The 101558-nt window shown below is 38.5% G+C and overlaps 11 protein-coding genes across 29 annotated transcripts; 5 read left to right on the forward strand and 6 right to left on the reverse strand.

Annotated features, from left to right (window-relative positions):
- Positions 1–7700: 7700 nt before the first annotated feature.
- LOC104419740 (sugar transporter ERD6-like 6) lies at positions 7701–14266 on the forward strand. 7 transcript variants are annotated; one of them, XM_039301494.1, is made up of 18 exons: positions 7704–8240; positions 8341–8403; positions 8517–8606; positions 10344–10403; positions 10488–10553; positions 10642–10707; positions 10823–10898; positions 11231–11295; positions 11427–11519; positions 11702–11782; positions 11870–11954; positions 12653–12699; positions 12795–12857; positions 12937–12989; positions 13069–13134; positions 13220–13279; positions 13411–13525; positions 13756–14266. In XM_039301494.1, exons 1-14 carry the CDS (start codon positions 8040–8042, stop codon positions 12985–12987), a joined length of 1107 nt encoding a protein of 368 aa, XP_039157428.1. In that variant the 5' UTR covers positions 7704–8039; the 3' UTR covers positions 12988–12989; positions 13069–13134; positions 13220–13279; positions 13411–13525; positions 13756–14266. The 7 variants fall into 7 exon arrangements, with proteins under 7 accessions (XP_039157429.1, XP_039157427.1, XP_039157428.1 ...); XM_039301491.1 differs by having other exon boundaries at positions 7707–8240; positions 11702–11954; XM_039301493.1 differs by having other exon boundaries at positions 7702–8240; positions 12653–12857; positions 12937–13134.
- Positions 14267–19442: 5176 nt separating this feature from the next.
- Positions 19443–24476, forward strand: LOC104419738 (sugar transporter ERD6-like 6). Its single transcript, XM_010031494.3, has 18 exons — positions 19443–19896; positions 20012–20074; positions 20188–20277; positions 20789–20848; positions 20927–20992; positions 21090–21155; positions 21270–21345; positions 21711–21775; positions 21920–22012; positions 22189–22269; positions 22358–22442; positions 23029–23075; positions 23201–23263; positions 23342–23401; positions 23478–23543; positions 23627–23686; positions 23791–23905; positions 24002–24476. The coding sequence occupies exons 1-18, from the start codon at positions 19696–19698 to the stop codon at positions 24109–24111; spliced, it is 1467 nt and encodes a 488-aa protein (XP_010029796.1). The 5' UTR covers positions 19443–19695; the 3' UTR covers positions 24112–24476.
- Positions 24477–30055: 5579 nt separating this feature from the next.
- LOC104419741 (sugar transporter ERD6-like 6) lies at positions 30056–35015 on the forward strand. The gene is given in 19 exon segments (XM_010031495.3): positions 30056–30259; positions 30355–30417; positions 30533–30622; positions 31244–31303; positions 31388–31453; positions 31550–31586; positions 31589–31614; positions 31728–31803; positions 32172–32236; positions 32370–32462; positions 32665–32745; positions 32834–32918; positions 33503–33549; positions 33646–33708; positions 33787–33846; positions 33927–33992; positions 34076–34135; positions 34438–34552; positions 34634–35015. Coding segments are annotated over 19 exon segments (1470 nt in total). The 3' UTR covers positions 34747–35015.
- Positions 35016–35507: 492 nt separating this feature from the next.
- On the forward strand, positions 35508–46574 carry LOC104419742 (nucleolar protein 6). The gene is made up of 26 exons (XM_010031496.3): positions 35508–35803; positions 35974–36135; positions 37320–37485; positions 37619–37735; positions 37813–37943; positions 38028–38178; positions 38984–39051; positions 39425–39523; positions 39639–39754; positions 41359–41533; positions 41645–41755; positions 41837–41915; positions 42008–42151; positions 42269–42382; positions 42953–43074; positions 43154–43236; positions 43309–43433; positions 43518–43638; positions 43727–43864; positions 44587–44683; positions 44789–44914; positions 45355–45447; positions 45540–45645; positions 45736–45878; positions 45961–46044; positions 46140–46574. Exons 1-26 carry the CDS (start codon positions 35648–35650, stop codon positions 46266–46268), a joined length of 3156 nt encoding a protein of 1051 aa, XP_010029798.2. The 5' UTR covers positions 35508–35647; the 3' UTR covers positions 46269–46574.
- A 163-nt stretch (positions 46575–46737) lies between these two features.
- Positions 46738–50449, reverse strand: LOC104419744 (7-methyl-GTP pyrophosphatase-like). Of its 2 annotated transcripts, XM_018862702.2 has the most exons (10): positions 50277–50449; positions 50064–50114; positions 49866–49937; positions 49689–49763; positions 48938–49021; positions 48178–48247; positions 48005–48096; positions 47454–47495; positions 47293–47373; positions 46738–47195 (listed from the first exon to the last, which is right to left on the reverse strand). In XM_018862702.2, the coding sequence occupies exons 2-10, from the start codon at positions 50088–50090 to the stop codon at positions 47121–47123; spliced, it is 618 nt and encodes a 205-aa protein (XP_018718247.1). In that variant the 5' UTR covers positions 50091–50114; positions 50277–50449; the 3' UTR covers positions 46738–47120. The 2 variants fall into 2 exon arrangements, with proteins under 2 accessions (XP_018718247.1, XP_010029803.1); XM_010031501.3 differs by lacking the exon at positions 50277–50449 and having other exon boundaries at positions 50064–50268.
- On the forward strand, positions 47271–70670 carry LOC104419746 (protein AE7-like 1). 4 transcript variants are annotated; one of them, XM_039302697.1, is made up of 6 exons: positions 47271–47285; positions 67818–67942; positions 68194–68299; positions 68408–68507; positions 69608–69653; positions 70278–70670. In XM_039302697.1, the coding sequence occupies exons 2-6, from the start codon at positions 67831–67833 to the stop codon at positions 70376–70378; spliced, it is 465 nt and encodes a 154-aa protein (XP_039158631.1). In that variant the 5' UTR covers positions 47271–47285; positions 67818–67830; the 3' UTR covers positions 70379–70670. The 4 variants fall into 4 exon arrangements, with proteins under 4 accessions (XP_039158631.1, XP_039158629.1, XP_039158630.1 ...); XM_039302695.1 differs by lacking the exon at positions 47271–47285 and adding an exon at positions 61394–61422; XM_039302696.1 differs by lacking the exon at positions 47271–47285 and adding an exon at positions 61410–61428.
- On the reverse strand, positions 53498–57896 carry LOC104419743 (7-methyl-GTP pyrophosphatase). Of its 4 annotated transcripts, XM_010031499.3 has the most exons (9): positions 57669–57885; positions 57431–57502; positions 57253–57327; positions 55608–55691; positions 54906–54975; positions 54733–54824; positions 54409–54450; positions 54246–54326; positions 53498–54039 (listed from the first exon to the last, which is right to left on the reverse strand). In XM_010031499.3, exons 1-9 carry the CDS (start codon positions 57693–57695, stop codon positions 53932–53934), a joined length of 651 nt encoding a protein of 216 aa, XP_010029801.1. In that variant the 5' UTR covers positions 57696–57885; the 3' UTR covers positions 53498–53931. The 4 variants fall into 4 exon arrangements, 3 of the variants coding, with proteins under 3 accessions (XP_010029801.1, XP_039158624.1, XP_039158625.1); XM_039302690.1 differs by having other exon boundaries at positions 57431–57886; XR_005546694.1 differs by having other exon boundaries at positions 54014–54039; positions 54409–54654; positions 57431–57896.
- Positions 59315–60408, reverse strand: LOC104419745 (protein RADIALIS-like 6). 2 transcript variants are annotated; one of them, XM_010031502.3, is made up of 3 exons: positions 60306–60408; positions 59820–60230; positions 59315–59592 (listed from the first exon to the last, which is right to left on the reverse strand). In XM_010031502.3, exons 2-3 carry the CDS (start codon positions 60089–60091, stop codon positions 59571–59573), a joined length of 294 nt encoding a protein of 97 aa, XP_010029804.1. In that variant the 5' UTR covers positions 60092–60230; positions 60306–60408; the 3' UTR covers positions 59315–59570. The 2 variants fall into 2 exon arrangements, with proteins under 2 accessions (XP_010029804.1, XP_039158632.1); XM_039302698.1 differs by lacking the exon at positions 60306–60408 and having other exon boundaries at positions 59820–60238.
- Positions 60878–64604, reverse strand: LOC104420797 (AP-3 complex subunit sigma). Of its 3 annotated transcripts, none has more exons than XM_039302694.1 (8): positions 64395–64604; positions 63661–63874; positions 63521–63563; positions 63302–63363; positions 62842–62938; positions 61905–61975; positions 61434–61524; positions 60878–61226 (listed from the first exon to the last, which is right to left on the reverse strand). In XM_039302694.1, exons 2-8 carry the CDS (start codon positions 63727–63729, stop codon positions 61072–61074), a joined length of 588 nt encoding a protein of 195 aa, XP_039158628.1. In that variant the 5' UTR covers positions 63730–63874; positions 64395–64604; the 3' UTR covers positions 60878–61071. The 3 variants fall into 3 exon arrangements, with proteins under 3 accessions (XP_039158628.1, XP_039158626.1, XP_039158627.1); XM_039302692.1 differs by having other exon boundaries at positions 64399–64603; XM_039302693.1 differs by having other exon boundaries at positions 64289–64603.
- A 7354-nt stretch (positions 70671–78024) lies between the features above and the next one.
- On the reverse strand, positions 78025–81591 carry LOC104419747 (CRAL-TRIO domain-containing protein C23B6.04c). Of its 3 annotated transcripts, none has more exons than XM_010031505.3 (6): positions 81299–81591; positions 80382–80510; positions 80022–80198; positions 79311–79409; positions 78930–79175; positions 78025–78531 (listed from the first exon to the last, which is right to left on the reverse strand). In XM_010031505.3, exons 2-6 carry the CDS (start codon positions 80448–80450, stop codon positions 78268–78270), a joined length of 855 nt encoding a protein of 284 aa, XP_010029807.1. In that variant the 5' UTR covers positions 80451–80510; positions 81299–81591; the 3' UTR covers positions 78025–78267. The 3 variants fall into 3 exon arrangements, with proteins under 3 accessions (XP_010029807.1, XP_010029808.1, XP_010029806.1); XM_010031506.3 differs by having other exon boundaries at positions 80382–80524; positions 81317–81590; XM_010031504.3 differs by having other exon boundaries at positions 80382–80524; positions 81299–81590.
- Positions 81592–92868: 11277 nt separating this feature from the next.
- LOC104419750 lies at positions 92869–95368 on the reverse strand. The gene is given in 4 exon segments (XM_039302586.1): positions 92869–93974; positions 94560–94715; positions 94894–95040; positions 95042–95368. Coding segments are annotated over 4 exon segments (1527 nt in total). The 5' UTR covers positions 95357–95368; the 3' UTR covers positions 92869–93065.
- Positions 95369–101558: the final 6190 nt, after the last annotated feature.

Raw genomic sequence — 101558 nt, forward strand, 5'->3', positions numbered from 1 at the left:
TCGTCTGATACCTGAAATCCACTTTAAAATTTCATTAATCTGTTCTTAAAATAAGTTGGATTATATGATGATCTGGATTTTTGAGCATTTTACAATTGAGTTGTTTTTCGTTGAACTTTTTGCTGAAATTTTGAGGTTGATGTCTTGAGAGTTGTTCGTAAGGTCATTGGCTACAGCTTATATTCTTTCTAGATTTTTTTGAAATTGATTTGGTTAGGAAAATATCTGATAAATCGTCCTTCTGTTATTCTGATTTGTAACCTGATTGATGATTGTCTTCAAATGAGCTAGTAAACGCATTCGATTAGTCTTGAGTCCTTCACAATAGTTGTAATGCATCTCCTAAGCTTTTCAACAAGGTATAGATTGCACTAATCAGCCCTTGTTTGCTTGGTTAATCGCATGATTGAAAATAGATTTCAGTTCTGCAATTTTGCGCGATAAGACGATTTGACCTATTTTCCAAATTTCGCATGATTTTTTTTAAATCAAATTGTTTTGAGATATCTTCATGAAACTTAAACCTCACATCTAAATCTATTAGCACAGAAAATTGTGTAGTTTTATCATGTCATTTAAAGAAGATAAATTATGATTTGTTCAAGACATTGCGGGATATGATTATTGCAAATTAGACTTCTTAATAGAAATGTCTTTGATCATAAGTTTTAACATGTTCAATTGTCTTTGATGTATTCTAGACATTTACAAAGGACGTTTCAAGCTTCAAAATGACATATAACATCCCTCAATAGCTCTTCGTTTTCCATGGTTGCCGTTTTGGCTCAACCAAGTCCAAACTTAGCAATTAGGTTCAACTGAAATCCGGTCTTGTTTCCATGATCCAATTTGTTTGACAATTTTGTGTGACTTTCTGTGGACTAATTTTGAAGTAGAGTCCTTGATAAAGTTTGTGCATGACATTTAGGTCTATAACATGTCAAAATTTTAGAATTTTTGCATGTCATTTGGTATGGTACATTGGTCATAGAATTTCTGCGTTGCTGCTGCCCTATTTCACTTCTAATTGACATGCTCTTGTTCTTGAATTTTTAAAAAATCATGTGTGATGAATTAGGTCTCGATGTCTTTCAAGAATTGATTGTGAGATGTTGTAGTTTGTTGCTGTAAATTTTCACAAAATAAAAACATGGTTTGCTACTTTTACCATCCATTCAAAAGGCACAAATGTTTTGAAATTCTGATTTTCCAACGTGATTTTAAAATCATTTCAAGTTTTGATAGCCCATGTGATGCCCATAGGAAATTTCTCTTAACATTTTTTCAAACTACAATTTGACATGATTGTATTGATCTCTTGATTCATGTTTAGGACGTTAGTAATGCTTGATCAATTGTGCCCTCAATACACCCGAGCTCACCTTAATGACTAGGCATGATTCTTGATTCATTAAAATCATATTCCTATTCGACAGTTTCTTTAAAAATCACGATTTGACATAAAAATTTGTCAAAATTTTGATCATATTAGAATGTCTACAACTAGGGGTGTGCAAAAAAATTGAGACTCGCTTGGACCGCCCGAAATCGAACCGAAACCGCCCAAAATTGGTGGTTCTTAAGGGAACCGATCCGATTCTCGGTTCCAATTTCTAAGAATTGGTGGGTACCGGTTTGGTTCCATGGCCGAGATCCGCCCACCCACCCACCTGCATTATATTATAATAATATATTGATTTTTAATATTAAAAAAATTCGAAATTAGCAATATAAAATTAAGGCTCCAATCACCATCTTGTCTCAATTCACTACTCTCCTACTCCATCTCATCTCTCTCAGTTCAAAATCTCCCCCAGCTTCCTCTTCCTCTCCGATTCACCTCCAAATCTACTCATCTCCCTTCAAGTCCTAGTTCAAACTTGGCGAAAGAGTGAGTCGATTCTCTTTTTCCCTCTTGAACTTGAACTCTCTCTCCATGTCGTCGCCACCTCTACATTCACGGTCACTATCATCCTCTTCGTTGTTGGGCTCATCCCGCTTCTACCTTCCCTCTTCCTCCTCCCCCTCCTCAAGCTTCTTCCCATCGTCCTTATCTTCGGGGACAGGGGCGAACTCCAGGTCTAAGAACAACTCATCATCCCCGTTGTCCTCCTCATTGTCGGCCTCGAGGGAGGAGTGGGAGACGGCAAAGGCGGTGGCGAAGATGGTGGTGGTGGCTAGGATGGAAGTGGCGCGAGGGTCACGACCACTGCCGCGAGCTAGTACTTGAGGAGAATAAAGTTACCATGGTCGGGAGAGCCAAAATAAGCAGATGTGGGGAGGGTGAATAGGGGAAGGTGTGGAGGTTAGACCGGTTCTATGGATCTACCCGGGAATCGGACCAGACCGGAGGTTCTATGGATTCACCTAGGAACCAGACCAGACCGGTGGTTCGGTTCCCAGGTGGATCTATGGAACTAGCGTGTGGTTCCCGGTTTCAATTTTTTAGAATCAGTTCTTAGTGGGCGAATTCCGATTCTAGGTTGGGAACTGCCCACCCGGACCATGCACACCTCTATCTGCAATGCTTGATCATTTGTGCCCTCGATGCACCCAAGTGAACTTTGATGGCTAAATGTGTTCTATAACATCGATGATGTCTTCTCTTGCCAATTTTTTGTAATATATTTTTGGGCATCATATGAATCACATATTAAATGTCTTTATTGCCATAAAATGAATGTGGTTGTGTTTGGCACATGATGACTGAATAAGTGAATCCACTATTAGCTCACTCAATCGGTTAATTGATTGAGAACTTAAATGGCCTGTGTGGATGCTTTCTTATGCACTTTGTATGTAATTTTTAGATGTATGATTTAGGTGTGATGCGTGATCTCGTGGGTTACTTTGGGATGACAATTAGAACTCGCATTAGGGACTTTTAGCGTTAGCCACCACGCACGAACACAAGTGATGGCTAATAGCTATAAGTCATATTAAAAAGAATTGGGTAGATATCCTAGGTGGGCCGTTGCATGAACTTCAAAGGCCGACCCTAAGGCCATGTTTGATTAGCTAATACCTTAATATGGTCCTTTGATTGTGATTTTTTTTTTCTATTTGGTACATTTTCATTGTTGGTATGTTAGTTTTAGCCATAGACTAGAATTAGGATAGCTCCATGGAAAGGCCGATCCCAAAGACTCGAAGAAGACGAATGGTCGATATCCAATCCGACCTTACAATTTGTAATATTCACTCCCTGACATATGTCTCGGGTTGTTTTGGCATTATATAAATACCCGATGAGTTGCAGGTTTCTTTTTTAAATCTTTCCTAAAATCGTGTAGACTCTTTTCATCGTACTCTTTTGTTATCCTTAGGTGTTTTACTTGTACCGCAATTTCAATTACTTGATTGATTTGCTGTTTCACTTTCTTAGAAATAGAGTAGAATGGCATGAACAAACCATCCATGCAATATCACCTTTTCCTCATAAACTTGCCCGAAAAAGTAAAAAGAGATGTGTGATCACATTAGATAACACATTGACTGTTAGGTTTCGAAAAAGCACTAACAGTAACATTAGTATAACCCAAGTTCTCGAATTTTAGATCCCCAGTTGTGTAGGTATTGAGAGATTACTCTCAATCCTCGATTAGGTACTACAGCCAGCCCTAAGAATAGTGGCGACTCCAAAATGTTATATAGGTTGTCTTAAACAGCTCATAGATATTAAATGATCCCGTTGTGAGGGGAATGAACCTTTACAGAAGGTTCGCGATCATGATTTGACATACTCATGTGGTTGATCCCAAATGATGAAGTGGTGACATTTTCTGGAGTAATGTATGGTGAGGATTATTATGATCAAAATACCCTTAAACTCATATTTACATCCAGTTTCCTTTTGACCTTAAACCAATCGATCAAGATGTGCCATGGCGTCAAGCTAGAATCACGACAAATCCCACTACCACACGAGTTGCAAGCTTAAGACAGCTCACAACCATGATCGAGAAACTTTATGGCGTCGATCCCAAAGGATGAGGTAATGGCATCCCTGGAGTTACGTGCTATGAGGACACTCTTATGGTTAACCATCTTTAAACCCTACCTTTATGCCAATTCACTCGCTGATTCCTATGGACGCCGAGGTCGAGTCGCGACAATGACCATGTGGTTCATGAAGAATCAGAAATTGATTTAGGAATTGGTAATATTCTAGGTTTATTTTCACAATCTATGGAATGTGATGATTCGAATAAATGATTTAATGTCATGGAAAAAAAGCTGAAATTTATGGATCTGAATCAAATCTAAGATTTTGTTGAATTGCCTTAAGAATGTAAGTGTGAATGGGTTTTTAAGACTAAGCACGACTCAAAAGGTGATATCAAACGATATAAGACTAGACTTATTATTGAAGGCTTTGCTTGGGAAAAAATGCATGATTATAAGGAGATATTTTCACCGGTCTCCAATAAATACTCACTTATAATCATTATAGTTTTAGTGACTTGTACGAGTTAGAGTTAAATCAAATGAATATCAAAACAATCTTTCTTACTCGGAGTTTAGAGAAAGACATTTATATGGACCAATCTGAGTGACCTTTCAGTTAAGTGAAAGAAAAACATGGTGTGTAAGTTAAAGAAGTCCGTATATGGACTTAAACAAGTTTCTTAACAATGGTATCTTTACTTCAATGATACCATAACTTCTTTTAGATTTAAGAAGACATTATTGATTGGTGTATATATATGAAGGTTAATGGAAGTAAGTTTATATTTCCAATTTTTTATTTATCTATGTTAATGACATTTTGCTTACAGTTATTGATCTTGGTTTGTTACATGAAACCAATCAATTTCTCTAGAATTTTGAAATTATGGAAGAGGTAACATATTTGATAGGAATATAAATATTTTGTAATAAATTACAATAATCGTTAGGGTTATCTCCAATAGCTTACATTAATAAATTTTTAGAAAGATACAATGTGGACAAATGTTCAGCAAAAGGAGTTTCAATTTAGAATTAGGACAAATTTAGCCTTATGCAATGTCTGAAAGATAAATTGGGACAACAGCAAATGAAAAATATTTTTATGCATATGTTGTTGGGAGTTTAATGAATGCCCAAACTTGCACCAAACCAGACATCGTTTTTTGCTATCAAAATGCTAGGTAGTATTAAAATATCCTAGGATCACTAGAAAGTAGCAAAAAGCGTTCTCTTTTGCTTGCAAGGAATGAAAAATCATATATTCACTTATAAAAGATTGGTCATCTTGAGGTGATTGGATAATCAGATTCAAACTTAGCTGAATATGCCAATATAAGAAAATTAACGTTTGGTTAATTGTTCCTTTTTGTTGGAGGGCAATTTCATGTGAAATTATGAAGCAATCAGTCATTCCTGCATCTACTATGGAGCCGAGTTTGTTACATACTTTGAGGTCACGATTTATGGATTATGATTGCGAGACTTTATTTTAGAGTTTATGGCCACTAAAAAATTATTGTGATAACTCTACAACAATTTTATTTTATAAGAATGACAAGTATTTTGAGGATGCTAAACATGCATGTGGAAATTAAATACTTATCAGTTAAAGACAAAGTTTAGAAGAGAGTACCAATTGAACACATTAGCACTAACATTATGATTACATATCCCTTAACAAAATGACTACCGCTCCAAATATTTAATGAACATGTAAAAAGATGGCCATTATTGGATGTTGTCATGAAGCTGATTAAAGAACCCGCAGCGAATAGTAAGAGAGAAGGAATAGAGAAGAAGAGAATGAGAACGTAAAAGAAAGAAAGAGGGGCTGTAGATTTTCTGTAGTAACAGAAACCCTACACCCATTGTATTTATATTGAATATAAACTGTATATGACAATAATACCCTTATGTAAATAAAAAAGGAAATAAAAATCTGATAATAAAGGAAACTCAATTAAAGTAACTTAACATATGTCATTGTTCCATGATTTCAATAAGGTTATTTATTTGATACTCCGAGCTCATTTATGTGTTTATGATATTTCCTTTTTTTTATTAAGCATAGATGATGGAAATAGAAGAATGTTCAACATGATAGTCTCTAACAAAGACATTATAGTTGGGTCATTACTATACTTTTCTTTTACGTATCATGTTAAGTAGAGAGCTATCATTGTTGTACATGGAAGGATTGTGTTGATTGATGACATACAACTGCTATGACTTGCATTAGTTTTTTTTTATTGTAATTATTACATGATAGCCAATTTAAAAAATGTTCTAACATAATATTATTGTGCACATTATGATCTTTATTAAACCATGAAGAAAAGGTCACACGGGCCTAATGAGAGAATGTAAGAATTTAACTCACATGATTTTACCAATTGATAGTCCAATAATTATTTGAATGCTATAAAAAAAAAAACTTGTATTGGCTATGAAAAGATGCAATTCTTATGAGAATGTGCAATTCTTATAAAAAGATGCGACTTTAATGAAAATAGAATATGTTTTGATGGAAGACACCTATTGAAGACAATGATTGATAGCTTGTATAAAGAGTTTGGTCCTCTCACTATCCAAAATAATAAAATGCTGTATTTTATCCTCCATAAAATAAAATAACTTAAGAAAAAAGTTAGTTAAGGGAGAAAAATCGAATTTCTTCATATATCCTATTTCCGCATCATCAATTAATTCATCAAAATTACTCCCTTTGTAATTTCATGAAAGTAAACAACGAAAGGAAGTTGCGTGATAATCACAAATTGCAGATCTCAATCCATCCTTCTGTTTTTTAACCATCCATATTACAATTTTCATTGACTATCAAAAAGCTGAGTATTTTTTTTTCATTGGAACTTGCATTCAAGTAGGCGTTTGTTGTCATGTTTTGATGGTGAAAACATTGATTACATGCTGACAGGGAAAATAACACGATCAAAATGTAGAATATTTTTCGCTTGGTTCTTTAAAAGTTTTCGAGGATACTTACAAACCAAATTCAAATAAAAAGTATATTTATATTCCAATCCGATACAAAAGAAATACCTAGGGAATTGGATTCAAAATAGTTGCAATTTATCGTAACGCCAAAATCATTCTTTAATGTTTGTTGCCAAAAACTGATTTGGCTAACTAACGAGATATGTTATAATGTTTAAATAAATAAATAAATGCGCTTAAGCACCAACGGAGCCGATTTCACACAAACATTTGATGACTAGATTTATTTATTTTCAACGAAATCAACGGTGTGTCTGAAACGACTTGCACATGCCCTTCTTTTGCTAAAATCATTTACTTTTATCATTCGTATTTTGAGCTTAATGCATTGCCTAACGTATAAACCGTCATTTTAGAACATTAAACAATCTTTTGAAGCTAGAGTTAAAACAAAACAGCACTAGTTTTAACCAACATTTCAATATACTCATTGATTGCACCCGATATGACAGGATATAAATCCTACTTTGACAAAAGAAAAAGAAAGAAAGAAAATAAACACAACCCTACCTAGAAAAGAAAGAACAGTACCAAGGAGGAATGCTCCTTTTGGCGATGCGGTGGATTTGCTTCGTACGTTAAAAACTAAAGTAGAAAAGGGAATGATGCTCGTACCGGTTGCCTGAGTGCTTCGATCTTTATCTTGAAATCTTGTGGTCGAGGAAGGCCCCGCCGACTGCACGGTGCGGGACCGTCGCTCACCTTTCCCCACGTGCTATGCCAAAATACGTGGTCGAGCCATCATCATCTTGTAGCGACTGTCAATCACTCTCTGGCAAAGACCCCTCGGAGAAAAGACACATCGGCCAACCGCAATGGTAAAAACTTGTGCGTGCAGACAGCCATGGAGCCCCCCTGGAAGGGTCCATCTTCTTCTTCAGCAACCAACAGTCAGAGAGGCGACTCGTTTCCTCATATTATCTTCTCCATCGTCGTACCATGACCGTTCGCGAACTCTCGAAGGCTCGAATCCCACGTCGCATGGCCCTCTCGCTCACTTGAGATAAGGGAAGAACGAGAAGAAGTAGCAGCAGCAGCATCTCTGGGAGAAGTTTCGGTTTCGAGCTTCCGACATGAGCGGCATTGAAGCTGCTGAGGTTGAGAGGGGCCTGAGAAAGCCGTTGCTCCACCCAGGGATCTGGTACGTGATGAAGGGGAAGGGATCGAGTCGGTCCAGCCTCTCCGGATCGGCGCAGATCCTCCGTGAGGGCTCCTTCTCCGTCCTCTTCTGTGTCCTGATGGTCGCCTTAGGCCCTATTCAGTTCGGATTCGCTGTAAGCCAATGCGTTCTGCTTCTGTCTCTCTGTCTGTCTATCTATCTGTCTATCATTGAATTTGGTGATTGTGTAAATCTCATGCTGTTTCGGCTATCAGTGTGGATATTCGTCTCCCACGGAGGACGACATAATAAGCGACCTGGGCCTTTCGCTGTCACAGGTTCGACTTGCTTCAGGAACCGGAATTTAATCTCTCTCTTTTGGGTTGGAGTCTGTTTCTGATTGGTTAACTGATGCAATTTGTTCTTGATTGTGGTTCAATGCCGGATGTAGTACTCGATATTTGGCTCCTTGGTGAATGTGGGAGCCATGGTGGGGGCAATCATAAGCGGTCAGATGGCAGAGTACGTTGGTCGGAAAGGGGTATGCCACTTTTTCATTTCGATCAGATGCCTTTTTCATTGGAGTTTCTTGCATTATTTGTCTTAGTCAACAGGAAAATTTAGTTACCAATGTTGATCTCGTTAACTAGAGAAATTACTGAGAGCGGTAACAGTAATATTTCAACTATCATATATTGAGGATTAAAATATCAAAGCATATCGAACTCAATTAACTAGCAACCATATCGAATTCACTGATATACTCAACAACTAACATATCTCCATCCATTTTAACTAAAATAGATAGCACATCAAATGGACTTTGTTGACTTAAAGAGCTTCTCATACATGTCTGACAAGACATCAATCTTATAATAATCGTCTATATGAAAATGTTAAACACAACATTATGAGCCAATTTCATCTGAATAAAACCCAACATTTGTCTATCCAACAAATCCCAATTAGTTTGCTTCATTGACTTTAGCTTCTCATTAGACATGGGTAGGCACCAATTCATTTGGTATAAGTAATTTGCATTTTCCAGATGTCAAAATACTTCCCATCAAATTTGTTAGTTTTCACTTTCCTTTTTTTGTCGCCATTGATTCATTTCAAGTCAGTTGAACTTGACCATGTGCCAATTGTAGCGAAAACATGTGATCGGACAAAAAGTAAACATAACAAGGAAATAAATTAGATATCTGATTTATGTGGCTCGGTTGGTGGGACTCACTCCATGGGGGGAAGTAGCACATGATTTTATTATAGATTAAGCATTATGATGGAAATTACAACCACATTGAGTCACTCAAACAATTATTGTTTCAAGCCCTCAATTACATCTAATACACAGTATGTGGACCTCATAATTCTTTGCTAATCAATCTCTCAATCTAATTAAAAAATCCACAAATTTCATCTGGAATTTATTGGTTTCAAATACTTGCAACGTTTTTTGGATGTAATTCATGAACACGCCAAATAATGGATTGTTGCAATCAAAAGCTTTTCTACTCATTCAAAGGAAGACCGGCGGCCTAGCAACTCCGACAAAATGCTTGATTCCTTTATTTGGAAGCGTAATGCTATATATATATGGATCCAATATAGGAAGCCAAAAATAACCGATTGCTTCATTTGTTCGGTCAACCAAAAGTCCAATGAAGACTTTTCTAATGTAAATAACGTTCTATTGGGATTTGAAATTACTAATTAGATCGGATTTCTTTCATGGACTCAAGCTCAGAACATATTCTTGACAATAGCCTTTAGTTCTTTTGGCTTTTTGCTTTTCTGCTGAAATTATTGTTTGGATAATGTGACCAGTTTTCAGAAATTTCAGCACTCAAAACAGCCAGCATCTTGAATAAAAAAAAGTAAGCTTCTCGATTTTGAGTAACTTACGTTCTTAATTCAATGGAGCTCTTGGAGTCATCGAGTAACTTTCGTATAGAAAGCCACAAGTAGAGGTCGAAAAGTTGGGATCCCGCAACCCCCAAGCTTTTTCCTTGGCTTCTGGCTTTTCAGCATGCGACTCTAAAGCGTCCACTGGGTTTCTATTGCTTATTATGGGTGAAGCTGTATATGGTAAATGAATATGAGTACAATCTCACAAGACATTGTCACGCTGGAACTTTACTGCTGATTTCTAACTTTGCTGGGGTGACCTGTTCCTTCTAAATGTCCTAAACGAACGTCTCTAAGATTGCTTTTGTTAGGTATTCTATGATTATGGTGTGGACACTGTTAAATTTCTTACCATGTTCATCTGCAGTCGCTGATGATCGCTGCAGTCCCTAATGTTATAGGGTGGCTGTTAATGTCATTTGCCCAGGTTAGTGAATATTATGGTCAGATAATACATGGAATTCAATCGCTCGCAGCTGCATCCTCATGTACTCCTTGGCTGCTTGTGCAGGATTCCTTACTCTTATACATAGGAAGATTGTTGGGGGGATTCGGCGTGGGCGTGATTTCTTATGTGGTAATCTTTGGAAAGCTTTATCTTATTAAACCCTTTAAACTTGCACGCGGCAGCGGTGCGACAAATTCCCTTTATTTGGTATTAATAGGTGCCGGTATATATAACTGAGGTATCGCCTGACAACATGAGAGGAACCCTGGGATCTGTGAATCAGGTCAGTACGCCTGCCACTTTAATCATCTGCTTGACGTGACCCCTTTTCTTTTAATAGTTTCGAAGTTGTTTTAACAAATCATGGAAAATGCTTCATTCGCCTTTCTTTTTAGTAGCTCTCGGTTACAATCGGAACATTGTTGGCCTACCTTTTTGGAATATTTCTCAACTGGAGGATCCTTGCTATCGTGGGTAAGTCCATGAAGAGAAAATCATCTTTTGGAAGAGAAGTATATCATTCTGGATGTACTTGACTTCTCACACTATTACACAAACTTCCAACATAGAAAAAGCTTCCGCTAACTGCATAAAAAGCTTTTGGACATCCGTAATGCCCACAAATGAACATAACTCTATCTATGATATTTGTCGAACGACGGGCCCATTTTCTTTACAAATGATGGTGTTTCTTTTATAAGGTCATTCGCCAAGGACACTCAGCAGTTTTCTCATGCCATGGGTTTCAGGACACTCACTTATTTCTACTTATTTTCTTTGATATTGATTTTGAGCATCTTTTGCAGGGTCTCTGCCATGTCTAGTATTGATTCCTGGCTTATTTTTCATCCCAGAGTCTCCTCGATGGTTGGTATGAAATTTGATATGGTCTTTTCTGTATTTAATTCTTACTTTTTAGGGACTTCCTGCTCTAATTTCTTCCTTCACAGTTTTCTTATTTTCTCCTCTGCTTTATGCTCTTTGGAATGGAAAATGCTGCAGGCCAAAATGGATTATAGAGGGGAACTGGAAGCCTCTTTAAAGGTCCTACGGGGTTTTGATACTGATATTTCCCATGAAGTCAATGAAATCAAGGTATTGAAAAGCTTTTCCAATTTGAATGTTATGAATATAATAAATATACATCCGTGTAGTTCTTTGAGCTGTTTCTGCTGCAACAGAACTTGAGATAGTTAGCTAAAGTAATGGATCTACTTATGTTTCAACTCCTCTCTTAATAAAGTAGTATTAACTGTTATCAATTATATTTCCGTTAGACATCTGTTGCATCAACAAGCGAAAGAACAACGATTGGGCTTGCAGAGCTCAAGCAGAAAAGATATTGGTTTCCTTTGATGGTAATTGTTTCACTTGGATCGATGTTGGACTTATTATCTCATAACTTGGCATGTTGTCCTTTCGTGTGTCAAATATATGTATTGCAGGTCGGTGTTGGCCTACTTATTCTCCGGCAACTCAGTGGCATCAATGGTGTTTTATTCTACTCCACCACAATATTTGAAAATGCAGGTGGCGATTGATTGTGTGGCAGTGCAGCCTATATTTTATCTAATCAGAGCAAAGGGAATTTAGTAGAACCTGCAACTTCAAATCTCTCCCTTTCTAGAATGTTACTGTTAAGGACTAAGCCAGAAACTATTCATTATGCTCTTCCCCACAGAAAGATTGCATTTGTCTGTACTTTTTTCTAATTGAGAATGCGGATGTCACATTATGTTAGGAATTTTAATGGATTGCTAATTTCAATGTTACTATTAAGGACTAAACTGAAAACTATTTGTTATGCTCTTCTCCCCAGAGATTGCATATTGTCTATTCTTTTTTTCTGAGGATGCCGATATCACATTATGTTAGGTTTATTTAAACAGATTAGTAATCGAATGTTCTCTGTCACTATTTAAATAGACTTAAATAGATGGCAATCCATTGAAGTTGGAGTAATCAAATGTTTTCTGTTGAAAAAATTGATTGATAGTAATTATCAATAGTTCAATCAATTAGCCTATCTCATTCCCTAGAGGATGCTACTGGCAGATTCTACAAGCCTGCAAAGACAAGAAATTTCTCTTAGATTCTTCTTTAGTCAGGATGAGCAAAGGCATATTGATCCTTGCTGTTGTTCTGAGTAGCATCTGTTGATGGATGCAACCCAATAAAGCTTCTCTTGGTCGATTAGGCTTCCAAAAATGTGCATTGATTTTCACTAGGTTTTTCTTCAAGTGATGTCGCAACTGCTGGAGTCGGTGCTATCCAGGTAAAGTGGCGATTCTGTCAGCGGTCTTATGCAGCAGTTAAACAATGCCAACACTTTAGACCTAATCTGAGGTGTAAGGAACTTGCATGCTGTAGGTTCTTGCCACTGGGGCTACCACTTGGCTTCCGGACAAAGCAGGCCGAAAGCTGCTTCTAATAGTGCGTATGCCTAGATTCTCACTAAATTTAAGACTCTCTAAAGCACGCTTGAATTGGATATCTAAATCCTTTTCTGCAGATATCCTCATCCGCGATGACTTTGAGCCTTATTTTTGTGGCCGTAGCATAGAGGTCAGTAATGAAGCTAGTACAACCCTTTGGCTTCTGAGGCAATGGCTGCTTGTTGAGGCATTCTTCTTGCATTTGACAGAGCTCTGCTTCAGAAGACTCTAAACTATACAGCATAATGGGAATATTGTCGGTGGTTGGGCTTGTGGTATGATCATTTACACTCACTGTTTGTACTTATTCATGTGCTTAATAAGTTCCTAAGGCTATGTTTTGAGTGTCATTACATCCAGGCTTTCGTGGTTGCCTTCTCTGTGGGAATGGGATCTGTTCCATGGGTTATCGTGTCTGAGGTAAGCACAATCTGCTTATTTTTCACTAAATCCTAGAGTAGAGAATTCTCCTCCAGGTTGCGCGTTCAAGTGGCGGTTGCTCAATGGTCATGTAGATGCTAACTCAAGATTTGCTTCTCTATGCACGTCAGATTTTTCCCCCGAACATTAAGGGCCTCGCCGGCAGCATGGCAACGTTGGCGAACTGGTCGACAACATGGGCGATCACACTTACGGCAAACTTGCTGTTGGATTGGAGCGCTGCAGGTTCTCTCTCCCTCTCCCTCCTTGTCTTCCTGCAGCACGCTCTCCCACGCTTTAACACCTGCCTGCTGACTGACACGGCCTTTGCGATTTTCGACAGGTACCTTCACAATCTACGCAGTCGTGGCTGCTTGTACTGTTGTCTTTGTGATCCTCTTTGTCCCGGAAACGAAGGGGAGAACTCTGGAGGATATTCAGTCGTCGTATGAATGATGAATGATTCTTGCCTCCAGGTGTCGCATTGATTTTTACTGCTGAATAATATCGTAAGAGGTGCAGGAGCATCAAATTCCATCGATAATAACCAGCTCACAGGCCCGCCTCAAACCTCACTAATGAGCCCATCGCCTTTGATATTTATGTAAATTAAGGGAGATTTCGGCCGTGACATGATCCGATGGATCCAATAAGGAGAAGGCCCCCGAGATGAGCTTTTAGAAATTGAAGAATAAATGCCACGTCGGCCGGGCTAAGACTGGAGGATTATTTATGTTTTAAATAGGTTTTTTGATTTGATTAAGCTTTCTAATTCAGACTGGTTTCCTAGTTCAAGTTAGTTTTTTAGTTTGAGTGGTCTTCTAAATCAATGTTTTGTCCGTTAAATTTTTCCTAGTCTTAGTCTGTCCATATAAAGGAGGAGCGTTCTCTATTTATAGACATGCAAATTTTGATTTGACAAAATATATGAGGATTCTTCAAGCAAAATAATAAATAAATGAGCACTCCTCCGAGTAGTTTCTTGGACTCGTTATCCGATTCTTTGGTGATGAATCTCAAAATCTATATCCTTCGTTCGTAGAACATTCCTCTATGTTTTAATAGCGAAACTCTTCTATCCAAAGTTATTTTTCTTCACACATACCAAATGCTTTCATTCCATCAAATATATTCACCATTCTCACAAACTCCTCAAGCATTAGCTGGCCCTGAAATTATTCATTTCATGCAATCTCAACTAAAAATTTGAGAAGAATGCAGCATTTGAATTGGGTAAGAATTTTGTCATGAATCGATTTTTCTTAAGGATGAGACATTTGATATTTCATAATTAAATCTGATTTTTCTTTGGGACGAGACATTTGACATTTCTTGCCATTTCGGCTGAAAACTTAAGAAGGTTAGGTAATTTATATTCAGGCGTGATTTTGGGAACTGCCGTTGCATCGCTGACCAGTGGATGATAATGTGATTTTATTTTTATTTGTTTGGGGGGCGAGCTGTTAAAAGGGTCGACCACACATTAGCGAACTGCAATTAAAAACTATTTTTCCGACAGCTAGCTGCATCCGGCATTCCTTATCATTCGTACTATGATGTCTCCCGATCCTTCTTTCCGAAAAAAGTCAAAGCACAAATTAAAGTACTCTAACGACCGCATTAGACTCCTTTATTCCTCCTCTTCTTTTTATTTTTAAAAAAAAATTATCTATTTTGTGGATCTGTCTCGCAAAAAACTTTGGATTGAATCGATGGAAAGTTCCAACGTGTCCTTCGGGTGCAAATTTCAAAAGGCAAATAATGAAAAAACCTTTCCAAATACTTCAAAGTTGAAAAGAAAAACCTACGACGAAAGTCGTGTTCATTAGAATATTAACCCGCCGAAGTCATGTTTATTAGAATGTTCACACGTTCGTTGCAGCGGGACCGAAAAGACTTAATAATCACAACGTATTTAATCTTTTAATCAGTGGAAAATGGTATTATAGGTTGCTTGATGGTTTTCAATTTTTCAACATTTGGAGCACTCTCTACAAATCTCAATTTGGCTAAATAGATTTTTTTTACTAAAGTTTAGATGGTTTTATGTACATATTCTAGATATCTTATGATTCTTCTATCAACCAATGAAAAATAAGTCCAAAATTACCTTTACATATAAATATTTGTATAATTTTAGAGTCGGAAGACTTATTAAAATGATAACTTTCAAGGTCATCCATTTTTTGTCACACTAAAAACAATGTGATAGTTTTTATAATGATATCTCATATTCTGCTAAATGTTTCGATGACTCAATTAATTAATTAAAAAAAAGTTTTGATAAGGTTATGTGTCTCCTTTGCATATAGTGAATTCACAATCATGTATGAGACATATTAGCATGCAATCATCATCATTATTTCAAATTGTTTCTCTTTTAAATAGGTTGACATGTTTTATATTGGAACTTAAATAGAGATTTTGACACTTATAAATTATTAGGGTCGAATTTTGTAATGGCACTTGGAATTATGTGACCTTATGATTATGAAAAGAAAAAATATTAAAAAAATCATACATTAATTGCATTGATACCAAATCATAAAAGAGTCGACCTTCATACATTAGCCAACTGCAATTAAAAACTAATTTTCCGGCAGCTAGGAGTCACGTTACTTTTGCATCCGACATTCCTTATCATTCGTACTATGATGTCTCCCGATCCTTCTTTTTGAAAAAAAGTCAAACACAAATTAAACTACTCTGACCACTGACTACTGAGCATAGACACCTTTATTCCTCCTCTTTTTTTGGAAATATAAATAAATAAAATCTCGTCTGTGGATCTGTCTCGCACAAGACCGTGGACGGAATCGATGGAAAGTTCAAACGTGTCCTTCGGGTGCAAATTTCAAAAGACCAATAACGAAAAGACCTTTCCAAAAATTTCAAAGCTAAAAAGAAAAACCTGCATCGCACATGAAAATCGCGTTCATTCGAATATTAACCCGCCGAAGTCATGTTTATTAGAATATACACACGTTCGTGGCAGCGGGACCGAAAAGACTTAATAATCACAATGTATTTAATCTTTTAATTACAGTGGAAATTTGGTATGTAGTTTGCTTGATGATTTTCAATTTTTCAACATTTGGAGCACTCTCTACAAATCTCAATTTGGCTAAATATATTTTTTACTAAAGTTTAGACTGTTTTATGTACATATTCTAGATATATGAAGACTCTTCTATCAACCAATGAAAAATAACTCCAAAATTACATTTATATGTAAATATCCGTATAATTTTAGAGTCGGAAGACTTACTAAAATGATAAATTTTAAGGTTATCCATGTTTTGTCACATTAAAATCAATGTGATAGTTTTTATAATGATATCTCATGTTTTGCTAAATTTTTCGATGACTCAATTAGTTAAAAAAAAAAATTGATAAGGTCATGTGTCTCCTTTGCATATGGTGAATACACAATCATGTATAAGACATATTAACATGCAATCATCATCATTATTTCAAATTGTTTCTCTTTTAAATAGGGTCGAGCTATTTTATTTTGGAACTTAAATAGAGATTTTAACACTTATAAATTATTAGGGTTGAATTTTGTAATGGCACTTTGAGTTATGTGACCTTATGATTATGGAAGGGAAAAGTACTAAAAAAGTCATAAACTAATTGCATTGATACAAATTTAATTTTAAATATTTCAATTGGACCAATTTAGTGTTAAAGCATTTTACATTTGTACTAATTTAGTTCATCTGGCCAATTTAGATCAGAAATTGTTAACGTAGATGTCGACCACTCTACATGACAAGGTTGGTTATCATAAATATTTTGAAATAATTTTTTAATAATTTTTTTACTTTTTAAATTTTTTTCCCTTTTTTTCTTTCCTTTTTTTTTTTTCCTTTAGACTATGGTCGGCGATCACCCGCCAGAGGCGAGAGCCAACAAAGGTGTCATGGCCTGAACCAACCACAAGCAAGGGTCGCCCTCGCCAAATCTAGCGAGGGCACGACCCTCACGGCTTGGGCAAGGGTGACTCCCGCCAAATTTAGCTAGGGCTCAACCCTCACCAGAGGTCGTGAGGGCAACCCTTGCTGCAAGGGTCGAGCCCTCACCTAGGTCGAGGTCATGCCCTTGCTAGATCCGGTGAGGAGGGCCACGACACTTGTGCCTATGGCAATCCAAAGAAAAAGAAAAGGGGAAAAAATTATAAACAAAACTATTAAAATATTATAAAAAATTTCCACCTCAATAACAGTCATGCCATGTCAGCAATTTCCTATTTAAATTGGTCGGATAGATTAAATTAGTACTATTGTGAAAAATGTTTAGAATTAAATCGGTTCAATTGAAATGTTTAGATCTAAATTGGTACTAATGTAAGGTTTAAGACTTTTTTGGTGCTTTTCCAGATTATGCAAATATTTGATGAAAGAAAAGGAATTAGTTGACATAGCTTAAAAAATATAAAGATGATCAAAGATAGCAAGTGATAAGTTAAAATAACAAAGCAATGGTGCAAATTGGGTTAGCATGTTAATTCTCTAATGAGGGATCTTGTTCTACTAGCCTAAAAAGTCATGACAAGCGCTCCTAGTATTTATTTTACTTCCATTTACGATTTCAAAGAAAATTAAATTCTAAGTGATAATAAAAAAGAATGATAACTAAATTTGTATACATCAAATAATAATTGATTGGATTTATGTGGAGTCATTCTTTAACATATTAGAAGTTACTTATATGTTAAAGTTTAAATTAACTTAACAAGAAAAGGAGACTATAAAAACAAAGTGATGAAAAACAAAAAGAAAAGGTTGAGATTAGGTGCATCATATTATAACATACGAATCTTTTTGAAAGGAATAAGAAAAAATAAGGGAGTAGTTAAAAAAAAAATGTGAAAAACTAAAGCCCACTTGCATTAATTCTAGATTCTCACTGATTCCCTTAAAGCCCTCAGCATCAATCTCAATTATGCCCAGAACTTTTTTCTTTTATCTAAAAAAATCCTCAATTTTCACTTTAATCCTAAGTGAAACTTAAAGATGTACTATCTTCTAGTCAGTAAGTTACAATCAAAGTTGTTTGTTCCAAAAAAAAAAAAGTTACAATCAAAGTTTATTCTTTCTTAATCTAATGGCGCTCATTGAACAGGACCAATCCCGTATTTTCCTTACACGAAACCACCATATTTTCCCTTCTTTGGATTACTATAATTACTATTTGAAATAAGTAGTTTTCTTGAAATTCATTTTTTTTTTAATTTCTTGAAATCAAGTGCGGTTCGAGTTACTCGCTCATAGTTGACTCAAATTCACCCCTACTCAAATCCATTTGGTAAGACTTCTTATTAAGTCCAAAGAGTCATTCAACTTCTCTATTATTTAATGAATAAAATGTTTAGTATCTAAATCTATACTGACTTTTAGATTCGTATATAAAATTTTCATTAATCTTTTAAAGCGTTGGACCATTGTAAATTTGGAAAACAAAGTAAAAATTTGCAATATATCATTAAGAAAATTGAAACATGCTTATTTGAAGAATCATTTTTTGTTCGTTTTTTTTCGCGAAAAAATGAATGATTTTGAAAATATTTTCCTAAAAAATGATCACCTAAAATAATTAGTCAATAAAAAATATTTTTATTATCAATAATAAATTATACCTTAACATTATCGTGAACGATGATAATATTTTTTGCCCATTCATTTTGTAAACGATATAAGTGATTATTTCTTAAAAACAATCATTTGCATCGCTTAAAATAACTAATCGGTGAAAAAAATTTCCGTTTGTTCATTTTTGTAGACGACACAAACAACTATTTTTAAAAAACTCAATTTTCAAATCATTTACTCTCGAGAATCCTACCATATATATATATATATATATATATATATATTTTTTTTTTTGATAATCCAAGAAACCCATGTTCGATAAACGACGGGCAAACCGGGGCTCACGGAGGAACCCACCACCCCGTGAAGCGGGTAAGTCTACTTGCGACGTGCTGGGATTCGAATTTTTTCCTTTCGTGAGGGGGAGAAAGCTCGAAGCGAGTGGCGCCACTTATTGCGGTGATATCCTACCATATTTTTTTATACATACAAAAACTGAAAAAGACATGTCCCGACACATGCCTTCGCATCGCCGCAGTCTTTTAATTTCAAGATACGCGCCATCCGAGGGTCAGCACTGCCACCTTCGTTCCACCACCCTTCTCCCCCTGCTTCCACACCTACAGTTAGAGGAACAACTCATCATCTCCTCACATCTTCTCGATCACCATCCATAGTAATTCCGCAATCTCCTCCTTCAAGATCCAAAACCCACTTCGCATCGCGCTCCCTCCTTTACTCGAGCTAAGCAGGAGGAAGAAGAAGAACAACAAGCAGCAGCAGCAGCATCTGGTGAAGGAGCTGTTGACCTCGAGCTTCGACATGGGCGCCCATGAAGACGCTGAGGTCGGGAGGGACATGAGGAAGCCGCTCCTCCGCACGGGGGTGTGGTACGCAATGCAGGGGGAGGCGTCGAATCAGTCCACCCCCTCCGGATCGGCAAAGAACCTCCACAGCGGCTCTGTTTCCGTCCTGCTTTGTGTGTTGACAGTCGCCTTAGGCTCTGCTCAGTTCGGATTCTCCGTAAGCCCGAATTGGCATGACGTGTTTTAATTCTACCTATCCATCAACCCATCTATCTATCTATTTATTGGCGAGTTCTGTGGTTGTGTAATTCTTGTGCTGTTTCGGATTTCAGTGTGGATATTCGTCTCCTACAGAGGAGGACATAGAAAGCGACCTAGGCCTTTCGGTCTCACAGGTTCGACTTGCTTCAGGATCTAGAGTCTAATCTTTCAGTTCTGGTTTTGGATCTCTTTTTCTTCTGTCAATTGACGCAATGCCTTCTTGATCGCTGTACGATGGTGGATACAGTATTCAATATTTGCCTCCTTGGTAAATGTGGGAGGTATGGTTGGGGCAGTCATGAGCGGCCAGATGGCAGAGCACATCGGCCGGAAAGGGGTATGCCACTCATTCTGATCAGCTGCCATTTTCATAGGAGTTTCTTTTATCATTTGTCTCAGACGAATCTTAAGCAATTTCAGGGTAGCTTTTAGTTCTTCTGGCTGTTTGCTCTTCTGCTGAAATCATTCTTTGGATGATGCGGCAGAATTTTGGAAACTTTTAGCAACTGAACAGCCAGCATCCTCGGTTTTGAGTGACTTACATTTTTTATTTGATGGAGCTTTCAGAATCATTCGAGTACCTTTCGTGGCTTCTGGCTTTTCAGCATGAGGCTCTAAAGCTCCCACTGGGTTTCTATCGCTTATTATGGGTCAAGCTGTTGATGTGATTCGCTGCATAAAACAAATTTCTGTAATTACAATGATGGAACTTTGTCGCTGATTTCCTGCGATGTTGGGCTGATCTGTTTCTTCTAGATGTCCACAACAATGTCGTTAGGATTGCTTCTGTTGAGAATTCTATAATTTTTGTGTGGACACTGTTAGTTTCTTACAATGTTCAACTGCAGTCTCTGATGATCGCTGCAGTCCCTAATGTCTTAGGGTGGTTGGCAATATCGTTTGCCAAGGTGAGTGATCACTATGGTCAGATAATTCCTGAAATTCGATCAACTACATCCTTATGTACTTCTTGGCTGCTTCTGTAGGATTCCTCCTTCTTATACATAGGAAGGTTGTTGGGGGGATACGGAGTGGGTGTAATTTCTTATGTGGTAATCTTTGGAAAGCTCTTTCTTGTTAAGCCCTTTGCACTCGTGCACTTTGGCAGCAGTGTGACAAATCTCAATTCTGGCCCTTGGGTATCTATAGGTGCCGGTTTACATAGCTGAGATATCGCCCGAGAACATGAGAGGAACCCTGGGATCTGTGAATCAGGTCAACACGCCTACCGCTCTTCATCTTCTGCTTGACTGATACCCTTTCGTTTAATAGTTTTAAAGTTGTTTCAACAAATCGTGGAAAACGCTTGATTTCCCTTTCTTTTAGTAGCTGTCAATCACATTCGGAACATTGTTGGCTTACCTTTTCGGACTATTTGTCAACTGGAGGATCCTTGCTATCTTGGGTAAGTCCACGAAGAGAAAATCATCTTTCGTAAGAGAAGTATATGATGCTGGATGTACTTAACTTTGGAGACAATACTTCCAACACAAAAAAAGCCCTCTGCTGTTTCTTTTTTTGGCTAAAAATATACGATGCTTTTGGACATCTCTACTGCCCACATAAATTTTACTTATTAATTTTGAACATAACTCTCTAGAATATACAATGAACAACAGTTCATTTGTTCTACAAATGATGGTGTTTCTTTTATAAGGTCATTGGTCGAGTACACACTCATCAGTTTTCTGGGGCTATTTGGTGACACTTATCTCACTTATTTCTTGCTATATTATATTCCCTGATATTGATTTTTAATATTATTTTCAGGGTCTCTGCCATGTCTAATATTGATTCCTGGCTTATTTTTCATCCCAGAGTCTCCTCGATGGTTGGTATGAAATCTTATTTGGTCTTTTCCGTACTTAATTCTTTGTTTGAACCCACCCGTTTATTAACTTCCTGCTCTCATTTCTCCATCCACTGTTTTCTTATGTTTTTCTTCTGCTTTATATTCATTGGAATGGAAAATGCCACAGGCCCAAATGGGTTTGACGCAGGAATTTGAAGCCTCTTTGCAGGTCCTACGGGGATCTGATACTGATATTTCCCTTGAAGTTGATGAAATCAAGGTATTGAAAAGCTTTTCCAACTTGAAGGTTGTAATGTTAAAAAATTGTCATCCGTGCAGTTCTTTGGGCCTTTTCTGCCACAAAAGAACTCGATATAAGATAATGGATGTACTTATGTTTGAACTTCTCTCTTTGTAAAGTAGTATCAATTGTAATGAATTATACACTTTACACAGAGCTGTGTTGCATCAACAGACAAAACAACAACAATCAGGTTTGCAGAGCTCAAGAAGAAAAGATATTGGTTTCCTTTGATGGTAAATGTTTCACTTGAATCTATCTTGAGCTTTATGATCTCATACCTTGACATCTTGTCCTTTCTTGTGTCAAATATATGTGTTGCAGGTAGGTATTGGACTACTTATGCTCCGGCAACTCAGTGGCATCAATGGTGTCTTCTTCTATTCCACCACAATATTTGAAAGTGCAGGTGGCGACTGATTGTGTTGCATTGCAGCCTTATGTCAATTTAACTAGAGCAAAGAAGTGAATTTATTAGGACCTGCAACTTTAAATCTCTCTCTTTTTCAATGTTACCATCAAGGACTAGGCTGAAAGCTATTCATTATGCTCTTCTCCCAAAAGATTGCATTTATCTGTACTTTTTTTCTAATTGAGGATGCAGATATCACATTATGTTAGGTTTAATAAAACAGATTAGTAATCGAATGTTTTCTTTTGCTATTTAAATAGATTTGAATAGAGGACTATCAATTGAAGTTGGACAAAAGCCCTAAACTTGATCTATGCAAGAGTTGTTGAAAGAATTGATTGATATAAATTATCAATAGTCCAATAAATTAGCACATTCCATTCCCTAGAGGATATTACTAGCAGATTCTACAAGCCTGCAAAAAAACCAAGAAATTTCTCTTTTTGATTCTGCTTTAGTCAGGATGACCAAAGGCATATTGATCCTTGCTGTTGTTCCAAATAGCATCTGTCTGATGGATGCGACCCAATAAAGCTTCTCTTGGTTGATTAGGCTTCCATTAATGTGCATTGATTTTGAACAGGGATTTCTTCAAGTAATGTCGCAACTGTTGGACTCGGTGCTATCCAGGTAAAGTGGCGATTCTCTCGGTGGCAGCAGTTAAACAGTGCAATAAACTTTTGACCTAATCTGAGGTGTAAGGACTTTATCAAAAAAAAAAAAAATCTGAGGTGTAAGGACCCTTCATGCTGTAGGTTCTTTGCACTGGGGTAGCGACTTGTCTCCCAGATAAAGCAGGCCGAAGGCTGCTTCTCATAGTGCGTATGACAAGATTCTCGCTAAGTTAAGATTCTCTAAAACACGCTCAAATCGGGAACTGATATCTGTCTTTGCAGGTATCCTCATCCGCAATGACTTTGAGCCTTCTTTTTGTGGCCGTGGTGTTCTATATAGAGGTCAGTACTCCTGTTAGTACAACCCCTTCTTTTCCGATTATCTGCTTTTCTGAGGCATTGTTCTTCCATATTCTAGAGTTCTGCTTCAGAAGACTCTCAATTATACAGCATAATGGGAATATTGTCGGTTGTCGGGCTTGTGGTATGATCATTTATGCTCACTGTCTGTACTTATTCGTTGTGCATATAAGTTGAAGGGTATGTTCTGAGCGTTATCTTATCCAGGCTTTTGTCATCGCCTTCTCTCTGGGAATGGGTTCTATTCCATGGCTTATCATGTCTGAGGTAAGCACAGATCCATAGTCATTTCAATAAATTAATGAATATGTCCTAGCATCCCGTGATTTATGGAGACCAACTTGAAACTTTCTATTCTTTTTGCATGCCAGATTCTTCCGGCGAATATTAAGGGCCATGCCGGCAGCATGGCGACGTTGGCAAACTGGATAACAACTTGGGTGATCACGTTGACAGCAAACTTACTGTTGGATTGGAGCGCCGGAGGTTCTCTCTCCCTCACTCCCTCTCCTCCCTGCAACCCGCTCTCTCATGCTTTGACACTTAACTGCTGACTGACATGGCCTTTGCAATTTTGGACAGGTACCTTCACGATCTATGCAGCTGTGGCTGCTTGTAGTGCTGTCTTTGTGATACTCTTTGTCCCAGAAACAAAGGGGAGAACTCTGGAAGAGATTCAGTCGTCGTTTTAGATGATTCTTGTTCTGGTTCTCACATTGATTTTTGCTGTTTAATAACATGGTAGAGACGCGGAAGCATCAAATTCCATCGATAATAGCCAACTCACAAGCCCACCTCAAACCTCATCAATCAACCAAGCACATTTGATCTTTTTACGAAAAAAGGGAGATTTCGGCCGTAATATGATCGAATGAATCTAATGACGAGGAAGCCTCCAAGATCAATATCTAGAGATTTCTAAGTTTGAATAGTCTTCCAATTTAATGTTTCCATTGTCTTAGTCCGTCAATATACTGGACGTGCATTTTCCATTGTAAGCATGCAGATTTTGATATGACAAAATAAGAGAATTCCACTCAAGTTAGCAGTGTCTTTCTCTGATTCTTCGGAGGCAAACTTTAAAGTTCTTTGTCCTTGACTGGTTGGGCACTCTTCTTTTCAAAGTTATTTTTCCTCAAACATACCAACGACTTCCGTTCCATCAAACGCGTTCATCACTCTTACGAACTCATCATGCATTAGCTGGCTAGAAATTATTCATTTTACGCAATCTCGACTGAAGACTTGAGGAAAAAAAAAATATTGAGTGAGAGTTCTGTCCTAATTGAATTCATTCATTTCGGCCCTGTCTGTTTCGCAAAAAAAATAGTACATTTCTGAAAAATGTTATCTAGAAAGTCATTTCCCAAGAAAATAATAATAATTTTCGGTATTTAGCTAAAATAAGAAAAAATAACAAAAAAATATTTTCCGACATTTAGAAACGAAATCTAATTTAATTTTTCTAAATAGACATTTGCTATTTGGGCACTAGTGACTTGTGCACGATAGCTAGGTCCCAAGCATGGGCATTGAGGTCCAAGCCTCTACCTCAATGGACCCAAGCTTAGGCATGGGAGATTCGGGCATTGGCAAGGGGACTAGTATCTTGGCCTTTGGGGTCTTAAGCTTGGCTTTTATAGACTTGGGCCCAGCCTCCATGGACCAAGGCACACGCGTCAGAACCCAAGGCATAAGCACTGGTGTCTCAAGCCTGCCCTCTATAAAATCGATTCAAGGCAACGAGGAGCCAAGCAACAGTTCGGGGTCCTAAGGCTGGCCTCTATGAACTTAGGCTCAAGTGTTGGGTACTAGCTAGTGGCACCAAGGTCTCGGGCACTCACGCTAGTGTCCTAAGCCATAGCTTTGTTGACTCGACCCTAGGCATCGAGGTTCTAAGCTTGCCCTCTTTGGACTCCGGATTGGACTCGATGAACTTGGCCCTAGCTTCTAGACTCAAGATCCTACAAATGACCTAGGAACAAGCATTGGAATTCTTGTGTCCACATGTGGAATTTTAGGTTCAAGGGTAATATTTTGTCATATTTTGAAAATTGAATTTTGATTTTATTTTAAAATCATTTTCCTAAATTTAAGCATTGGTGTTTTTTTAATTAGGATAATATTTTTTTATCAACTCATTTTCTTAAGCTTGCTGAAAAATTAGGAAAATGTTCTCCCGAAATATATTTTTGTAAAACAAACGTAGCCATAATGTAGAGATGATATTGTGCATTTTAAAAGAAATCCGAAGATCTAATTGAACTAGTTAAAATTTAAAAGAAGATATTACACATTGATAAAAAGTTTAGGAACGTAATTGAAGCAATTGATAATTTAAGAATGATATCCCACATTGACAAATTTGAGGACTGGTAATCTCATTGTTACTCGGATATTTGGGAAATTTACTATTCATCGTGTTTAGATGATTTTCTCACCCCCACCATACCACATTAAGAGTTTCGGTTTATTGGTTTTTCTCTGGAAGAGATATTTGATATTCGAAAATGTACTCCATGTCAGGCTATTGTTAGGTACACTAGATCTAGTTTAAACGATGAACACCGGATTTTAAAGCAGGTGAGTCTGCCATGGAATTCACCTCATGCAAACTTTTTTTTTTTTAGGTCGGGAATGAGTTTTGGGTAAACATGAAGTGTACATAAATGACATTTCTGAACACAACAAATCCAACAACCGAAGCAACGGACCATGGCTTTCTCCAATAAATACTCTCACTTTCCACTTCGGCTGATCTGAGCTTGTCAGCGTGCTTATCAGATCAAAGCAATCTGACCTAAGAAGAAGAAGAAGATCTCTCTCTCGCTTTCCGGAAGTATAGTACGATTAGGGTTTTAAGAAGAGGAACGAATGCATCAAGATTGCACATGAGCAAGCACCAATAATTTGGTCCCACATTTTCCAGCTATTATTGTAATTATAAGTTAGATCCTCTCTCTCTCTCTCTCTCTCTCTCTCATCTTCATATTCTAATTTTCTTGAGATCTTGCTATTAAAAGAAATTAAGGATCCAAAGCAACGTCCTCACCTAAACTTCAATGTCAGGGGCATGAACTACGAAGTACCGCTGCATCCCTGACCAGTCGATGATCTACTTTTGTCTCTTTTGGCGAAAGGTCAGTCTTCATATTTTGACAATTTGACCAACTGCAATTAAAAGCAGATTCTCCGACAGCTAATCATGTTGTTATCTTCTTGCTCAAATAAAAAAAAAAAAAAATCATGTTGTTATCTTATTTCCACAACTGGCATCCCTGGTTAGTCTTCCAAAAGAGTCAAAATGAATGCAGGCATACTCTAGCTGTAGCTACTGAGTGCTACTCTGCCTGCTTTGGTTTTCTCTTCCGTGGGTCTATCTCAGAAAATAATGTTAAATATGATCAATGGAAAGGTCTAAGATTGACCTTATGGCTGCAAAGTAGAGAGAAAATGAGCATATGCTTTAAAAAAAAAAATCTCAAATTTTACCCACTGTGACATAAATACTCTAAATTTTTTTTTAAAAACTTAGACATGGGTTATAGCTATTTCAATTCCATGTAGGGTATACAAGTATAAGTTTAGAATATTTGCGGCACAATGCATAAGTTTAGGGTTTTTAGTGATCTAAAGAAAAAAATTCGAGACATTTAAGTCAAAGTATACATAATTTGAGGTTTCTTATGACATTAATCTATAAAAAAAATTTGATTGCAACTTTTATGAGATATTCCAAATTTGGAAAGAAAAAAAAAAAGGAGCGTGCATAGCAGGAAATTCGTGTTTAAAATTATATCGACCAACGTGTTATAGTGGGACAAAATAGATTTAACAATCGCAGAATTATTGATCTTTTTCACAAAAAATTTGATGTTGTAATTTGCTTAATCATCCTTTAATTTTTCAACATTTGTAGCACTCTGTAGATCTAAAATTTATCATTAAGTGCATCTAATGATCCATGACTAGACAAAACTTAATTGAATGTTTTTAAAGTTAAAAATCACTTCATGTGATAGGTAAAGAAGTGGTTAATTAAACTGTTTAGAGATGAAATATTCAACGAAAATTTAACACTAATATTCAATACTTACGTTTAAGCACTTAATTTTCAGTTTTATCAAACAATCATTAACGGCAGCACAGTAAAATATATCAGATAGTTGAAAATATCGATACCTGTATATCTAGTAACTATCCTCAGTAATTGTAATTATTTTGTAAGTTTTTATAAATGACAAGTTATAGTGGTCCATCCTTCAAGCATGGTAATCTACCATCTTTCAAGCGTAGTAATCTACCTCAAAGTTTGACAAGGTTGAATATCCTAATATTCTTAATTTTTCATGTCAAAATTTTAAATGACGTGAATTCATTGTAATTTTTTTTTGTTCTAGGTAATTTATCTAAATGATCGAATTTACTATCTTTATATGGTGTGATTTCATTAATCAACAGTAACATATAAAATCTTATCATCAGCATGATTTCTATAATAAATAATTGCAATTTACTATCTTTTTAAATCAACTTGTGGTGAAATTTACCCTTTTGTAATCTAATGGCTCGCATTGAATCGGACTAATCACGCATTTTCTTACATGACACCACAAAATTTCATTCTTTCAACTACTATCATCACAATCTGAAAGTACCTAGTTTTTGTAAAATTCATTTCTTGAATTTCCAAAGCATTTCAACGGGTGCATTTTAATGAGACAGAATTAGTCTCTAACGGAAGTTTTCAACATTACTTTTTTTTTTTTCACATAAGATTGCTTACATCCAATAATAACATTCTCAAAATTCAAGCCATGTAATACTAAGGCATTTATATATACATGTAATTTAATTTAGTCGAGCAGATGCAATGCCAAGTTTGAGCTCAACTCAATTATCTTATTCATGCTTAAAATTCAACTCAAACGTGATCGAATTATAAAGTTTCTACTTGAGCTCTACCAAAGTAGAAAAGGCTAGATATTTCCAGATATTTCTCATAACTCAAGTACAATCAAGTTGTGAAGGAACTCGGGCCCATGTCCTTTGAACTTAATAATCTTGGATGTTTTCCCTAGATGTATGTGTATACATTTATACACGTGACTATATCACGTAAAATTTAAGGATTTTCATGTCTTTTTTTTAAACCCAAAAAGTACTTTTAAGAGAAAGAGCACATGCTCGATTAGGCTTGAATTAGGTTAAGCAAGCTTGTGGAATTGGGTATTGGCCCGCCCAATCTTCACTTGACTAAATACTCAAGTGGCTCAAGTTCAAGTTCGAGCTCGAGCTTGAGCTCCAGCTCAATTCAAAATTAGAGGAGTCAATTCCAAAGTAATCATCAAGTGTAGCTCAAACTACCTATCAATAGTTTGGCTCTGTATGACTTCTCATTGAATTTACCTACTTATTCAATTTATTCATTATTTAATTAAATAAAATATCAGATATCTAAAATACGTAATGACCGTGGTAGATTCATCCATAAAATTCCCACTAATCTTTTAAACTTTAAACCAGCCATTTTCTTTTCACCCTATTTTTGGTAAATACCAAAAACAGAAAAGAAACGTTCGACACGTGCACATCCTCATCATCATCATGAAGCTGTTTTTGAATTATCCAGAGTAACCATCAAGTACAACTCGAACTACCTACCAATAATTTAACTCTGTATGACTTCTTTTTCAATCTACCTACTCATGCAACTTGATTATTATTTAATTAAATAAAATATCCAATATCTAAATAAGTAATGACCAGTGATATATTCGCAAATATTCTCATAACTCAAGTACAATCGAGTTATAGTGACAATCACATAAATCAAAGGATTTTCATGTCATTTTTTATACATAAAAAGTATTTTTGAGAGCAATAACACATGCTTTTTTTGGTCAAAAAGTAACACATGTTTGATTAGGCTTGGATTAGACAAAGCAAGCCTATCAACTTGGATATTTGGTCAGCTTGACCTTCACTTGACTAAATACTCGAGTGGCTCCAATTCCAGCTGGAGCTCGATTCAAAATCAGAAGAGTCAATTTCTAGAATAACCATTAAGTGTAGGTTAAATTATTCACCAATGTAACTTATTTGTTATTTAATTGAATAAAATGTCCGATATCTTAAATGCGAAATAACTGGTGGTAGATTCATCTATAAAATTTCCATTAATCTTTTAAACTTTAAACCATTTTATATCCCGAAAAAGAAGGTAAAAAAATCTGCAATTTTTTTTTTTCCTTGGATAACTTCCATTCCGTTTTCATCTCACTCTATTTTTGGCAAGAAACTAGAAAAAGAAACGACACACACTTGCAGATCCTCGTCATCATCACCATCACCATCGTCCCCGACCTCTTTATTATAAATTGAATATAATATGCGCCATCTCCGAAGCCGCGACCGGTCGTTATGCCCTTCCGCCGCCATCTCCTTCTTCATCGCCAACGGTCAGTACAATAGCAACGACCTCTTCTTCAAATCCTCTCGTCGTCCATGGCCATTCGCGATCTCTGAAGATTCGAACCGCGCCGTGAGGAGGAGGACGACGACGACGACGCGGCGGCGGCGGCGGCGGGGGGAAAGTCTTGTGGAGAGAGGTTTCGGGGTTGGAGGAGCTTCGAGATGAGCGCCATCGAAGATATCGAGGACGACAGGGGGGAGCTGAGGAAGCCGTTCCTCCACACGGGGAGCTGGTACAAGATGCAGGGGATGGGGTCGCGGCAGTCCAGCATCACCGGATCGGCGCAGGTCCTCCGCGACGGCTCCGTCTCCGTCCTCCTCTGCGTCCTGATCGTCGCCCTCGGCCCCATCCAGTTCGGATTCAGCGTAAGCGCCCGAATCTCGCACGATGCGATGCCTTCTTCTCGTTTACCTACCTACCTGTCGGCCTGTGAGTCTTTGTGCTGTTTTTCGGCTTTCAGTGCGGATACTCGTCTCCTACGGAGGAGGACATAATGAGCGACCTGGGCCTCTCGCTCTCGCAGGTGCGACTCGCTCCGGGAACTGAAATGAAATCTTTCGTGTTTTTCGGTTTTGAATCTGCTTTTGATTGTTGACTGATGCGATTTCTTCTCGATCGCGGAACAATGCTGGATGTAGTTTTCGCTGTTTGGCTCGTTGGTGAATGTGGGAGCTATGATCGGGGCGATCACGAGCGGCCAAATTGCGGAGTACATCGGTCGGAAAGGGGTAATGCCGCTCATTTCGATCAGCTGCCGTTTTTTCATAGGGGTTTCTTTTATCATTTGTCTTAGTCAAGTGTAAGCAATTTCCACCTTGGTTTGAGTTCTTTTGGCTCTTTGCTCTTCTGCTGGAACTTTCATTTTGATAATGTGACTGATTTTTGGAGATTTTCAGCACTGAACAATCAGCATCCTGAAAAAAAGGATAAGATGTTCGGTTTGAAGTAATTTACGTTTTAAATTTGATGGAGCTTTTGGAGTCATTTGAGTACCTTTCATTAAGCTATAAGTAGAGGTTGAAGAGTTTGGTCCGTGCCCCCAAGCCTTTTCCATGGCTTTTGGCTTTTCAGCATGAGGCTCTAAAGCTTCACTAGTTTTCTATTGCTTATTATGGGTGAAGCTGCTGATGTAATTCACTGCATAAAACAAATTGCTGCATATGGTGAATGAATACCAGTACAATCTAACAAAATATTCTCATTCTGGAACTTTATTGCTAATTTCTTGATTTGCTGAGCTGACCTGTTCCTTCTAAATGTCCAAAACAAACGTCACTATGATTGCTTTTGTTATGTATTCTGTGATTCTTGTGTGGACACTGTCAATTCCTAACCATGCTTAACTGCAGTCTCTGATGATCGCTGCAGTCCCTAATGTTATAGGGTGGCTGGCTATATCATTTGCCAAGGTGAGTGATCATTATGCTCAGATAATTCATGAAACTCAATCAATCACAGCAGCATCCTTATGTACCACTTGGCTGCTTCTGTAGGATTCCTCATTCTTATACATGGGGAGGTTGTTGGAGGGATTTGGTGTGGGTATAATTTCTTATACGGTAATCTTTCAAAAACTCATTTTTATTAAACCCTTTGCATTTGCACTTGGCTGCAGTGTGACAAATCTCAATTCTGGCTCTTCTTGGTATATATAGGTGCCGATATATATAGCTGAGATAGCACCCCAGAACATGAGGGAACCCTGGGTTCTGTGAATCAGGTCAACACACCTACCGCAAATTTTCTGCTTGATGTGATACCTTTTCTTATAATAATTTTGATGTAGTTTTGACATAATTATGGAAAATGTTTCATTTCCTTTTCTATTAGTAGCTCTCAGTTACAGCAGGCCTTTTGTTAGCTTACTTTTTCGGACTATTTCTCAGCTGGAGGATCCTTGCTGTCTTTGGTAAGTCCATGAAGAGAAAATCTATTATTGAAAGAGAAGTATATAATGCTAGATGTACTAAACTTCTGACACCCTTACAAGACTTCCAACACAAAAAAGCCTTTTTTGTCTTTTTTTTTTTTGCTAACAACATAAAAAGCTTTTGGACATTTGTAATTCCCACATCGATTGTTATTAATTAATTTTTATCTTAACTCTCCTTGCTATACTGAACAAAATGCCCATTTGCTTTACGAATGGTGGCGTTTCTGTTATAAGGTCATTGGCCAAGTACACTGATTAGTTTTCTGATGCCATGAATTTGGTGACACTCTACTCACTTATATCTAGTTATTTTCTTTGTTATTGATTTTGAACATCTTTTGCAGGGTCTCTTCCGTGTTTAATATTGATTCCTGGCTTATTTTTCATCCCAGAGTCTCCTCGATGGTTGGTATGAAATCTGATGTGGCTTTCTGCATTTTACTCACCCCCCTCCCCCTTCACTTCCTGCTCTCATTTCTTCATTTGCTGCTTTCTTATGTTGCTCTTCTGCTTTATGTTCTTTGGAATTTAAAATGCTGCAGGCCAAAATGGGTTTGATGGAGGACTTTGAAGCCTCTTTGCAGGTCCTCCGGGGATATGATACTGATATTTCCCTTGAAGTTAATGAAATCAAGGTATTAAAAATCTTTTGCAACTTGAATGGCGTGACCTAATAGATATGTGTCATTTATGCAGTTCTTTGAGCCTTTTCTCATGCAAAAGAACTTAAGATAGTTAGCCAAAGTTAATTGATCTACATATGTCTCAATTCCTCTCTTTACGAAGTAGGATCAATTATAATGAGTTATATACTAATGAGTTATGTACTTCACATAGAGATCTGTTGCATCAACAAGCAAAAGAACAACGATTAGTTTTGCAGAGCTCAAGCGGAAAAGATATTGGTTTCCTTTAATGGTAAATGTTTAACTTGAATCTTCCTTGAACTTCATCATCTCATACCTTGACATCTCATCCTTTCCTGTGTCAAATATATGTGTTGCAGGTAGGTATTGGACTTCTTGGGCTCCAGCAACTCAGTGGCATCAATGGTGTTTTATTCTATTCCGCCACAATATTTGAAAATGCAGGTGGCAATCGATTGTGTTGCAGTGCAGCCTCTATTTCATCTAAAAGAAGTGAATTTATTAGAACCTGCAACTTTAAATCTTTCTCCTTCTTCAATGCTACTGTTAAGGACAAAGTGAAAATCTATTAATCATGATCCTCCCCAAAAAATTCATTTCTCAGTCCATTTTCAGTTGAGGATGCTGATGTCACATTATATTAGATTTATTTAAACAGATTAGTAATTAAATGTTTTCTTTTCTATTTAAATAAACTTGAAATAGAGGACTATCAATTTTAAGTTCGAGAAAAGAAGAATAATACCCTAAGCTTGAGCTATGCAAAATTGTGAAAGAATTTACTGATATTATTACCAAGAGTTCAACCAATTAGCCTGTTTCAGTTCCTGGGGGATATAGTACTGGCAGATTCTAGAAGCCTGCAATGAAACAAGAAATTTCTTTTAGATTCTGCTTTAGTCAGGATGAACAAACAAAGCCATAGTGATACTTGCTGTTGCTCTGATAGCATCTGTTGACTGATGCAACCAATAGAGCTTCTCTTGGTTGATTAGGGTCTTCCTTTAATGTGCATTAATTTTGAATAGGAATTTCTTCAAGTAATCTCGCAAGTGTTGGAGTTGGTGTTATCCAGGTAATTTGGTGATTCTTTCGGTCTTCTTCTGCAGCAGTTAAACAATACAAAATACTTTTGACCTAATCTGAGGTGTAAGGACCTTTCGTGCTGTAGGTTCTTGCCACTGGGGTTACCACTTGGCTCCTGGATAAAGCAGGCCGAAGGCTGCTTCTAATAGTGCGTATGACTAAATTCTAACTAAAGTTGAGATTCTCTAAAACACGCTCAAATTGGTTATTTAAATCGTTGTTGCAGATATCCTCATCTGCAATGACTTTGAGCCTTCTTTTTGTGGCTGTAGCGTTCTATATAGAGGTCAGTAATACTGTTAGTTCAACCCTCTCTTTTCTGATGCAATATCTGCTATCCTGAGGCATCGCTCTTCCATATTCCAGAGTTCTGCTTCAGAAGACTCTAAATTATACAGCATAATGGGAATATTGGCCCTGGTTGGGGTTGTGGTATGACAATTTGTACTCACTGTCTCTACTTATTCATGTGCTTAATAAGTTTAAGGGTATGTTTTGAGCATCTTTATATCCAGGCTTTTGTTATTGCCTTCTCTCTGGGATTGGGAGCTATCCCATGGCTTATCATGTCTGAGGTAAGCACAATTTACTTTTTTTAACTAAATCCAAGAGTAGAGAATTCTCCTTCAGGTTTTAGAATTTACTTATTTATCCTAAAGGTTCTGTAGCAAAGAATTTTTCCGGGCTTGTGGGTCAACATCATTTCCAACTTAACAAATGGCAGTTCAACAAATCCATAGAACTTGATGGGCTAAGATCAAGTCATTTTTTACCTTGCAGAGATCCATAGTCACAATAAACTAACTACAGAAAATATGTCCTAGCATCTTGTATTTCATGTATATTAACTCAAATATTAATTCTTTTTGAACTTCAGATTCTTCCAGTAAATATTAAGGGCCTCGGCGGCAGTGTAGCAGTGTTGGCAAACTGGACATCGTCATGGGTAGTCACGATGACCGCAAACTTACTGTTGGATTGGAGCACTGGAGGTACTCTCTCGCTCTCCCCTGCAACACACTTTTCTCGTCCTTAACAGTTATTCCTGACATGGCCTTGGCAATTTTCTACAGGTACCTTCACAATCTACGCAGTTGTGTCTGCTTCTATCCTTCTCTTTGTGATACTCTTTGTTCCAGAAACTAAGGGAAGAACTCTGGAAGAGATTCAGTCGTCGTTCAGATGATTCTTGCCTCCTCTTGTGACATTGATTTTTGCTGTTCAATAATACAAATAATTGTCCTCCATGGCATACACAAAGCTCACATGGCAAGCATCAAGCATTGGCAGGGACATGAGAGTCAAAGGGATTGCAGTCTCTTCTAAATTTCACTTTGTATGACGACAATTCGAACCCTAGATAAGCAAATGTCTATTCTAGGTACTGGCCTTGCTAATCTAATGAATGAGGCAAGACACGAGCAAAAAAAATCAAGTGGTATGATTTAAATATAAGATAGTTTGCATTTGATGGCAAAAACTTGGCGTGGTCTTTCTCGCCAAAATAAAAAAGAAACATTTTGCCTTAACAAATCATGAAGGAACTTTAATTATGAGAAATTACCTTAAAGATTCAAAACAAATTTAAATTAAAGTTAATCCAAACACTAGAAAAATCGATAGTTAGTGATGAATGATGCATTTAAGGCATATGAAAAATTTATAAAAAGAAATTCAAACGACGGGGTTACGTGTACAAATGATTTTCCCGATCGATTCCGGTTTTATTAGGATGTTAAGGGGGCAATACCTTTTCTCCAATTTGATTAAGGCAAACTTGTGCAGTAGTAGACCAAAAAACAATAAAATGCAAATTCACCACCGAGGAAGAAAAAATGCAAATAAATTGGGCTTTCGGCCCACCCGCAATCCTCATCATTTATTGGGCTTTGGTTTGGGCCCAATTCGTGTTCTTTCTTTCCTGCGCCTCCCTCCTCCCTCCTCCCGCCAAAGCGTCGTTGTGCCTGTTAAACCCTAACGCCGGCTAAAACCCCTCCGTTTGCGTTCCGAGCTTCCAGCGAATTCAGCAACGCTCTTCCGGGCAAAAATTGGAAGCATCAGAAGCCGCGAAGAAAGGGGCGGCGAAAATGGAGGTTGATTCGTCGACCGACCCGATCGCGTCGAAGGCCGATGAGCTGCTGAAGGAAGTCGGGGTCGAGTACTCGCCTTCGTTCACCAAGCTCGTCGACGACGCGGTTTCCGCCGTCAAAGACGCCATCGCCAAGATTCCCGACGACTTGCAGGTCCGGCTCGTTGTTCTCGACCGTAAAAGTCCGCAGCTTTTTTCGTAGCTTCGCAGAACTGAACTGCCGAGGCGGTTTTTTTTTTTTTCGATTTTTTGCGTGGCCTGATTATAGGAAGATCAGAGAAGGGAAAAGAAAATGCGTCATTAGTATTGGCGACACTTGTGCAGGTCACAGCAGACTTGGCTCCGGCTTTCGTGAGGGACGTCGGGGCGGATAAAGTCGAGTTCAAGTTCAAGAAGCCGACATCCATTGACATCGGGGGCAGCTATGCCACGCGTTGCATTGCGAAGCCTGATGTGAATGTAGATCTTTTCATTGGGTTGCCAAAGGTACTTCTCTAGGTGATTTCCTCAATACTTTTCGGGTCCGTTGGAGTGGAATGTGGGCTAATTGGGAGCATGTGTTAATTGTTGGGATCGTTTGGGACAATTGATGCTGGACTTCACCAATTATAATTGAACGAGTCTCTTGTTGCCTCTGCTTCTATGTGGACAGGTTGAGGTCCTTGGTAGAATTCAATACAGGTTAGGGCCTTTTGGTAAACCAAGTTCTGCCGTGTAGTTTGTGTCAAAATAACTTACATTTTATCAGTATGTAATACAAAACTGCTTAGCTTCACTTGTATGCATCACCTAGGCCGTAGCACAAAAGAGGACAATTCTATTACGTGGAGATAAAAAATAATCTAAAGGTCATGCATCTCATTTGTAGTTGATGAAGTGTAGGGGTGAGCAATCCCAGGTTCTGTAAGTATTGCCCGGAATCTACTCGCTGGAACAGGTTCTTATTTTTTGGAACCTCAACCTTGGAACTTGGAACCTTCCCGGTTTTAGGTTTGAAGGTCAATTCTAGGTTCCACCCAGGTTCTACTTGCATTGTTAATTGAACGATTGCAATAAATCATCATCTTTAGTGACCATACTTATTACTACAATCCAATGACCACAACATATATTTAGACACACATAGAATATGAAACATTAACAAAGTAAAAGTCTCGGTCATAAATGGAAGTTCAGATTAGTGGTTCCAAATTATATACTCATCATCAAATGCCATGGAATAGCACAGGATCACACGAAGACATAGATAAAGAAAAACACAAAATCTTGTTTTAGGTTCTACTGACCTAGAATTTGAAATCTACCCGTTGAAACAGGTTCCTTAATTTCTGGAACTTGAAACCTACTTAATATACCTAGGAACTTTGAACCGGATAAGTTCCCACAGGTCTGGTTCTTGGTTCCAGGTTCTACTCAGGAACCATGCTCCCCCTAATGAGGTGCTTGCCCATGCACACAAAAGACGAGGTGTCATTGTCAGTCTACAGTGGTTGTTCTTATGCACTCGGCATATCTGGTTTGATGCTTCCACTTAAGGAAGACACGAGTTATGAATACTAGTCTGGTTTATTTCAGATGAAGGGTTCAGATCTTTTTGTCCAACTTTGCTGGTCATGCTTGGTCGAGTTGTCCATAATGTTCTGACTATGATATGAATGTCTTATCTACAGGAATGTTTCCATGAAAAAGATTATCTGGATCATCGATACTTTGCCAAACGATGCTTATACCTCTGCACAATAAAAAAATATTTGAAGCTCTCTAGATCAGTCAGCAAGATTGAGTGGTCCTTCCTCCAAAATGAGGCTCGAAAACCCGTGTTAATAGTACATCCAGGTTGGATTTCCTTTTCTGCATCAGCTTCATTTGCACTATTTAAATGGAGGCTGATCATTAGTTCCTTGTTTTGATATTACTATGACTTTAAAAACACAAGCTGAATTGTAAATTCCATCCTTTTGTGTCTTAGCTGCAAAGCCTGTTGAAGTTCCAGGATTCTTTGTCCGATTAATTCCTACCGCCAAATCCTTATTCAATATTTCAAAGTTGAACTTGAACCGCAGCAACATCCGTGCTCTCAATCAAGGTTGTATTTTGCCTTAAGCTCAGATTCTGTATGTATGGTAATGTGTTTACTGAAACTGACATGTTACTTCTTGGAAGGTACTGTTCAAGCCACACCGACATACAATACTAGTATTTTGGAGGACATGTTTATGGAGAATAATGTAGAGTTACTAAACAAAACGCTTGTTGGATGTAAGGAATTAAGGGAGGCAGTAATTTTGCTCAAAGTATGACTCTAAAAGATTTGGTGATTTAATGCTGTTGAGTAATTTACTGGCGGATGAAATAATGCATAATGCTTTTATCCACAGGTCTGGGCCCGGCAGAGGAGTTCCTTGTACATCCACGATTGTTTAAATGGATTTTTAATCTCTGTCATTATTTCATACCTTGTAAACTCTGGCAAGGCTAAAAACTCACTGAAAGCAATGCAGATATTCCGCATTACACTTGACTTCATTGGTATGTTAATATTGCTCTCTCCCCACCAATCGTCTGTTGTTACCACTTTGTGCAGTAATCAAGCTTCTGGCTAGCCTGGGAACAAGAGTTTCTTTGAGTTGTTTGTTAATTTATTCCGAAATGCAACCATTTTTCTGCATAATTAATGAGAAAGACAAGGAAAGAAAAAGTTGATTTAGATTGAGAAGATAAAGTGGTATAAGGAGATTTTAGCCAGGGACTTACACAAACTTTAGTCAAAGACATTGTAGTATATCTTATAGAGCACCTTCAAGTTTAAATGTTACTGAAGGGAGCGCCCCTCATGTGCAGTTGGAAACCATAGAACAATGACTAAGCAGGTGCCTGAAGCTATCAGATGCTACTGCCAATCTCAGGACACATTGGGAGTGACAGATAGGATGATTCTTCACATTGTAAAGTAGAAATCCATATAGAAAATAACCATCAGTGGTTTTCCTATCCTTAAACAGCTTTGGCCTCAATGAAGAACTGCCCTATGATTATCCCCATCTGTGCAATTACCTGACATGAGAGCTTGAACTTGAAGGAAGCAAATCTCAGATTTGATAAATCTAGTTGAGTACTATAAGTTTTGAAGGTTGAGGGCGTAGGTTGAGCGATCAATACATTTTTGGGTTTTCTGTAAGCAGCTATTAGAATCAGCTGTTATTCTAAGTTGAAGTTTGGTTATCAAATTGGACGCTTTATATTTTCATCTGAGTTTGTTTGGCAGCCGAGAAATTTTATTCTGTTGGTAGATTCTAATAGTATGATTGAGTTCTTACAGTTTATTTTCTTGCAGCCAATTCAAAATTATGGAAGCGTGGACTTTTCTTTCAAGGAGAGGGAGAGAATGGTATATTGAAGGAGGTCTGATTTCTTCTTTCAATTTTTTCCTTTTGATATTGCATGTCATCTTTTTTGCAAAGTTGGGGTGGGGAAGGAAGGGGGGGAGAGAGAGAAGTTAATATAGCTGCTGAGTTCTATCGTGAAGTGGCATGTAGTACTTAGTTCAGACAAGATTTTGGACCTTCGAGAATTGTACTTGTGTTAGATTTCTAGTTAGGGTGCCCTTCGGCTTATGGAAACATACTTTGTCTTTTCTCGTTAGACATTATATACAAGGTGGCTGATTTCATTGGAGGAGTGCAGTATACTAAGAGGTCACCAATGTCATTGTGAGTTCCTTCTGGATGTTATTGGCTTGTGCAGCTTAACATGCAATTCGTGTTCATTAATGCAGGAGAGGACACAATTAATGAATCTTTTCCCAGTAGTCATATGCAATACATCTGCTCCTCTTAATTTGGCTTTTCGCATAGCAGACAATGGTTTCCTTGAGGTAATAAATCTTGTTTTGATTTTTGTTTGCATCACATTTTAGCCTCTTTTATTTTATTTTTTAAATTTCTCAGTCTAAATTTTTGTCAATTGGTATATAATATAATGAGCCCCAGCTCCAACATGAGGCTGCTTTGACCCTCAAATGCATGGAGAAGTGTAAAGATGGTGGCTTCGAGGAGATTTTTATTACCAAGGTCGACTTTCCTGCTAAATATGATCTATGCTTAAGGTAAGCCATATGGTGCGCTATTGAGCCTTCACTACTAGCATGACTGCATTTTGTTTCTGCAAAATATTGTTGGCTCCTGCTCTTCATGATCTGTATTTGCCAAATCGTGTGCTTTTGTGATGCCTTTCTTTTGCTTTTCAATAAATGAAGAGTGAATATTGTGTGCTTTTGTGATGGAAATACAAGAAGAAAAAAATCAAATCTATGTATGGAACTTTAAACAAACCTCTACAAATAAGTTCCTTATGGCCTAAATTTCATCGATTAGTGACAGCTGGAAAAACGTGCGACAAGCAGCTTAGATGCTTAACTTTTAGTTATGAAGAGAAGACTATGGCCCAGGGGTACCAACCGACCTTCACCAATATGGAGTTTAGATCCAAGTCTTAGGACTCTTTGCCATGACGTACCACAAACATTAAAAAGATAACCTCAGTTCTGATGAAGACGAAGTCCTCTTATTTCCCTTTGAACTTGATGTTAATTCTTGATTTAGTACAGTTTCTGATTTTCACATAGATGGAGCATGATTGCGTTTGCAAGTCCTTTTGGGCCATGCTCTTATGTTATCAATTGTGAGATCTGGGCCAGTCAAATGCTTAGTAATTCCTTCATCTGATCCCAAATCCAAGCCCAATTGTCATCGTGTTGGACCATACTGGAGCTGTCCATTGAACTGTTTACTAATAAATCCTAGTAAACGGCTTATTATCAATTGTGAATGATAACTTGTGTACGAATGTACTGTTCTACCTACTCTACCATATTTTTATATTCACACATTTAAGGCATTACCACCACATTGGCGGAGTAGTTGACATGGTGGGGAGTGTGGGGGTGAGGGATCCAAATCCTATTACCAACAAATATCTACTTTAACTGTCAACAAAAATTAAGCCAGTGGTGCTTCTAAGAGTCTACTTGGGTCATAACTGTGAAGGCACCATATTTGCTTCGTAGAGCGTGGCCTGTTTATTTTCTTTTGAAGTTGAGAACCACACTTTCGGAAACTAGAATTCAATATGCTTTACCTTGGGGATGCAAATGCAGATGCATCTGTTCTTGTACAGCTGGCAATAGGGGCGCTAAGCCAGAGGTGCTTCTAGGAGTCTACTTGGGCACTTTTTGTTGGAAAGTCAGCTTGGGTGACTTTTATTTGTTATGGAGTTTGTCTCGAGTTGAGATAACAACTTGAGTTAGGTGGGTTGCTAGCAGAATCAAGTAGTTAACATCTCACTTATTTGTTGTGATATTTTACACACATGACAACAAATGCATACAAGTTCCGCAAATGTGATCAAGTTTGAGTTGATTTTGGTATCATACTTGAGCTATATGCTAATGTAATCAGCAAGTGACTCAAAGCAACTGGCAGATTGTGAGTTGGGAATAGCTGAACTGTAGACTTATATACTGAAAAACCATTATTATACTATCATGAAATTGATGGAAGCAATCACTTTTCTCATTTCTTTCATTTTTCCAATCAGACTGTTCGGTATAGTTCTTATGATTTCTGGGTCCTTCTATAATCAGCAATGGTATTTGGTCATGTACATATTATAGTCTTCCTTGCTAATAGCTTTCACATATTTGGTCTCTAGGATTAACTTGAAGGAAAATAAAGAGGTGTTTGCATCTGGCTTTTGCTTGGACAAGGAATGCTGGAGATTATATGAGCAAAAGATGCAATCAGTGTTACATCAAGGACTGAGTGATCGAGCAAAGATTGTTCATGTTGCGTGGAAAAATACCCCTTCTGAGTATAGTATAGAAAATGTATTAACTGGATTTTTCTTTTTTCTGGTGTCTTTAAGTCATTTAACTATCTCCATTTGAAATTAATGATCTTTGTATGTGGATATCTCCATTTGAATTTAATGATTCCAGGGATTATCAACACTTGGTAAAGAGCCATTATTTGTTGGAATTTCCATAAGCTCCCCAGATAAAGCTTTTAGAGTGGTCGACATAGGCCCTAATGCTGAGAACAAGGAGGAGGTATCTCATCTGTTTCCTTCTCTTGTTAATGCGAGAAAGTTCTCGTTATTCAACTATAGACTTCATTTACTTGTTTGCTAGGCCCTCAAATTCCGAAAGTTCTGGGGGGAGAGGGCAGAGCTTCGGCGATTTAAGGATGGCACAATTGCAGAAAGCACAGGTAAGGCAATTTTGTATTTTCTGTGAGTGAATGCTTCTGAAAGCGATTCCTTTGCCTCGATGATCAACAATTGGCACCTTTTAACTTTGCAGTATGGGATTGTCAACCATGGACCAGACATCTCATTATAAAAAGGATTGTGGAGTACGTACTTACACGACATTTCTCTCTCTCAAATGAAAACATAGTACATTATGTGGATCAGCTTGATTTCTGTTTGCTTCATGGTGTTGAAGGTAGCTTTGCCTCTTCTTTATGGTTGCTTGGATTTTCTTTTCTCAAAGTTCTGCCTGTTATACTTTTTTTCTTTCTTTTGAATATGTTTATTGTGCTTACGATGTTAAATTGGTTAGATCCCATGGCATTTTCTGGATACTTGATTCGAGCATTTGAGGTTTTGTCTAAACGCTTGCGGCTCATTGAAGATATCCCTTTAAAGGTCTCTAGTGTGCAGCCTCTGGACTCAGGTACAGTCTCTTTCCTCAGGACTTAGTACAGTTTGTAGATGTATGATTATTGTTGTCGTCTAATTTTTTTTTTTTTAATTGGCGTCGACATCCATTTTGTGTACTTGGTGGTTCTGGGTATGTATCAGTCTATCTTTTTTCTTTTTAGCACATAATATTGATGTAACCAAATGAAAAGTCCACTGTAACATGCAAATGGAATGACTTCATTTACTACGCTGATTCAACTTTGAGGTTTTTCCAGCTCACCTGTGTATGTAGAAGCAGACAGAGCAGAGATTTTGGTGCTAGGAATAGAGACCGGCAATATGACCACTGTTCTTTAAAGAAGTTTGTAGGGTTTTCCTCCTATTTTGAATTAATATCTCAACTCACAATTAGAAATCTATCATATTAGGCTGGTCCTTTTATTTGAAATACTACAAAATGCTGGATTTATTAGATGAAATGTGGTCCTTTGAAGCTGGCGGTGTGAGCAAAATGTAGTCGGCGATCTTATTTTACTCCAGGCTTTCTTCATGGGAGCCAACAGAGGGCAAAATGCAGTTGAGTTCTTACTTGTGTTCACAGCTTTCAGGTTCACATCTGTTTTTCCTCCGGAACCTCATCCAGTGATTGCTGAGAAGAGCGAGCTCCCTAGACAAGTTAGGCAGATTCCATTGAGCATTCAACCCCTGGAAGTGATGATTCAGGCATGTTCACTCGTTCAGCTCTCAATGGATGTTACTGATGAATTTATGTGCTCTGACTTATTGGTATTGGCTTATTTAGTTGGAAGGTTCTGGGAATTGGCCAATGGATGATGTAGCAGTTGAGAAAACTAAAATTGCTTTTCTTCTTAAAATTGCAGAAAGGTAGGTATTTCAGTTCAGTTTTGTGAAATTTGATTAGCTTTAAAACTTATGATTTTATGTGCTTTATTGCAGTCTCCAGAGTACTTATGGAATGACATGTTCTGCAAGTGAGGATGATGTAGATGTGTTAATGTCTGGATTTGCCTTTCGTCTTAAAATCTTGCATGAGAGGGGCTTGAGTTTGTCGAAGAGAGAAAGTAAGTTCTAGTACTCCTAATGCGACTGCTTGTTTGTAGTTCTGCATTTCAGGAACTATTTACTTTATCACACTTGATTTGCAGTTGGAAGCGATCAAGGGAAGCAAGCCTCTTCTGTAGATAAGAAACTTTTCATTCATGGCCAGCATGCTAGCATGATTAATGGGTTGCAGGGTCATTACCAATTATATGGGCCAGTTGTCCGGTAGGATGTTCATTTTTTACTTCCCTGTTGGTTATTTTTGTTGCAACAGTATCTTGATTTTGGGTGTACCTTTGTTCTGCAATGTAAGGCTGGCAAAAAGGTGGGTGGCTTCGCATCTCTTTTCAGCTTGCCTAAAGGAAGAGTCAGTTGAGCTACTGGTCGCGTATCTCTTTCTGAAGCCTTTTCCATTTACTGCTCCCTGCTCACGGATCACTGGCTTCTTGAGGTTGAGTTGCTCTTAATTTCATCAAAGATTTCAGTGATTTCTACTGTGAACCAACAATTTGCACTTGTTCCTGTTTTTCTACTTTTACTTTTCACATGATTGGCAACTATACTTGTAGCTCACTTCCTAGGCAGTGTTAGAAATTGTTCTTTCATACTTGTTAAATTGAGAATGTGTCATAGGATCTCTAATGAAGATACCATGTCCTTCTTGGATCGTTATGATAATCACTTTAGCTGTGAAGGTGCTTACTGGCTTTCTGTTTAGCAGCAGTTTCTATCATGCAAAGGCTTGCAAGCTGATACATGGAGGCTGTGGGTTGATTGTAGTTATTACCTTCTTTTTATTATGTACTGTTAGTAGTGGCGTGTTGTTGCCGGTGGACATAGTAGACAAGCTGCAAGTTTCCTTATTATAATTACCAGTTAGTAGAGCTGATGCCGTCACCTGTGAGCAAAGCTGTAAAATGCTGAAGCTCAATTTGACTTTATATTTGTTCTCCTCCAGTTTGTTATGCTTGTTTGCACCCTCAAATACAGTATAATCAGTCCCAAATGGTAAGCCTATTTATGTGGGCTGCATCACACTCTCGGATATATACTTATTGAGCCTATTCATCAAAACAATGTATCTTTTGTTGTATAATCCCATTGGTTGATGTGGGGTAGTGCTTGAAATCAGGAAAGTGTTTAGTAATATTTCCATTGATAACTTGGATACAGGTTCCTGAGGTTGCTGTCAGAGTATGATTGGACCTTCTCTCCCTTAGTTGTTGACATAAATAATGATTTGGGCCCAAATGATGAGAAAGAGATCAATGTAAGTGATGAGTCCGAATAATTGCTTATCATGGGGAGTGTTAAAATTTTCTGGTGAAGTGAATGTTCTTTTGTTGCTAACATTGGTCATGTACAAACTCTCTAGGAAAATTTCATGATGAGTAGAAAGATTTATGACCAGAATCCACAAGCTGTAGACCCTCCAATGTTCATTGGTACAGCGTATGACAAGGCATCTGAAGCTTGGACCAGATCCTCACCCAATTTCCTGGTGAGTAGTTCCTCCGTCATCTATCAGATCACTAAAGTTTTAAGAATGGGGAACACAGTAGGCTAGAGGAGGTGTGAATCATGTGAGGGTTAATAAAGCCAATGCTGCTCCTAGAATTTATATGTCCATTTGGTGCATATCATAGACCATTCTCTTCAACAACCTGCCACTGTTTTTTCTGAAAATCTAGTTTTTATTTGCACTATTGATTTTTCTATCAAGACATCCATGTTCATATAGGTGAGGAAGGAGTGTGTCTGGCAAAATCTGCACCCTAACTTTCTAGATGCAAATTCTGAAGGGGGAAAAATAGAAAAAATTTGTAAAAAGCCTGTCCATGTGCAATCCGATAATTTCCACATTGAATGTGGTTTGAAACGGCTAGTTTTATTGCATGCGGTACCTATTTCTGACGGTACTTTTGTGATTATTGGAAAAAGGAACTTAAAAGGTTGGTGGCTTATGCCAGAAGCAGTGCAAATTTGTTGACGAAACTAATATTGAATGATCAGATCGATACTTACAGATGGGAGGTGAGCAATTTATGTTTTAGTTGAATATCTAATTGTTGTTGTGATTGACTCATTTCCACCAACAATGATCTGTCACATATTTTTCCTTGTAGTGCCTTTTCCGGACTCCTTTGAGCAACTATGATGCTGTCATTCTTCTACATAGGAATAAACTGCCTTACCCACAACATCTGCTTTTCCCATCTGAAATGAATGGAGGTACTTAGGAGGGTTTGAGTTGCTCCGTGCTACCTCTTTTCTACTTTTTACTTTTGACACAAGTTTTTACTGTTGCTATACTTTGGACAGGGAAAACTGTAGCACTAGGGACTGCTAGTAAAGCTTTTCGCTCCTTTGTGACATCAAAAGACTTGAAGGGTAACTTGGAAGAAATAAAAAATAAGCTTATGGTAAAGTTTGATCCATTGCAGTATTTTCTTGAGGACTTACAGGTAATTGCTGCTGACAGCTTTGATTTTGGATCATGCATCAAGGAATTCTTTTTCTCCTCATGTTGTGCTTCAATTTTTATAGAGAGAGTTCCCGGAAACATTCAAGTTGTGGTATGATTCTCTTGGTGGTGATGCAATAGGCCTCACATGGGAAAGATCTGGACTGGTACATTTGGCTTTTTTCACCAAATTTATTCTTGGTGCAACAATGCCTAGTTTTTTGTCTCATTAACCTGGTCTATATCCCTTTGCAATTTGCAGAAACGTGCACGTGACGAGGAGGGTGAGGGAAGGAGCGACCCAGTAGATATGCTAAAAGCTGTCGGTGAGGTTGGGAAGGGTTTCGTGAGGAGTGTATATTTACTCAAGGCTCCAAGGCTCATGAACTGAAAAGTCTTCAATTCCAAGGATCTCGGATAAGGGCATGTTCTGTGTTGTACTCTTTTATTCCCTCGCACATATTCTCCACATAGTTAAGCTGTTGCTCCAAGAAAGCAAGGAAATAGGTCTTCTTGGGTGAGTGGTGTATTTTTGTTTAAACGGCTTAGTTTACCTAGGATATTTTGCGGCTGCAGGTTATTGTGATACATGAGAGTAGAAAGTAACTTGTATCCTAACAGCAAACTTTCAAATGTATGTAAAAGTTTTGGCACGCTTGATTTTTATTCAATAACACTAGATTTTGCTCACAGGAAATGGCACACTGTACATTTTTCGACTTGGTTTTTATTATTCTGCCGTGTGGATCATATATTTGCTTTGGATTCAAATCAATTGCTTGACTTAATTCAAGCATCGGGTATCGATATAGATCTCTTGAAGTGTCTCATCAGCAGAATGAAAATAGTACAAGAATATATCTCATTAAACAGTATCTAGAAATTATGACTGTTCATTCTTGACACTTTGTGATGAATGCACAAAACTTTCACATTTCTTGAGACATAATGATACCATCTAAGCTCAATTATCATTGCCACCTTCCTGGCAATGATACAGGTGCAACACGATCTTTTCCTGACCGAAAGATTAACTGTATCTAACCATGACCTTGGTTAGCAACTCCGGAAAACAAAAAAAATCAGATAGCAGCAATTATTTCGATCCCGTGTTTGATGCCTTGGTGGGTTTCTACATTTGGCTCATGACAACATTTAACGTCAACTCAGCAACGAATAAGGTGCCAGATGATTCTGATTTCAGCATTTTTCGTTCTGGTTTCAGACATACCTCGATTTAAGGTCAAGTTAGGGCCTCCTGGATGAGTCTTTCTGTGAGAGACTTAGGGAGTCCCATTACAGTATCATCAGTCCCAATCTGTAGGAAACATGAGTTACATACTTGTAACAAAAAAGATGGCTATAAAGAGATCTCACACCTTAGACAGACGAGAGAGAGAGAGAGAGAGAGAGACCACTTCTTTTACGAAAGGCAATGTGAGAGGATGTTCAAGCATCAAACCCCCAGCGACATTGAGCGTAATTCCCTCATCAATCTGAGGCGGCAAATGACATTAAGTACTTGAGGGCAATGACAAGTAGCTCACTGATCCTCAACATGGTTAAGAGGACTTACCAGACTCTGGACAACCTGAGCTGGTATGTCATAAAAGTATACCTGTTTAACACCCAACATTTTGCCACATCGTCAATGGAAAATCAAAAAAGCATAACTACTCCAAAACTAATGCTACGTCAAGCAAGGTACTTGTTATATATGAGGTTTCCATTAACCACATTGTGAGGACACGCAACTTGATAAAAATAAACTCTCCATTAAAATATAACGCTGTTCCAGTCACATTCTCGCTGTACCTACCATTTCGAGTTAATTAAAGAAAAACTAGATCTGCAATTCTTTACGCAGAGTTCTGAAGGGAAACTGAAAATAGCAGGACTACTATGATAATCTGTAGCTCGAAGGCAATTCACTGTCAAACTGCTTTGAAATCTCTGAAGGACCCACCACAACATGAGCACAATAGGTTAAACTAGAATGTATGTAAATAACTTTTGTTCCAGTTGATGCACTTCTTAAAAACAAGGAGACCGGAATGCCATGTGACTGTAAATAGTCGGAAACAGTAGATAATTAAACTTCAGCATGTATTGATGAGCATGCAGTACCTCTGCTCGCTCCCATCCCGCTTCCCTCCTTCCTGTCTTCAGGTTGGTTACAAGTACGGATCCTACAACATCTGCACGACCACCAGAGTACTCTGGAACATAAACAGCAATGAGAATTCAGGCGAATTTCTTTTTTCTGAAGATAGTATGAGAGCATGTAGTGTCCAGCAAACCTTCAATAAAATGCCGTGCTTCGTCCTTACTGGACGGTTTTTCCCTGATCCTTCCTTCATATACCACCACCTCCAAATCAATTAGGCGTATTAGTAAGAACTAACTCTCAGCAAGGACTGCTACAAAAGTAATAAACCAATGCCTATCTCTTCTGTTTTCCTAAATGAGATTATTCTGTTGTCAGAGGCATAATATTCGAAGGTTAAGATGGAGAGGTAGCTATAAAAACAAGCATGGACAGATTCAATAAACTTGCGTCTCTTTAGGAGATTTTCTCTTCACAAGAGGAATGTTCATGACAAACATCTGCTCCTCATCATGTTTCTTGGTAAGTATATTAAAACGGGCCTCCCACTATCCATAATAAAGTTATTATGAAAAGATGTGATTTTCCGGCTTCTAAAATTCTGTCAGCATGTCTAGATAATTATCTTTGAGGAAAAGACCCAATTTCCAGCTACTAAAGTTCTGTGGGCTTGTCTGGATGGTTATCTTTGAGGAAGACACTTGAAGGCGTACTGAAGGTACTAAAACCTACTTCAGTAGCATTACTCCATGGTACACATAGACGATCAAGTTCCTGCATTCTATAACTTCGCCTTTAGGTTCCTCTATTCTAATTTCTCTAGAGGAACTGTGCGCACACATTTGGAGAAAATCTTTGCTTAAGGATAAATCTTCACATGAATGCACAACACAGATGAATGTTGAACACTGCATGAAGCCACAAGAGTAACAATATATAGGTAAACAACATACTGTGTCAGCAGTAATTAAGAGGGTTGTGTGGACATCCTCCACAAAAGAATCCACATTCTGGAGCCTGGAGAGGATAGCATCTGCCTAAAATATCAGATCTAAATTAGTTGTGCAGATAAACATTTGCATCCTCACTAATTGTCAATCCAACGGCTGAATAATCATAAGACACTGACCATGAAGTGCCAATGACAACTGCTCAACTCGTCAAAATGAAGCAATTGACTTGTAAAGAACTTTGCTGGGAATTTACAGCGTACTCAAGAAATTGTCCTTTATCGTAGAATTTGACAATGCAGGGTAACTAAAAAGGACAGCTATTTCGAAGTTTCAGCTGAGAATCGCTAGGTTTTTTTGGCTTATGAAAGTATCAAGGCAAGCTGAATCTCTCATCCACTAACCAGATTAACTGTTGATGACTATATATCATACAATCATTATCGGATCAACAAGCTTCCTCGTTTTCCCAAAAAAAAAAAAAAGAAAAGGAAGAGGCCTTCTTGCCAATGACTCTTCTCTCCTGTTTTACATGTTCCACGCCATATCTCCACATCAAGTCACATTCAAACATGAAAACAAACATTTAAGCTAAAAAGCTCTTACTTTAGGAGGACAAGCTTCTGACCTTGCTCCAACTGCATATAATGCACTTCTCATAAAGTCTTTCCAACACACAAACAAAGCCAATGTGCAAGACGAGAACACTAACAGAACAAGATTCGATTTTTTCGAGAAGAGTGAAGACCGTTACCTTAGCCTCAGCTAAAGCCGTGACCAAGTCTTCGGGCTTCTCCTTCCTTATAGCCTTCTCGTCTATGTCTGCAGTCTGAAGAAACCATAACTCGAGCTCTCATTTTTGAACCCGAAAACTCTGAAATCCCAACCAAATTCGAGACTGTTGCACTCAAGCAACGAAGCACAAACAAACCATGACAGTGAAGTCGTATCCCATTTCGGCTAGAATGTGCCGGCGAGCCATGGATGACGAACCCAATATTATCTGCTCTCCAACAACGACCGAGTAACATCCGAAATGTGACCCGAGAAGAGATTCGACAGTTAAACAGATGAAAAGCAGGTCTCGAGAACCAAAAGAGGGACAGAGAGCGGGAGAAACGGAATGAACCTTGAAGGGCGACCCCATTGAAGCCATCTTCTTCTTCTTCTTCTTCTTTCTCTGAAACAGAAGGTGCAATGCGATGATGTCTTGTGCGTTTGCGAATTTCAAAAGCATATGCTTTCAAAAGCCGGCGCAGGGTCGGTCAGAGCGAAATAATTTATCATATCGCACTTCGTTTCAACCAATAGATTCCGACAGTCCGGCACATACGGTCCATACCGTGCAACGACTGATGATAAGCGCGCATGAACTTTTATCCACATGGTCACTCGCTTGAGCTCTTCATCCCACGTGCATCCTCACCTTCCGGCTTTTCAGTTATGTGCAAGCTTTCCTCCTGCTCGATGATAAATCGAGCTTGGTGCCCTCATTAACTTTTTTTCGGACAGAAATGTAAGTGTCGGGAGGCCATTCTTTTTCATGTGGGTCAGAATCTTGGGGAGCCTGTCAGCAATCCTTCATCTTCCATGGTCGGTGAGACCCTATTTGGTAACGGTCCAGAAATAATATTCTTTTATAGCTGGATTAAAAAAAAAATTTGAAATTCATTTAGTAAATTTTTTTTCAAGTAAAATTTTTTTGAAGGAATAAATTTTCGTTTTTTTTTGTTCTTAATAATAGATTTGAAACAAAATTTAAAAAAACTTTTAAAAAAAAAAGTTACTTCTTGTTCTTAGAATAATTCCTAGAGTCAAGTCTATTTTTCTTCTTTTTTTCCTCTCTTTCCTTTTTTTCTTCTTCTATCAGCCACAAAAGAGGGATGAAAACCACCGGCCGGTGGCGTGGATGGTAGATCCTTGGCCCTCCCCGGTGGAGGCCAAGGTTCGAAGCCTGCGGCGGGGAGGCCGAAGCGCTATGTGGTGATTTAAGCGTGACGTCGGGATGGTGGTTTTCCCGCTAGCGTCACCGGGGTTTACGGTGCGCTGTCGGTCAAACCGGTTCCTCCTATTCCAAAAAAAAAAAAAAAAAGATGAAGAAAAAGGGAAAAGGAAAAAAATAAGAAAAATATAATAAAAGTATTAAAAAGTTAAAAGAAACAAAATAAAAATAAAAATCTTATTAGACACATTTCTATCTCGAGAATAAAATTTTGGACGAGTTATCAAGCGTTTTTAAAAACTAATAAATTATTTGGAAACGAGAATAAAAAGATTTATTTTTACGCAAAAATTGTTATCGGAAACAGAATGGTTATCAAATGCACGCTAAGGACTTATTTGGTAACACTCTCGAAAACAACTAATTTTGTTTCTTTATTTTTCGGAATAAAAAAGGAAAAGAAATCTATTTGGTAAATTTTTTTATTCTTGAGAATAAAAATCTTTTTTTTTTTGCAAGAATAAATTTGAAACAAAATCAAGAAGTAAAAAAAACTTTTTGTTCAGGGAATAATTCTTAGAATCAAGTCTACTTTTTTTTTCTTTTCTTCTCTTTCCTTTCTCTTCTTCTTCTTCTTCTTCTTCTTCTTCTTCTCCTTAACCCGCTTCTGCTCCTTCTGCTCCTTCTGCTCCTTCTGCTCCTCCTTCTCTTCCTTCTTCTTCTTCTTCTTCTTCTTCTTCTTCTTCTTCTTCTTCTTCCTCCTCCTTTTGACTAGTCACTACCCTCGAGGCCTTGACCATGGCCGAAGACCAGCCAAATTAGACCCGGCGATCTAGCCGGAGCGTCACGGATGCACGGCAAAGCTCGGCCAACAAGTCTCGTGTGAGGGCAAGGTTGACCTCTCCTTTGCCTAGCCAAGGCCAAGGCTCATGGTGGCCATGCCAGCCTCCGATGAGCTTGCCAGACCAATCCCAACCAGTCGTTGGCAGCGACGGCCATAAGGAGGAACAAGAAGAGAAAAGGAAAAAAAAAAGAAAAAATATATATATTATATATATTAAAAAATTAAAAAAAATAAAAGAAAAATTAAGAATCCTACTAAATGCATTTCTATCACAACAATAGATATTTTGGACAGTTACCAAACGGTTTCAAAAACTCAGAAATTGTTCCTAGGAATATAATTAAAAAATAATAATTTCTAAGTAAACATTATTCTCGATAAAAGAATATTATTAAACGAGCCCTAACTTTTCACATGGGAGCATGCCTAGCTATAACTTGCCAATAGCTATAGTGTAGAAAGACCTGCATATTGTTCGGTGACTTCCTACGATAACTTTGAAGTCCTGTATTAGTTGCGGTAATAGAATATGACCTTAATTAAATGGCCATAATCAATTGACTATTACATTTTCCAGGAGACATTTAATGTAATAATTAGTCAATTCATCCTCAGGAATAACAGAATATTATGTTTAGATAATAATGTCTGCCCATTCAATAATCCTGATCTTATGCTTAACTTATTAAAATTTGCCGAAGGTTTAAACATGTTGCATTCGTCGTATTTCTAAGGGAAAATTGTTCAAAAAATCATGAACTTATTGCACTTGTGTCAATTCAATCATAAACATTTTTAATTATGCCAATTGAGTTCTAAACATTTTCACATTTTACTAAGTGAGTCCATCTTACCAATTTCAACTAAAAATCACTAACGTAGATATTGGTTGGTATGCAAGGCCTGACGTGAACAATTTTCATAAATTTTTTAAAAATTCTAAATTTTATATTCTTTTTATTCTTTTTTTTTTTCCAAGCCCAAATGGGCTGGTTGACCCTCGCCACCACTAAGCGAGGGCTATAACTAAGAAGAGCTTCATGGCCCTTGCTAGACTTGATTGGGAAAACAAAAAATGAAAACAGAAAAGAAAATAATTAAGAATCATAAAAAAATTATTCACATCAACACCGATTTGTCTTAAGTAACCAATGTCCACGTAAATAATTTCCAATCAGAATTAGTCAAATCGACTCAATTAACAAAATTAAAATATTTAGGAGTGAATTGACAAAAATGCAATAGGTTTAGGACTTTTTAGATAATTTTCCTACATTTTTTTATTACATATTTGCAATTCTATTATAGCTAACACAATTACCCTTAAACCTATCTCTGAAGACCTCAAACACTAGCCATCTCTACATGTCTAGACTTGCACAGTATGTGAAGAACGGTAATAAGTAACTTAAATCACGACGACAACCATGCTTGTGCATCGACAAACACCTTAACCGCTCTACCGGGTTTCCCAATGGTGACGACAACCATGCTTGTGTATACTTATAAGGCTCCAAGACTCATGAACTGAGAATAGAAAGTACCTTGTATCCTAACAACATGTTTTCAAACGTAAAAGTTTTGGCACGGTTGATTTTTATTCACAAAAACTAGATTTGGCGCACAGGAAATGGCATGCCATTCTTGTTCCAGCTTTGTTTATAGTAATCTGCTGTGTGGATCACATATATGCATTGAAAATAGAATCTTCTCAATTGCTCGACTTAATTCAAGCATCAGGTATCAATATAGATCTCCTCAAAAGTACACGAGTGACTGAGAAACGTGAAAAAAATGAGATTTGTCAATTCATTTCCTTTCAGGTAAAGTATCGGATTAACAATTTGAAAACAGAACAAGAATGTATCTCGTTGAACAGAAGAGTATCTAGAAATTATGGCAGGTGCATTCTCGAGATTTTGTGATGAATGCACAAAAATTTTCACGTTGCTTAGACATAACGCAAGCTCCACCATCATTGCAATCTTCCTGGCAATAATGCAAGTATAACGTGAGCTTCCTGGCCGAAAGATTAGCTGTATCTGACCATGACCATGGCTAGCCACTCGGGAAAGCAGAGCATCAGATGACAACAAATTATCTCCATCTGTGTTTGATGCCTCGGTGGGGTTACTACATCAGGCTCATGACGATATTTAATGTCAACTCCAGCAACGAACAAGGTGCCAGAAGATTCTGATTTCAGCATTTTTATGCTGGGTTCCTGCATGCCTCACTTGAAGGTCGAGTTAGGGCCTCCTGGATGAGTCTTTCCGTGAGAGACTTAGGGAGTCCCATTATAGTATCAGCAGTCCCAATCTGTAGGAAACATCAGGGTTACATACTTGTAAGAAAAAGATGGCCATATCTCAGCATTAACTATCCTGGTTTGGCACTCCTATACTCGGTCCAAAATTTCAATCGATTTCGATGCTTGTAACAAAAAGATGGCTATATCTCCCCTTAGGCAGATGAAGAATATGAGAGAGAGAGAGAGAGAGAGAGAGAGAGAGAGAGAGAGAGACCACTTCTTTTATGATTGGTGATGTAAGTGGATGTTCGAGCATCAAACCCCCAGCAACATTGAGTGTAATTCCCTCATCAATCTGAGGTGGCAAATGATGGTAAGTACTAAAACAGGACAATGACAAGTAGTCACTGATCCTCATCATGGTTAAGAGGACTTACCAGACTCTGAACAACCTCAGCTGGTATGTCATAAAAGTATACCTGCATGACACCCAACATTTTGCCAAAAGCAATTCGCTGTCAAACTAGCGGACATGATTAGGAGCTCAAGCCTTGGGGGCCAAGATACACAATGCGGCTTTGAAGTCTCTAAAGCACCCATCGCAACACGAACACAGTAGACTAAACAAAAATGCATGTCAATGGCTTTTGGTCCAGTTGATGCACTTCCTAGAATCATGAAGACTGGAATGCCATGTGCATGTAGCTAGTCAGAAACAGTAGATAATTAAACTTCAGCAAGTATTTATGAGGATGCATTACCTCTGCTCGCTCCCATCCTGCCTCCCTCCTTCCCGTCTTCAGGTTGGTTACAAGTACAGATCCAACAACTTCTGCACGACCACCAGAGTACCCTGGAAAATACACGACTATAAGAATCCAGGAGAATTTCTTTTTTCTAAAGGTAATATGAGGGGATGTAGTGTCCAGCAAACCTTCAATAAAATTCCGTGCTTCGTCCTTACTGGATGGTTTTTCCCTGATCCTCCCTTCATGTACCACCACCTCCAAATCAATTAGACGTGTCAGAGCTAACTCTCACCAAAGACTGCTACAAAGGTAAGAAATCAATGCCTATCTTTACTGTTCTCCTAAATGAGATTATTCTGTTGTCAGAGGCATAATATTCAAAGGTTGAGATGGAGAGGTTGCTATAAAAACCAGTATGGACAGATTTAATAAACCCGTGACTCTTCAGAAGATTTTTCTCTTCACAAGAGAAAGGCTCATGAGAAAAATTTGTTCCTCATCATGTTTCTTGGTAAGTATATCAAAAGGGACCTCCCATTATCCACAATAAAGTTATATGAAAAGATGTGATTTCCGTCTAATAAAGTTCTGTCGGCATGTCTGGATGGTTATCTTTGAGGAAGACCCTTGAAGACATACGGAAGGTACTAACACCTTACTTCAGTAGCAATACTCCATGGAACACAGAGACAATCAAGTTCCAGCTTCCGTAACTTCGCCTTTAAGTTCCTCTATTCTGATTTCTCTAGAGGAACTATGCACCCGTGCACGCCCATTTGGAGGGAATCTTTACTTAAGGATAAACATTCACACGACTGCACAAGACAGATGAATGTTGAACACTGCATGTGGCCACAAGAGTAACAATATTTGGGTAAAGAACATACTGTATCAGCGGTGATTAAGAGGGTTGTATGGACATCCTCCACAAAAGAATCCACATTCTGGAGACTGGAGAGGATAGCATCTGCCTAAAATATCAGGTCTAAATCAGTCGTGCAGATGAACATTCACATCCTCACTAATTGTCAATCGGCTGAATAATACTGACAATGAAAAGCTAATGATAACTGCTCGAATTGTCAAAATGAAGCAATTCACTTGTAAAAACTCTGCTGGGAATTTACAGCCTACTGAAGAATTGTCCTCGATCGTATATTTTGACAATGCAGGGCAACTGAGAACGACTGCCATTTCTAAGTTCTAGCTGAGAATCGCTAGGTTTCGCGGCCTATGAAAGTAGCGAGGCAAGCTTTATCGCTCATCCACTAACCAAACCAACTGTTGATGACTAAAAATCTGTTGGAAATGGTGATCCATCTTCTAGAATTTCCTAAATTTACTAAATTACAATCTAGAATTCCCTAGATGTGGTTTTGGGTAGTTAAAGATAGTGGCTGGAAAATGTCCAACAAGTAAGTAGCAAACAATCTCTGAACAAGTCAGAAATAACTTGGTTAAATGGTGGTGACCGCAAGATGAAACCTACGTGGACAGATCCAGAATCCTCTAAAGCGGTTGTACTTAGTCGGCGAAAATGCTTATAAAAAGGTAATAGCTCATTCATGTAAAAGGGTGTATGGGGAGTTTAAGAGTAAACTCTATATCCTTTTTCTCCTTCACCCACGCCAACATCTCCTCATGTAATTATGTAAAATCACATGTTCTTTAACTTAGTAAAACTATCCTTGTCCCATTAACCTTCTCAAAATATCCTATTCTTATCCATCTTCAATCAAATACAAATATACCATACACACCTACACTTGCATGTATCAAAACACAAACTATCATTGATACAAAAATCATGCTTTTGCGCATATTTAAATTTACAATATGATGTCAAACTTAGGTTCATTCGAATAATTTTGGGCATTTGTCCTCATCATCTTCAACTAAAATTAAGGCCAGAACCCAACCGAGAGAGAGCTGGAGCCAAAGCTAAAGCCAGAGCCTATGAGAGCCAGAGCCAAAACCCATAGCAACTACAACTAAGACATATGGGACATCAATGAAGAAAAGACTTGCACGTTTGAAGGTAAGTGCAAGTGTTCCGACAAAAGGATGCAAGGGATCATAGAACGAAAACGGCATAAAAAGCATGGGATAGTAGAATTTCAAGGTACGTTCGAAAAAATACCGCGAAAATACATTAGTCATATAAATCATTATCAGATCAACAAGCTTCCCACTAAAAAAAAAAAAAAAAAAAAGAACGGAAAAAAATGAAAATACATGCTTATCAATAACTAGTGGCCTGTTTTACCAAAATAAAAATAAAAATAAAAAATAACTAGTGGCCTGTTTTGCATGTTCCACACCATGCCTCCACATCAAATCATATTCAAACACGAAAACAAACATTTAAGCTGAAAACCTCTTATTTCAGGAGGACAAGCTTCTTACCGAGCTCCAACTCCATTAAACGCACTTCTCATAAAGTCTTTCCAACACACAAACAAAGCCAATGTGCAAGAGAAGAACACAAACACGACAAGATTTTATATTCTCGAGAAGAGTGAAGGCCATTACCTTAGCCTCAGCTAAGGCCGTGACCAACTCTTCAGGCTTATCCTTCCTTATAGCCTTCTCGTCTATGTCTGCAGTCTGAAGAAACCAGAACCCGAGCTCTAATTTTCAAACCCACGAAAGGCTGAAATCGCAACCGAATTCGAGAATCTTGCACTCAATCAACAAAGCGAAAACGAACCATGACAGTGAAGTCGTATCCCATCTCAGCGAGAATGTGCTGGCGAGGCATGGATGACGAACCCAATATTATCTGCACTACGACAACAACAGCAACAACAGCCAACAGCCAGAACAACCGTGAAAAATGTTTTTGCACCCAACGACCGAGTAACATCCGAAATGTGACACGAGAAGAGACTCCAAAGATAAAGGACGAAAAGCAGGTCTTGAGAAGCAGAGAGAGAGATGAAATGAACCTTGAAAGGTGACTCCATCAAAGCCATCTTCTCCTTCTTCTTCTTCTTCTTCTTCCCTCTCGGAAAGAGAATGTGTAATGTGACGATGTTGCGTGCGTTTGCCAAGTGCAACAGTCACCATACGTTTTCAAAAGCTGGCGCAGCGTCAGTCAAGAGTGAATGACTCTTACTACACCTCTCCACCACCTTCTCGACCCAAGAATCTCAATGGTCGAGAAAGTCTAGGGTCGAGAAGGTGGAGGCACACGTGTTTCGTGTTAATCCTAGAAGGGCACTTCGAGAACGACAAGACTTAATGATGAGCACGCATGGGAATGTTCGTACGGATTATATTAGGGTTAATTTCCCACTACCCGTTTAAGTGCAAACTTTCCACCTTATCGATACATCGAATTTGGTAATAAAGTCAAGCGTGCCTCTAGAAAGTAACTTTTCCACCAAACAAAGCGAGAGTAAATCTATCAAATTGTCGATTATCTTTTCACAAAGGTTGGACAGTATGTTGGACCTATCGTTAATCAGAATAATATCATTCATACTATAATGTATCATTTGTTTAAATAATGTAATATTCAGTGCACCGTCCAATTTCTTGAATGACATATATAATAAAGAGAAAGTAGGATCAGCATTTCTCAAAAATCCCAAAAATCAGAAATAAATGGAATATTATAATTATCACGTCAACGGTCGATTATCATTCACGAGTTTAATAGTCAAAATAATTTGTTAATACATAATCTAACGTATCAAATATTTACATACGATTTATTATAGATTAAGTACACAACATGTTATTATGGTAAAATAAATATTATAGTTATAATAATTATGAGTTTAATAACAATCCTAAGTGTAATACATCATACGTATCATCAAGATTTTGCTATCTTATATATAAGCTTTATTTATCATTTAACAATTAATTTAAAGTTATTCCCTTAATTTAACCCTAAAATTTGTTATTAGTAAAAATATCATTTATTACATTTTAAATAGTATGATTGAAATTACAATCATGTTGCAAATTAGTATAATTAAGAATTAAGATAATCACTGTATTACAAGTAGTGCGATGCTAAGTTATGGAAATTTACATAACTGTTCTAATAAGAAGCAACTAATATCATGCTAAAATAATGTTTAGCAAAATAAGTAATTATTTATTATCAAGGTAACATAATTACTTAAAATGATTATTTACCTATTATATACTATCTTTTTTTATTAATCATATGTTAAGTCATTAAACTCAAACTAAAAATGTTTGATGACATCATTTAATAAATACTAGAAAGAAATTTGGGCGATTAAAAGTATGTATCTTAATTATAACCAATAATTAGTATTGATAGAGTAAGTGAAGAAAAAAAAAAGGTCAAATTAAAGTTAGGCTGTAATAGGGATAACATTGTAATAGCTATTACTACAAAGAAACATTGTAAAAAGTGATCAACTTATAATAAACCTGTAATCTAACAGATATTACTATAATCAAATGTACTGCAAGTGTTAGTAATTTTCCCCCACAGTGAGTGATTATTAGTGCATAGTATGATAACTCAAGTTATAAATATTATTTAAGTTCCATTCTGTTAGTGCGAATATATAAATAAAATTTAGTACGCTAAAAGAATTGATACTTTTCAATAAACTATAGCAGAAATTCGTGATCTTCATCAGTTTCATAGTTTAATGAACACAGAGAGCTATGCCGTTCCTATGATCCTTAGCACAAATGCTGAGGGATTAGGAGGATGGGAAAAGATCGAAAGAAGTAGAACAAATCGGAACACCTAGTGGACAAAACCATCTACACAAGTGCAGCTCCGATTGGCGAATCATCCTAGGCGAAAGATACGTGCGACGCGTCCTCGCCACGCCTATCTCTTCCTTCTCGAGTCACAAGTTCGAATGCTTCAAGCTGCACAGCGGAAACCAGAACTCAGGATCACACGACTCAAATCTCTCGAGGATCTTCTCCTAGGAGAAAGTAAATTTGTTCACCAGAGAAAGAAATTCCCATATGGTTTGAACGTCCAGTGAAAGTTGCATGATGACATTATAAATCTTGGTTCTTTCACAAGTTCTTAGTGAGGATTCAGTTCGATGATCTATTGCCTCGTCATATAGAGCCGTAAGACAGTTTACCTCATGTGTTGGTTGCCAAGCTTGTCCTCGGATGTCTTGTACTGCGGAAGGGGAACTTTGTCCGACTCGATGAGGTCGATGTCGTGTTGGAGGATCTCATAGTGCTTCTTCACTTCCTCCACAGATGTCTTCCCACCAACAGCATTCGCGATTCTCTGCCATCGATCCAGCGTGCCCTCTTCATATACCGCGAGGGCGTCCTCGAACAGCTTGTTCTTCTCGGCAGTCCAAGTCGATCCGGGGCAGGTCAAAAGAGCTGGATTCGATGCCATTAGGATGATAGAATGAAGGGTTTGTGCTGTTAGCTTGGAAGCCAGGGAAGCAAACAAGGAAATGGGATATGGAAGGGCTCTGAGTCAAGTCACGATGAGGAGAGGAACAGTAAATGGGCGGTGCAAGTTGGGGGACAACCTGCAGAATCAGTGTTAAAAGTATGTTATAATCGAGAATTGGCAGTATGAAACATAAGGAGGTCGAAAAACAAACCTTTTTTCGGGACGTACGTGGGATGGTCAGTTTCAGTTGCTTCCAATTAAAGTCTTCCGCTTTCTATCGCCAAACATGTCTGTCATCAAACATGAATCTTTCGGTACGACATTTGCATAGTTTATTAGCATGTTGGGATTTTATAAGAAGGAAAACGGATCCATTCATTGTCGACAGAATAGATCCGCTTCACCTGCTTCAATTGTTTAATTTTCGCCCAGTTAAAACGGCGACCTGGTTTTGCACAGTCCGAATCAGAACTCAGAGCCGTTCTCGATAGGATATACACATGTGCACCCCTCGAAAGATGGGATTGAGCAAACGCGCGCATCTTTCCGGCCACTTGATTGTTCAGGCTGGATACCGTATGCGCTCGGCAAAAGTGGAAACAAAATGGACTGAGCAGTTGGGAGGCTCGAGAAGCATAGTGTATTCACCTATCGGGTATAGCAGTAAGGTGCTAGATGCCGTGCTAAACTACATCAATCATGTATCGAAAAGCCCACAAATAATAGTAAATATTAGAAAGTCCCACCTAAAAACTTAAGCTAATAGGTAAAGGAGACCACATGAATATAAAGAGTATCTAAGACCTGTTTTCATTCGATGTGCAATAATATTTCAACAAACAGCAAACCGTATGTACACATGGGTCTATGACTTTCGTTACAACTGGAATGAACAAAGCTGTGGAAATCCAAAAGAAGAATAAGGAGAAAAGAATGAACAATCTGTTCATGGAGTCCCTCCAGGATCTGTTTTGGAATTAGAGTTGCACTCTCACCGACTCGTAGGAAAAGGGAAAGGCGGAGTTAGCATTAGTTTTGACTTCTTCACAATCTGGTAGATAATGGCTACCGGCCCCGCCAATTAGAAACAGTTTTGGGAACAAATGTGATAGCATTTGAGGCAGCTTCCAGCCTGCATGTACAAATGAGCATCATCAGTTTAAAACTACCACCTATCCCCATCGTCTACAAGGAGCAAAGGTTGTAATGGCTGGCTTAAGAAATGAAACAGCATGTCTCCACGCAAGAACCTGCCTGATTATCCCTCTCAAAACACACCTGCACAGGTGCACATGTGGTGGGCACAGAGAGAGAGAGGGAGAGAGAGAGAGAGACATACTTGATATTTCTTCAACAACCTTCATAACCTCTGCAGAACTTGTCTCAAGGACCTGGCCACCAAAAACAATCTCATCTAGAATAGTTTGCATCTGCAAAAATCAAAAATGGATGTCATCAGAGGAATACCACACAGAGATTTCGCAAACGAAATGAAATTATTGGTCGCAAATTGCGATAACAACTATTTCATACAAATTTGACTGTGCCTAAGTAAAGCAATGATAAGGCTGATAAGATAAAAAAATAGAAAGAAAGCAAGATCAAATTAATTCGCTTAGACACATAATCTGGCAGTAGTGACATGCAAAATGTTGTTGAGATGCCTCCACTAATGTCATAAGCATATTTACCAGCATTGCTAAAAGTTCTAGCAAAAATCACCCACATTCATTGACGTATCTGGGTAAACCAGTAGTAAAGACCTTGAGAAGTAAAATCAGATATTTCAAACAAATGAAAGATGAGTAACCTTGCCATAGTTGAACACTATATCAAGCTCGCATACATTTTTGAAGCATTTGTCCAGCGTCTCCACAAAAACTGGAAAAACGAGAGTTCAAGCAAGCAAGTCATCAATCAAAGAACAGATTAGAAATAAATTAACAATCGCATCAACATCAATGAAGCATATGATTTAGTCTTGCTAAGGCAATTCATTATTGAAGTGGCGAAGTCTTCTCCAGATGAAGAAAGCAGGAACAGACAGGTGGGCAAAGGATGGTGCAGGGAAGAACGCAGCAAAAGCATCAGAGACCAAGCTAGCCATTCAGCTGTACATGTTGAGACTTTACTGGTTCAGTATACAAAGATCGAGCACATCATGGTGTGCACCGAGTCCCTAAGTTCTGTTTGACAGTTTCTATTGAAGAGAGACTTTTCCAAGCAAATCCACAGCTGCTTTGGTGAAACTTAATAAAATATGTTCCACTTTTTTTAAACTTTGCATCCGTAATTCTGAGATAAATCTTGTATCAGCAGATCATAATCTCACTCAAGAGGGAGAATGAGGTAAAGAGGACGTATGACCCTATTGATAGATTCTGTTGTACTTGGCTTTCACTCACATTAATCGTGACTCATAACATCAAACTTAATTAAATGGAGGAGAAGGTCTGAAGTAAGCAACTAGTTTAGTGGTCATTCCATCTTGCGACTCAATTTTAAGGTATAGTAGGCTTCATTAGTATCAGAAACATAATCAGAGAAGACCAAACAAAATTACCAAGTCCTACGTGCTTGTACGCAGAGGCATATTTTTTCATGAGGGACTACATTTCATTTATGTTAAAAACTCCAAAAAAAAAAAAAAAAAAGATGAACGGGCCATGAAACAACTACTTCTATGTGGCAATGACTTTTGAAACATTACAACCCAAGAACAGTATGGAAAGCTCAAAGGGACTAACCTTGTATCAGGTCAAGCATTGCCAGCTCATTTTCTGAGCTATCAAACACAAAGACAAAGTACAGTGTGGCATAATGCTTGTACACTAGACGACTGTCCTGCAAGAGGGACAATCACGAAAAGAATGGGTTAAATGCCTGAAGGAAATTATATGACCGAATCATGAAAACCGTACGCATCAGAAAAGATATACACATTGCTAGTAAATTCTCAAGTATCATGACTTTCTAGGATAAGGATGGATTAGTTGTGTAATAAATCAGGTAAAATTTAAATAGCAATGACCCGGTAACTCTATACTACTCGACTATTATGCATTTTTCTGAACATTATGAAGCAAAGCTCAAAAGAAAGCATACAATGGCCAGTTCTTTGATCTCCCAGAACACAACAACTCCACAGTTCAAGCACTTAAACTAGATGCAGAAGCTCTTAACAATGATAGAAGGCAGATATATTACCAGACCAAAAATTGCATCAGCCTCCACAAAATTGCTCACATTTTCAGCTCTACTGCTCAAAGCTGCATTCAAAAGTAGCAACCTCAACTTTGCAAACCCAGCAAGCTATTTTACAAAGGACTAATAAACTTCCATCATGAAAGAGATGACTTTATTTTGCTTGAAAGCTTCGAATTCGAAAAACTATCAGAGAGAATTTGAGGGCAAGAGAAGAAGAACCTGCAAAAACACTGCGAATGAGCTCCTGCTGCTTCTCCACAGGCTGGCATTAAAAGGTAAAGCTGGACAGTAAGTACACCAAAGATGGAAAATGAAACAAAGCTTGAAGATGATGATAGAGCTGGTAATGCGAGAGAGACCTCGTAATCATAGAATTTGGCAAGGCGAGGCTTGCCCTGGGTGTTCATAACCATCACCGCCTTAATCATTGTTCTCTTTTTCCTGGTAGCTCACTCCGGCAGCTCTACAGGGTTTCCCCCACTCAAAAGACGATGCGTCCCTCAAATCTCAAATCATAAACTAAAAGACATGGTAAAGCTCCATCGTCAGCCTCTCAAGCCACCTCGTGCGCCTCTGCAAAACCGATATCCTCATAATTACTACACATCGTAAGACCACCACCGAAACGAGGAAAAAGTCGAGCTTCGGCATCGGACAACAACTCGAGGACTCAGACTCAGAACAGACGATCAGCAAAGGAACGAACTTCCAGCAACCTAAAATTCAAAAGACGGTGATCGTAGTCGACAATTCATTTTCATAGCCGAAGGCCTGAACTTTGTTTCTTTCCCGATATAAACAAATGCGCTAGCGTATCCTAACAACTGTTTCTCAGTCAGCCTATCATGCGGAACACGCGACAATGGATTTCAAGCTCAAAAAGAGAGCAGCATTTCTGTAACTGAAATCAAACTACGGTTCATTCGGATCCTAAACTATCATTCGATCCATAGAGCCGAAATTCGCAGTTGATTCTTCGATCTCTACCTCGAAACGAGGTCGACCGAAGTCCAGAAGGATCGCCGAAACGCGGTAGGTAAAGCGACATCGCGCGGGACTGGTTCCGCAATCGGAAAAACCGGAAGAAGGATACCTACTGATTCCGCCGGTTCCGACTCGCCTCGGGAGCCACCAATCTCCGTCGCGCGGCGGCGGCGGCGGCGGCGGCGGCGAACGTCGCAGCGTGAAGTTAAAGAGATTCGAGCTCGACGGCGGCCGGAGGAATCACTGCTGGACTCGAGCCACGGATCAAACGGCGACGAGAGACGACAACCGAATGAGCAGAGCGAAGATCGCACGAAGAAACTGCCACAGAAGAGAGAGAGAGAGAGCGCTACGGGTCAGGCGGGTCGGGTATGTTCGGGTATGGGCCGGCGACGTGGAGAGGGCCCATGGGCTCTCCCGCCAGTTGAAAGTAGGGGTGAGCAGCGGTTTCTCTCTTGGATCCCCGAACTGGCCCAACGCCGGTCTGGTCCGATCCCTGACCCAGTGACTCTGGCCCTCGGCCCGACCAAGCACCAACTGTGCGCGGGTTGGTCATTCTGGCTAGAGTTTGGACGGCCCAACCCCTGACCAACCCCGTATATTATATTATATTATTTATAATTCTTTTATATATTCAAACCTAAGTAAAATGTCTATTATATTATATTATATTGAAATGTTCTATCAATAACACTAATAGTAATTTCAATTTAAAACTTTTGTTAAGTATTAATTATGTGTCGTTTGTTTTGTTTTCAAGTGTTTAGAAGTTCGGGTGTATTAATAAGATGTGAAGTTATATATTCATGGTTTATATTAAGTATTTTGAACTTTTTATGATTTAATTGTATTTTACTAATGAATTTCAGCTGCACTTTGCTTTTTAATTTGTGTCAAATGGTATAAGTTTTTAAAGAAAGAGAAAGAGATCTTTGCTGATTCTTTATGGTGATTTGCTAGTCAAGTGGTGTGAAGCTCATTTTTTGGTTGAGTAGACTCTACATGATCAAATGTTAGTCAAGTGGTGCGAAGCTCATTTTTTGGTTGAGTGGACTCTACATGATCAGGAAGACGCTTTTGCATATGGTGTTATAAATATTAAAGATAGATGATTACAAGAACTTTCCATCTTGTCTCATATCTCGATGAATGGTTAGCGGATACGGAATTTCTATTATTGTGTCATCTTAAATTTGCTAAATATGTATTGATATTTTATAGTTTAATTGCACAATACCGTATTGTTGATGGATGTGTAATTTGAATTTGTAAGTTTGCTTTTTTTAGGAAGTATAAAAATAAGACGAAAAAATTATCGATCGGCCCCGGTTGACCTCAAACCGACCGAACCCATTGGGTCGGTCCTGGTCCCTGGTCCCTGTGCTCAATAGGGTCGGTCCTCGGCCCCAAAATGAGGATCGACACCGCACGGCCTGCCCTGTCCTAGGGTTAGGGGTGGCCAACCGGACCATGCTCACCCTAGTTGAAAGTTCTCTCGTTAAAGAGTTATCTAAACTTTTTAATTGCGTCAATCTAATCCTAAATTTTTAATAATTCTCAATCTTTTCTCAAATACACTTATTTTGTAGAAAATAAATAATTTAAAAAAAATATTTTCCTAATATATGACTGTTTATATCCATTACAAAAATGAATGAAAGAAAAATAGTTTCATCATTTAAGAAAATATTTAAACAAAAATAATTGTCAATAATGAGAAAATCATTCATTGATTAATTATTTCAAATAATACAAATAATTATTTTAAGAATATATATTTTTCAAATTATTTATCTTTGTCAAAATAAATGGACCAACCATAAATGCTGAAAAAACAAGAGGTTGGATCTAATTGGAGGTAGGGGTGAGCATTGGTATAGGGTAAGTTAGTCCACCGCCCAACCCTCGCTGGTTCTAATCTAGTTCAGGAGACTAGATCGATATTTAGTCTTAAAATTCTGGACCAATACTTTGCGAGTTAGTTATTAGTCCCGAGAGTTTAAGGGCGTCTAACTGACTAATCCCGACTATATATATATATATATATATATTATATCTAATATATTATTTATAATTTTTTTTATATAGAGAAAATCTTAAAATAAATTGCGTCAATAATATTAAACAGCTCTTTAGTGATAAGTTTAAGTAATTTTACATTATTATTTAATAACTTATATTTTTAATGTATTTCTTTTTTTTTAATGATCCGGAACTGTCGTAGAGCCTGCGGCGGCGGTGACGTAAACTCGGGAGAGCACTAGCGCGTGGACCCACCTCCCACGGCACATTTTTAATGTATTTTACGGCGTTAATAGTCATAATTTACAAATGAGAAAAATGTTTTTGTGAGGAGTCCTCACGGTATCCAAAAAGGCATAAACAACTCTTTACGGCATCCTCTAATACTCTTTATCTTCTATCTTATTTGTCATCTTAGTCTTCAATTTGCCAAAATCGAAAGAAACAACTTCTTCACTTGCCACTCGACATTCGCCTCACTCGCTTTGGGTCACTCATTCCGCTCGCCGCTAATTGCTCATTTGACTTGTTGCTCCCCACTCAATGCTCATTTTGTTCGACGCTCACCTCATTCGACCCTCATCACTTGGCTTTCTTAGCTGACCCCGCTCATGATCGAACTCATTGGATCTATTCGGTCCTCAGTTGCCCTTTCAAGGAGTAAAAAAAATAAAATAAAAATTATTAGTTAATCATAGGTTGATCTTAAAAGCGGACCGAACCCATTGGGTCAGTCCGATCCTCAATCTCTTTTTTAAGGAGCATAAAAAATGAAATAAAAAATTATTGGTTAGTCTTGAATTAACCCTAGAACCGGACCGAATCCACTCAGTCGATATGGTCCTTGGTCTCAAACTCAATAAAGTCGGTTCTCGATCTCAAAAATTGAGGACCAACACTATGTGAGGTGGTTCCTAGGGTTATGGGGTGGACCGCCCAACCCGAACTATGCTCACTCCTAATTGGAGAGGATAATTTAATGGTCCATGAAGGTATTGATCTTTGGCAATAACGGGTCGTAACTTCCTTTATTTTTTTCACAACATTTTATTTAAAAAATTATCATAACATACGAAAATTTAAAAATATTCTTTGACGAGAAAAAATTATTTTTTTCCATGGATCTATTCCCGATGATCCTCATTTTAACAGGAGAAAGAATCAGGTTGCCCATGCCGTGACACACGTTGGGGAAAAAATGAGAAGCGCAGCGACCGTACGATGGTACCGTCATTCTCGCTGAGATGAACTGAACTTGTCCAGAGTTTGGACGCTTCTCCACGGTGGACCCTCCTGCGACCCGCCCGTGAACTCTCGACACGACAGCAGGTTCACTGTGCACAGAGCAGGTCCCTTCCCGTGTCGGAAACGAGGAAGGGGAAGAGACCCATTTCGTTTCATCGTCAAATTTTCATCCTCCGTCTTCTCCATCCGTGAATTGTGAGAGAGAGAGACAGACCCATTTCATCTTCAAGGTTCATCCTTCATCTTCTCCGTTGTTGGGTCGGAGGAGAGAGAGAGAGATGACTCTGGGACTGATCAATGCGAACCCGGTGGTTCACGCCAAGAAGGAGAGGGTGGCTCGGACGGAAGACCCGCACGCCGACGACGCCGTCGATCCCCTCGAGATTTATGATATCCTTCTTCTTTTGTCTCGTCGCTTGATCACTTGCTATGCCGCCCGCGTGAGAAAAAAGTCGTCCGGTTCTGCGTGGCCCCTTTGACCGCTGATCGATCAAGCAATCTATTTGTTTTTGGCGTTGTTACTCTGGGAATTCGTGATAGTAGCGTTAGCTTTCGATTTTGTCGATTGCTTTGGTAGCTTAATTCAAGTGGGTATTGTAATAAAGTGATAAAGTTGCGATCTTTGACTTCTGAATCGGCAAATCATGTGAGGGACATCCGAGATCCGGAGCATCCCTATTCTCTGGAGCAGCTCAGTGTTCTGTCGGAGGAGTCCATCACCGTCGACGAGAAACTTGGGCGTATCCTGTTGAGTATTGTCGTCGTTTTTGTTTTTGGTCCTGCGTTGTGATTGCCTGTTGTGATTATGCTTATTTCGCGATTTCGTGTTTGAATTCTGTTCTCTTTTTTTATCAGAATCATGTTTACTCCGACAATCCAGCATTGCAGTATGGTGACTGTCATTGGACTGTGCTTGAGAGAGAAGCTCAAAGATTGTTTCCCTCCACATTTCAAGGTCAGTTCGGCAATGAAAGTTGTCTGTTTCACGCCTGAACATGCTGCATGCAGATTTTAGTGCATTCTCTAACGTGTAGTTATGATTCAATTCCGAGGCTGAGTGAGTTTAGCCGAACTGAGTAGTGCTGTAGTTGTCCGCCCTGTCTGGTATGACAAAGTGGGTTGATAATTGAGGCACCAAAATTTACATTCTTACATATTGTCAACATAGCTATGCGATCCTTCATAGCTCATAAACATCTACTCGTGCTAGTAATAGTTTTGACTGTTTGGAAATCTGCATCGTATATGTCAGGAGATAGGTCAGTCTGTTAATGACATTTTATCTACAATGCATGATATCTAGGACCAACTAGCCTAACCCGAGCCACAATGGAAAGCTGTTTTTGAAGCTCGCAAGTTCGCTGAATATCGCATGTTATGTAATTTCTGATGGCACTTAATGATGAGTTTAAATCTGCGCAAGCTTCACTTCTACATTGAGAACTGTTACTGTGTCTTGAGGCGGTTGTCTTGGAGTTGTTGACTGAGGAGACAGTTCCTTCATTGATGATACCAAAGGACCATACTGAATTAATTAGTTTATTAGCGATTGAAAAGCTAAACATGTTATCTAGAGATGGGAACAGGAAGATCATTTATTGTTTCCTCCCAGTCTACAGGTAAAAGATATATCAGTAACTTTACAGTAATGGACATTTGGGTACGTTTCTTTTTTATTTAAAGACTTTGCTAGGAGAAGATTTGATAGCAGATGCTAAAAACTGTATATCTGGCGATTTAAGCGTTTTAGTGTTTTGTGCACTTTCCAGATGCCCAGCATCTGTCTTTGATATGCTTGTGTATGATGGTGATTTTTTGCTTTCCACTTTTTATGATTATCACTGTTAAAATACGTCATTTGGACTGTAGCTCATCTGGGACATATCTGCTTAAATAGTATTGTGCGTGCTGGGAGAGCATAGGATCATGTGCTTTCGGCTCTTTCTATTGCATTTCCTTGTTTGATTCATATATTTGATATAATAATGGATGATGCATATTTGATGTTGTATATCTCTGTCTTGATTGACATTTTTGCTGGAACATACCTGACAGGTTGACATCAAAGTTGCCCCAGGGTCTCATGCAGACGAAGAATCAGGTGATACTCAATGGATCCTTATTGCATTTTGACTTATGTAATGATTCATGCTGCTCATTTTATTATCAAACCGTTCATGTGGAGTTCATGGACTTTTCATGATATTTGTAAATAGAATTTGAGGTATTTAGAGTGAGTGTAGGCTGAACTAGAGCTCCCAGTGTAAAGATTACTCTAATTGGATGTAGGAGTATAGAGAAAAAGAAGATGGAACAAGTTTGTGACTGAAAATGAGCTCCTGTTAGCTGATTGTGATCAGGTGTCTGAGTTTGATAGATATTATTCACTCAACCAAAACTTGTGTAATTTTCCACACGCAAAATTCACTCATAAATCCTGCTTTTGCATCTTTACTACCACTCCAAATTTACGTGTATAATTCAATGATGTCAATTCAATTTCAAATGCACTGTTTACATTCTTTGGAGATAACAATCTCTATCACCTTAGCATGAATATGTGCATCATCTCATATTTAGTTAGTGTTCGATTTGTGTCTGTTCAGGTGATGCATAAAGATGTGTACCCTTAAGTAAATGGGGGAATCTCCACCGCCCTTCATTGTTCTTACCTAATCAAGACTAATTAAGAAAATCTGCAAATGTTTCTTTCCCCGTGTTGTAGTGAATAAGCAGTTGAACGATAAGGAAAGAGTCGCGGCTGCCCTGGAGAATCCTAACCTTCGCCAACTCGTGGATGAATGCCTCTACTCCAGTGAACTTTAACCAAGCATGCCATGGTTGCCGTAGAACCATAGTGTACATAGAGAAGTTGGTGGTGAGTGGTTGAAATATTGGTGAACCGAACTTTTTGGTTGTACAATCTGCTTAATCTGCTAATCCTACTGTATCAAACCCGAGCATCCTCTTTTGGGAATACAGTGTGTAGTATGTACTTCTAAGTCTCTGTATTTTGGGTTTACTCCATGAACACGTCTCTGTCTCCTCGTCTTAGCTTGTTTTGTTCTGCTGAATTAAACAATATTCTGAAATGGTTACTTAAAAGTGCAAATCGCTAGACACCTCCAAGAGGGCCTGGTTTCTTAGTTATATGCTTTTGTTCTTTGGCCATCCCTAACCTTTTCAAATCATGGGCACCGATGTTGCTGTGATACAACCTATAGTTTCACAAATTAGTTAATTTGCTGCAGGATCTACCCTTGTTTTTAGTATCTTTTAGGCAGATGGAGTGGCATTCTTCTTTCAATTGCAGATGGGAAACCAAATTCACACTTTAGGAATGAACCTTCTTCTAAGTGTAGCGCCATCGGCAGGCCATTGTATTGATATCACTGGCTTTGTTGGTCTTAAAGGCAACTCTTGGTTCTCGGAAAGATTGTCGTCTCACCATGCTAAAACGCGTTTTTATTATGGGACACAGCATTTCCTACCTTAAGCTTATTCATCTTAATATCATAAACTAGCAACCGGCTATGAAAAATGGTCTTGGGGTTTATTCTGAAGCGTTGTGCATCGTTCGTGAAATTTTCTTTTCCGGCACTGGTCTAAAGGAATGAAACCACTCTAATCGTCGAAACGAGAGCAGTAGCATGTTGTCCGAACGAAAATGAGCCCAAACCGACGCGGTCTCTGGCCCTTTTCGTTTTCCGCTGAACAAGGGAATTGGTCAAAGGATAGCCACTCCACTACTTGTTTGTGGCCATCAATAGCCATTCATCGGTTTAGGTCCTGGCTTTTCTATGAGTTTGGTTAATGCATGGCAACTCTCGTCTTTTGATATGGCCGACCGAGCAGCCAATTCGCTGTTCCGTCAACGTTCAACCGTGGTAATCTACGATTCTAAGGCTATGCTCTAACACCACTCGTTATGCCTATGTTGATATGCCAAGAATCTGGCCAGAACATTAACATGATCAGTTACCTTTTTTTTTTGGTCAAAAGATAGTGATCATTACTAATAAGTTGCGGGACCGCAACTAGGTTCGGAATCATTACATAATAACAACCAAAGTGGATGAGGGGGATATAAAATCCAATTGTGAGGAAGACAGTTGTCCCGGTGGGCTCTTGCTATCCAATCGGCGGGCTTGTTTGCTTCTCTATGTGCATAAGATACGGAGACGCCTTTAAGTCGGGCCAACAACGCTTTGCAATCCTCTAAAATTGGTTCCACTATCCATGGGCTCGGTGCAAAGCCCATCAAGCTGTTCACCACAGTTTTGCAGTCAGATTGTACTTCCATCTGTAAGTTCTGTTCAAGCGTGGGGCTCCTTTCTTCTCTCTCCTTCGCTACTTTCCACAGAGCTGCACGGACAGCCAAAGCTTCTGCTTTCAGAGGAGAGTCGGCTTCAATTTTTGCTGCGATATAAGTATTGTTTTTCTCAAATTATTAGGTCAAGAAGTTGAGACAAATAAAATAAAATTCAGAGCCATCTTTTGTAATTCTTGAAATTTTATAGTTGATTTTGCTTCTTCCCTCTCCCAAGGTTGTTTTTCCTGCAAGAGTTTCCATGTAAATCCAGTGTTCTTTTATTATTCTCAGTTTCAATTTCATTATAGTTTTCACATTTGCCATAATGAATTGGTATTAGACCCTTAGGGTTTTTCTCGGTCTTCTGGTTATGGCTTCAAGTTTAACAACAAGATTTGATATTGAGAAGTTTGATGGGAATGTCAATTTCAACCTATGGCAAGTTCATATGTTGGCTATTTTTATGCAGTGGGGTTGAAGAAAAATTTGCTTGGGAAAGGGAAGAAACTGAAAAACACATTAGATGAAACATGGAAAGAATTGGATGAAAAAGCCCTATCTAATATTGGGTTGTGTCTCACGAACATGAGATACAAGATTAGAAAACATCTGCAAGTTTATGAAATAAATTGGATAGTCTTTTTTTGACAAAATGCCTCACCTATCAGTTGAGACTCAAGCAACGACTCTTCACTCTTCGTATAGTTGAATTTGCTTCTCCTAAATCTCATTTTCTTAGTTCAATGCTATTATCTTTGAATTATGAAGTATTGATGTTAGATTGAAAATGAGGATTAAGTTCTTTTATTATTAGTTTCACTACCTTCCTCTTATAAGAATTTTAGAGAGATCGTGATTGTTAGTAGAGAAACCATTGATGTTGAAGATATCAAAACTAGTCTTCTAAATAAGTAGAAACTAAATATAGAATTGACTTTTGAAGGCAATAATGATCATAGAGTTGGTTTAGTTGGTAGAGGAAGGTCTGTTGGGAGAAGTAATTGTGGCAATACCATATCAAAATTGAAGCATAAGGATCTAATTTACAACTATTGTAAGTCTAAGGGCCCATCAAGATAAATTGTCCGAAACTAAAGGCAAAGCAACAAAGAGTAAATAATATGAACCAGTAAAATCAATGGAATGCAAATCGGTAGAACAATCAAAACTACCAAAATAGGCGGAATCAGGGAAACAAAAATCCCGCTCGAGCTAGTGTTGCTAAAGAATGAAACAAAGACTAGTTATTGGTTGCAGATGATAAAGACAAATTCAGTGATGGCTAGATTCTTGATTCAGGCTATCCGTACCACATATACCCTAATCGTGAATTGTGACTGATTCTCCATGTACAAAGAATATAATGGTGGAGTATTTTAATGGGAAACAATGCACAATGCAAAGCAATTGGGATAGGGATTGTCAATATTAAGATGCACGACGACATCATCAGAACTTTAGATAACGTCAGACACGTTCCTAATTTGAAGAAAAACCTCATCTCTTTGGGTACACGTGATGCTAACCGTTGTAGGTTTACAACTAAAGTAGATTTATGAAGATTTTGAGATGTTCACTTTTACTGATGAAAAGGCTGAAAATTGGCACTTTGTATTAACCACAAGGCATTACAGTTACTGATTCAACAGCAATCTCAACCACTATGACAAAATCAGACAACACTAAATTATGACATATGAGATTAAGCCATATAAGTATTAGAGGAATGTAGGAGCTAAATAAGAGAGGTTTTATGTGTGGTCAGAAAATTGAAAAATTGAATTTCTATGAGCATTGTATATTTGGAGAACATAAAAGGATCAGTTTCAAGACAAGAATTCACACAACAAAGGACCCTTTGGATTTTATTCACTTCGATCTTTGGGGGCCGACGAAAGTTCCTTCGAAAGGACTTGGTTCGAGGTAATTACTCACTTTCATTGATGATTTTTCAAAAAAGGTTTGGGTTTATTTTCTAAAACAAAAAGGTGATGTTTTCATTACATTTAAACAATGGAAAAGATTTGTTAAGAAGCAAACTGGTAAGAAGATTAAGTGACTGAGAATACATAATGGGCTAGAATTTTGTGAAGGTGTGTTTAATGAGTTTTGCAAAATTAAAGGTATTGTGAGGTATCATACTACAGTGAATACACCACAATAGAATGGTATTGCAAATTGCAAGAACAAAACCTTATTAGAAATTTAGAAAGGACTAGGTGCCTATTGTATAACTATGGTTAAGGCAAGGAGTTCTAGGTTGAAGCGGCCAATATAGCTATTTGATTGATAAATTGTTCTCCCTGCGCATCTATTGAATGGAAAGCACCTAAGGAGGTATGGTCAAGTAAATCTATTGATTATTCTTCTCTTCAAATATTTGGATGTCTAGCATATACATATGTTAGTGAGGACAAACTAGAGCCTAGAGCAAAAGAATGTATCTTGCTCGATTATGCTTTTGGTGTAAAAGGTTATAGACTTTGATGTGCTAATTCATCTAAAATTATTCTTAGCAAAGATGTTACTTTAGATGAGTCTGTTATACTTCATCCAATGTAATAATTTGTTCCTTGTGATGAAAATCCAGAAAGTGTGGCGAAGAAGGTAGAGCTTCAAGTAATTTTTTTGTGACTAGTTAAATTGTTTATTGGTAATATTGAGAATGAAGAACTTAAAAAAGGAGCAGTATTTTATTACTGGAGATAAACCAAGAAGGACAACAAAATCCCCTCAGAAATATGGGTTCTCAATGTTTGTTGCTTATGCTCTTTCACTTGTAGAGTTAGTATAGTATAGTGAGGCTAAGACTAAAGAAGTTGTCTCTTCAAAAGATTAAGCCAAGTGGTTAGTTGCTATGAATGAAGAGATCGAATCTTTTGAAAAGAATCAAACTTGGAAGCTTGTTAAACCACCGAAAGAAAAGAAAATTGTGGGTTGTAAATGGGTATTCAAAAGAAAGGAAGGTATTCCTAGAGTTGAAGACATCAGGTTCAAAACTTGTCTAGTCGCTAAAAGCTATAATCAGATTGAGAGAGTTGAATTTAATGATGTGTTTTCATCTATCGTTAAACACAACTCCGTTCGAGTTTTTCTTGCGTTAGTTGTTATACATGATTTAGAGTTGAAACAACTCAATGTGAAAACAGTTTTCTTGCACGGTGAACTTAAAAAGAAAAATCTATATGAGTCAACTAGAAGGTATTAATTTTAAGGTAAGAAAGATCATATTTGTCTATTGAAAAGTTCCATATAAGGATTGCAACAATCACCTAAATAGTGGTAGTTTATGGTGCAACTTGGCTATTATAGGAGCAAATATGATAGCTTTGTATATTTGTGCAAACTTCTAAGTGGCTCTTTCATTTAATTGTTATTATATATTGATGATATGTTGATTGCAATAAAAGATAAATCTAATATACAGAATTTGAAGGCACAATTGAGCACTAAATTTGAGATGAATGATTTAGGTATAGCAAAGAAAATCCTAAACATGGGAATTCGATGAAATTGAAAGAGAGGAAAATTATGTCTCCCCCAGAAAAGCTACATTGAAAAGGTGTTAGATTGTTTTGGCATGAAAGATGTCAAACCAGTAAGTACTCCTCCTACTGCTCATTTCAGATTATCATTAATTTATGTCCAAAAACAGATGATGATGTAAAATATATGTCACATGTTCTATACTTTAGTGCAATTGGTAGCCGTATATATGTCATAGTTTGTACTCGATCTGACATTTTACATGCTATTAACATGGTAAATAGATATTTATCATGCCCAAGCAAAGTTCATTAGCAAGCTATGAAGTGGATTTAATACTTCTGATTTTGCTTTAGAGTTTAGGAAAACTTGTGACATTCTGATAGAATATGTTGATTCTGATTATATTGGTGACCTTGATAAAAGGAGATCTTTAACTAGGTACATCTTTACTATCAAAGGTTGTGCAATTAGTTGGAAAGCTACTTTACAACATACATTGGCTTTGCCTATTACAAAAGCAAAATATATGACTATTGCAGGAGTTAAAAAGACCATACAATTAAGAGGCTCATTTGGAGAGTTTAGTATGGATCATGGTATAACTATCGTCCATTGTGATAATTAGAGTGTTATACGTCTTATTAAAGATCAAACGTATCATGAAAGAACAAAGCATATTGATATATTGTATCATTTTATTTGAGACATTCTCACTGATAACTATATCAAGGTCCTAAAGATTGGTATAGAAAACAATCCAAGTAATGTGTTGACGAAGCCTTTGCCCATTGCTATTTGGTTAATGCTTGCTGCAATTGAGTTTTATTCTAATGGGAGAAGAAGATTGTTTATTACTTACGTAGAATTCAAGTTAAGGTGGAGATTTGTTGAGTATGTCTAGAATTTTTTTATTTTTTATTTTTATGGGCTTGGGCCAACATTAGGACTTGGGGCAATATAAATATTGTTTTTCTTAAGTTATTAGGTCAAGAAGTTAAAACAAAACAAGTTTTAGTTTTCCCATAGCCATCTTTTGTAATCTTTGAAATTCTATAGTGGATTTTGCTTATTCTCCTCCCGTATTTTTCCCGCAAGGGTCTCCATGTAAATCTAATGTTCTTTTATTCTTTTCAATTCCAATTTAGAAATACTTTCCACATTTTCCATAACAATTTAGAACTTGTTTAAAAATCATCTTGTTCTTGAGAATAAATTTTGCTTGGAAATAGTTTTTTTTTTTTTTCTGATTTTGTTCCTTGAATGAGTTTCTAAAAATTTGAACGTGTTTGGTAACTACACAAAATTTATATTTCGGAAATAAATAAATAAATAAGAACAATAAGATTTTTTTTTTATTTTTTAATAATTTTATTAGATTTTCTTTTTTTCTTTTTTCTTCTTCCTCTTCTAACCTGTTGCCGGCAACATTGCCAATCTCCGGCAAGGCTGAGCCTTTCCCAACTAGCACCAACCTAAGCCTTGATTGGCCATGGCGAGGCCAACCTTACTGTGGCTAGGTGAGGTCAAGCCCCACCTAGTTGAGGTAAGGACGGCCACGCCAATGGCCAACGAGGTCGTTGGACCTTCTCTTTGGCCAATTGACGGCCACTAGTTAGAGGAGGACAAAGAAGAATAAGAAAAGAAAAGAGAGAAAAAAAATAGCTCAATTCTAAAATTATTCTCAAGAACAAACATATAAGTTTTTTCTACTTTTTGATTTTGTTTCAAATTTATTCGCGATGGTAGAAAATTTATTGATTTTACCAAACACGTTTTCTATTTTTAATTTCGGAGAATAAAAAAATAGAAATGGTGAAAAATTGGCTAGTTATCGAAGAAGCCCTCAAAAAATTGAAAGTGTACAGAGATCTTTCTAAATGCGGTGGGTGTCGTGATTTTGCCATTCAATGGACGCAACTGCATCATCGGATTCGTGGGCCTTCGCAGAGCAATTGAGCCAGACTTACGTCGCATTTAATAGCATGCTAGAGAGGTTGAATTATCAAAGCCCATTGAATTTGGTCATCACCTAACTCTCCCCAGTTGCACCCCACCAAATCGGCAGGCCATTTAATTGGGCGTCCCTACTAAATCTCAACCATCCCAGCCTACCCATCTTTAAAATCCATTTATCAATTGGATTTTCTTTATAAAAACAGAAAAAAAAAAAAATCCCCCGCAATTCACATTTTTCAATAGATCGACTCGTGCCTCATAACCAAAGCAAGAAAAATATTGATTACAGAGAATGAATGAATTCGTGACTAGGGGTGGTCAGTTCTTGGTCCGGTTCTCAAAATTCGAAATTGGACGAAACCGGTCACTTTTTTTTTCTACCACTCTTTTTCTCATTACTTTTCTCCTCACTAGTTGAAATTGGATTAAGATAGTATTTAGTTCACATTTTCACTAACTTTTTAAAGAAAACCGAGAACCGCATGTACATCGAAAATAAGTACACACCTCGTCTATTTATGTTTCCTGAATGTTCAGGAGTATCAAACTTACGATCTCTAATGTTGCAGAAAAGGAATTAAGGACACTACCCTTGAAACGACAAATTGGACTTGAAAGACTAGATCGACCGGCGTCCTAAACATGGAAAGTACCATTTTTAGGACACGAAATTGCTGTACTCCGGAGGTGAAAACCAGCACAGTAGAAGGTGGTCATCTTTCAACGTTGGAGCTTACTATTCAAGTGATGCAGCGATTAAAGAATGTCCTCCATTGTTGAGAGAGTACGAGTAGTTTTACAGAATCAATAATGGCTGATGCAGTTACAGGAAAGGATCTCATCATTTTCACATTAAGCAGGTGGATCTCATCGTTTTTTTGCCTAGTTTCTTACACGGATGATGGGCGGCCTGCCGGGAGGAGTTGAATCAACTCGCGGGCGATGCGAGGAGCACGGGTTAAGCCTCCACGCCCGAGTGCCCGTTAGAAGGATTGTGCGGTTTATCGTCGAGGCCCCAGAATGTGGCTGTTTTGACGTCGTCCTCGGTCATCATTCTCGAGAACTCCTCGTGGTCGTACTCCAGCGTGGCCTTGCCCCCGAATTCGCTCGGGAGGTTATCCACGTCGAAGAAAGTCTGCATCAGCTCCACGCTGTCCTTCTTTTTAGGGTAGACAAACTTCACCTTTTCGGAGGTTTTCGGGTCCAAGAAGTATTTGACTGCCTAAAAATGGCATAAGCATCGCGAATTCAGATATAATTGGAAAAAGTCATCCTATCTCAATGTTAGAGATGATGCTCTTGCTGCAACACGAAAAATTTACAAGCAATGCGTCGCATAAATGCAATGCCGCAACCCGCATCACACCTCCAAATTCTCAAATGTAGGCAAAACCGATGAAGCCAGATGAAAAGATAGACTTCTTCCTGGTTTTTTCCGTTTTTCTCCTTACTGGATTGTGCATATGATTAGTGTCTCAAAACAATCACACTCGTCTGGTGGCAATGCATGCTTTCTAGCAGAAAATGCTCTTAGGAATATCTAATGGATAGTAGAGCAAATATAAGTTCACACCTCAATCAATAAAAAAAATTGATATAGATCTCAGGAAGAAATCAAACCTTCCAGAATGCCTCGAAAATTCTAGGCGGATTATACAGAAACGCTACCGCAAGCCTCTCAGGGTAGTGGCTCTGTAAGACATTGATGATATCCAGAGCAGTTCTGACAGGAACTTGGGTCCTCAATGTCCATCCAGTGAAGTCAATCAACCATGACATTGATTCCTGACCCTCAGCAAGGTTGAGGATGCTATTTTCTATCAGATAGACTAGATGGCGGATATTTCCTTCTGCCGATGTTGTGTTCTACACAGTAGAGTGAAAAAGTTAAGACAAATACATACATAAGCATGTGAATTTTGCGAAATTCAGTATTTAGCAGAAGCATTAGTGAGTTGAAAGAAGGAAAGAAACTTCCGAGGAAAAAATCAATGGGCAAACCTGCTTTCCAGGCCTCATGATGAGCACAGTCCTTCCGAATCGATCATGGAAGTCCGCCCTAGAAACTTTTCCAGTCTCACCCTCATGCGCAACTTCGTGCTAGATGACCAAGGTATCTCATCAGTGAAAAGTACTATATTCATGCAAAATGAGAAGTAACACCAAGAGAGTACTCTGCAGGTATATCAAAATCTTAGAAAAGGGCATGACATTCTTATGCGCACAGGAAACACTAAAAGAAAGATGCATCATGACTACTTTTTTCTTTGGCAAGGGCAACACTTTAATAAAGATGCATCATGACTACTTTTCCTTTGGACAGGGCAACGTGACTACTTAGCTAGAAAACTTACCAGAGCATTACAAGTCCAATAGAAGATTTTATAAATGTTGAAGCTCTACTCTAGTCGGTAGCTACATGAGAAGCAAAATGCAAACATCTAGATCTCTAGTTTTCAGGGAGAAAATCGACTCCCCGATAGTTTTTATCTTTGATGAATAAACGGAACAGAACACAGATTCTTATAGATACAAAATTGACATAGGCAGAAAATAGTATTACCAGAGGATTTTACACAATTTGCAACTGATTGTGTTTGAAGGTACAGAATCCATCCAACATTTTCTACCAACTTGGAGATGTAAGATATGGAGGGTGTGGTACAGCAATGATAATTGGAAGACCAGGTGATCGTATTCCATCAAACTTACCCAGCGGATTTCCTCAGGTTTGTAAGTGGACCTCCACTTAAGCGACTCTTCCAGCATTTTCTTTGCCTTTTCAACATTCCAGTTTCGAGCTACTAAATACCTCCTCAGGCATCCGTCGGTGCAATATTTCAGACTACGTCCAGATAGGGGTCCAAGTTCGGCCCTGAGCTCACTAACCTGAGAACATTATGATCATCAGTCTCTGTGTTTCTATGGTAAAGTTTGGGAATATATTCCTACGAGTCAATGGCCAAGTCGCAGTAATTTTGTGTTTGAACAGGTCATAAGTTGATTATGCTAGCAAGCAAATTCTTATAAGGACAGAAATACAGTGAGCAGTTGAAGATGGTACTTTTTTACCTTTTCATCTTTTTGCAGAGACTCATTTTCCGGATGGTTTTGAGTGGTCTTCCTCCGCAGGAACATCATCTCTGCCGATCGAGTTAACTTTATACCAACCGGAAAAGTCTTGAATTTCACGATTCAGAGCTGCAAGCAGTCCTCTGTAAAATTATTATCCGAGTTATATACAGTAATGAGGATGAATCACACCAGGAGAAGAAGAAGCAGAAGGGCATTCTAAACTATAAGGCAACCTCAATCAAAAATTCAGCAAGAGGTGACTGAAACTGAAAGGAGTGATCTTGTGGGATCCATTGGAATCATGGAAAAGAACAATCAAAAGGCCAATCTTTCATAACTGCACTATTAATCTTTTGCTTTCGCACTGTGCCATCTAGACTTTCGCTCTAAACAAAATCCCCCCTCCCCCCCACGCCAGAACATGTAAATATACGTACTGGCAAACTCATGGTTGACTAGAGATTTAGAACTTCAGAATATACAGGAACGCGAAGCTTGACGAGAGACAAAACCCATCTAAGAACAGTCATTCTTTGGAAAAGAAAAGAAAAAGAGAGAGGAATGCAGCGGTCAAACAAGAGCCAAGGCCAGCGATTAATAAACACCACCATCGCCACACGGAATGCAAAGTCAACCACGACCTCATGCACTGCTGATCAGATCTAACTCCACACGACGGGAGCGACGCCACGAGCCACGATCGCTCCGGTCGAAACTGCCGACGCCGACCGAGACCGTACTAACGAGACGCTCTCTAAGTCGCCACTCAAGAATGCAGCGCGCGCGCGCGCGCGGGCGGGGGGACAGAAACCGGGAGGCGACGAGCGCACGAGGGAACGCCGAGAGCTCGTCCCGACTCGATCACGGTTCCCGACAGGAAAGAACGGCACATGCACAGTCACGCGCGCACCCACCTGGGGAAGGGGAGGCACCTGCTCGGAGCGGACGGGGACGGCGACGGCGACGCCGAGGCCGAGGGGACGGAGGGAGGGAGACGAAAGACGGGTTCGTCCGTCGGTTCCGGCGATCTCCGAGCCTCACGAGAAGAATGCCGTACGCGGTCTTGCCGGCAGAAGAGAAGAGAGAGAGAGAGAGGGAGGGAGATGGTGGAGGCGACGATGGCGAGCATATATGGAAGAATATTTATATTTTTTTTTTGTCAAAATATGGAAGAATATTTATTAAGTGGGAAAGGGGAGCGTAGGAGAAAGTGGACTGAGCTTTTACGGAGGGAGGGAGGGAGGAGGAGGAGAGAGACCTCCAAGTTGGACTGACTTCATTGCGGACGCCACCAGACAGCCGGCGGAATAACTCTCTCTCTCTCTCTCTCTCTCTTTCTCTTTCTCGCCGTCTGATCGGACTTCCCTTTCTGGACTCGATTCGATCGAGCGCACCGTCACCGTCCATTTCCATGCGCTTTCGTGTGTGAACTCCACGTGTGATCCAACCAGCACCTTGTTTCTTTCTTGACAGAAAACATCAGCACCTACTCTTTTCTTTTTGGGGTAACTGTGCTAAGTTCTAGAAGTATAATTAATTCTTATTATAAAAGTATAATCAAATCCTAAAATTTCAATAAAATACAATCAAATGAAGGACTTGATTAGATTAAATTTAACTTGCATTTTTAAACTGCATTTTCGTAATAAATTTTATGACTTAATTCTATTTTTTTAAAATTTTTAGAACTAAATTGCAATTTCATGATAAGTTTTAGGATTTTCATTATACATATCATTTTCTTTTTTATTTTTTTCTTTTTATATAATTACGAACAACAAAGGGTGCGATTGGGCGATTGGTATCGACAATTTTCCTGAGCATTATAATAGAGAAGTTTTTCCCACAATCGGAATGTTCCGTCCGAGCTAGAATGCGCAATTCGAGTGAGCTCGTTGTCACCGCACCATCATATGCAAAATTGAGATAAAGCCAGAATTATCATATGCCTCGTGCACGAGCTAAACTTATCCCATTGATGAATCGGGATTTCTTGTGATTTGAGAGCGGTAGAGGAGTTCAAAATTGTGATCGAGAGGGCTCCAAACCATATGGGACTAAATTTCATATAAATCGGCCAACCACCTTGATGGTAAGCCTAAGAAGTGCCTTGTTTAGCTAGAGACGCGGATAATTTCAAACAAGTTAGATAAGTTATAATGATAAAAGTATTACTGTCACCGAATTTGTGCATATTGTTCAATCAAGTCTCTAAACATTTTTCTTCCTTCCATTAGATTCTTGAAATCCTTTCTTTCTTTCTTTCTTTTTTGGTTATGTTAGTCCTTTCAATTAGAGGAGAATGGAAATGCCGAATTGGTAGGTCTCGTCAATGCTAACTAGGCTAAAGGATTGACGTGGCATCGATAAAACAAGAAAAAACCCAAACCGGAGGGAGGAGGTTCCAGTTGGGCCACGTGCGAACTGTCGCATGGCTCACACTAAGCTCGATTAATAATGTGGAGGATATAAATACGGTAAATGTCACTAATAGAAATTTAAGTTGGATTATTAATTTTGTAGTGCGCGGAAAAATCCAAAAGGTATTTCCATGTCGGTGGCTTCCCAAAGGCAATTTCGTTAGCATTTAATTGATAGGTATCGTGCATAGGTTGAGTATAAACAGCTTTGGGAGATTTTTTCTCCCTTTGTAAGATAGAGTAGTGGAACAATCAATCTATTAATATTGAAAAACCCAAAAGATTCTTCCGATGTATCATTTATGAGTCTAATGGAATTCATAAGTATCCAAAGAAACCATGCTAAATCGAGATTTTTCTTTTCAATTGTTAATACAATATATAAGGACTGTTACTATAAATGATATTACACCATTGATCGTAAATATCGATTACTTGTTGAAACCCTGTAAATTGTGTAGGCAGCGGCGAGACACGCATCTTTGGGGTTTCTCTTTATACTTCTCATTATCGCATCGATTGGTCAATTCAATCAATACGGACGTAACAATTCACATCAACGTCTCATTTACACATTGATCGATTGGCCAGTTCAATCAATACGGACGTAACAATTCACATCAACATCTCATTCACATCTCGATTGAAAAGACCGACATGAACGACGACAATTTAAAAGTTTAAGGACCTAATGAAATGAAAAAGACTTAAGGAAAACTTTCGATAATAATTCGTGGGGTAGTGGCATCTTTGTGTCCAAGTGCAATTTTTCCAACAAACAAATTCGTCTCATAACAGTACAAACCGCCCAATTTGGCCATATCGACAGATACTCTTGCTCCACTGAAAAGTTATTATCTGTTCGATAGCCGATGGAAAGCTGAGTCTTGGAGTGATCGAGAAGGCGTCGAACTTGAGCCAGACATTATGGTGGTAACTCAGCCGGATGAGGGCTTTACGTTCAAGTCTGCGAAACTAGGAGTCGATGGCTGCTCCCGGGAAGACCCTTAAGACACTGCCGGCGGCTTCGGTGCACGGCGGTCCGGCGAGGACGATGTAACGTCGAGCCCAGCGAAACCACGAGCCGAGCATTCGGTAGCTGGCTGCAGGCTTTATGGGTTATGCTGATGGATAGCAGCTGCTTTGGGTGCCTCCTTTCACCCTTTCTTGTCTTTTCAAAAAGCGAGGGAGGTGAATAACCTGCATTATCTAAAGAGAATCCCTATGTTTATAGACATTTAAGAGCCCAACAACTCCGGAGGCTCAACAAACAAGCACACCGAATCGATAACGACATAGGCATAGATGCAAACCCTAGAATAGACCTTTTACATCTATCAATCATCTAAGGTATCGCATCGTTAGGTAGGGATAGACGTGGGTCGAGAAGAGTATCGAGCAACGACATAAGCGCCGTGCTAGACCAAAAGACTTTCAGAGAACTTAGGAATCAACCTTGTTTCACGACTTTCATGGGAAAAATTCGCCCCGGCCAGGGTGGGCGCAAGATGCCATGCTCCATCTCCATCCCCAATCGTAGATATGTAGCGCGAAACAATCGTGTAGCTTTCGTAATGGTCTCTTGCTGAGCATGTTATATGAGCTTAATAAGCCATGTGGAATTCATCAGCTAGCAAGAAAGAACACTGAAAGATTGAATAGTTATATAGCCCTGCATAGTTGTAGAAGATCCTCGGATCTTCCTTATGTATTTTTTTTTTTTTTTTATGGAGCCCCCAGAGGATTATATTTATTTTTTGAGTAAATAACACGAGATGTCAAAGCTTTTTATTTTGGCTTATTGCCATGGATGCATGCAAACCTTCACAACCGCTTATTTTGAGGAGGGTGGCGAGCCTAGACTTTCAAAGTAAATCTAAATTGGAAAATTGAAAATAGTGTAATTACGACTTGTGATGCATCACATCCCGTTAGACATTTAACCACTAAACCCAATTCGACCACCCAAAAAGAAAAAAATCAAATCAACAGATGTAAAATAAAGATTGAGATGGAAAATCAATAACAAACACATAATTGCGTTTGAAGAATAGCTCTAAAATAATCTCTTTTGTTATTACGATTGAAATGACTAACTGTGGTAATTTACGTAATCAAGAACATTATTTTCGTAATGCATATAAGGGGATAAAAAAAAATTAAAAATTTCTTCGGTCTCCCCATCATGTACAAATTTCTTTTTGTCAATTACCTCGCGGGGCACGCATGGCAAATCAATTCTATATCTGATTGATTGGAGTCACTGATGTAGACTTGGAATATTCGGCTCCTGCACTAGGAATCTTGTATGCCATCGTTGGCCAAAAAGTAGATTGTCGATACTAACTAATTTACTGTTACCTGAAAATGAAAGCCGTCCCTCTATTTCTAATTTAAGGAAAGTGCCATCGCTCATTTCTGAATTACTATGAGCTATGATAAAAATGGGCAGGTGTGGAAAGTTCTATTTTCATCAAGCTGAGCATAGAAATTTCTTTCTATAGAAAAACCATCTATTGAGTTAATTCTCGATCTACTTTGGAATTAAAAGAAATCATTATTCTCAAGAGGAACGGCATTTCCTTCATAATTAATTCACCATGACCTACGATGGCAACTAATCAGTTTTGACCTTTAGTTATCTTAAGTTGTAGACTTTCATGTGTTTGGCATGACTACATATGGTGCACGAAATTCAGGTGGGCGAAATTAGCAACTTTTTATGAAATACACAACCAACTTTGCTAACTCTTGACAAAAGTAAAGGCATGACTACATCAAAAGTTTCAATTGTATTAATGATTATATAAAAAATTTGAAAACTTGTCACGACGGTGCATTTTACTCCTAAAACTTTCCTTTCATACATTTAAGCTCCAAAACTGATCATAGCAGTCTACCTTAGTCCTTTTGCTAGCCTCATTAACTTTTGATGCATGAGAGCTGGCTTTTTTCTATTATTATTTGTTTGCATCCAATGTGGCCATTATTAAGCTAAGGGAGTTTGCTTAAACCCAAAATAGCGTTGTTGACACAAAAAGACGTCATTTCTTCAAGTGCCATATCAGGAAAAATAAAAGAATCGAAAATTTAAGAAAAAGTACGATAGAACAATTTTAAATCAATAAAAGATAGAGGAATGATTTCGAACAAAAATACTGAAAGCTCTCGTGAGTGTTTATATTCGGCTAAAGTAGTATTTCTCCAGTAGTTGGAGAGCAGTAAGAGGTTTTTTTTTTTTTTTCCAACCAAGTAAACTCTGGAGGTCCACGAAACTGTCAAACACGATAGAGTTAATTCATAATTACTTATAGAAACACCAAAAAAAAAACATGTTGGAACATGTAAAACTATTTTATCTAATGAATCTGACAGTCCAGCTATTATATCTACCTAATTAGTATTCAATTTAAGCAGATCTAATAAAATAAAACTTAGGTTTCTAAATTAATCCTCCTCTCGAGTCCCATGCGCAATCAGTGGTCCTAAGGTGCTCACTTCAACGCACGAATTCATTCGAAATTAGGCATGAACCAGCTTTCTAGAAGCAAAGTTCTTTCACATCACGCGCTGCAAAGGGTTGACTTTGTTGTAGTTTCTCATTTCCTTTTCTTGAATAACTCCCATTTTCTAGAAAACCAACATCGTGCGAAGGGCTCCTCAAATCCAAGCATGAGAGGATGGAAAAAGAGAGAGAGAGAGAGAGAGACAAAATTGAAGAATATTATTTTTCACTTGAATTTGCAATGTTTATTGTATATTTGAGTCCTGCCGAGTTCCAATTTAATCCAGTCCAGTCAAAAGACGCTTTCGCCAAAGTCTTCAAAAGAGGTCGTGGCATTGTTTCCCAGAAGGATGAGTTATATGACTCCATCAAAGGTTGGACCAATCAAGCATTACTTGGTTTGGAAAAATGAGAAAATAAAGTTATGGGACCGGTTTTGCCTGACAAAATATGTGTGTAGCCATTTGACATATGTAATGAAGATGACGATCAGACACGATGGGCTCTATTTATTTCATGAAAAATCAATCTAGAAACGATCATTCACATCACTTATAAAAAAAATGAATGAAAAATATTTTCATCATTCACAACAATATTTAAACATAAATTATTATCGATAGTGAAATTATCCATCTTTAATTAATTATTTCAAGTGACACAAGAGATTATTTTTAGGTAAAAATTTCTAAATTATTCATTTTTCGCAAAATAAATAAACCGTAAATATTGGTCTTTTTAATCCAATTCCTTGCCATCTCCATGTAACTAATTTTCAACAACTATTACATTGATCAAGGTAGTGTAGTGAGGACACCAATAGTCTTTCCATTCAAAAAGTCTTAGTTAACGGGAGAATATAAATATATATATATATATATATATATATATATATATATATATAACACAGAAACCCTCATCATCAAGTGATATGAAATATTTCAACATGTGTAAGCTCGATTAAGAGTAGCGCATGAGATTCAACTATCAAGGGTGGATTAGCATGCGAAATGGGCAAAACCTAACTCTAATACAACATGAAAGATTTTGAGGGATTATTATTAATTGATCTAAAAGCTGAAACTGATCAATGAATGCATGATTTGATTCATAATTTTTCAATACTCTCTCATGGGTAGCTGGACCTTGGTTTAATTCCAAAGCATAAAAATATGTAATTAAGAAGGTGAATAAGAGTTTGAAAAAATCTGAATTCAAGACCTCCTGTTATGCTAAAATTGACGGTAACTTTGTGATTTTGAGCCGAACAATTTGCGACAATGCAAAACTTCTCACCCAAGGGTACACCTAAAGATGGTCACCGTGACTAATCGTCCCTCCTCACCATGCTCTTTAATTACGGGAGATGGAATATTTGTGCCTAAAACTCGATCCGTTAGGTGTCACCTCCAGAGACCCACTTGCAGTTAGTAGTCAAAAGTCATATTAGGTAGGCTACAGAAAATGAAATAATTCCGGATAGCTGGAGCGTCCCATCTTGTCAGATTTTCACTTTTCTTTCCTTTTCCTCTCTTCTTCTTCTTCTCTTTTTCCCTTTCTCTTTCAAGCAAGGCGGCATCGAATTAAAAGAAAATAAAATTTGACTAATTTTTAATTACGATATTATTAGATCGTGGCTCTCTCTTTCTCTCTATTCTGAACGTGGGTTTGGTTTTGTGATTGACTTTGAATGGGGGTTGCTTCATTTTCTGCAATTCCCTCCTTCAACTTCAACCCCCGTTTTGTCTACCTGTCTTTTGTCAAATCCTAATTCGTCATGCTAGTTCATAATTCAACCCTCCAACGCTGACCCATCTTATCAGAATCTTGCTGATAAGAAAGTAGGTGATTTCTAGATCCGAGGATTACTCCACTAACCACATGACGGTTCAGGTAAAACGTGAGTACTCAGACTTATTGTAATATGAAGATATTCATGCCTAACGATAAAAAAAAAAAAAAAAAAATGGAAAATTTACCGTGCGCATAATCTCACACGCAAAATGGGTTCATCTGAAAACAAGCCCCGGAGGCCAAGACAACTATTATAGAAAAAATCTTCGACCATACTTGGCCAGAATATCCGCAACAGTTGACTTTTTGGCGTTTCCCCACCATATTACGTGCAATTGAGGATGGTTCTGCCTTGAAAGTGATGATATTAAACAAGAATCGACTCTCACTCCATCAATTCCGGTTAGACGTTTAGACACTCAAGGACTCGAGAAGCCCGCTACTCAGTTGCCATTCTTGTCTCTAATGTATGACAGGCACGTCTTACACGAACAACTTAATATAAAATATTATTTTAGGTTGTTACGAAGATACGTTATAATAATCCTAAAAAATTATGATGCCCATTGTGAAGTACCTTCACATTCACATTTTTAATTATGCACGTTATCTCGAATTCGAAATATTTAAAGAAATGGACCGCAAAATGAGATGGTAGTAAAGATAAGTCAATCATCACTCATAAAAAAAAATGCAATTAAAAACTGCATGCTCATCCAGAAATAGAGATTTTTCTCAGCCGATCCTCCGGCGAGATTTGCTTTCAAAAGTGACACGGCCCTTGCGCTCAGGCAACATCTTGGACTTCTTGCGATAACAGCAAGGATTGTGCATTGTTAATTTGTTCTCATGTAGGTGAGAAATCCAAAAGAGCTCGGAACTATGCTCGACATGACGTCTTTGACAAGGGAATTACAGTGCACTGTATTTATAACTCTAGCACTTGACGTACCTCCAAAGCCGAGCTATAAGTCAATTGCAGGAATCAAAAGGGTACACCTTGGTAACGCTGTTCGGAGCTATATTCGGGTCTGACACGATGGGCATAGAGGAAGATGGCCCGGGACTTAGGATGCTCAAAGTGTGGCCCGGGTCCACGTCAATGGTCCAGTTTAATCTTTATGCGAGATGTCAGGAACTCGGATCTCTAACCTATCTGACTCAGCCACGGTTTTATATCTGTTATTAGCCTAAGGATGTGTGAGTTTCTCATGTTTTTCTAAGTTACAGCGACCGTCCCAAACATCCACAGCGACTAAATATAGATCATCGCATTGAGTCTCTCAAAACGCGCATGACAAAATCTCTATTTTTCTTTGGAATAGAAATCAATTTGGTAATAAATTTTCATTTTGAAACAAAAATCAAAATTTTTAATTTTTAATTTTTTAATTTCTATAATAAAAGTGAGAAATGAAAATTCTTCCGATCATTTATTCTTGTCACCCACTCGTTGCCCAAGGGATGCCAAACACCCGCCACCTGCAATGTTGACCGCCCACCGATCATTTACTCTTGTCACCCGCTCGTTGCCCAAGGGATGCCAAACACCCGCCACCTACAATGTTGACCGCCCACCGCTAGTTGCCGGACACCCATCAACTCCCCCCAAAAATAGAAAAAAAATTTCTTGTTATCAAATGAATTTTTTGTTTCAAAAACAGAAATTTCGAGTCGTTATTAAACGCATTTATTTGTTTAGAAACTCATCCGGAGAATAAAAATTAAGAAATCAATCTCTAACCAGTAATTTTGTCATGCCCTCTCAACATAAGCAGAGGCTCTCTCTCTCTTGAGAAGCATAAATTGATCAATCACTTCGTTCAATTTTTTTTTTTTTTAAACTAAATCACTTCGTTCAATTTGAAACGCATGGAAGCATGCTGACCGAAGCATGCATAGATCGACGTCCAGATACAGTGGCCATCGGAGGTCATCGTGCAGGGAAACGGTCAATGAGAGCAGTTGGGCGCAGAGCTCATGCTCTGGCAAGAAGGGGAATGGTTCGCGCACGATAGGCATCAGCGAAAGATGACCCAAGCAAAGAGGACTTCTTTATGCCCCAAGTTTTGCAAGAGTGGTAAGATAGCAAGCATGAGCTTCAGGCCCTCCTTGACCAGTTGAACGGTTCCTGTTCCTTCTTTTTTCAGCTTTCATGTCACTTGATCCCCGATCCCGGCTCTTCGCCTCCACCCCAACTCCACCACCCACACGCCAGGCCGCGAGCCTGGTGACGCCCAAATGCTTAATGCAGTAACACCGTGGCGCTCACAAGCATGATGCAGGATAGCGAGCAGTCACCTGATAACTGGTGCGCCCTTTAACTTCAGGGCCTTGCTATCCTTTTGAAGGCCTACACCCTGTTCTGTCCTCTTTTCCAGGAGTCAGCTTCTCCTTAGCAAAACCAAGTAACGTAAAAATCCAGAATAAATCATAACATCAACCTTTTTCCCCCCTCCAGACATAAGCTTGACCGAAATTCAACTTCCAAGTGGCATTTCACGTTGACGTGCAAGACACAAAATCCACTATATAACAGAACACAAAAGCTCCGACTTAATAAGTTGACCGTGGCAGATTAAGACCACGTAGTTAGGGGGTTAAATCCACTGACATGAGACAATCTCGTAAAAAGGTCTTTCCCAGTGCATGACAATACCCAATTCCAATCACCATAGAACAATTTCCAATTAATATCTTCATGTTGGTCTAATTCATTTCCCGCACGCCCAAATTTTCACTATTACACAAGTCCACAGGCTGGAGGGAGGAAGAAAGAAGAAATCCCACAACATAGCAATAGCGGTGAAGGAAAATAGGATCATGCATTGCTGGCAATCAGTGTTTTCTGGACAACAGATTCAAGACTGATACCAGGTGAAATCAACAGCTACTTCTCAGATTGAATTATGGCAACTTATCAGCCTCAATCTAAAAGGTTATCAGAAAATGGGAACTTGAACAATCCAAGCCACACAACAAAACAAAATAAAGAAACAGCTGCCATTACACATTTGGCGCTTCATATGTCAACAATCTGATGATTAGCATGATTGAAGCCACCCAATTACACTTTCAAACCATCACTGCTGATTGTACTTTGGATTTGATGAGTAACAACTATAAAACACAGGCAACAGTGTAAACCCAAGCCACAGTTCACCAAGAAAATGGTCTTGTCAAGACTATGCAATATGGGCATCGAGAGGCAGAGGGGTAAAGAGGGAACCTGATTTAAACCACTGGTCATTGCTGAGATAATTAAACCATACTCGATTTAAATCTGGACACACAAATCTGCATGACCAAAGTCCAAGTATTGGTATTAACAAATAGGAAAATGCCACCGCCATTATAACTTCCCATAAGCGCCCCAATTTCCATCAAAATCTTCCAACAACCTCAGCTATTTAGGGTCTTGTTTCACCCATCTTAAAGCAAGTACCTTCGGTTTTTCTAACCAATTTCTAAAATAGGAAAGAAATTCCTAAATGTCAATTTATTTACGTGTGTGTTGAAAGGTTTTTAAAGTTTGATGTTACAATAAAAGTCAAATTTCAAACAATACGAGAAAAGAAAAAAATAAAGAGCAAAAGTTACTTCAAACAAACCCTTCTCTGCATGTACATGTACTAAACAACTGGCGTCAAACCCCGGTATGAGCTACTCTTCCAAAATAACGGGGAAAGAATAAGTGCTATAATACTCCAATTCAGCCGGAAAAACCGACTTTCATTATGCATCCATTGCCACCCAAAAGACTAGAAACCTACAAATGTAACACCACAATTACATCTGCGCCAAGACATCTGATAAAAACAGTAATTGCCGATAAAATTTCTGATACAAAAAAAAAACATATATTGTACAGATGCTAAAGCATACAGATTCCTGCAATGGTGTGAGTTCAAAGAGTTGAACTCTTCGCGTCATGTTTGAGAAGCGTATTTCCATCAGTCACTGTATCACTATTTTTTGGATACAAGCTTAGAAATTGTTCGCACGAATTTCTGATCGCAAAGTATAAGGCTCCAGCTATTGTGTTCACTTCAATGAAAGGTTTAATGAAAGGTTCGATCTCTGAACTAAAACCTACGACAGGCTTATATACGTCAAAGGCCAAGATAAAATAAAATTGCACTGCACCAATTTAGGGACTTGTTAAAGCACGAGCAAGCTGTAAAAAAGGAGTCAGTAACAGGGATTAAAGCCTCTTCAGTGTTCATGATAATCTAATAGACACCTCAAGTGCATGCTAATCATCGTTTGCTATCATTGTTCGCAACTTCAGATGTAGCTTCCTCCTTCTGTCATAGACTTATGTGTAATATACCATGCCTTCATCAGGAAATATCTCGGTAAGGGATATGATGATGAGAAAACATAAACCTGACAAGGCAAAAACTCGAGTTCAGAACTCAACGGCAATCAAGGGATGAAAGGACACACGAAGGCAAAAAATAATTCAATCCAACAAGAACACCATTACCTGACCCGCTAATTTGTTTTTGGGTATACAAGAATGACAAAAGCAATTGTAGAAAAAAGCCTCCTGATGAGAGTATATTGTATCCAGTTTGGCATCTATCCTGCTATAATCCACATGCCCCCTGATGAGAGTATTTTGTGGAGCGAGTGGAGTGACTATAGCCAACAACATGTCACACAAACATTTAATTATCTCTCGATCACATATGTGACCAGGTGTGCACACTCTGTGGATTGGCCTCTGGCAAGCGGACTTAGCTTTTTGGAAAAATGCATGGAACAAAAATTAGAAACCAGCTTCCCAAGGAAATTTTTCTTCTATCTACATCAGGTCCACGCATCTCAAGATCGTTAAAGTTACATATAAGACAAGAGCTCATACATACTATGGAATGCAACAGAAGTAGCTCTAGAAAACCAAAGGAAACAAGTAAAAGCCAAGCTAAAATGTCGGGAACGATGAACAATTAAATCTCATGATAAATCCTCCTCTGTCCCAGCCTTTGTCCGGTACTGCCGACCTGATCGGACCAAAGAGTGCTTTTGGTCAACTGCTTCTTCCACTTCATCTTCCTCCATTGCACACACTTCACTATCTTGGGCATCCACAGCAGCAATAACAGGGGCTACTTTTCTACGTACTGCATCTTTACTTGCATCTTCATTATCTAGCTTCAACTCTGCACCATTGTCTAATATCGTACTACCTCTTTTCCTTGGGATGAAAGTGACTGATTTAGGAAGATCAACAGGAGAATCATCTGGACATTCATCTGAGGATTTTGACTTCTTCACCATGTTCAGAAAGTCCATATAAGCTTGCCGGTTAGATTGTTCGTCCATGTCAGTTGAGGAATCAAATGTATAATGTGTATATCTGGAAGGGTTCCGCAAATAATCAGGAACAGCAGAAGAAAAATCTTGAGAAGGCCTGATTACTCCATTTTCGCTGATGGATGATTCTGTTCCAGAAGGATCCATCGGCACAAGTTCAGCTTCAGAAGATGCTTCCTCAATTGATTCGGGATCAAACCGAACACGTTTTTGTGTCTTTGAATCGCTTTGACCATCCTTCCTCTTCAAAATAGATTTCAGATTGACATCAACTTCAGATGTGTGAACTTGGGAATTAGCCACTGAATGTGCATTTTCCTCAGAGACGTGCAGAGAATCTATCTTTTCAGCTGCTTCTGCATCTTCCTTTAATCTAATTTTTGCAGCCATGTGGTCAGCACGTGGGTCCCTAGAAACATCGCTGAATGTAGTTGGAAGCTCGCTATCATGATCGATGGATATGCCATAGTTTGTTATATCCTTCATATACAAGCGGTCTCCGGCCTTCTCTCTTCCAACAGCTAACTTATCATACCGATCCTCCTCTTCCTGCATAGTAAAGAAACGATTTTGAATTATTTAACATTAAAAGGGGTCGCCCAAGAATCGACAAAGCAAAAAACAAAGTTACAAGCATACCCAACAGATATGGTTGGGAAAAAACAATGATAGGTTTCAATTTGGCCAATAATTGCAGAAATCACAAAATTCTCACAAAATGCTAGAATAATTCATAGAATGATATTTTCAAACCGTATTTAATGTAAAATGATAAGGATATATAAAATGTTCTTCAAAGGTTTCTTTAACAAACCACCTGCAGACGTAATGCACTGTTAAGCAAACTCCAAGAATAATTCAGTTCAGCCTCCTAAGTTTCCTTCAACAAGTGCAGGCACATTTAACTCCACCAGGGGAGAAAAGAAACAGTTCATCTCACCCGAATTAACTGACTGTGTCAAACAAACTTCTTACTGTAATGAAATTCGAAGTGTCAGCAGATAATTTCGGGCTCAAACCATTTTTCTTGACAGACGAGTGCACAATGACAACGCATTATATATACTGACAATGCTCCACATACATGACAAAGAAGAAAAGCACCAGCCAACAGAGAGATTTTATGCAGCTTACAGGTGCAACAAATATCATCTTCGCCCGCCATTGATTAGAATCATCAAATGGAGTATCTTCACCACCATATTTCAAACAGGCAAATAGAACATCACAACAAAACCTAGCCTTTGTCAGCTGCAGCGCCTCACTCACTCCACCACAACACCAATTCAAACATATTCAGGAACACACAAAAGCACACCGACAAAAACCCCAGTCATAAGCATCTCAAAATCATTCCGCTTCCTCCTGCTGACGCAACCAATTCCTCATATATACCGACGATTCTACCAATCGCACCGGCAATCGAAAGCCTTCCCGAGCAAAAATCTCCACAAACAATCCATCATACCTCATAGTCCAAAGTGCAGTCCCGCCCGATGGAGGACTTAATCTCCCACTCCTCGTCGTTATAATCGTCCGGCTTATCCGATTGGCCCGACGACCGAAGCCCCTCCTCCTCGTCCCCCTCGTCGCCGTTGCAATCGTCGAGCTCCTCCAGATCCCTCTCGAGATCCTCGCGGAAATCCCCCGGCCCCACCCGGCCTCGCCCCGCCGCCCCCGCCGCCGCCGCCCCTCGTCGGGCGGGGGCCGAGGTCGAACTCGGGCTCGGGGCTGCCCCTGTCCCGGTTCCACTCCTTCCGCTCGACCTCGCCGTCGGTGAGGCACCAGAGGGAGCTGAAGGACGAGGCCGCGGCGGAGGAGGAAGGCTGGGCCGCCGCCGCCGACGCCACCGACGCCGAGGAGGAGGAGGAGGAGGAGGAGGAGAGGGAGCCGAAGAGGCGGTCCACCCGGACCTTGAAGCTGTCTTCCATGGCGGTGCTGGTGTGTAAGGATTCTCCGCTGGTTCTAGAGAGAGAGAAAGAGGGATGGGGTGTGGGGTTTGCTTTATAGATGCGATTTAGGGAACTCCTCCCTGCTTCTCCCGAAACTACCCCTCGCGGGCGCACGCTTGAGTACGCTCGCACGTGCGTGTCGCGGAAACTCGTGAGACACGCTTGTGCGACGCGCAATTGCCTTTTTCCAATAATAAACAAAAACAAAAACAAAAACAAAAGGATAAGGATGCGTGCACCGTAAAATCTCGCTGTTTATTACGAAAGTACAATTAAATTATAAAATTAAAATCGTTTAATTAATCCATTCGAAAATGTTGATGTGGTCTTTATTTTTATTGTTTTCTTTAAATCATGAAACATAAGACGAAAATGACGTTATTTTGGTTCAAATCTTACATTTCATACAAATTTTATTTAAATTAAATTTATAGAATAAGCTTATTTTTAATTTAAATAAAAAATCATATTTAGACCAAATTAACATCATTTTAACCACTTCATCATCACATAAAGAATATAATACTAATAAAGCAAAAACCACGGGGGTATCTATCATTAGGTGGATTGGACAATCGAATTAATTTGATAAATTTAGAATTTTTTAGCACACACGTCCCAAAACAAAGCTGCTCACGACCCTTGTGCGCATGGCTTTAGACTTAATTACGTGGACGCGTCACAATCTTATGAAATCATTTTATGACATGCGATGACATGATCCGAGCATGCGCAGTCACACCACTGGATCTTGAGCTGAAAGGAAAGGAACATGAGGAGGAGAGACACGACGACAGTCGGCAGTTGAGATGGCAACCATCGTAGGGGAAAGGAAAGCAGCCGGACGATCCCACGCCTCCAAGGAATAAGGAACTCTAGGTTGGTCTAAATGAAGGTTATAAATAGTGCGGAAAACGACGCGTCGAGGCGTGGCACATCGGTCACATTTCGCCATTACTCGGTCGCAGCTAATTAACATGTCCCTTGCACTAAAAATTAATTCGGCAGTAGACTCTAGTGTCAAAGGGTCCCCTGTTTGTGTGATTCGCACAGGAAATTGGGAGCTAAAGGGGTTACAAGATCGTTTTGACTTCACAAGACGGTCAGCCCTAGGGACTAAAATCGAATGGGTGTATTGACATAAACTTCTAGTTAGGAGTCGAGTTTTTTTTTTTTTTTGGTCGGTAGGAGTCGAGTTAAGCTGGTATGATGGGGGAAACATGAACATAATCTTATTTAGGGAGTGAAATAGAGAGCCCGAGATCTGATGCGAACAATTAATCGAAAGGAGCGAAGCTTACAGCCTTGATTAACCATTCTATAAGTAAACTGCCCTCGCTCTGAAAGCATACCTTTTACGTGATGGGTCGGCAAGGAAATAGCAATAATGACTTGAGCCGTTACGTGTAAGCACTTTCCAAAGGTAGAGTCTTTTAATTCTTCTTATTTGACCCGCAACCAATCAAACCATCGTCCCCGATTTGATTATTATCACATGTATGCCAACCGAACCAAGCGAAAAAAGCCTATGCACTCATTTATTTATTTTTTATTTCCTATGCCCAACAACAGCCACAAGCAAAGCTTGAGCTCGCTAGTCTTAGGTGAGCCATGAGCTCACTTGGATTTGGCAAGCCTTGAGCTCTGCAACCTCAACCAATTAGGGCTTTGCCAACCCACATCATGGTTGGTTGCCAAGGCCGTCAACCATTGCTAAGGCACGCATTAGGCGGAGGGGAAGAAGAAAGAAAATAAAGAAAAAAATAATAATAATAATAATAAATTTTATTTAAAAAAATATAAAAAAATATTTAAAAATTGATCTTTCAAAATTATTTTGATAAGAATAAAAGTTTCATTAGCCAAGAACCCAAAGATTAGAAAAATATTTAGGAAGAAAAATTTCAAATCTTTTAAAGGGAAAATTATTCTTTGAATTTAAATTTTGGTAGAAAAACATATTCTGTTGACTAAGAATACTTTTTTCGTTGACTCATTTTTCTAAATAAACCCAAAAGCCGAAAAATATTTTCTGCAAAACAAACAAACGCTAATGATAAAACATACGAATCATTCACTTGTTAATGAGAAGAAAACTTATCCGACTTATCATGGTATATGTGCGCACTCCCAGGTTCTCTATCTCATTGAATGGAGAATTATATGGTTTTTTTCCAAGTGGACGAGGCCTTCGCCAAGGAGATCCCATGTCCCCTTATCTCTTTACCTTGGTTATGGAAGTTTTCTCAGGGATCCTCAGTGCGTGTGCGGCACAACCTGGATTTCAATTCTTTGGAAGTGCAAGACCACAAGATTATCTCATCTTTTCTTTGCAGATGATGTATTTCTCTTCTGCCGAGCAAATTTGGAGTGAGTCTCTATTCTAAAAGACCGTTTGGATACATTCTCCACATGGAGCGGATTGAAGCCAAACAACAACAAAAGTGAGATATTCCTGGCAGGTGGCTCGAAAGAGTTGCGAAATCAGATTAAGAATGCCCTTGGTTTTGTCGAAGGGAAATTGCCGGTGCGCTATCTGGGAGTTCCTATCATATCCTCGAGGCTCGGCAAGACGGACTGTGTATCTCTAGTTGATCGCATCACAGCCAGAGTCCAATATTGAACGTAGCATTTCCTCTCCTTTGCTAGCAGAGTTCAGCTTATAAGGTCAGTCCTCCATGCGATCCAAGCTTATTGGGCAAGTGTCAATCCTAGAGCGCATTGAACAGATACTTAAACAGTTCCTTTGGAAAAGCCCTAGCCTTGGAAAAGGGAGTGCCAAAGTATCTTGAGATAATGTGTGCCTGCCCAAGAAGGAAGGAGGCCTTGGGATTCGAAGACTTCGGGATTGCAACAAGGCTGCGATGCTTAAGCACATTTGGATCTTGTTTACGGATAAGGAATCTTTATGATGCAAGTGGATCCACTCAACCTTCCTCAAAAGGGAGAGTTTTTGGGTTGTTGGGGTGCCCGCATGTTGCTCTTGGGCTTGGAAGAGAATTCTCTACCTTAGATCCAAGTTCTGACTATCTTTCCGATGGAGGATTGGAGATGGCCGGTCTATTTCCCTTTGGTTTGACAATTGGCATCAAAGATGCCATTTAAACCTTATATGCTCTGACTCGATTATTTCGGATTCTGGTCTATCTAGGTGTGCCACGGTGGCTGGCATTTTTTCATCAACGGGTATGGCGTTCAAGACGGTGATTGAATCTTGGAACCACCCCCTTCCAATTCTCTCTGGAGTTCCGGATCGCTTTCTCTGGACCGACAATCCTTCTGGCCTCTTCTCGGTATCCTTAGCTTGGCATATCATCAGAAGGAGGAAGGATAGCATTAATTGGGCATCATTTATTTGGGACAAGGAAATCACACCGAAATATCAATTTAATCTCTGGCTTATCATCAAGTATGGTAGAATTCGAAGGGAGGTATGTGCCTTTTGTAAGCTGACACCAGATTCCATAGACCACATTTTCTTTGGATGCTACATCACTTCAAGCGTGGCTTTCTTTTGGGCGGCTAAATGCAATCTCCCGTGGCGGAACAAAGACATGGTTGGAAAACCTTCAGTGGGCAAAAATATTTCTCTTTGATAAGGACTTTTATCACTCCATTGGACGTTTTTCTTTTGGAGCTATATTCCACCTTATCTGGAAGTACAGGACGACATTCTCTTCAGAGGTCATCCTGTTAATGTAGCAACGGTCAAGAAACATCTTATTGAAGTGGTGAAGGATAAAGCGTTAACCTTCAAGAATGTAGAAGATAACCCAAGAAATAGAAGACTCCAGCGGAATTGGGGGTTGGATCAATCCATTTTCTCTTCCTCCCCAGCGGTTCCGTAGCCTCCTTGTAGTAAACGTGCGGTTTCCACCTTCGGCGCGGTTAGTGGTACACCTCGGATGGGATACGGTGGTTTAGTTTTGGCGACGCTACCTCCTTGGTGTCTTTCTTTTAGTTTTTCTTGTTTTATTGATAGTTGTTTTGTGAGATTGGTCTCCTTTGCCCTGCGTGGCCTGCGCTTTCCTTGTTAGCTTTTAGCCGTTTGTTAGGCATTTCTCGCTTTGGCCGCTTTTGTGAAATTCTTTTGCTGCCAGCACCCTTCCACTCTTAAAGACCTTTATCTTTTTAAGTGAAAGTTTTGTGGCGATGATTCTTATGTAAATGTTGGTTCAAAACTATATACATCATTACCTTTTACCCAAAAAAAAAGTACTTACTGTCTTTTTCTTTTTTCATGGAAAATAAATTATTATTATTTTAAAAAATGAATGAAGGAAAGATACTTCTATTATTTACAAATATATTTAAACATAAATTATTATTAATAATGAAATTTTTCATTAACTAATTATTTTAAGCAATCAATTTTGGAAAAATATTTTTTAATAATTCATTTTTTGTGAAACAAATTATACCTTTTAAAATCTAATAAAGCTTCACCAATTTCGTGAATCTGAATTAAACATCAGTAAAAACCTCAGGATTGCCTGCACTCGATAATCCAAGAAATCAGACCTCCTGAGGCATCTAGACATACAAGTCCATTCTTAAATCACCGAGCTAACATCGCAACTTTACACGATATCATTTCATATCTGGCTAATTAAACATATGAGTTTATTCTCTTGTCTTCTCATTCCTTTATGCTAGAAACCGGCTACACATCAAAAGTTCTATGACTTGTATATTACATAATCTTTATTATTTCGACGTACGTTAGCTCCCAAAAAAATAAAACTAAGCCTATCTGTGCCATTACCACGCCGGAGCTCGGGACTGTTGAGGCCGCTGCTGATCTATCTAATCCCCTGGTGCACCTGCAAGCTCAATGTGCATGGAGAGAGAGAGAGAGATCGTACGTCTTCTATGGAAACTCCTGTGTTGTCGACTCATTTTCAATGAGGGGCCATCAAGCATTCTAAAAATAAAATAGTTAACAGAGGAACAAATAAAGAATGGTAAACCGGACATTTGCATCACTTTGTCTTAAGTAAAAACATTTCGAACTTCTAACGTGCTATATATCTTTATGAACAAATAAACCCGAATGCATTTGTTCAGAACAATGGACGCAAAATTTTTATCGTGTCCCATTGAACTCATAATCAATAATAAATGGCTCGAAAGTAACAATATCAAAACGAAACATGCTAAACTACCCACCCACGAAGCACGTGTTGACGGAACTCATTTCCCACATCGGTTCCATGAACAAAATCACAGGATGACAGTTCCAGAGATAGACAGAGAAGTGCGTGACAGATTTAATGTTTACCGTGTCGTTTTTAATGTTTTCACGTCGAACGAAACTCGATGGAATGATTTCCTACTCAAACTCGCGTACAATGAAGGCCAACAGGAGAGTAACAGATCCGGGTGGACTTGAACCACCAACCTCTCCAGCCTCTCCCCCAAGAAGAGAGGGCTCGAGCGCTCTGCCCCTTTCGAGCTCACGGATCTAGAAATGCATGTAGGGCTAACGAGTCCAAAGTGAATCTTCCTCCGTCGAGTGGTAGCGGAAGCGTATCCCAAAAGGTCCAGCGGAAGAAAAGGTGTGGAAGAAACTAATTATCTACTTGAACCAATTCGTACTCATTATAATACTCAACAGGATAGACGCTTTTACCCTAAATTACGTTTTTCTCACATATGAAATGGAAGTCATACCACCCGTGTACTAGAAAAAATCTCACTACTAGAGCACCGAAAAAAGTAAATAAGAAGTTCAAAGTTGAAAAACAAATTTTTCCCCATGCAAGACACTTTATATTATATTATAGTACTAGCGGCTACTACAAATCTCGAATTTATTTTATCTGAAATTCTTATTCATTCATTGAAAAGTCTTCATTAATTGTATTTTGTTCTTCAATTCTATTTCTATTTTTTTATTATATTATTTCATTTCTCATAGAATTCAAAAGAACACTCCGTTCATTCTAAAATTCTATTAAACCATAGAAATTCCAGTAGTTCTTAGAAATCCCAAAGGAAAAAATCTCAAGAGTGATTTAAAAGCCCCGTGATTCCAGAGAATAACGAACCTTACCTTCCCCATTACTCTTGAGCATTGGTGCTCAGTCACGAGATCGGAGGGCAACAATTACCAATTGAGTTACATTCATCGTTCCTACCTTAAATTTCAACTTCTGCTCATTAACTTTTGGCACAAGTA

Source organism: Eucalyptus grandis, chromosome 9, assembly GCF_016545825.1.
Source record: "Eucalyptus grandis isolate ANBG69807.140 chromosome 9, ASM1654582v1, whole genome shotgun sequence".
NCBI lineage: Eukaryota > Viridiplantae > Streptophyta > Magnoliopsida > Myrtales > Myrtaceae > Eucalyptus > Eucalyptus grandis.

Bases quoted from the DNA above. Each gene is read 5' to 3' on its own strand.
- LOC104419742 (XM_010031496.3), top strand. From the start codon at position 35,648: ATGGAGGTTGATTCGTCGACCGACCCGATCGCGTCGAAGGCCGATGAG. The intron at 36,136-37,319 runs GTACTTCTCTAG...TCTTATCTACAG, and splicing joins TTTTCATTGGGTTGCCAAAG to GAATGTTTCCATGAAAAAGA. The intron at 46,045-46,139 runs GTACATTTGGCT...TGCAATTTGCAG, and splicing joins CATGGGAAAGATCTGGACTG to AAACGTGCACGTGACGAGGA.
- LOC104419738 (XM_010031494.3), top strand. From the start codon at position 19,696: ATGGGCGCCCATGAAGACGCTGAGGTCGGGAGGGACATGAGGAAGCCG. The intron at 20,849-20,926 runs GTGAGTGATCAC...CTGCTTCTGTAG, and splicing joins TGGCAATATCGTTTGCCAAG to GATTCCTCCTTCTTATACAT. The intron at 22,013-22,188 runs GTATTGAAAAGC...CACTTTACACAG, and splicing joins TTGAAGTTGATGAAATCAAG to AGCTGTGTTGCATCAACAGA.
- LOC104419747 (XM_010031505.3), bottom strand. From the start codon at position 80,450: ATGATGTTCCTGCGGAGGAAGACCACTCAAAACCATCCGGAAAATGAG. The intron at 79,410-80,021 runs GTAAGTTTGATG...TTGGTCATCTAG, and splicing joins AACCTGAGGAAATCCGCTGG to CACGAAGTTGCGCATGAGGG. The intron at 78,532-78,929 runs GTTTGATTTCTT...TGCCATTTTTAG, and splicing joins TTTTCGAGGCATTCTGGAAG to GCAGTCAAATACTTCTTGGA.
- LOC104419745 (XM_010031502.3), bottom strand. From the start codon at position 60,091: ATGGCATCGAATCCAGCTCTTTTGACCTGCCCCGGATCGACTTGGACT. The intron at 59,593-59,819 runs GTAAACTGTCTT...TCCGCTGTGCAG, and splicing joins CTTGGCAACCAACACATGAG to CTTGAAGCATTCGAACTTGT.
- LOC104419743 (XM_039302690.1), bottom strand. From the start codon at position 57,586: ATGTTACTCGGTCGTTGGGTGCAAAAACATTTTTCACGGTTGTTCTGG. The intron at 54,825-54,905 runs GTTTGCTGGACA...TGTATTTTCCAG, and splicing joins AGCACGGAATTTTATTGAAG to GGTACTCTGGTGGTCGTGCA. The intron at 54,451-54,732 runs GTAATGCATCCT...GGTGTCATGCAG, and splicing joins CAGGATGGGAGCGAGCAGAG to GTATACTTTTATGACATACC.
- LOC104419740 (XM_039301490.1), top strand. From the start codon at position 8,040: ATGAGCGGCATTGAAGCTGCTGAGGTTGAGAGGGGCCTGAGAAAGCCG. The intron at 10,899-11,230 runs GTAAGTCCATGA...CATCTTTTGCAG, and splicing joins GAGGATCCTTGCTATCGTGG to GGTCTCTGCCATGTCTAGTA. The intron at 11,955-12,652 runs GTGGCGATTGAT...GATTTTCACTAG, and splicing joins CACAATATTTGAAAATGCAG to GTTTTTCTTCAAGTGATGTC.
- LOC104420797 (XM_039302694.1), bottom strand. From the start codon at position 63,729: ATGATTAAGGCGGTGATGGTTATGAACACCCAGGGCAAGCCTCGCCTT. The intron at 63,364-63,520 runs GTTCTTCTTCTC...TTTTGAATGCAG, and splicing joins CATTCGCAGTGTTTTTGCAG to CTTTGAGCAGTAGAGCTGAA. The intron at 61,227-61,433 runs GTATGTCTCTCT...TTGTACATGCAG, and splicing joins GGTTGTTGAAGAAATATCAA to GCTGGAAGCTGCCTCAAATG.
- LOC104419744 (XM_010031501.3), bottom strand. From the start codon at position 50,171: ATGCTTTTGAAATTCGCAAACGCACAAGACATCATCGCATTGCACCTT. The intron at 48,248-48,937 runs GTATGTTGTTTA...ATTGATTTGGAG, and splicing joins TCTTAATTACTGCTGACACA to GTGGTGGTATATGAAGGAAG. The intron at 47,374-47,453 runs GTAAGTCCTCTT...TTGCCGCCTCAG, and splicing joins CTCAGGTTGTCCAGAGTCTG to ATTGATGAGGGAATTACGCT.
- LOC104419746 (XM_039302697.1), top strand. From the start codon at position 67,831: ATGACTCTGGGACTGATCAATGCGAACCCGGTGGTTCACGCCAAGAAG. The intron at 68,508-69,607 runs GTCAGTTCGGCA...CATACCTGACAG, and splicing joins GTTTCCCTCCACATTTCAAG to GTTGACATCAAAGTTGCCCC. The intron at 69,654-70,277 runs GTGATACTCAAT...CCCGTGTTGTAG, and splicing joins TCATGCAGACGAAGAATCAG to TGAATAAGCAGTTGAACGAT.